Here is a 144,179-nt window from a genome sequence, read left to right as displayed (position 1 = left end):
TTAGGCTACCACAGACAACAGGTAAGGCGTGGGTTCTTCATCTTGTTTTTTTGCTTAATAGTTTGCTAAAATAAGTTGCTGTTCCTGTCACGTTGTCTGTTTGACATAATTGTTGTTAATTACAGGCTAACAATCTAGACCAGCACAAGGTATATTCAGCATACAGTGTTTGAACAGTTGTTGTTTTTAGACAGGGTAAAGTATCTGATGCTTTTCTCAAGCTTGTGGGAGTAGTGTTCACACAAACACTAACAAATAATTCAACGTCATATCATTTTTCAGGATATGTTGTGAAATGCATGAGCCTTTGTTCTTTTATTTATTTCAGGAACAGGATGGATCCATCCCATTGGTTCATATTCATCATGTATGTTATCACTTTTCCATTGAAGAAAATTACTGCTTGCTATGACGGGTGCAGCTGCCTCACAGATATAAAATATATCAACTGTTCGGGTTGGAATCTTACCACTCCTCTTAGGAATGTCCCCCACAACACAGAGTACATGGACCTGTCCAGAAACCTGTTGACAGTGCTCCAAGCAGGTTCATTTGGGAACCTGTGGAGCCTGAGGGTGCTCCTTTTAAAAGACAACAACATCAGCCATGTAGCTGACGGAGCTTTCTCCTCCCTCCAGGGGCTGAGGAGGCTGGACCTGAGCCGTAACCACCTTTCTGCCCTGGGGCCTGGCTTCTCCCTGGGCCTTGAAACCCTAACCGAGCTCCTGCTGGATCACAACCATCTCACCGTCCTGGAGAATGGGACCTTCCACAGCCTGGACAGCCTCCAGAAGCTGGACCTGAGCAGCAACCTAATCGCCACAGTAAAGCCCAGAGCCCTGGGTTACCTGACTGGCCTGCGCCAGCTCCACCTGGAGGGAAATCATCTAACCTCCCTGGGTTCCGGCCTCTTCTCCACGCTGCGCTCCCTGGAGGTGCTGGGCCTTCGGGGGAACTTGATCAGCTCTACTGAGCCAGGAGTCTTCGCCCCTATGTCTTCCCTAACTCTGCTGGACCTGGCCCTCAACCGCCTAAGCACCCTGGGCTACAGGACCCTGTTGAGCATCCACACCCCTAGCCTCCACGTCCTGTTGGAGGGCAACCCCTGGCACTGTGACTGCGACCTTCAGAGGGTGTTCAGGAAGTTGTCCAGCATCCACAGGGTCTTCCTGGATGACTACCAGGAGCTGAGGTGCAGCCAGCCTACCGAGCTAAAGGGAAGGTCCATGGGAGAAGTGAATGATGAGCTGTGTGTCGGAGAGACTGTGACGGTGCTCATTCTGACGGTCACCGTGGTGATCACCGTGGTAGCTGCCATTATCATGGCGGAGAAGAACAAGAAGAAAAGCGTGGCCAAGAATTGGGAGGAGAGCGTAGGGCTGGACACCTACTGTGACAATTACAATTAAGGCTGTCACCTCCTCATGATACAATAATGAAAACTTACTGCGCCTCAGCTCCCAATGTGGCTAAAGATCTGATTAACAACATGGAATGCAAGCAGATTTTCTTTGATAACTATAACTATTCTCAAAGAGATTCGCCCTCTTAGTTTGTAGAATAGGAAATGTCGTATTGATTCCCTATATAAGGCAGTGAAAGCCTTGTTTTGACAAGTTACTATTTCGCTGTGACAGTTGACATGACCACTGTTAGGGGCAGGATAACTAACCCACCAAATGCCATAAGACTGTCCTTTAGTAATGCAACCATTACAGTACATTAAGGGAAGATGAGAGTTTAAAAGTTCTTGACAAATTACAATCATGCATATGTTATGTAATCATTACCTACACCTCAAAATGACAATGTTGATACAGATATCCTTTACAGTGCCTTCAAAAGGTATTAATAGCCCTAGTCTGATTCCACATTTTGTTGTGTTGCAGCCTGAATACAAAATGGTTAAAATAGATTTTTTCTCTCACCCATCTCCAAACAATACCCCATATTGACAAAGTGAAAACATGTTTCTAGAAATGTATTGAAAATGAAATACAGAAATATCGAATTTACACACTAGTGTATGTAGTTCAAAAGTTTGTGGTCACTTAGAAATGTCCTTGTTTTTGAAAGAAAAGCACATTTTTCGTCCATTAAAATAACATCAAATTGATCAGAAATACAGTGTAGACATTGTTAATGTTGTAAATAACTATTGTAGCTGGAAACGGCTGTTTTTTAATGGAATATCTACATAGGTGTACAGAGGCCCATTATCAGCAACCATCACTCCTGTGTTCCAATGGCACGTTGTGTTAGCTAATCCAAGTTTATCATTTTAAAAGGCTAATTGATCATTAGAAAACACTTTTGCAATTATGTTAGCACAGCTGAAAACTGTTGTGCTTATTAAAGAAGCAATAAAACTGAACGTCTTTAGACTAGTTGAGTATCTGGAGCATCAGCATTTGTGGGTTTGATTACAGGCTCAAAATGGACAGAAACAAATAACTTTCTTCTGAAACTCGTCAGTCTATTCTTGTTCTGAGAAATGAAGGCTATTCCATGCGAGAAATTGCCAAGAAACTGAAGATCTCGTACAACGCTGTGTACTACTCCCTTCACAGAACAGCACAAACTGTCTCTAACCAGAATAGAAAGAAGAGTGGGAGGCCCCGGTGCACAACTGAGCAAGAGGACAAGTACATTAGAGTGTCTAGTTTGAGAAACAGATGCCTCACAAGTCCTCAACTGTACTTGTCCTCTTGCTCAGTTTAAAACATGAACAATGTCTTGTGGCGTACAGCAGGTCAGCCACCAGGGGGAGACTCGTCGAGGCCTGGTGGCAGACGGAGTCTACATCACGAGGCGATGGCTCCCTCTGCTGGACGTGCCAGGTCTCGACGGGCTCTCCGGCTAGGACTAATTGGGGCTGATTGTGGTTTGTGGGTAATCAAGGGCTGATTGCTCACCAGCTGTACGAGTCCCATAAAGCTGCCAGAAGGACAGCACACAAGGAGAGGGACTGAGGGAAGAAAAGTGAAGTTGGAGATGGTGCCCGAGCTAAAAGGAGGGAGTTCAGTTTTTGAGCCCGACAGGATACAGCAAGACTCGGAGCCCAGAAGACGGTATCCTGGAGAGGTTCTCATGGGGAGACCTATCCTTTTCTTTTGATTTATTATTTAAATAAACACCCTTGAAACCGAGCTAATCCTACTCTGTCCATGTCTGATCTGTGTAAAAGTCTTGACCAAACCCTGTCACAGTCTACACTGTATTTCTGATAAATTTGATGCTATTTTAATGGACAAACAAAGTGCTATTCTTTAAAAAACAAGGACATTTCTAAGTGACCCCAAACTTTTGAACGGTAGTGTAAGTATTCACACCCCTGAGTCAATACTTTTTAGATCAACTTTTGGCAATGATTACAGCTGTGAGTCTTTCTGGGTAAGTCTCTAAGAGCTTTCCACACCTGGATTGTGCCCCATTTGCGCATTAAAAAAAGTATTCAAGCTCTGTCAAATTGGTTGTTGATCATTGCTAGACAACTATTTTCAGGTCTTGCCATAGATTTTCAAGTAGATTTAAGACAAAACTGTAACTCGGCCACTCAGGAACATTCACTGTCAACTTGGTAAGCAACACCAGTGTAGGTTTTACCTTGCTTTGGGTTATTGACCTGCTGAAAGGTGAATTAATCTCCCAGCGTCTGGTGGAAAGCAGACTGAACAAGGTTTTCCTCTAGGATTTAGACTGTGCTTAGCTCGATTCCATAGATTTTTATATCCTGAAAAACTACCCAGTCCTTAACGATTGCAATCATACGAATAACATGATGACGCCACCACTATGCTTGAAAATATGGAGAGTGGTACTCAGTAATGTATTGGATTGGATTTTCCCAAAACATTCAGTTGAAGTCAGAAATTTACATGAATTTAGGTTGGAGTCATTAAAACTCATTTTTCAACCACTCCAAAAATGTCTTGTTAACAAACTATAGTTTTGGCAAGTCGGTTAGGACATATACTTTGTGCATGACACAAGTCATTTTTCCAACAATTGTTTACAGACAGATTATTTCACTTATAATTCAATGTATCACAATTCCGGTGGGTCAGAAGTTTACATACGCTAAGTTGACTGTGCCTTTAAACAGCTTGGAAAATTCCAGAAAATGAGGTCATGGCTTTAGAAGCTTCTGATAGGCTAATTGTTCATCTCCTAGAGATGAACATACTTTGGTGCGAAAAGTGCAAATTAATCCCAGAACAACAGCAAAGGACCTTGTGATGATGCTGGAGGAAACAGGTACAAAAGTATCTATATCGACAGTAAAACGAGTCCTATATTGACATAACCTGAAAGGCCGCTCAGCAAGGAAGAAGCTACTGCTCCAAAACCATCATAAAAAAGCCAGACTACCGTTTGCAACTGCACATGGGGACAAAGATTGTACTTTTTGGAGAAATGTCCTCTGGTCTGATGAAACAAAATTAGAACTGTTTTGCCATAATGACCATTGTTATGTTTGGAGGAAAAAGGGGGAGACTTTAGAAAATAGATGGCATCATGAGGCAGGGAAATTATGTGGATATATTGAAGCAACATCTCAAGACATCAGTCAGGAAGTTAAAGCTTGGTCGCAAATGGGTCTTCCAAATGGACAATGACCCCAAGCATACTTCCAACGGTGTGGCAAAATGGCTTAAAAACAACTAAGTCAAGGTACTTATTTAGGCTTGCCATAACAAAGGAGTTGAATACTTATCAACTCAAGACATGTCGGTTTTTAATTAATTGATCAATTGAAGAAAAAACAAATGTTTCATTCACTTTGACATTATGGGGTATTGTGTGTAGGCGAGTGAAAAAAAAAGAATATTTAATCCATTTAAATGTGGAAAAAGTCAAGGGGTGTGAATACTTTCTGAAGACAAAGTAGGTGCTGCAGTTGTCCGTCTGTCTTCGCAGTTGCTTTGGCAGTGAACTCCATTATAATTAAAAAGAGGAAGAATGAGATGCATGGGAAAAAAAGAGTCTTTGGAATCCTTTCTATGAACCAACCATGTACTGTATAATGCATTATTAATAAATGTATAATGATTTTTTTTTCGCAAAAAAACGGGTCATTCGAGCCCTGGATGCTGATTGGCTGAAAGACGTGGTATATCAGACAGTATACAATGTGTATGACACACAACTACTTGTTTACTGTTCTAATTACGTTGGTAATCAGTTTATAATAGTAATAAGGCACCTAGGGTTTGTTGTCTATAGTCAAAATACCACGGCTAAGGGCTGTATCCTGGCACACCGTGTTGCGTCGTGCCTAAGAACAGCCCTTAGCTGTAGTATATTGGCCATATACCACACCCCCTCGGGCCTAATTGCTTCATATCACACATAATGCTATAACCATTCATTACATGACATCTGGTTCATTTACTGGTTCATATAGGCTAAACATGCATTACACACAGACAAGATTCATTGAATTGGTAATCAAGGGTTTTAAGATATCAAATGACCTTTTTTCCCCCTCACCTTAGCAGTTGTTTTAATGGCATCCTGATTAGAATTGTGTTAGTCTGGTACTTGTATCTGAATTATTTATCTTACTCTACTTCAGCCTGCATGTTTTATCATCATGCCCCATATCGCTGTTACCGCATCCTGGTTGGCTCGCATCCATCATGTTTCACAGCTCTACTTTGCATCTCAGAGAGTGGTCAAGGTGTTTCCATTAATTCGCACAACATTACATAATTAACTCTGCTGGTTTCGAGTCAGATATATAATTAAGTATGGGGGTATTTTTACAATTTGCATTTGAACTAGGCCTGCATGAAATCTTAAAAATATCAATAACTGAACAATTGAAGAAAGCACCCTAACTTATCTAGGAAAGTTTTTCATAGATTTGTATGTCCAACCAAATCCAATCCAACCAAATTCAAATGTATATATGTTTTATATAAGTAGTCTACCTTTTGGTTAACAGATTAACTAATTTTCACAGAGGTTGGTGTAATATCTTTCCTCAACACCAGAGGTCACTAAAGATGGTCATACCATAGATCTTTATTCAAGGGCTTCTTTGACTAAATAGTGTACCATCCAAGATTACCACTAGAGGGTAGTAGGTCTTAAAGTGTGAGAGGCATACATGTCCTACCTGTATTCCAGGAGCTGGTGGTCCTTCACTTCCTTGATTCTATTGTTGCTAACTGCCTTTGAATTACAGGATGATTCAGATCAAGTGACTTTAAGGAGAGTTTGACACTGATACAACTTGGCACAACTTGGCACGTCCACCTGTAAAACACACAATCAGCGGTTAATCCACTTCAGAGGGCACAATACTAACAGGATATCCTTTCATAACAACAACATCCGATGTGAGGGCAGGCCACAGATTTTTGCATCATGATCATTTAAACCTTTTATTGGCCACCATACTATTTGGATTCACACTCTAGAAATGCCAACAACAACAACAATAGAAACACTCAGATTAGACGTCAAGACATTCAGCGTAGCCTGTGTCCTTGTCTCCCAGCTGACAGGTGAGAAGATAACTGATCAGGTAAGTATGGTGTTGTCTGAGGAAGGATGTTGATTGGAATGACTGGAATCCTCACAACACTCTGGCAGACAGACAGTGTAATGAATGTTGTCTCTAAGATTAAGACTGAAGCAAACAAGGGAAATCACTGAGAAACCCCTTCAATGTATCGGAATTTTGTGAGACAAATGACTTGTGCATAATATCTCAAAATCCATCACTGAAGGCTTTCTTTGCGTTTCAATCTATTCAGCTGCTAAATTACTGCCAATCATGCAAAGTAACTCAAATCTGTTCATGGGTTGTTATTTCAAATGAAGACAATTTATCCAAAGAATATATACTTGTGAGACTGTTTGATATTTGAGATTACTCAGATAGATATATAAATATTTTGTGTTTGTGCATGGATGTGAAATAACAAACGGTTATTGCTTTCCATTTTATATTGCAAAATGCAATTTTCTGTCTGAGATATTGAGAGAGAATACAGTATGCAATCTACGGTGACACCAGCTGTAGATAGGATGAGAAAATCCACTTAAATGTAATAAAGTCACATGGAACTTGTCTTTCGGCACTGCATTAAATACCAAAATTGGCTAAAGAAAATTGTGATAAATAAAAAAAGTATACCAGTTTAATTTAAGGACCAAAACATTGACAGCTGTGCCATATATATCTCAAAATAGTTGGGAAGAGAGTTTCCATGTACCGATTGGTTTATGAACTGATACAGAAAACAACGCTGGATTCAAAACAGAGTTTTTCTATTGAAATGATTATAAAAATTGTTGCAAACAATAGAATGTTATATATATGTGGGATACAATCATCCCAGCTCTGCAGATTTTGCTGTGAAGAGATAGAATCATTAGATAATTTGTTTTGGTACTGTCCATGTGTAGCTTGTTTTTTGTAACAGAGGAATGGCTGAAGAATTGCAAAATTTACCTCTGCAAATAGCACTCCTGGGTGATTTAAAAAGTCACAGTCAATCGATTAATATTATAATAATACTCTTAGCAAAAATATTTATCTTTAATTTACAATATGTACAGTGGATTGTGAAAGTATTCACCCCCTTGGCATTTTTCCTATTTTGTTTGTATCATTTGATTTACACAACATGCCTACCACTTCGAAGATGCAAAATATTTTTCATTGTGAAACAGACAAGAAATAATACAAAAAAATTGAAAAGTTGAGCGTGCATAACTATTCACCCCCCCAAAGTCAATACTTTGTAGAGGTACCTTTTGCAGCAATTTTTGCTGCAAGTCTCTTGGAGTATGTCTCTATAAGCTTGGCTCATCTAGCCACTGGGATTTTTGCCCATTCTTCAAGGCAAAACTGCTCCAGCTCCTTCAAGATGGATGGGTTCCGCTAGTGTACAGCAATCTTTAATTCATACCACAGATTCTCAATTGGATTGTGGTCGATGCTTTGATTAGGCCTTTCCAATACATTTAAATGTTTTCCCTTAAACCCCTCGAGTGTTGCTTTAGCAGTATGCTTAGGGTCATTGTACTGCTGGAAGGTGAACCTCCGTCTCAGTTTCAAATCTCTGTAAGACTGAAACAGGTTTCCCTCAAGAATTTCCCTGTATTTAGCGCCATCCACCATTCCTTAAATTCTGACCAGTTTCCCAGTCCCTGCCGATGAAAAACACCTCCACAGCACTACCTGCCACTACCATGTTTCACTGTGGGGATGGGTGTCTCGGGGTGATGAGAGGTGTTGGGTTTGCCCCAGACATAGTGTTTTCCTTGATGGCCAAAAAGCAAAATTTTTGTCTCATCTGACCAGAGGACCTTCTTCTATATGCACATTTTTTTCTTTAACCTCTCTGGGCCAGTGGGACGCTTGCGTCCCACCTACTCAACAGCCAGTGTAATCCCGTGGCGTGATATTCAAATACCTTAGAAATGCTATTACTTCAATTTTTCAAACATATGACTATTTTACACCATTTTAAAGACAAGACTCTCGTTAATCTAACCACACTGTCCGATTTCAAAAAGGCTTTACAACGAAAGCAAAACATTAGATTATGTCAGCAGAGTACCCAGCCAGAAATAATCAGACACCCATTTTTCAAGCTAGCATAAAATGTCACATAAACCCAAACCACAGCTAAATGCAGCACTAACCTTTGATGATCTTCATCAGATGACAATCCTAGGACATTATGTTATACAATACATGCATGTTTTGTTCAATCAAGTTCATATTTATATCAAAAACCAGCTTTTTACATTAGCATGTGACTAGCATGTGACTAGCATTCCCACCGAACACTTCCGGTGAATTTACTAAATTACTCACGATAAACGTTCATAAAAAACATAACAATTATTTTAAGAATTATAGATACAGAACTCCTTTATGCACTCGCTATGTCCGATTTTAAAATAGCTTTTCGGTGAAAGAACATTTTGCAATATTCTGAGTAGATAGCCCGGCCATCACAGGCTAGCTATTTTGACACCCACCAAGTGTGGTACTCACCAAACTCCGATTTACTATTAGAAAAGTTTGATTACCTTTGCTGTTCTTCGTCAGAATACACTCCCAGGACTTCTACTTCAATAACAAATGTTGGTTTGGTTCCAAATAATCCATAGTTATATCCAAATAGCGGCGTTTTGTTCGTGCATTCAAGACACTATCCGAAGGGTAAGAAGGGTGACGCGCCCGACGCGTTTCGTGACAAAAAATGTCTAAATATTCCATTACCGTACTTCGAAGCATGTCAAACGCTGTTTAAAATCAATTTTTATGCTATTTTTCTCGTAAAAAAGCGATAATATTCCGACCGGGAGTCGTTGTTTTCGTTCAAAGAGAGAGAAAGTAAACATGGTGTCGGCACGTGCACGCGCCTCCAGTCTCATTGTCCTCAGATCGACCATTATCCAAATGCGCTAATGTTTTTCAGCCAGGGCCTGCAAAGCCACCATTCATCGTTCTGGCGCCTTCTGAGAGCCTATGGGAGCGTTAGAAAATGTCACGTTATGCCAGAGATCCCCTGTTTTGGTTAGAGATGATCAAGAAGGCCAATAAATAGTCAGAGAGAGCGCTTCCTGTTTGGAATCTTCTCAGGTTTTGGCCTGCCAAATGAGTTCTGTTATACTCACAGACACCATTCAAACAGTTTTAGAAACTTTAGGGTGTTTTCTATCCAAATCAAACAATTATATGCATATTCTAGTTACTGGGCAGGAGTAGTAACCAGATTAAATCGGGTACGTTTTTTATCCGGCCGTGCAAATACTGCCCCCTATCCCCAACAGGTTATGCAATGGCTTTTTTTCTGGCCACTCTTCCGTAAAGCCCAGCTCTGTGGAGTGTACGGCTTAAAATGGTCCCATGGACAGATTCTCCAATCTCCGCTGTGGAGCTTTGCAGCTCCTTCAGGGTTATCTTTGATCTCTTTGTTGCCTCTCTGATGAATGCCCTCCTTGCCTGGTCCGTGAGTTTTGGTGGGCGGCCCTCTCCTGGCAGGTTTGTTGTGGTGCCATATTCTTTAATAATGGATGTAATGGTGCTCAGTGGGATGTTCAAAAATTCGGATATTTTTTTTATAACCCAACCCTGATCTGTACTTCTCCAAAAATGTGTCCCTGACCTATTTGGAGAGCTCCTTGGTCTTCATAGTGCCACTTGATTGGTGGTGCCCCTTGCTTAGTGGCGTTGCAGACTCTGGGGCCTTTCAGAAGAGGTGTATATATGAGATCATGTGACAGATCATGTGACACTTAGATTGCACATAGGTAGACTTTATTGAAGTAATTATGTGACTTCTGAAGGTAATTGGTTGCACCAGATCTTATTTAGGTGCTTAGCAAAGGGGGTGAATACATATGCACGCACCACTTTTCCATTTTTTAGAATTGTGAAACAAGTAATTTTTTTCATTTCACTTAACCAATTTGTACTATTTTGTGTATGTCTATTACAAGAAATCCAAATAAAAATCTATTTAAATTACAGGTTGTAATGCAGCAAAATAGGAAAAACGCCAAGGGGGGTGAATACTTTTGCAAGTCACTGTAGAGTCTATGAGAATAGAAAGGTTCATAACTTTTGTGAAACATCACAGCACAGTTTAAAAATACATGGCATGTAACGGGTGTCGTGTGTGGAGGACCAAGACGCAACAGGGAAGTGTATACTCATCTTCTTTTTAATATTGAAGAATGTGAAACAAAATGAAACACGTATACAATTACGAAACCGACACTAACAGTTCTGTCAGGTGAAGAACACAAAACAGAATACAACTACCCACAATACAAACACACCCCTAATTATAGGACCTTCAATCAGAGGCAACGATAGACAGCTGCCTCCAACTGAAGGCCCCAACACCAATTAGCTAAACATAGAAATACAAATGACTAGACAGAACATAGAAATAAACTAACATAGAACAATAACCAAAACCCTGGACTAATAAATCAAATACCCCTCTACCTGGACACATACACAAAACCACCCTGAACCACATAAAACAAATACCCCCTGCCATGTCCTGACCAAACTAAACACTAACAAATAACACCTTTACAGGTCAGAACGTGACATGGCAAATATAAATTAAAACTTGATCGTCTTCAGAGATAGATAGGAGGGGTTAAGTGGAGCTGAAGGATGGGACTAAAAACAAAGAAAAGATAACTATTGTAAAATATACTTTGTCTGTGAAATGTATATAGTATGTATAAGCTGGAAGTAGAAGCCTAAGAGTTGTTGTCCATTAGTTTACTCAAATAAGGGGAGGGCTGGTAGGGTTAGGGGAAAATAATAAAGGAAAATGTATATATTAATATATATATATATATACATATTTATATATATATTTTCAAAAATATATATTGGGGATTGGAAATGATGCAGACAATTACATTGATTGAAGCCACAATCTATCTGCAATATTAAAACTGATCTACCCCCTGAAAAACAATTGTAATAAAATAAAGTCACTTGGTATATCTTCTTACTTTTGAGGAACAACAATTAGCATTACTCAGATCACAGAGAGAAGTCGGACTGAAAGAATGATGGAGACATGTCTACACAGACAATCACAAGAGCAGACTAATGAGCCTGTTGATTTTTGCCTTGGTTTTACGCTAGTCTACAATAAGCTCACTTAGGCCATTCCTTGTTATTTATCTGGCTATAAGAGGCCCTTCACTCTTGTGTTAGTTTAATGGACAAGCGACCACTCAGCAGAATCTACCACATTAAGGGAATAATTTAGTCTCTCCCTTTCTGGGTCCCAGGGGTCAGAATCAAACAGTGGGGAGAAATACCCTCTGCAGCCTGGTCAAGCTCCTTACAATTAGGACCTATAATTCTCTCAGGGCATTTAACTCAACCCTAGCCAGCAAACATGTCACTAACTAAAAGGATGGATACGAGTAGGACAATGCCAACCCAACAGAAAGTAGTGGAATGGCCTCTATTGAGTATTGATGAACCAGAGCGAAAGATGGTTACAAACACCCTTCCTTAGACTGTAAGGACACTTGAAGAAAAAAGTGTATGTTGAATTGTCCTGTATTCTGGTACTTCATCCTATACAGCCTATTGTTTACATTAATATTAACAACATTCCATGACATTCCATGACATTCTTAGGCTGTGAAGTATGATATAATGTAGTCTACTTCCTGCCTTTTCCACTCCTGAGCCAGCAATATGTCACTCCATCATCGAGCCGGGCGATATGGACAAACATTTATACAACGATAACTTGACTGAATTATCACGATAACAATAAACTGAACGATACATTTATAAAAATGTTGTATAATACCCTTAAAACAACAACTACTACTTTGAATGTTGTAGCTATCAATTGTCACATTGACGATCAACCATAGCAAACTTATTTCATTTATTTCATAGGGCCCTATAGATTGTTTATGGTCATGAACGATATCAGCAAACTGTCTACGATAAGTGGTCGGTTTGTTCGGTGTTGATCATTTTCAGTTTATCATCCCAGTTCTACTCTGTCACTTCATTCCTTTTCTCTTCCTCATGGTCTGTGCCTGGTCGTGGGATCCACCTTTCATAATCCTCTATCCTGGCCACCAATCTGACTTTCCAGTTACACTAAGCTGTCACTGTCACCATGCACGGTGGGATAGCTCTGTTGTTGTTATTGTGTTGGTTGGGTTGTTTCTTTGCCTGGCTGGGAGCATATTGGCCTGCTGTGCTCTGCCTGGCTGGGAAAGCTAGGATTCAGTATGACATGTTGTTGGAATACACTACTTTAAAATTAATTTTAGAGCCCAGATCCAGAAGGTCCAAATGCTCAAAGACTTGAATCAGAGGCTTCAGTGTTACAACTACCATTCTGTTTTCTTGCTCTGAATCTTCCCTAAATGTCTAGAGGTGCATTAAGGAATGTAACCTTTACCATGCTGTTGACTTATACGCTGTGATCTATTCCCTCTGAACTTGTCAGGCAAACAGAAGAGAAGGGAGGATGAAGACAAGCAGTTCAAAGCATTCAAATGATTTGACTTCTCACCAAGGTGGGGTCTGGCCTGGGCCTGGGAACTTCTATTGTCACAAACTGTCAAAAGGAAATGTCACAGCGCCGAAGTCACATCCAGCCTGAGTGTAACCGACATCAAACCATAGGCTGAATATTGACTCAGTTAGCCCCTTGGCTCCCGTGTCCATAGCAACAGCTGTGGAGGTAGTTGTCACAGCTTGTTTGGCCTCAGTTGGCTAGCATGTTTCCTCTAAAAAGACCCTTGTTTCCAAATCGGGTCAGAGAGAGCACCGAGGAGTGGAGTTAAGTTGGAATGCTATTGTGTCCAAAGGCTGAGATTCCATTCTTGTTTTGTTATTGTAATAGTATGTGTGTTATTTTACATAACCAGACATAAGCTACAGTATGTATGGATGTTTGTTTGATTTACTGTTATTAATGACCTTGAAGACGAGGTCTGTAAATAGGTAGCTTATCCAGATTGTTGCCCTTGTTACCCCTTTCCTATTTTTCAGGACGACTTTTATTTAATAGTGCATTGATTTGGTATTCAGGAAGTGAACCCATTTAGCAACAGGAACCAAATGAAGCACGCATTATCTATTATCACGATCTATCGTGAGGATAAACAAAAAAAGTACCTCTTTGGCCTTCCCACACATCTCTAACCTTTTCTTTCAAAAGCATTCAGCAAATAGTCCTAATGCCACTCACTTGTTTGCAGATGATTGTAAATGCCATTAGCTCTTCCGTTTTTAATCAAACTGTCTAAATCTCTGCAGTGTAAACTAAGTGTTTTTAGTGAATGGAGGACAGAGAAAATAATACATGACTGTTCTTTTTAATGTACTAACACATCAAAATATTTTTCTTCTACAAGGAGTACTGCACGTGTGTGTGTGTGTGTGTGTGTGTGTGTGCGTGTGTGTGTGTGTGTGTGTGTGTGTGTGTGTGTGTGTGTGTGTGTGTGTGTGTGTGTGTGTGTGTGTGTGTGTGTGAGTGAGTGTACGGGTGTCTCCTTGTCGAAGAGGTCCCTGAACAGATCCCCAGCCTACGAGGCTCCTGGTGACGTGAGGAGTTTGCGCTCTTCCCATCTCCTGTGAGAGCGCTTGAACTCCAATTTCCTGAGAGACATGCTGTACTTCTGCTAGTCCTGTGATCAGAATTTCAATGATTTTGGCCTTGCTGCGAGTGCGGAGATTTCTCATATCACCACTCAGTGAGTGTCTTAGGCTATATCCACAACATGAACAGACTGCTATGGGACTGGTGTCGAGTAAGGGACAGTGATGGATAAAGAGGAGGGCAAGTTTATATGTTTGCTTTTACTGCAGGATGAGATTGAACTATCATGGGCAAACGCTGATCTGATGATTATTCCCCTTGCAGAGTTAACATCCAGCTGTCAGTATTTCCTTGAAATGTATTGTGATGTACTATGTAATGTATTGTGATGTATTATGTAATGTATTGTGATGTATTATGTCATTTATTGTGATGTACTATGTAATGTATTGTGATGTACTATGTAATGTATTGTGATGTACTACGTAATGTATTGTGATGTATTATGTAATGTATTGTGATGTATTATGTAATGTATTGTGATGTACTACATAATGTATTGTGATGTATTATGTAATGTATTGTGGTGTAGTATGTAATGTATTGTGATGCATTATGTAATGTATTGTGATGTACTATGTAATGTATTGTGATGTACTATGAAATGTATTGTGATGTACTACATAATGTATTGTGATATATTATGTAATGTATTGTGCTGTATTATGTAATGTATTGATATGCATTATGTCATGTATTGTGATGTATCATGTAATGCATTGTGATGTATTATGTAATGTATTGTGATGTATTACAGTATGTAATGTATTGTGATGCATTATGTAATGTATTGTGATGTATTTCACTATGTAATGTATTGTGATATATTATGTAATGTATTGTGATGTATTATGTAATGTATTGATATGCATTATGTAATGTCTTGTGATGTATCATGTAATGTATTGTGATGCAATATGTAATGTCTTGTGGTGTATTATGTAATGTATTGTGCTGTATTATGTAATGTATTGATATGTATTGTGATGTATCATGTAATGTATTGTGATGCTTTTTGTAATATAGTGTGATTAAGTACAGTGCATTTGCAAAGTATTCAGACCCCTTGACTTTTTCCACATTTTGTTGTTACAGCCTTATTCTAAAATGTATAAAATATATTTTTTTCTCATCAATCTAAACACAATACCCCATAATGACAAAGCGAAACAGGTTTTAAGACATTTTTGCAAATGGATAAAAAATAAAAACACCTTATTTACTTAAGTATTCAGACCCTTTGCTATGAGACTTGAAATTGAGCTCAGGTGCATCCTGTTTCCATTGATCATTCTTGAGATGTTTCTACAACTTGATTGGAGTCCACCTGTGGTAAATCCAATTGATTGGACATGATTTGGAAAGGTACACACCTGTCTATATAAGGTCCCACAGTTGACAGTGCATGTCAGAGCAAAAACCAAGCCATGAGGTCGAAGGAATTGTCCATAGAGATCCGAGACAGGAAACATTTCTAAAACACAGTTTTTGCTTTGTCATTATGGGGTATTGTGTGTAGATTGATGAGAAAAACAACAACAGTTCATCCATTTTAGAAGAAGGCTGTAACGTAACAATGTGAAAAAGTCAAGGTCAGAATACTTTCAGAACGCATTGTATACCATTAATATATGAAAGTGTAGTTTATCTGCAATAACAAAACGTGGTTACACACTTTCGTCCTCACTGTCCTCTGTGGTATTTGACAGTAATACCTCCATTACTTACTGTATCTGTGGCACTTCCACATTTGTCATTGAAGTACAGCGCATAGATCCCAGAGGATTGACAGAAGAGGGTTAACGTAAATGCAAAAGCAGCTGACTGAAATTCTTATTACACTTCCTCTATTTTCCAGTTACTTAAAAAGTCAATTAAAAAGACCATTATCTTTTCATTTTCCAAACGTAATATGAAAACAAACGAATTTTATCCTCTGTGGTTTTTGCTGTTATTACATTCGTTTTTTGTTTTTGTTTACTATTTTTCATCTATCTTGCTTATGAGCTGTTTATAGAATTGGACCATTATTTTTCTCTAACTCCCCAAGGTGAGGTTTGATGTCTCTTCATCCTCTTTATTCCCACTTGTCCAACACTGAAAGTCATCTAAATGTGTTTTTGCCTTTTATATTCATGATATCCCACTTTATACTCTTCGACCAATTTCATGGAAATTGCAATGGAGCAAAGTGTGTGGATATTTAGTAGAAAAAAGAAAAGTCTGACTTCACATACTGAACACAAATATAAACGCACCATGCAACAATTTCAAAGATTTTACTGAGTATAAGGAAATCAGTCATTTGAAATAAATTAATTAGGCCCTAATCTATGGATTTCAAATGACTGGACAGAGGCGCAGCCATGGGTGGGCCTGGGAGGGCATTAAGACCACCCACTGGGGAGCCAAGGCCAACCAATCAGAATGAGTTTTTAGCCACAAAAAGAGATTTATTACCGACAGAAATACTCCTCAGTTTCATCATCTGTCCGGGTGGCTGGTCTCAGATGATCCCACAGGTGAAGAACTCCATTCCAGCCATTACAACTAGCCCATCATCCTATACCTCCTCCCACCAGCCTGCACTGCTGCTGGACTGTGGATGTTTGGATCATGCTGCTGAGGACTTCCTCAACTTTTTGAATAGATTTTTTTGTAGTTATGCTGAGACAAGGGGCTCGATTCAATCAGGTCCGCTTTAGCCAACATCCGCATAGCGATTGTTTTCGTAGTGTCGGAGTTTGAACTTTGTTTGAGCTGTCAAATCCACAAGTGTCTCCTGGCATTCAACTTAAAGTGGGCCTTGCCATTGTTGCATAAAGATAAATCCCATGAAGCCTTGTTTACAAGTCCGAACAATGAAATGTAAGATGTAATCTACACCTCCATTAGGATTATATATATCCTCATTATTTTGTTTAGTGATTTTCAATTTGAGTGTAATAATTTCTATATAGCCTACACTTTGCGACTTTGTGACAATAATCACAAGAGCAGCTGCTTAAGGATTTGACGGCTCCAATGCAGTTCCACCTCTCGAACTCCATTATCAAATTCATTGACAACACGACAGTAGTACCCTGATCACTAAAAATGACGAGACAGCCTACAAGGAGGAGGTAGGCACTTCTGACTGTGTAATGCCAGGTAAATAACTTCTCCCTCAATGTCAGCAAGACAAAGGAGCTGATTGTGGTCTTCAGGAGGAACCAGGCTGGGCATGCCCCCATCCTCATCAACTGGGCCGCCGTGGAGACTGTCAAAAACATCAAGTTCTTTGGCATACACATCTCAGAGGAGCTGAAATGGTCAAACTACATGAACACCGTGGTGAAGAAGGCACGACAGCAACTCTTTAACATCAGAAGGCTGAAGAAATTCAGCCTGTCCCCGAGGGCCCTCAGTGTTCTATTCAAGCACCATCGAGAGCATACTGTCGGGCTGCATCACAGTCTCTTCTCCCCACTTCCATCACTCAGACGCAGACAGTACTGGAGCATCATGGCTAAAACTAACAGACTGGCCAATAGCTTCTACCCCCAGGTTGCTGAATAGCCACCACAAGTCAGGAACTTGCTCCCCCTGTCCCCCTCCTGCCCACACCTCCCCATGAAAACACAGCCATGGAAACACAGCAAATTTGAGGGATTACAAGAACACAAACTAGGGGATGGACGAGGGAGTTGAAGAAAGAGAGATTGATATACACGTATAAATACAGGTGAAGTTGGAAGTTTACAAACACCTCAGCCATATACATCTAAACTCAGTTTTTCACAATTCCTGACACTTAATCCTAGTAAAATTTCCCTGTCTTAGGTCAGTTAGGATCACCACTTTATTTTAAGAATGTGAAATGTCAGAATAATAGTAGAGAGAATTATTTATTTCAGCTTTTAATTTCTTTCATCACATTCCCAGTGGGTCAAAAGTTTACATACATTCAATTAGTATTTGGTATCATTACCATTAAATTGTTTAACTTGGTTCAAACGTTTTGGGTAGCCTTCCACAAGCTTCCCACAAGAAGGTGGGTGAATTTTGGCCCATTCTTCCAGACAGAGATGGTGTAACTGAGTCAGGTTTGTAGGCCTCCTTGCTCGCACATACTTAGCTTTTTCTGTTCTGCCCACACATTTTCTATAGGATTGAGGTCAGGGCTTTCCAGTGATGGCCATTCCAGTACCTTGACTTTGTTTCCCTTAAGCCATTTTGCCACAACATTGGAAGTATGCTTGGGGTCATTGTCCATTTGGAAGACCCATTTGCGACCAAGCTTTAACAACTTCCTGACTGATGTCTTGAGATGTTGCTTCAGTATATCCACATAACTTTCCTGCCTCATGATGCCATCTATTTTGTGAAGTGCACCAGTCCCTACTACAGCAAAGCACCCCCACAACATGATACTGCCACCCCCGTGCTTCACGGTTGGGATGGTGTTGTTTGACTTGCAAGCCTCCCACTTTTTCCTCCAAACGTAACAATGGTCATTATGGCCAAACAGTTCTATTTTTGTTTCATCAGACCAGAGGACATTTCTCCAAAAATTACGATCTTTGTCCCCATGTGCAGTTGCAAACCGTAGTCCGGCTTTTTTATGGCGGTTTTGAGGCAGTGGCTTCTTCCTTGCTGAGCGGCCTTTCAGGTTATGTCGATATAGGACTAGTTTACTGTGGCTATAGATACTTTTTTACCCGTTTCCTCCAGCATCTTCACAAGGTCCTTTGCTGTTGTTCTGGGATTGATTTGCACTTTTCGCACCAAAGTACGTTCATCTCTAGGAGACAGAACGTGTCTCCTTCCTGAGCTGTATGACAGCTGCGTGGTCCCATGGTGTTTACACTTGCATACTTTTGTTTGTACAGATGAACGTGGTACCTTCAGGCGTTTGGAAATTGCTCCTAAGGATGAACCAGACTTGTAAAAATAGAAACAGAAATACCTTATTTACATAAGTATTCAGACCCTTCGCTATGAGATTAGAAATTGAGCTCAGGTGCATCCTGTTTCCATTGATCATCCTTGAGATGTTTCTACAACTTGATTGGACATGATTTGTAAAGGCACACACCTGTCAATATAAGTTCCCACAGTTGTCAATGCATGTCGGAGCAAAAACCAAGCCATGAAGTTGAAGGAATTGTCCGTATAGGTCAAAGACAGCATTGTGTCGAGGCACAGATCTGAGGAAGGGTACCAAAAAAATTCTGCAGCATTGAAGGTCCCCAATAACACAGTGGCCTCCATCATTCCTAAATGGAAGAAATTTGGAACTACCAAGACTCTTCCTAGAGCTGGCCGCCAGACCTAAATGAGCAATCAGGGGAGAAGGGCTTTGGTCAGGGAGGTGACCAAGAACCCGATGGTCACTCTGACAGAGCTCTAGAGTTCGGCTTTGGAGATGGGAGAACTTTCCAGAAGTACAACCATCTCTGCAGCACTCCAGCAATTGGAGTTTACCAAAAAGGAACCTAAAGACTCTCAGACCATGAGAAACAAGATTCTCTGGTCTGATGAAACCAAGATTTAACTATTTGGTCTGAATGCCAAGCGTCACGTCTGGAGGGAACCTGGCACCATCCCTATGGTGAAGCATGGTGGTGACAGCATCATGCTGTGGGGATGTTTTTCAGCGGACCGGGAGACTAGCCAGGATCGAGGCAAAGCTGAATGGTGCAAAGTACAGGGAGATCCTTGATGAAAACCTGCTCCAGAGCTCTCAGGTCCTCAGACTGGGGGCGAAGGTTCAACTTCCAACCGGACAATGACCCTAAGCACACAGCCAAGACTACGCAGGAGTGACTTCGTCTCTGAATGTGCTCGAGTGGCCCAGCCAGAGCCCGGACTTGAACCCGATCAAACATCTCTGGAGACACCTGAAAATAGCTGTGCAGCGACGCTCTCCATCCAACCTGACAGAGATTAAAAGGATCTGCAGAGAAGAATGGGAGATACTCTCCAAATACAGGTGTGCCAAGCTTGTTGTGTCAATGGTGCTTCAACAGGGTACTAAGTAAAGGGTCTGAATACTTCTTTAAATGTATATTATTATTATTTATTTTTGTATAAATTCGCAAAACATTATAAAAACCTGTTTTTGCTTTGTCATTATGGGGTATTGTGTTCAGATTGGCAAGGGGGAAAAAACGATGTAATCAATTTTAGAATAAGGCTGTAACGTAACAAAATGTGGAAAAAGTCAAGGTGTCTGAATACTTTCCGAAGGCACTGTATGTATGTATAGATATATATAGAGAGAAATAGAGAGAAAGAGAAAGTGGGAGAGCGAGAGAGAGAGAGAGAGAGAGAGAGAGAGAGGAGGGGGGGTGGGGGAGAGAGAAAACGATAGAGGGGGAGAGTTTTAGGTATGTGATACATTCATTTGGAGATGATATCCAGCCATTGGGAAATAAACTCCAGAGCTCATCTACAACTCCAGAGCACATCTACAACTCCAGAGCACCTCTACAACTCCAGAGCACCTCTACAACTCCAGAGCACATCTACAACTCCAGAGCACCTTTACAACTCCAGAGCACCTCTACAACTCCAGAGCACCTCTACAACTCCAGAGCACCTCTACAACTCCAGAGCACCTCTACAACTCCAGAGCTCATCTACAACTCCAGAGCACCTCTACAACTCCAGAGCTCATCTACAACTCCAGAGCACCTCTACAACTCCAGAGAACCTCTACAACTCCAGAGCACCTCTACAACTCCAGAGCACCTCTACAATTCCAAAGCACCTCTACAACTCCAGAGCTCATCTACAACTCCAGAGCACCCCTACAACTCCAGAGCACCCCTACAACTCCAGAGCACCTCTACAACTCCAGAGCACCCCTACAACTCCAGAGCACCTCTACAACTCCATACTGTGTGAGGAGAAGTGAATGATCGGGACTCTTAAGTGTTGACTCTCTCCTTGCCTCATAGGGGGGCAAGCAAAGCCTTGGGGATTCCTCAATCAATATTTAATGTTGTTTTTCAGCATTTCACTGAAGGCAGGCCTTTTTTTTTGTGAAGCGATAACTGCTTTTATTAACATTTTGAAAAGTGTCCCAATATTATCTGCGTTAAAGCATGTCCGCTGTCTCGCAGACTACTTAGGCGAGAGGAGACTAAGGCTGTGTTTAAAAAGGCATCCAGATTCTTGATCATTTTTCCACTAATTGGTCTATGACCAATCACATCAGATCTTTTCACATCAGCTCTTTTTCAGCGCTTAGCTGATTAGTCAAAAGACCATTTATCATGAAAAAAAGATCAGATTTGGGCTGCCTGTCTAAACGCAGCCATACAGAAACTTTTGGAGGTTGTATAATTATTTACACTGTAGCACTCAGTTCTAAAGGTAGGTGTGTGTGTGTGTGTGTGCGTGTGTGTGTGTGTGTGTGTGTGTGTGTGTGTGTGTGTGTGTGTGTGTGTGTGTGTGTGTGTGTGTGTGTGTGTGTGTGTGTGTGTGTGTGTGTGTCTATATTTTATTCTACAGTACCTTGTTAATGTCCTAATTCAATTAGAGTAAAGCAGGAAGTACAGAAAAGCACAATGTGTGTTGCTTATCAATGGCTGTGGAGAGGTTGGTGTTCCCGTTCTTTGTTTGGCTGCTTCCACCTTTTCTTCCAGACGTGGTACAGTAGTTTCCCTCTCTTAGGTTATGCCAGATGTAATGAGGTTTTTTTAATGGCCATGTTTACGGTTGTTTTGATAGTTACTATTCACCAGTTTGTCTTTTTGTTGTTGTTTTATATCCTCAAATTCAGCTATGAAATGTGGTATTGAATATACTACAGTATGGCTGGACTGTCATTCGACAATTTACCAATTTCACACCAACAATCCTTTAACCTGTAGACGTTTACTCGCAGGACAAGAACCGATACCGAAAACTGAGTCAAACACTTAGACATGAGTGATGACACTCACAGTTTATGCTCCAACATAAGCAAAACCATAAACCAGTTTTGAGGACATGACAGAACATGTGGTCCCAACTGCGTTGTGTAATTCTGCCCATGCACATATTGCCCCTGAGCAGTTCTACCTCCTTGCAAGGGTCACAAGACAGAAGTAGATATGTATTATATTTATAAATATAAACTGGATGGTTCGAGCTCTGAATACTGATTGGCTGACAGTCGTGGTATATCAGACCGTAAACCACTGGTATGACAAAACATTAATTTTTACTGCCCTAATTATATTGGTAACCAGTTTATAATAGCAATCAGGCACCTCGGGGGTTTGTGGTATATGGCCAATATACCCCGGCTAAGGGCTGTGTCCAGGCACTCCACGATGTGTCGTGCATAAGAACAGCCTTTAGCCATGGTATATTGGCCACATACCACACCTCCTCAGGCCTTATTGTTTAAATAGGCATTTCTTACGGCTTTGCTAGTTATGAGGCCTTTATTCCAGTTGCTTATGGTCTGAGGCATGTGACGTTTGCAAGTTTTAATGTCACATCCACAAGTACATTGAAATGCCCATAATAGTGTCAGTTGTATCTGTATAACGGATTCATTAGCTAATCAATCACACAACTTCTATTAGATCAATCACACAACTGGCAATAATTTAATCTGAAATGCAACAATTACTATGTGAAACAAGACTAAGATCAACTGGATATCAACTTGAATACCACACTCTCTCTGCCAAGGAAGACAGTTGTCCCACCCAGAAACGCTTCCATTGAATTACATTTTGATTGAATTGGGTTTTCAGTCCGTAGAAATAGAATAAGTATATAGCTATGCCTCAGACTTTACACAGGCTGCATCAGGTGTATTCCTGTGTTTGTTCTGTGAGCTCAGTTTCATTGCTGGCACATGCCTGCTGCTGTTGTATGTTTAAGTAGCAGTTCTGTCACTCAGGATGTGGAGTCAGATAAGCAGCCAGGTCCCACTCTCTGGTTGATCAGACACGGGCTCCCAAAGCCAATTACTCAACACATTCCTAACTCGTCATCTACCAACAGACCCAGCTGATTTAAAACGTTTGTATAATTTCAGCCAGTAGTTTTGAAAGTGGTGCTCACGAGCCCCCCAAAAAGCATTTTTGTGTACTACGTCATCCAAATGTGTAACATGTGTCATCCAATTGTCTACCATGTGTCATCCAATTGTGTACTACGTCGTCCATTTTGTATGATATGTTATGTCCTGCAATTTTTTGCAATTCTTATGATATGTTATTATATGCTGCTAATGTCTAGTTGATTAACCTACATGTCACATTGGTTTTGCAAACACCATTTGCATATGGTCAGATAAGCCTATTTTGCCAAATCGCAGCCTGAGTCGTCTGCAAATAGGTTCTGTTTGGTCCTAGGCATAAGCGAATGTCTGTGCTTGCATACTCCCTCAATGGCCTTCGCTTGCAAAACGAGAAAAAAAGGGTAGTATTACTGTTGTTTGTCCCTCTTGAGACACCATAGCAACAACACCGCCAGTACACTTCCTCTCTAAGAGAAATCAAGAAATCTGCAATTCATTTTGACGTTTTTGCCAAGGTGGTCTTAGTCGCAAAATTTTACATCCAGCTAAGAAGTTTGTTGCAGTATTTCTCAAGTGACAAAAGTTGCATGAAAACTAGTCGTCTCTCGTTGAATGACAACAAACACTTCATTGAGGAATCCTGTCCATAGTTCCCGCTCTTACTAGGAGTAGTACTGTTGACCAATCACCGATGAAGGTGACTAGACTTCGGCCACTGAACTTTGACTTGCCTTAATTAAGAAAAAAATGTGGTGTGCGCAAACAGCTGGAAAAAAACCCAGCCGAACACATAAATGAACAAAAAAGTCACAAAATGTGGTCATAATACTGTATATGCGCAAACTGTTTCGACTGGGAAGCATGCAACAGGCTTTATAACCTCCTTTGTCTGTCAGACACAGGTTTGGCCCCGCATGCCCTTATCTTACCTCATTTGCACACACTGTATATAGACTTTTTCTTCTGTATTATTGACTGTATGTTTGTTTATTCCATGTGTAACTCTGTGTTGTTGTATGAGTCGAACTGCTTTGCTTTATCTTGGCCAGGTCGCAGTTGTAAATGAGAACTTGTTCTCAACTGGCCTACCTGTTAAATAAAGGTGAAATAAAATAAATATAATAAATGCCTGATCGGTAATCCGGCCATGGGTAGGCTACCCTTCCTTCCTACTATCCTCACTCCCACCTTCCCATAAACCCAGAATAGGCTACTCATGGTTAGCAATAAACAATATCCTAGCCTACACTGCAAACAAATCAAGTCAAACAAATCAAGTATGTTATCTAATGGAATTACTTAAAACTTCCAAGAACCTGTTTCTTCTCCTCTCCTACATGAAATACATGAAGATTGGTTGGATGGTGTGATTCACTGAGAATAAAATGCAACCAGCCATTACCAAGACCAGTCACAGATAGGCTCTAGCTCCTGATAAAGTCCTACTGTACTTCGTACATCTGATTTAGTTTATGAGAACTATATGCCTATTGACCTTACAAATCTCTTACGTGGTATTTTCAAACAGTGAGGTATGATGAGAATGAGAGTAGTAGGCCAGTCTATTAGATGTATTTTATGACATGACAGTAGTACAGTGAAAAGTAATGTGAAATGTCATCAGATCCATATGAAACTCCTCTGATCCATGCCCCTCCCTCGCGGTGACATCAGCAGGGTCCTGCTCTCGCTCTCTCTTCCCATCGCCAAAGACTCACAAAGGACTACAACTGGATAGTCGGAACTCGCAAAACTACGCCCGTTTGATGCTTTTATTCCAAAGGATTTATTTAAGGGACTTTTACTAGGTGAGCTAAGATTTTAAAGTTCTTATTCCCATGTTTCAAATGTTAAACTTATGCTGTCATCCAAACAGAAGTGCTCGCGTCGACAAAACAGTTTACATGATGTAGTTGCGTTCTCATAGTTTAGGAACCTCATTTACGAATAACTTTTTGTTTTTAATTCAGAATGGAGACCGTAGTTGTGATGTTATTTTAATGGAAACTATTGTCATTTTAATGGTTGGATATTTTTACGAGCGGAAGGGGCAGTGCAGCCACTTAGCTGACCAAAGGTGGGTGGGTTTTTCTGTCTTTGCGGTGCTAATTTGTAGCTCTACCTACATTGTTTCTTTTTACCACGTCATGCACCCTATAAATCACTATATCTCTCTGCCTCCACACAAGTTTTGCTGCCGATTATAAAAACAGTTTTGCCTTGAGTAATAGCAGTCATAAATTGTCGAAATTGTCTCCACTCTCCATCACCTATTGAACACAACAATTTAAAATGTTTTAAGAGTGGTGCATTCGCAACATTGATGTAATGCAGTGACAGTCGGTGCAGATCAAGATTAGGGAGGAGGATTTTTTTTAATGATCATGGCCTTATTTCTATCACAATATATTTGATAACTGTCATTCATATTCCATTCACCCAACTCAAGGCAACTCGAATATACCCATCATGAGCATGCTACAACCTAGCCTTCAACTGAAAGTTTATAATTTAGGTGAACAGGTCTAGAGATAAATTGGCGTAATCAAGGTGACACATTCAATAATGCCTTGTATACTCTTGCCTGTATCGAGCTGATCTGGTGTGTAAACATTAGTCTAAACAGTTAAAACGAGAGTTTCTATTGGACAAGTTAATATAGGCCCCTCCCCGTTTCATTCCGTTTACTTCCGTTTAAGAAACATTTTGCAACAGAATCGGCGGGAATGAATACACCCCTGATCACCTGCGTGCGCACACAGTTCTTTCGTAGCAGCTACATTCAGCATCATCACTTTGCTCGACGTAAATTCAGCAAAAAAAGAAACATACTCTCTCTGTCAACTGTGTTTATTTTCAGCAAACGTAACATGTGTAAATATTTGTATGAGCATAACTAGATTCAACAACTGAGACATAAACTGAACAAGTTCCACAGACATGTGACTAACAGAAATAGAATGTGTCCCTGAACAAAGGGTGGGGATCAAAATCAAAAGTAACAGTCAGTATCTGGTGTGGCCACCAGCTGCATTAAGTACTGCAGTGCATCTCCTCCTCATGGACTGCACCAGATTTGCCAGTTCTTACTGTGAGATGTTACCCCACTCTTCCACCAACGCACCTGCAAGTTCCCAGACATTTCTGGGGGGAATGACCCTAGCCCTCACCCTTCGATCCAACAGGTCCCAGACGTGCTCAATGGGATTGAGATCCGGGCTCTTCGCTGGCCATGGCAGAACACTGACATTCCTGTCTTGCAGGAAACCATGCACAGAACGAGCAGTATGGCTGGAGGCATTGTCATGCTGGAGGGTCATGTCAGGATGAGCCTGCAGGAAGGGTACCAGATGAGGGAGGAGGATGTCTTCCCTGTAACGTACAGCATTGAGATTGCCTGCAATGACAACAAGCTCAGTCCGATGATGCTGTGACACACCGCCCCAGACCATGATGAACGCTCCACCTCCAAATCGATCCCACTCCAGAGTACAGACCTCGGTGTAACGCTCATTTCTTCGGCGATAAACGCAAATCCGACCATCACCCCTGGTGATACAAAACCGCGACTTGTCAGTGAAGCGCACTTTTTGCCTGTCCTGTCTGGTCCAGCGACGGTGGGTTTGTGCCCATAGGCGACGTTGTTGCCGGTGACGTCTAGTGAGGATCTGCCTTACAACAGGCCTACAAGCCCTCAGTCCAGCCTCTCTCAGCCTATTGCAGACAGTCTGAGCACTGATGGAGGGTTTGTGCATTCCTGTTGTAACTCGGGCAGGTGTTGTTGCCATCCTGTACCTGTCCCGCAGGTGTGATGTTCGGATGTACTGATCCTGTGCAGATGTTGTTACATGTGGTCTGCCACTGCGAGGATGATCAGCTGTCCGTCCTGTCTCCCTGTAGCGCTGTCTTAGGCGTCTCACAGTAAGGACATTGCAATTTATTGCCCTGGCCACATCTGCAGTCCTCATGCCTCCTTGCAGCATGCCTAAGGCACATTCACGCAGATGAGCAGGGACCCTGGTCATCTTTCTTTTGGTGTTTTTCAGAGTCAGTAGAAAGGCCTCTTTAGTGACCTAAGTTTACATAACTGTGACCTTAAATGCCTACCCTCTAAAAGCTGTTAGTGTCTTAAAGACTGTTCCACAGGTGCATGTTCATTAATTGTTTATGGTTCATTGAACAAGCATGGGAAACAGTGTTTAAACCCTTTACAATGAAGATCTGTGAAGTTATTTGGATTTTTACGAATAATCTTTTGAAGGACAGGGTCCTGAAAAAAAGGATGTTTCTTTTTCTGTTGATTTTATAGTTAAGCAATATGGCCTGAGGTGTAGTATCTGGCCACTATATCACAGCTTAGGGCTGTTCTTAGGCACGCCCTTAGCTGTGGTATATTGGCCATGTATCACAAACTTTGAGGTGCCTTATTTCTATTATAAACTGGTTACCAAGGTAATTAGAGTAGTAAAAAGAAATGTTTTGTCATAATCGTGGTATACAGTTTGATATACCACGGCTGTCATCCAATTACCATTCAGGGCTCGAACCAACCAGTTTATAATTCCTTCTTGCATCTACTCTCCTCCTCTCACATTTTCCTTTCGCTTGTGGACTTCAGTGCACAAAACAACAGCTGTCTTTGACCAGGTGCAAAAACCTCTTCAAGCCAAGCCTTCATACCTTAATCGCTAACCACTACACAGCCTACATCACTGTCACTAGGTCCTGGACCATACTTGTACCATGATACTTCTTTGTATCGTGGCAAGGAAACAAAATACAAAGCGGATTTAACTTTTTTATGACAACAGCCCTAATGAGAAAAAAAGAAACAACAAACATAATTGTTGTCATCCAGAGTTACATTTATTTTCCAAGCTATAGAACACAGTACTTTACATACAGCAGGTTTTTTTATGGACCATAGTTTGATCTGCTTCATGTTTTCCATTTTGCCATGGAACAAATATTGCAATACTGGTATCTTTTTGGCTCAAGTTGTAACCTTATTAACGTTATAGTCAACAAACTAGAACTAATGAGTTAGTAAACCCACGATCCAATAGCATTCCTCTATGTTTGAGTCGGGTTGTTGAGTAGGCTAAAGTAGCTGCATTACCTACAGTGAGGGAAAAAAGTATTTGATCCCCTGCTGATTTTGTACGTTTGCCCACTTAAAAAAGAAATGAACCTGGTGGCCACTACAAGAAACGTCTGACCTCTGTGATTGCCAACAAGGGTTTTGCCACCAAGTACTAAGTTATGTTTTGCAGAGGGGTCAAATACTTATTTCCCTCATTAAAATGCAAATCAATTAATAACATTTTTGACATGCGTTTTTCTAGATATTTTTGTTGTTATTCTGTCTCTCACTGTTCAAATAAACCTACCATTAAAATTATAGACTGATCCTTTCTTTGTCAGTGGGCAAACGTACAGAATCAGCAGGAGATCAAATACTTTTTTCCCCCACTGTAAGTAAGAGAAGGTAAACTAAGAAGAATTAAAAAATACCACAAAATATAGTTTGCTCTCTCTGCTGCTTCTCATTAATTTAAGAAATTAATTTGTTCAAATCTGTTCAACTATTGTCTTTCTCTCTGAGTCAACTACTCATCACACTTTATGCACTGCAGTGCTAGCTTGCTGTAGTTTATTTTTTTCAGTTCTAGGTTCCTTCTCTGGTCTATTAATTGGATGGAAAACATGTCAGTTCATACTGCAAGAGCTCTGATAGGTTGGAAGATGTCCCCCGGAAGTTGTCATAAAAAACCTATGACGCGGTGAGAACTATGAGCCTCCTAGGTTTTTTATTGAAGTCAATTTACCAAGTGGATGGAAAATAGCTGTCCTCCGGCTACATCATGGTGCTACCCTAGAGGGTGCTGTTGAGGCTACTGTAGAACTTCATTGCAAGAAAGTATTTTTATCAGTTATTTGGTGAATATTTTTTTGTATAGTTTTATCCAGAAAGGATTACTTTTTTAAATGTTTCACAATTTTTATTTTCATAAAATTCACTGAGGAGGATGGTCCTTCCTTTTCCTCCTCTGAGGAGCCTCCACTGACGCAATCAAGTCTCCCCCGCCATTGAAAAGCTGGTCAAACGGCACTGGCTCGCATGCATGACATTCGTTGCCATGGTATCAATCAATCCAACTCACACAACATGTAAATTAGGAGTTTGAATAGGAGTGAAATTGTGTCATGTGGATATGGTGCACTTTCTCCTGTTAATTTTAAGTTTTCCCCGAACCTCATTCAATATTTCCTTGCGGGTCTCTGCGTTCTATTTTGAAGTCTTGCTAGCTTCATTGGTCAGAATGTTAATTTATTCATTTAGCGCAGAGTGAAATCTCACAAGCCTTGTAATATCTTTACTCATCACTCTCCTCATTGACCAAGGCCTTGAGGAAGGGTTCAGTCAATGTGCTTCAAAAATCTAATCACATTGAAACATGCTTTATAAATAACAGGTTTAGACTAAACAATGAAATGCTTACAGGTCCAGTTCCAATTTGTATTTGTAGTCCTTTTCTGTGATCGGGATTTTTTTTCTTCAGGTGTCAGGACACATCTCTAAACTACTCAGCTGCCAGAATGAAATTCGAAACAACTCAGTTGGCTAGTTCAGCTGTATGGCAAGTAGTGATGCTGTATGTCAAGTAGTGATGCACCAATATGACATTTTTGGCCGATTCCGATATTTTCCTTGCCCCAAAAAACAATACAGATAACTACAGTTTTAGCGGCCTTTTTAAGCATTCTAGTACAGTTGAATAGGCAACACAAGGACGTAGCGGTCTAAGGCACTGCATCTCAGTCCCTGGTTTGAATCCAGGCTGTATCACATCTGGCCGTGATTGGGAGTCCCATTTGGCGGCGCACAATTGGCCCAGCGTTGTCCGGGCCGTCATTGCAGATATGAATTTGTTCTTAACTGACTTGCCTAGTTAAATAAAGGTTACACACACACCACACTGACTAAAAAAGTTATTTTGTTGGCATTTACGTATGTCCCCATTACCAGTTAAACATAATCAAAATCTATTTCTTTCACGTACTTGCTGTGCTGTTTTGTTGTTCAGTCGTTTCATTCTCAACCAGGATTTCTATGGAATGCCGTTTGGGTCTTTGCGTGTCAAAATAACGCAATTTGACGTGTCAATTAATGCTATTTGACCAATCAGGACCTGAATATGACTGCACGTCACATAATAATTTCACGCTTTCATACATTTTTTATGTAGTTATTACACATTGATTACACTATCACTCATATTTCGTATGTCACAACGATTCATCGATACGCTTGTTATGATGCTGGTAAAGTTGTCAATCGTATATTCAACCGTTTGTGAATCTTCTTGTAGCCATTACCAGATTTATGAAGGTTGTACGACCATCTGTCATTAAAACATTAATAAAGGACAGAATTTCTCACATGTTGCTATTTTAAGTTTCTCTATAATTTATATTGTTAATATTTTTTAAGTATTGTTTATGCATTGCCAGTCAGGGGTTCCAGTAAATTTGGAGCCCACTGTAGCTAAACTTATTGCCAAACTTGATTTAGGTATTTTAAAACACTTCCTTCTTTCCCTATTATGGCAATCATCTAACTATCAACTGTCAATTTACCAGTGGTGTAAAGTACTCAAGTAAAAATACTTTAAAGTACTACTTAAGTTTTTGTGGGCATTTGTACTGTACTTTACTATTTATATAGTGACTTTTACTTCACTACATTCCTGAAGAAAATGATGTAGTTTAAAAAATGTTTTTACTCCATACATTTTAAATGCTTAGCAGTACAGGAAAATGGTCCAATTCACACACTTATCAAGAGAATATCCCTGGTCATCCCTGTTGCCTCTGATCTGGTAGACTCACTAAACACAAATGCTTCATTTGTAAATTATGTCTGAGTGTTGGAGTGTTCCCCTAACTATCTGTAAATGATGTCTGAGTGTTGGAGTGTTCCCCTAACTATCTGTAACTGATATTGGAGTGTTCCCCTAACTATCTGTAAATGATGTCTGAGTGTTGGAGTGTTCCCCTAACTATCTGTAAATGATGTCTGAGTGTTGGAGTGTTCCCCTAACTATCTGTAAATGATGTCTGAGTGTTGGAGTGTTCCCCTAACTATCTGTAAATGATGTCTGAGTGTTGGAGTGTTCTCCTAACTATCTGTAAAATGAAAACCAAACTAGAACATGTGGCTGTCTGGTTTGCTTAATATATGACGTAAATGTAAATATAAAGAATTTGAAAGGATTTATACTTGTACTTGATACTTAAGTATATTTAAAACCAAATACTTTGACTTTTACTCAAGTTGTATTTTACTTAGTGACTTTCACTTTTACTTGAATATGACAATTGGGTACTTTTTCCACCACTGCAATTTACGGATACGATTGTGGTTGGTCAGATCAGCACATCAATAAATAGCTAACATTACCCCGCAAGTCAGATGGCTTTTTGCCGATAAAGGTGCATGTTCAAAATTTTAACCAGCTAACGTTAGCTAGCTACATTGGCTATCCGCTCTTATCTCATATCTTAGCACCATGTTTATCTAGCCAACTAGCATAGTAGCTAATATAGCTAGCTAGATACAGATGAAAGGTTTAGTTATCATAATCTTTGCTAACAGGTCACATAGGTACAGTATCTGCATAGCTATCTTGCTTATTGAATTCATATCTGAGCACGTTGACACAAGCCTTATTTTTAGTGAATTTACTAAACTAATATTTGCAACAGGAGTTCAATTTTGATCACTGTGTCAATTCATCAATTTCTCAATACTGCACCTTTCTTTTGGAGAATGAGCTAGCTTGCTGCTTATTTATCCCAGCTAGACGTTCCTCGGCATTGTGCAGTGCTCGTGGCTCAGGCGGTGAGTGGCGGCTGGCATAGCAGCAGTTTTGCTATTTAGAGGGTCTATCTGCACAACCGATAGAGAAGGGCCAATAGACTTCAAAAGGTGATGATTGGCCGTTCTCTAGTTAGTTCCACACTTGCTGTGCGGTAGTAGAGAGAACAGTCAATGGCTTGGGATGGCTGCTAATAGGCAGACAGTCCTAATAGTAAATAAAAAACAGTAGCCATGGGTGACTGCTGTCATTGGGCGGATTGGATTATGCTGAGCTGCGGGTCACCGGTCTATGGCCCATGACATGAACGGGCAAAAGGGGCGAGGGATGAGCGCCCTTCTCAGTAATCTGTGGTGTTCAGTCATGTTGTCAACAAGGCAGCATGGTGCATCGTCCAGAAACATGCAACTTCTCTTCTACATAAAATATACACTACAGTTCAAAAATTTGGAGTCACATAGAAATGTCCTTGTTTTTGAAAGAATAGCAATTGTTTTTGTCCATTTAAAATTACATCAAATTGATCAGAAATACAGTGTAGACATTGTTAATGTTGTAAATGACTATTGTAGCTGGAAACTGCTGTTTTTTAATGGAATATCTACATACACATACAGAGGCCCATTATCAGAAACCATCACTCCTGTGTTCCAATGGCACGTTGTGTTAGCTAATCCAAGTTTATCATTTTAAAAGGCTGATTGATCATTAGAAAACCCTTTTGCAATTATGTTAGCAGAGCTGAAAAATTTTGTGCTGATTAAAGAAACAATAAAACTGGCCTTATTTAGACTATTTGAGTATCTGGAGCATCAGCATTAGTGGGTTTAAGTACAGGCTCAAAATGGCCAGAAACAAAGAACTTTCTTCTGAAATTTGTCAGTCTATTCTTGTTCTGAGAAATGAAAGTTATTCCATGCGAGAAATTGTCAAGAAACTGAAGATCTCGTACCACGCTGTGTACTACTCCCTTCAAAGAACAGCACAAACTGTCTCTTACCAGAATAGGAGTGGGAGGCTCCGGTGCACAACTGAGCAAGTGGACAACTACATTAGTGTGTCTAGTTTGAGAAACAGACGCTTCACAAGTCCTCAACTGGCAGCTTCATTAAATAGTACCCACAAATCACCAGTCTCAACGTCAACAGTGAAGAGGCGACTCCGGGATGCTGGCCTTCTAGGCAGAGTTGTGAAGAAAAAGCCATATCTCAGACTGGCCAATAAAAGATTAAGATGGGCAAAAGAACACAGACACTGGACAGAGGAACTCCATACAAAATCAGCCATTTCCAGCTACAATAGTCATTTACAACATTAACAATGTCTGCACTGTATTTCTAATCAATTTCATGTTATTTTAATGGCACCCTAGTTCCAGAATCAATTCAGTCAACTTTCACTTAGTGAAGAAATATGCCCGCTCAGATGAATCTGATTCCCTCATTCTGTTCTCTTTACTTTATCCTATCTGCATTAAAGAGACTCTTGGGAGAATAATAACAATGATCAGCCTTTAAAGTGTGGATAATTAAAATCTGAGTAGCAGCAGCATTTACAGTGCATTCGGAAAGTGTTCAGACCTTTTTTCACATGTTACGTTACAGCCTTTTTCAAAAAATGATTAAGTAAAAAAAAAACATCAATGACAAAGCAAAAACAGTTTTTCTTGAATTTTTGCTAATTTATTCAAACTTAAAAAACAGATACCTTATTCATGTAATTATTCAGACACCTGGGAGTATAATAATTAGTTTTTAAAGTGCGTACTTAAAATCTATGCGGAACGGCATATAATCTCAAATGCTTGTCTTTTCCCATCATACGGTCAGTCACCTTCAAGCTTCATAATTAGTACAAAATCTCTACAAATGTATTTTGCACAGCTGTTCATTCATCTTTATACAGTGAACAAAAATATAAACGCAGCATGTAAAGTGTTGATCCCATGTTTCATGAGCTGAAATGTAAGATCCCAGAAATGTTCAATATGCACAAAAAGCTTATTTCTCTCATTTTGTGCACCCTTTTGTTTACATCCCTGTTAGTGAGCATTTCTCCTCTGCCAAGATTGTCCATCCACCTGACAGGCGTGACATATCAAGAAGTTGGTTGTACAGCATGATCATTACACAGGTGCACCTTGTGCAGGGGACAATAAAAGGCCACTCTAAAATGTGCAGTTTTTCCCATAACACACAATGCCACAGATGTCTCAACTTTTGAGGGAGCGTGCAATTGGCATGCTGATGGCAGGAATGTCCACCAGAGCTATTGCCACAGAATTTAATGATAATTTACTTTACCTTCAACGTCATTTTAGAGAATCTGACTGTACGTCCAACCGACCTCACAACCGCAAACCACGTGTATTGTTGGCATGTGGGGTTATGGAATGGGCAGGCATAAGCTACGGAAAACAAACACAATTGCATTTTATCGATGACAATTTTAATGCACAGAAATACTGTGCCAAGATCCTGAGGCCCATTTAAGGTATCTTTGACCAAAAGATGCATATCTTTATACCCACTCATGTGAAATCCATAGATTAGGGCCTAATTCATTTCAAATGACTGATTTCCTCATATGAACTATAACTCAGTAAAATCATTGAAATTGTTGCGTTTTAGATTTTTGTTCAGTACAAAATAAATAACATATCTTGGAGCAACATTAACCCATGTTTTTGCACAACACAGTGATATATTTTGATAGATTAAAATGTTTTTCACAGTTTGTGGGCCTGAGAAGAGTCTTGCTCTTTTACTTGGACTGAAGTTCATATTGAATAATGCATGGACTTGGTTAGTCCCTGTATGTTTTATTTAGTCAGCTGGGGCAGAGCGTCTTAGTGCACTAACGGGTGACATGGAGCTCAGTCTTTTTTTATTGACATTTTTTTTACCCCTTTTTTTCTCCCCAATTTTTCAACGGGCTCGGGAGGCGAAGGTTTTCTTCCGAAAACATGACCTGCCAAACTGCGCTTCCTAATACCCGCCCTCTTAACCCGGAAGCCAGCCGTACCAATGATCACTTTATTAACCTCTGCCTACTTTCTGCTATTTCTCAGGTCACTTGTATAATACGAAGCCTCTGCCAAAGCATAACTCATTTTTCCGTCTTTCAGAGCTCCCTCTTGAGTGACAAATAATTTAAATGGAGTTCATTGTGTGAGTGAATGTGCATGTGATTCTAGATAAGCTGCTCCCACAGTGAGAACGTGCCTCTCCGCACTCTCTCCCACCGCACTCTCCCTGTGGACATTAGTGCTGGATCCAGCTGGTTAGTTACACCGTCCTTTACAACAGAGGGCACGCTGGCACAATTGGCATCAGACAGGGCAGCTTTGTTCGCCCCGGGGCACCCTGGGACCCTGTCTGACTCATGGATAATAGCCACTTATTGCCAGGTGTCACTCATACTAGAGGTTTGGTTGGGTCATTCTGTATTGTTCCATTCAGCGTGGGTTGTAAGTGATTGTGTTCTCTAAGTGTTTGAACAGTTTTAATCAACAGTGATTTCTTAACCTCTATGGGCTAGGTGGGACGCTAGCGTCCCCCCCGTGGTGCACTCCATCAACAGCAGGTGCATTTCAAGAGCGGCAAATTTGAAACCAAATAAATGTCAAAATTCAAATTTTTCAAACATACAACTATTTTACACCCTTTGAAAGATAAACATCTCCTTAATCTAACCACGTTTTACGATTTCAAAAAGGTTTTACGGCGAAAGCATAAATTTAGAGTATGTTAGGACAGTACATTTACAAGAGTTGTGTGTAATGTTTTGTCAATTCAAAGACAGGGTCACCAAAACCATAAAACCAGCTAAAATGATGCACTAACCTTTTACAATCTCCATCAGATGACACTCCTAGGACATTATGTTAGACAATGCATGCATTTTTGTTCTATCAAGTTCATATTTATATCCAAAAACAGCGTTTTACTATGGCATTGATGTTGAGGAAATCGTTTCCCTCCAATAACCGGCAGTCAAGTCAGCATCACAAATTAAATAATTAAAATTAGAAAACATTGGTAAAATATTATATTGTCATTTAAAGAATTATAGATTTACATCTCTTGAACGCAATCAACTTGCCAGATTTAAAAATAACCTTACTGGGAAATCACACTTTGCAATAATCTGAGCACTGCGCCCAGAAAAATACGCGTTGCGATACAGACTAGTCGTCATGTTGGGGAGATCTAAAATCGAAAATACTATGTAAATAATCCATTACCTTTGATTCTCTTCATCAGATGTCACTTCCAGGTATCACAGGTCCATAACGAATGTAGTTTTGTTCAAAAAAGCTCATAATTTATGTCCAAAAATCTCCGTCTTGATAGCACATGATCTAAGCCCGCCGGACTTCACTTCATGAACGAGGGGAAAAAATATATTTACGTTCGTTCAAACATGTCAAACGTTGTATAGCATAAATCATTAGGGCCTTTTTTAACCAGAACATGAATAATATTCAAGGTGGACGAATGCATACTCTTTTATAACGTATTGGAACGAGGGTACCCAACATGAACTCGCGCGCCAGGTGTCTAATGGGCCATCATCGTTCCATGGCTCTTGTTCGGTCAGATCTCCCTCCAGAAGACTCAAAACACTTTGTAAAGGCTGGTGACATCTAGTGGAAGCAATAGGAAGTGCCAAAATATTCCTCAGCCCCTGTGTTTTTCAATGGCATAGGTTTAAAGGTAATACAACACATCAGGTATCCACTTCCTGTCAGAAAATGTCTCAGGGTTTTGCCTGCCAAATGAGTTCTGTTATACTCACAGACACCATTCAAACAGTTTTAGAAACTTTAGAGTGTTTTCTATCCATATATAATAAGTATATGCATATTCTAGTTACTGGGTAGGATTAGTAACCAGATTAAATCGGGTACATTTTTTTTATCCAGCCGTGCAAATACTGCCCCCTAGCCCTAACAGGTTTTAAGATGGAGGAGGCCGATCCTTCCTGTAGCTTCTGTTTGATTGTGTCCATGTTTCTAGTGCCCATCTCCACAGGGATGTATTAACTGGATTACCTAGGCAACTTTCCTCTCAGCTTTATTTGTGTAACATTAGCCCATCAGCTACTGGGTGTTCCAATTCTGAGTCTTGAATGTACAACCAGTGTTGTTGATAACCTGGAACATGCAGTGGCTTTTAGAAAGGGAGATTAGGAAGTGAAACCAGAGGCTACATTTCCCTTTGGATTCCAATGTTACCATAGCATTCCTCATACTTCATGGTGAGACTAGCAATGTGATGAGAAGAGAATTCCACTGAAATGGCTGATTTTAGAAAGCCTGCATTGACAGTTGGAAGACACCCTATTTTTTTTAATCGAAAGAATGATTCCTTTTCACTTCATCTCTTGTGCCAATTTACAATGAAATATTTATGTTCAAAGCTTTCAAGTGAATGAAGTGGAGAGGGATAGCCAAGGCTAGTAGCCATATTTCCCCTCTGTTAGCAAAAAGGGGTTTTCCACAGCCATTTAATAAGGCATAATGCCAGTTTTAGACTCTTTGCAATGTGATACACAACCACAACATAGTTTTAATGCATTTTCAGTTAAAGTGTTGAAAAGAAATTGTATTACCATGTATGATTTGCAAGACAGAAGTTTGCATGCATAGAAATGTCGGGCTGTTAGACAAATGTTTACCAACCCATTCAAATCTCCTCACTGGCTGTAAACCAATCTTAGTACCATGTGAGACAGATGATGTCACTGAAGAATCTAGAATCTGATGCTGTCATCAGAATCAGTCAATGTACACAGTGAGGCTTCTGTTATGGTTCTCCGTCAACATTGGTCTTTGATTACATTATCTTTGACTGGCCAATAGTCAATAGAGCCACACATAGAGTCATGAAGAGTGTCTCTGTTTTATGTTGGAGCTAAAACTGTGGTCTACAAGTTATCTGCAGGCTATAAGGACCACAGGGTGGTTCTAAAACTCACAACACCGAGGGTTCTAGACCGCTGCTGAAACATTCACCTCTGGGATAACACCTATTCTTCAGTGCAGGGATCAAATCAAATTTGTCACATGCGCCAAATACAACAGGTGTGATCTTACAGTGAAATGCTTACTTACAAGCCCTGAACCAACAATGCTGTTTTAAGAAAAATAAGTGTTAAGTTAAAAATAACAAATGGTTAAAGTGCAGCAGTAAAATAACAGTAGCGAGGCTATATACAGGGGATACCAGTACAGAGTCGATGTGTGGAGGCACCAGTTAGTCAAGGTAATATGTACATGTAGGTAGAGAAAGTGACTATACATAGATAACCAGAGAGTAGCAGCAGCGTAAACGTGTGGGGGGGGGGGCACACAATGTAAAAAGTCTGGGTAGCCATTTGATTAGCTGTTCAGGAGTCTTCTGGCTTGGGGGTAGAAACTGTTAAGAAGCCTTTTGGACCTAGACTTGGCGATCCGGTACTGCTTGCCGTGTGGTAGCAGAGAGAACAGTCTATGACTAGGGTGTCTGGAGTCTTTGACAATTTTTAGGGCCTTCCTCTGATACCGCCTGGTGTAGAGGTCCTGGATGGCAGGAAGCTTGGCCCCAGTGATGTACTGGGCCATACGCACTGCCCTCCGTACGTACTACCCTCGGTGGCCGAGCAGTTTCCATACCAGGCAGTGATGCAACCAGTCAGGGTGCACTCGATGGTGCAGCTGTAGAACCTTTTGAGGATCTGAGGACCCATGCCAAGTCTTTTCAGTCTCCTGAGGAATAGGCTTTGTCGTGCCCTCTTCACGACCGACTTGGTGTGTTTGGTCCAAGATCATTTATTGGTGATGTGGACCAAGGAACTTGAAGCTCTCAACCTTCTCCACTACAGCCCTGTCGATGAGAATGGGGCGTGCTCGTCCTCCTTTTCCTGTAGTCCACAATCATCTCCTTTGTCTTGATCACGTTGAGGGAGAGGTTGTTATCCTGGCAACACACAGCCAGGTCTCTAGCCTCCTCCCTATAGGCTGTCTCAGCATTGTCGGTGATCAGGCCTAGCACTGTTGTGTTGTCAGCCAACTTAATGATGGTGTTGAAGTCGTGCCTGGCTGGCAGCCATCGACTCCAGCACCTTTCTTTCAATCATCATCATCATCATCAATCATCACCCCGACCTACGTCCCCGATATCTCTGTCTCTTTCTCATGCGAACCCCTGGGGTTTTGGGCCTTGTCTGAAGTAGATCCTTCGCGTCCGACTCGTTAAAGAAAAAATCTTTGTCCAGTACGAGGTGAGTAATCGCTGTCCTGATATCCAGAAGCTCTTTTTGGTCATGAGATGGTGGCAGAAACATTATGTACAAAATAAGTTACAAAAACGTGAAAATATACACACAATAGCACAATTGGTTAAGTGCACGTAAATCGGCAGTCATCTCCTCCAGCGTCTTTTTTTCAATCATCATCTTTTTCTTGAGTGGATGGTCGGGGTGCCGGAACATAATATATTTTTAGGCTGCAAATTGACCGCAAGAAGTGTAAACAGATGTACTATTTGAGTAAAACACAATACTTTCAAACCAACTTTGATTATATTTGGGGACATTGTTCTGCGTAGGGTGGTGTCTTTCAGATGGGACGTTAAAACGGGTGTCCTCACTCTGTGGTTATTCAAAATCCCATGGTGCTAATTGTAAGAGTAGGGGTGTTCACCATGGTGTCACGGCTATATTCACAACTTTGCACATTCCATCATGGCCACCTAATCATCCCCCTCGTTCCTATTTGGCATATACTGTATCACTCCTCACCTCTCCACCTGATAGCTGATGTGTGGAGAAAGTTCTGGCACAAAAATGGTCGCTGTGAATCACTGAGGTGGGTGCTACACATTGATGGTGGATGAGGTGATTTTCCCCCTACAATATAAAGTGCTTTAACCTGTTTGGGATAGGGGGCAGTATTTTCACGTCCAGATGAAAAGCATGCCCAAAGTAAACTGCCTGCTACTCAGGCCCAGAAGCTAGGATATGCATATAATTGGTAGATTTGGATAGAAAACACTCTAAAGTTTCTAAAACTGTTAAGTTCTGTTATACTCACAGACATAATTTGGTGAAGCAAAATTAAAAAATTATAAAAAAGGGAAAAGTGGTGCGTGCATATGTATTCACCCCCTTTGCTATGAAGCCCCTAAATAAGATTTGGTGTAACCAAAAGAAGTCACATAATTAGTTAAATGAAGTCCACCTGTGTGCAATTTGTGTCACATGATCTGTCACATGATCTGTATATATATATATATATATATATATATATACCTGTTCTGAAAGGCCCCAGAGTCTGCAACACCACTAAGCAAGGGGCACCACCAAGCAAGCGGCACCATGAAGACCAAGGAGCTCTCCAAACAGGTCAGGGACAAAGTTGTGGAGAAGTACAGATTATAAAAAAATATCCAAAACTTTGAACATCCCACGGAGCACCATTCATTTCATTATTAAGAAATGGAAAGAATATGGCACCACAACAAACTTGCAAAGAGAGGGCCGCCCACCAAAACTCACGGACCAGGCAAAGAGGGCACTGATCAGAAAGGCAACAAAGAGACCAAAGACAACCCTGAAGGAGATGCAAAGCTCCACAGCGGAGATTGGAGTATCTGTCCATAGTACCATTTTAAGCCGTTCACTCCACAGAGCTGGGCTTTACGGAAGAGTAGTAAAAAAAAAATAAGCAAACATGTTTGTTGTTCGCCGAAAGGCATGTGGGAGACTCCCCAAACATATGGAAGAAGGTACTCTGTTCAGATGAGACTAAAATTGAGCTTTTATGCCATCAAGGAAAATGCAATGTCTGGCACAAACCCAACACCTCTCATCACCCTGAGAACACCATCCCCACAGTGAAGCATGGTGGTGGCAGCATCATGCTGTGGGGAGGTTTTTCATCGGCAGGGACTGGGAAACTGGTCAGAATTGAAGGAATGAAGGATGGCGGTAAATACAGGGAAATTCTTGAGGGAAACCTGTTTGTCTTCCAGAGATGTAACCCCACTCGAGTGGTTTAAGGTAAACATTTAAATGTCTTGGAATGGCCTAGTCAAAGCCCAGACCTCAATCCAATTGAGAATCTGTGGTATGACAAAGATTGCTGTACACCAGCGGAACCCATCCAACTTGAAGGAGCTGGAGCAGTTTTGCCTTGAAGAATGGGCAAAAATCACTGTGGCTATATGTGCCAAGCTTATAGAGACATACCCCAAGAGACTTGCAGCTGTAATTGCTGCAAAAGGTGGCTCTACAAAGTATTGACTTTGGGTGGGTGAGTAGTTAACCATGCTCAAGTTTTTTTTTGTGTGTCTTATTTCTTGTCTGTTTCACAATTTTAAAAAATATATATTTTTCATCTTCAAAGTAGGAGGCATGTTGTGTAAATCAAGTGATACAAACCCCCCCAAAAATACAGTTTAATTCCAGGTTGTAAGGCAACAAAGTAGGAAAAGTGCCAAGGGGGTGAATACTTTCGCAAGCCACTGTAGTATTATTATTATTTGTTTACAATCACATATATCTATCTGTTATGCGTGGCAATACTTGGGAACAGATTTTCTTTGGACTTGATTTCCTGGTGTTTTACACTCTCTTTTATGTTCAACTATGAAAATTCAACAGTTTTTGTTTTTCTTCTGCTCAGAGAACTTGGGGGGGGGGGGGGCAAATAAATCCATGCGCAGGCCAAATTCGGCCCACAGGCCACCAGTTGGGGAATCCTGCTTTACTGCATGCTTTCAGTAGATTTGTTAGCCAAAGATAATCAGGTTTCAGGAAGACTGGTTACAATGGATTACAAGTGAGCTTATTATTATTATTATTATTATTATTATCAACTTTATTGCCATATTCCATAGATTTTTTTTTTTTAACTTCTCAGTATTGGCTTGCGGTTTATTTTTAATTTGCAAGAGCTGAGAACAATGCACAGTAAAGCTGAGTCACAGTTGAAGTCAGGGGATGTTGGGGAGGAGACAGTGAGGCGCATGGGGGATCTGGCTGCCCCTCATCACAAAGGCATTTCCTTCTTGTTGCTGCTCCTCAGGGATGTCCTGTTCTTGAACAGCCCTCCTTAGACATAGAGGCAAGAACCTCCTATGTACTAGGGATGGGCATTTGAAATTATTTCACTATTCAAACAATATCATAGTTTTTTTTCTTCGGATATCCGGATAGTTGAAATGCATGTTTTAAAGACATGTTTATTTTTATTTTTTTTACTTCAATGGGGGCTTGCTTGCGCGACTCAGAGGCGATGCACTCAGCTTGTTGTTAGACTCTGGCAAGTTAACCTTTTGCAAGGACAAGTTAGTCTATCATCTCATCTGGTAGTGTCTGTCTTGACTGCATCAAATCGATGTAAACAAGCTACAACAATAACAAGATAGGTGTGAAAAGTGTTTAGGCTACCGGCACTGGTGTAAGGTACTTTAAAGTACTACTTAAGTAGGTTTTTGGGGTATCTGTACTTTTTTTGACAACTTTTACTTTTACTTCACCTCATTCCTGAAAATATTGTACTTTTTACTCCATACATTTTCCCTGACAACCAAAAGTAGTCTTTACAGTTGGAATGCTTAGCAGGACCGGAAAATTGTCAAATTCAAGCACTTATCAAGAGAACACGTGGTCATCCCTACTGCCTCTGGCCTGTCGGACTCACTAAACACAATTGTATCTTTTGTAAATAATGTCTGAGTGTTGGAGTGTGCCCAGGGCTATCCGTGCACTTTAAAAACAAGAAAATGGTGCTGCTTTGCTTAATATAGGACATTTTTAATTGTTTATACTTTTACTTGTATTTTTTAATACTTAAGTATATTTTAGCAAATACATTTACTTTTGATACTTAAGTATATTTAAAACCAAATACTTTTAGACTTTTACTCAAGTAGTATTTTACTGGCTGACTTTCACTTTTACTTGAGTAACTTTCTATTAAGGTATCTATACTTTTACTTTTTCCACCGCTGGCGTACTCATAACTGTTGTTTTATTAAAATGTCTAATGTCATGGTCTATCCTTGTACGTCACAATGTCACACAAATAATTAGATTTTAAATGAAGCATTTTCATTGAAATAGGCCTCCTTTAAAAAAAAAAAAAAAAAAGAAGAATACTCTCGCAAGTAATCAAATACTAACGTCTGTTCAGATATTGGAATAACCGTGCCCATCCCTACTCTGGACTGTATGCCAAAAAGGATATGAACCCAAATCTCTAAGCTATCAATATCCTTTTTCTTACCACAGGGTGCAAGCTTGTACTGTGCCTGTCCTGCGTCTTTGGCCTTGAACACAAATTTACTACAACTGTAATGACAATTGTCAGTGTTCGTCTCTTCCTATACACACACAAACACACACACACCGCCCCATAATGTTCTGTGAATGTTCCCCACTCCTCTAACTACAGACAGTTTCCCTTCCTGTTGTGTGGAACACTTTACATTACACAGTGATCTGCAGTACAACAGCAGGAAAGTGGGAGTCCATTTTCATGATATTCAAACTAGCGTTTGGAAGTTGTTACACACGCTCACTCACTTTTACAGCTGTGATGACCAGTGATGTCTGGCAACCTCCTCGGCCAGCCAGCACTGTACCACACTTGTCTGATGTGCACGGTCATTCCCAAAACAGGACAGCAGCAGCTCAAGCCTTGGGTTGAATTAATAACACCACAAAGACGGTAGTACTTTACATACAAATATACTGTATGACATACAGTTGAAGTTGGAAGTTTACATACACTTAGGTTGCAGTCATTAAACTCGTTTTTCAACCAGTCCACACATTTCTTGTTTACAGACAGATTATTTCACTTATAATTCACTGTATCACAATTCCAGTGGGTCAGAAGTTTTACATTCTATGTTGACTGTGCCTTTAAACAGCTTGGAAAATTCCCGAATGTCATGGCTTTAGAAGCTTCTGATAGGTTAATTGACATCATTTTAGTCAATTGGAGGTGTACCTGTTAATGTATTTCAAGGTCTACCTTCAAACTCAGTGCCTCTTTGCTTGACATCATGGGAAAATCAAAAGAAATCAGCCAAGACCTCAAAAAAAATTGTAGACCTCCACAAGTCTGGTTCATCTTTGGGAGGAATTTTCAAACGCCTGAAGGTTCTACGTTCATCTGTACAAACAATAGTACGCAAGTATAAACACCATGGGACCACGCAGCCGTCATACCGCTCAGGAAGGAGACGCATTCTTTCTAGAGATTAACGAACTTTGGTGCAAAAAGTGCAAATCAATCCCAGAACAACAGCAAAAGACCTTGTGAAGATGCTGGAGGAAACCGGTACAAAAGTATTTACATCCACAGTAGAACGAGTCCTATATCGACATAAACTGAAAGGCCACTCAGCAAGCAAGAAGCCACTGCTCGAAAACCACCATAAAAAAGCCAGACTACGGTTTGCAACTCCACATGGGGACAAAGATCTCACTTTTTGGGGAAATGTCCTCTGGTCTGATGAAACAAAAATATAACTTTTTGGAATGGTGGCCATAATGACCACCGTTTGGAAGAAAAAGGTGGACGCTTGCAAGCTGAAGAACACCTTCCCAACCGTGATGCACAGGGGGTGGCAGCATCATGTTGTGGGGGTGCTTTGCTGCAGGAGGGACTGGTGCACTTCACAAAATAGATGGCATCATGAGGAAGGAAAATTAGGTGGGAATATTGAAGCAACATCTCAAGACATCAGTCAGGAAGTTAAAGCTTGGCCGCAAATGGGTCTTCCAAATGGACAATGACCCCGAGCATACTTCCAAAGTTGTGGCAAAATGGCTTAAGGACAACAAAGTCAAGGTTTTGGAGTGGCCATCACAAAGCCCTGACCTCAATCCTATAGAAAATGTGTGGGCAAAACTGAAAAAGCGTGTGTGAGCAAGGAGGCCTGCAAATCTTTTTTGCGGTGATCTATGAGCTGTTCTGACAGCTGGTGCTTAAAGTTAGTAAGGGAGATATGAGTCTCCAGCTTCAGTGATTTTTGCAGTTCATTCCAGTCATTGGCAGCAGAGAACTGGAAGGAGAGGCGGCCGAAGGAGGAATTGGCTTTGGGGGTGACCAGTGAAATATACCTGCTGGAGCGCATGCTACGGGTGGGTGCTGTTATGGTGACCAGTGAGCTGAGAAGGCAGGGCTTTACCTAGCAAAGACTTATAGATGACCTGTAGCCAGTGGGTTTGGCGACGAATATGATGCTAGGGCCAGCCAACGAGAGCATACAGTTTGCAATGGTGGGTAGTATATGGGGCTTTGGTGACAAAACGGATGGCACTGTGATAGGCTGCATCCAATTTGCTGAGTAGAGTGTTGGAGGCCATTTTGTAAATGACATCACCAAAGTCAAGGATCGGTAGGATAGTCAGTTTTACGAGGGTATGTTTGGCAGCATGGGTGAAGGATGCTTTGTTGTGAAATAGGAAGCTGATTCTAGATTTAATTTTGGATCGGAGATGCTTAATGTGAGTCTGGAAGGAGAGTTTACAGTCTAACCAGACACCTAGGTATGTGTAGTTGTCCACATATTCTAAGTTAGAACCATCCAGAGTAGTGATGCTGTGCAGGTGTGGGAAGCGCACCTGAAAATAAGCCGCACCCACTGAATTAAAAAAATAAAAATGATTTTGAACATAAATGAGCCGCACATGTCTATAAGCCGCAGGTGCCTACCGGTACATTGAAACAAATGAACTTTACACAGGCTTTAACGAAACACGGCTTGTTACAAAAATAAATAGGCTTTAACCTCTATGGGCTAGGTGGGACGCTAGCGTGCCACCCGTGGTGCACTCCATCAACAGCAGGTGCATTTCAAGAGCGGCAAATTTGAATCCAAATAAATGTCAAAATTCAAATTTTTCAAACATACAACTATTTTACACCCTTTGAAAGATAAACATCTCCTTAATCTAACCACGTTTTATGATTTCAAAAAGGTTTTACGGCGAAAGCATAAATTTAGAGTATGTTAGGACAGTACATTTACAAGAGTTGTGTGTAATGTTTTGTCAAGTCAAAGACAGGGTCACCAAAACCATGAAACCAGCTAAAATGATGCACTAACCTTTTACAATCTCCATCAGATGACACTCCTAGGACATTATGTTAGACAATGCATGCATTTTTAGTTCTATCAAGTTCATATTTATATCCAAAAACAGCGTTTTACTATGGCATTGATGTTGAGGAAATCGTTTCCCTCCAATAACCGGCAGTCAAGTCAGCGTCACAAATTAAATAATTAAAATTAGAAAACATTGGTAAAATATTATATTGTCATTTAAAGAATTATAGATTTACATCTCTTGAACGCAATCAACTTGCCAGATTTAAAAATAACCTTACTGGGAAATCACACTTTGCAATAATCTGAGCACTGCGCCCAGAAAAATACGGCGTTGCGATACAGACTAGACGTCATGTTGGGGAGATCTAAAATCGAAAATACTATGTAAATAATCCATTACCTTTGATTCTCTTCATCAGATGTCACTTCCAGGTATCACAGGTCCATAACGAATGTAGTTTTGTTCAAAAAAGCTCATAATTTATGTCCAAAAATCTCCGTCTTGTTAGCACATGATCTAAGCCAGCCGGACTTCTCGTCATGAACGAGGGGAAAAAATATATTTACGTTCGTTCAAACATGTCAAACATTGTATAGCATAAATCATTAGGGCCTTTTTTAACCAGAACATGAATAATATTCAAGGTGGACGAATGCATACTCTTTTATAACGTATTGGAACGAGGGTACCCAACATGAACTCGCGCGCCAGGTGTCTAATGGGACATCATCGTTCCATGGCTCTTGTTCGGTCAGATCTCCCTCCAGAAGACTCAAAACACTTTGTAAAGGCTGGTGACATCTAGTGGAAGCAATAGGAAGTGCCAAAATATTCCTCAGCCCCTGTGTTTTTCAATGGGATAGGTTTAAAGGTAATACAACACATCAGGTATCCACTTCCTGTCAGAAAATGTCTCAGGGTTTTGCCTGCCAAATGAGTTCTGTTATACTCACAGACACCATTCAAACAGTTTTAGAAACTTTAGAGTGTTTTCTATCCATATATAATAAGTATATGCATATTCTAGTTACTGGGTAGGATTAGTAACCAGATTAAATCGGGTAAATTTTTTTATCCAGACGTGCAAATGCTGCCCCCTAGCCCTAACAGGTTAACGAAACTCAGCTTGTAACAAAAAATAAAAAATTAGCAGTAAGCTTTAGTTGTCTTTTTGCACTGAGTCAATTCCTCACGCTGCTGTTTCCAACGTCTTATCGACTCATTAAGACCAAGCTCCCGTGCAGCAGCTTTATTTCCTTTTCCAACAGCCAGATCAATCGCATTCAACTTGAAAGCTGCATCATATGCATTTCTCCGTGTCTTTGCCATGATGAGGGTGACAAAATGACTACCGTAATCAGAATGATGGGAAGTTTGAGAGCGCTCGATTTAATCTAAACAGTAAACAAAAATGTTTTTTGACCTTAACCCGTTCGGCAAATTCATTGGTCTAATGAAAGCTTCATGCCGCCAAAAAACTGAGCACGTCACAGAATGTGTTTTTTTGGAGAAAAAAAATTGAAAGCGGGAAAAATCCATATATTAGCCGCGTCATTGTTTAAGCCGCGAGGTTCAAAGCCTGGGAAAAAAGTTGCGGCTTATAGTCCGGAATTTACGGTACTTTTAAGAGCAGTGGGAGGCCACGGAAAGGGGAGTTGTATGGCATTGAAGCTCGTCTGGAGGTTAGTTAACACAGTGTCCAAAGAAGGGCCAGAAGTATACAGAATGGTGTCGTCTGCGTAGAGGTGGATCAGAGTCACCAGCAGCAATCCTGACTCAGTAACATCAGCTCTGTCAGGAGGAATGGGCCAAAATTCACCCAACTTATTGTGGGAAGCTTGTGAAAGGCTGCCCAAAATGTTTGACCCAAGTTAAACAATTTAAAGGCAATACTTCAACTGTTTGTATTACTAATGCGGTATGCACAAGTGAAATCTCATCACTGGACCGCTCTGTCCATCTGGTGTCAGTAAACATTTTTGGAGCACACTCTGTCAGGGATGCAGTGCCACTGTCAATAGGGAGCCAACAATGAGCCAAAACAAGGTACCCTCCAACAGAAGAATAGCTCTACATGGAATGTTAACCACATCACCTTGGTAAATGAGTCTATATCCTGTGTTGGAGGGTGATGGGGGACTATGTCAAGGGCCTTTCATTTCTAAATCAAATAGCAAAATGATCCTTAGTATGACCTTAAAACATGTCCATGTAGCTGAGTAGGACCCCCCCCTCCGGCTTTAATTTAACTGTAATGGGTTAATCATGGTGTCTGAGTCCAAATCCTGTGGGGAGGATGATGGGGAATTGAGAATAGCTTTATACCTGAAGACATACTTGTTTTGATGGAAATGGCTGGAAATGATGTCATTGTTGTTTTGACTGTTGGAAACATTACACAGTACACAATATCCTTTGTAGGCATTGTTTTACTTTGTTTCATTTGGACACACCATCCCTTTGAAACGTGAAAGCAGGGTCACACTTCTCTTCCCTATTTCAGTTGGACCTCTCAAGACCTCTTCACACTAATCCTCAACTTCACACCGAAACAATAAACTGTAGGGCTGGTATATTTTTCCATTTTCACATTCAGCAGATTCAGTATGATAACAGAAAGTAGCCTAGCTATGCAGGAGAGCTGGATAGATATTGTGCCAATTCAAGAACAGTGTTTCAGGGATTCTTTAATTATCTTTTCACTTTCTTATGCACCTATGGTTTTTGTGAGCATAGATATATTCCTACAGTATGAATAATGTCAGCCCCAGGGCCCATTTCATTTACATTTCAGTGGACATATTGATGATTTTTTTTTTTTTTTGCAGGATGTATTTTATGACATATTTCCTCATGTCACACCTTAGATGAGGAATATATGAGCACCTGTATCTGACCTGGAAGTAAAAGACAGGCGTAGCATCGTCATCCGCTCCTCTGTAATAAAACCCATTTGCACCTGCGCTCCCCTGGGGGCCAGAACACAGCAGGAACCAAATCACTGGATAAAATTAGTGGTGTGGATGAGATTCATAGTGCGTTTCCTCTGTGGGGATTTTAGTGAAAAGTGAAAGAGCATTTTGGCTGTTCTGTCATGGCCTCAGAGCTGTATCAGAGTTTGATAGGCTAATCCGCTTACGCTGCCTTCCTGGTGCTGCGGTTGAGTTACCCGCTACCATCTAGCTGCCTGCCACTCTTCTCTCTCACTCACTCTTCCCTTTGAACGTAGGCTTAAACTCACTAACACATACACAGACAACAGGCTACACACGCTGTAGACAGATCTTGACAGGCAGTGTTAGAAGGCAGCCATTTGAAGTTAAGAATGCTGACTGGCAGTACTGGTAAAGTAAAAGTATGGGGAGCAGTAGGGTAGTTTAATTTCAGCCGTAAATAATTATGTTTTTCATTTTCTTCATGTGACTTGTAATTCATTTGGCAAGCAAGGTTTACAATGAGATGATGGCCTGCAGTAATGGTAGATATCAGGTTTACAATGAGATGATGGCCTGCAGTTAATGGCAGATACTTTTTTCCCCTCACTGTATTTGATCTCCTGCTGATTTTGTACGTTTGCCCCCTGACAAAGAAATGATCAGTCTATAATTTTAATGGTAGGTTTATTTAAACAGTGAGAGACAGAATAACAACAAAAAAATCCAGAAAAACGCATGTCAAAAATGTTATAAAATGATTAGCATTTTAATGAGGGAAATAAGTATTTGACCCCTCTGCAAAACATGACTTAGTACTTGGTGGCAAAACCCTTGTTGGCAATCACAGAGGTCAGACATTTCTTGTAGTTGGCCACCAGGTTTGCACACATCTCAGGAGGGATTTTGTCCCACTCCACTTTGCAGATCTTCTCCAAGTCATTAAGGTTTCGAGGCTGACGTTTGGCAACTCGAACCTTCAGCTCCCTCCACAGATTTTCTATGGGATTAAGGTCTGGAGACTGGCTAGGCCACTCCAGGACCTTAATGTGCTTCTTCTTGAGCCACTCCTTTGTTGCCTTGGCCGTTTGTTTTTGGGTCATTGTCATGCTGGAATACCCATCCACGACCCATTTTCAATGCCCTGGCTGAGGGAAGGAGGTTCTCACCCAAGATTTGACGGTACATGGCCCCGTCCATCGTCCCTTTGATGCGGTGAAGTTGTCCTGTCCCCTTAGCAGAAAAACACCCCCAAAGCATAATGTTTCCACCTCCATGTTTGACGGTGGGGATGGTGTTCTTGGGGTCATAGGCAGCATTCCTCCTCCAAACACGGCGAGTTGAGTTGATGCCAAAGAGCTCCATTTTGGTCTCATCTGACCACAACACTTTCACCCAGTTGTCCTCTGAATCATTCAGATGTTCATTGGCAAACTTCAGACGGGCATGTATATGTGCTTTCTTGAGCAGGGGGACCTTGCGGGCACTGCAGGGTTTCAGTCCTTCACGGCGTAGTGTGTTTTCTTGGTGACTATGGTCCCAGCTGCCTTGAGATCATTGACAAGATCCTCCCGTGTAGTTCTGGGCTGATTCCTCACCGTTCTCATGATCATTGCAACTCCACGAGGTGAGATCTTGCATGGAGCCCCAGGCCGAGGGAGATTGACAGTTCTTTTGTGTTTCTTCCATTTGCGAATACTCGCACCAACTGTTGTCACCTTCTCACCAAGCTCCTTGGCGATGGTCTTGTAGCCCATTCCAGCCTTGTGTAGGTCTACAATCTTGTCCCTGACATCCTTGGAGAGCTCTTTGGTCTTGGCCATGGTGGAGAGTTTGGAATCTGATTGATTGATTGCTTCTGTGGACAGGTGTCTTTTATACAGGTAACAAACTGAGATTAGGAGCACTCCCTTTAAGAGTGTGCTCCTAATCTCAGCTTGTTACCTGTATAAAAGACACCTGGGAGCCAGAAATCTTTCTGATTGAGAGGGGGTCAGATACTTATTTCCCTCATTAAAATGCAAATCAATTTATAACATTCTGTCTCTCACTGTTAAAATAAACCTACCATTAAAATTATAGACTGATAATTTCTTTGTTAGTGGGCAAATTTACAAAATCAGCAGGGGATCAAATACTTTTTTCCCTCACTATATCAGGTTTACAATGAGATGATGGCCTGCAGTAATGGCAGATATCAGGTTTACGATGAGATGGCCTGCAGTAATGATTTAATTAAAGGCACCACCTTTAGGTTGATTTGATTTGTTTTAACCTCTTACATCTAGACGTTCCGCTAGCGGAACACCTGCTCCAATATCCATTGATAGGCGTGGTGCGAATTACAAATTCCTCAAAAATACAAAAACTTCAATTTTTCAAACATATGACTATTTTACACCATTTTAAAGACAAGACTCTCCTTTATCTAACCACACTGTCCGATTTCAAAAAGGCTTTACAGCGAAAGCAAAACATTAGATTATGTCAGCAGAGTACCCAGCCAGAAATAATCAGATACCCATTTTTCAAGCTAGCATATAATGTCACAAAAAACAAAACCACAGCTAAATGCAGCACTAACCTTTGATGATCTTCATCAGATGACATGCCTAGGACATTATGTTATACAATACATGCATGTTTTGTTCAATCAAGTTCATATTTATATAAAAAACCAGCTCTTTACATTAGCATGTGACGTTCAGAACTAGCATTCCCACCGAACACTTCCGGTGAATTTACTAAATTACTCACGATAAACATAACAATTATTTTAAGAATTATAGATACAGAACTCCTCTATGCACTCGCTATGTCCGATTTTAAAATAGCTTTTCGGTGAAAGCACATTTTGCAATATTCTAAGTAGATAGCCCGGCATCACAGGGCTAGCTATTTAGACACCCACCAAGTTTAGCCCTCACCAAAGTCAGATTTACTATAAGAAAAATGTTATTACCTTTGCTGTTCTTCGTCAGAATGCACTCCCAGGACTTCTACTTCAATAACAAATGTTGGTTTGGTTCAAAATAATCCATAGTTATATCCAAATAGCGGCGTTTTGTTCTTGCGTTCAAGACACTATCCAAGGGTGACGAAGGGTTATGTGCCCGACGCGTTTTGTGACAAAAAAATTCTAAATATTCCATTACCGTACTTCGAAGCATGTCAACCTCTGTTTAAAATCAATTTTTATGCTATTTTTCTCGTAAAAAAGCGATAATATTCCGACCGGGAGTCGTTGTTTTCGTTCAAAGACTAAATAATAAAAACATGGGGTCGTCTCGCGCACGCGCCTCAGTCTCATAGTACTCAGATCGACCACTATCCAAACACGCTAATGTTTTTCAGCCGGGCCTGCAAAGCCACGATTCAGCTTTTTGCCTTCTGAGAGCCTATGGGAGCTGTAGGAAGTGTCACGTTACAGCAGAGATCCCTTGTTTTGGATAGAGATGATCAAGAAGGCCAAGAAATGGTCAGACAGGGTACTTCCTGTACAGAATCTTCTCAGGTTTTGGCCTGCCAAATGAGTTCTGTTATACTCACAGACACCATTCAAACAGTTTTAGAAACTTTGGAGTGTTTTCTATCCAAAGCTAATAATTATATGCATATTCTAGTTTCTGGGCAGGAGTAATAATCAGATTAAATCGGGTACGTTTTTTATCCGGCCGTGAAAATCCTGCCCCCTATCCATAACAGGTTAACCAGTTTTAAAAGACAAATTAAGAAACCTCATGCAAACTGCATTCCCCCTCACTGTCATTCGTTAGTCCAATTCATTTTGTTTTGTAAACATTGGCTACTACCACTTGCCTGACGATTCATCCTGCATTTAATTCCGCTGCTCTAGCCATCGGTTTGAATGTGTTGGGATTCCAGAAGTCATCGTGGAGAAGAAACGTTAGTGGGCGTGGCGTTTGACCAGCGCCATGTGGAAGGGTAGCCAGGCAGTATTACCACTGTCTCTAATGGAGTTTTTTTGACTGACAACATGTCATATTTAAAGCATATTTTTAAATATGCATTTTTCTGAAGTTGTTTGCTAGAATAGATGCGGGTGCTTTGGAGAGCAAGAGATGAGAGAAAACATGTAGCAAGCAGTTCAACCTGTGAGTTACATTGCTGTAATATCCTGCTAAAGCACCTGCATTTGAGCATGAAATAGTCACAAGATAAATCCCTGATTAGTTGCATGAAGTAGCCATATTAACTTTATTTCCCTATGAGGTGAACCATGGAGGCAGAGAGAGCAGCTAAGCACAGCAAAAATGGCGTCTGGCACATCCAGTGGGACTCCAGAAGACATGAAACCTAATTTAGCTCTCACTCCAAACGCTTTGTTACTGAGTGTGCTACTTTTGCAACTACTTAGATTTACGTCTCAGGTAACATCCTTACCAGTTGTTTCTGTTTGTTGAATTCCAGACGCCACTTCCCACTATTGTCCTTCTTGAACTGCTGCTGTGAGGTTAAGTATGGTAGGGTGGTCACTGGTCAAGGCCAGGGGATAGGTCTAGAGATGTACATTGGCTTGCGAAAGTATTCACCGCCTTGGCATTTTTCCTATTTTGTTGCCTTACAACCTGGAATTAAAATGTATTTTTTGTGGGTTTGTATCTTTTGATTTACACAATCTGACTACCACTTTGAAGATAAAATGTATTTTATTGTGAAACAAAGAAGAAATAAGACAAAAAAACGGAACTTGAGCGTGCATAACTATTCACCCGCCGAAAATCAATACTTTGTAGAGCCACCTTTTGCAGCAGTTACAGCTGCAAGTTTCTAGGGGTATGTCTCTATAAACTTGGCACATCTAGCCACTGGGATTTTTGCCCATTCTTCAAGGCAAAACTGCTCCAGCTCCTTCAAGTTGGATGGGTTCCGCTGGTGTACAGCAATCTCTAAGTCATACTACAGATTCTCAATTGGATTGAGGTCTGGGCTTTGACAAGGCCATTCAAAGACATTTAAGTGTTTCCCCTTAACCTCTTGGGGCTAGGTGGGACGCTAGCGTGCCACCTGTGGTGCACTCCATCAACAGCAGGTGCATTTCAAGAGCGGCAAATTTGAATCCAAATAAATGTCAAAATTCAAATTTTTCAAAAATACAACTATGTTACACCATTTGAAAGATAAACATCTCCTTAATCTAACCACGTTTTACGATTTCAAAAAGGTTTTACGGCAAAAGCATAAATTTAGAGTATGTTAGGACAGTACATTTACAAGAGTTGTGTGTAATGTTTTGTCAAGTCAAAGACAGGGTCACCAAAACCATAAAACCAGCTAAAATGATACACTAACCTTTTACAATCTTCATCAGATGACACTCCTAGGACATTATGTTAGACAATGCATGCATTTTTAGTTCTATAAAGTTCATATTTATATACAAAAACAGCGTTTTACTATGGCATTGATGTTGAGGAAATCGTTTCCCTCCAATAACCGGCAGTCAAGTCAGCGTCAGAAATTAAATAATTAAAATTAGAAAACATTGGTAAAATATTATATTGTCATTTAAAGAATTATAGATTTACATCTTTTGAACGCAATCAACTTGCCAGATTAAAAATAACCTTACTGGGAAATCACACTTTGCAATAATCTGAGCACTGTGCCCAGAAAAATACGCTGTGCGATACAGACTAGACGCCATGTTGGGGAGATCTAAAATCGAAAATACTATGTAAATAATCCATTACCTTTGATTCTCTTCATCAGATGTCACTTCCAGGTATCACAGGTCCATAACGAATGTAGTTTTGTTCAAAAAAGCTCATCATTTATGTCCAAAATCTCCGTCTCGTTAGCACATGATGTTAAGCCAGCGGACTTCTCGTCACGAACGAGGGGAAAAAATATATTTCCGTTCGTTCAAACATGTCAAACGTTGTATAGCATAAATCATTAGGGCCTTTTTAACCAGAACATGAATAATATTCAAGGTGGACGAATGCATAGCCTTTTATAACGTATTGGAACGAGGGTACCCAACATGAAGTAGCGCGCCAGGTGTCTAATGGGACATCACCGTTCCATGGCTCTTGTTCGGTCAGATCTCCCTCCAGAAGACTCAAAACACTTTGTAAAGGCTGGTGACATCTAGTGGAAGCAATAGGAAGTGCCAAAATATTCCTAAACCCCTGTGTTTTTCAATGGGAGAGGTTTAAAGTCAATACAACACATCAGGTATCCACTTCCTGTCAGAAAATGTCTCAGGGTTTTGCCTGCCAAATGAGTTCTGTTATACTCACAGACACCATTCAAACAGTTTTGGAAACTTTAGAGTGTTTTCTATCCATATATAATAAGTATATGCATATTCTAGTTACTGGGTAGGATTAGTAACCAGATTAAATCGGGTACATTTTTTTTATCCAGACGTGCAAATGCTGCCCCCTAGACCCAACAGGTTAAACCACGCAAGTGTTGCTTCAGCAGTATGCTCATTTTCCTGCTGGAAGGTGAAGATCCGTCCCAGTCTCAAATCTCTGGAAGACTGAAACAGGTTTCCCTCAAGAATTTCCCTGTATTTAGCGCCGTCCATCATTCCTTCAATTCTGACCAGTTTCCCAGTCTCTGCTGATGGAAAAACACCCCCACAGCATGATGCTGCCACCACCATGCTTCACTGTGGGGATGCGGTTCTCGGGATGATTAGAGGTGTTGGGTTTGTGCCAGACATAGCGTTTTCCTTGATGGCCAAAAAGCTCAATTTTAGTCTCATCTGACCAGAGTACCTTCTTCCATATGTTTGGGGAGTCTCCCACATGCCTTTTGGCGAACACCAAACGTGTTTGCTTATTTTTTTCTTTAAGCAATGGCTTTTTTTCTGGCCACTCTTCCATAAAGCCTAGCTCTGTGGAGTGTACGGCTTAAAGCGGTCCTATGGACAGATACTCCAAGATCCGCTATGGAGCTTTGCAGCTCCTTCAGGGTTATCTTTGGTCTCTTTGTTGCCCCTCCTTGCCTGGTCCATGAGTTTTGGTGGGCGGCCCTCTCTTGGCAGGCTTGTTGTGGTGCCATATTCTTTCAATGTTTTCATAATGGATTTTATGGTGCTCCGTGGGATGTTCAAAGTTTGTGATATTTTTTTATAACCCAACCCTGATCTGTACTTTCCACAACTTTGTCCCTGGCCTGTTTTGGAGAGCTCCTTGGTCTTCATGGTGCCCCTTGCTTATTGGTGTGGCAGACTCTGGGGCCTTTCAGAACAGGTGTGTATATATACTGAGATCATGTGACAGATCATGTGAGACTTAGATTACACACAGGTGGACTTTATTTAACTAATTATGTGACTTCTGAAGGTAATTGGTTGCACCAGATCTTATTTAGGGGCTTCATAGCAAAGGGGGTGAATACATATGCACGTTTTACTTTTTATTTATTTTGTGAAACAGGTTATTTTTTGCATTTCACTTCACCAATTTGGACTATTTTGTCTATGTCCATTACATGAAATCCAAATAAAAATACATTTAAATTACAGGTTGCAAGGAAACAAAATAGGAAAAAGTCCAAGGGAGTGAATACCTTTACAAAGCACTGTAGACCACCCATGGGTAGTGTGAAAGCAGATGGACACATGCATTTGATACAGACCATCAAATTCCCCCAAACTCTTTATCAAAGGCTTATGTTGGCAGTCGTAGGACAGAATGGGCTCAACACTTTGTGAAGTAACGCTGCATTCCTCATTATACTCTTCTTTCACAGCCTGGAGGAGCACCCTTAGAATCACTCATGCTTTAGTAAAAACATGTCAGTGGTATCATAAGACATTTCTCCCATGAAAACTTAAAGAACTTATTGAATTATAGATGGGATGTAAAAAAGCTCAGAGTAGTTTGTTGGTATGTGTCGAGACAGAGCTGGGTTTCATTGACCCACATCTGGTTTCAAGGATAGGCCAAGAGTTGAGAGATACAGGTAACTGCCAAAATAATGGAAAAACACTAGACTAAATGAGGGATACAAAGTAGGGATGCCCCATATATCAGTGAACATATCGGAATCGGACGATATTATCTAAAAATGCCATCATCCGTATCGGCCTGATGTCTATTTTAACGCCAATGTGAACAACCGATGTCAAATCTGACGTGCATACCTATATAACGTAGATACATGAAATATGACGCCACACAAAATGTTGCGCTACACGTGCAACACAGAATTCCTAACCTAGCCCACAATGTCTGCTGTGTGGATTGAGCAGTCAACAAGTCAAGCAGTCATTTGAAAGAGTAAGAACATTTCAGAGAGACAACTCAAAGGTGAAATCCATTAACACCAAGATAATGGTATTCATTGCCCTTGTTGACAATCAACCGTTCTCTGTTATGGGTGATGTTGGAATTCGCGACTGGCGAACAGCCCAGTACATCACTGGGGCCAAGCTTCCTGCAATCCAGGACCTCTATACCAGGCAGTGTCAGAGGAAGGCCCTAAACATTGTCAAAGACTCCAGCCACCCTAGTCATAGACTTTTCTCTCTGCTAATGCACGTCATGCGGTACTGGAGCACCAAGTTTAGGCCGAAGAGGCTTCTAAACAGCTTCTACCCCAAGCCATAAGACTCCTTAACCTGTCTGGGAACGTGGGACACTTGCCAGTGGAATCGCGTCGCGCGAAATACAAAACCTCATAAATGCTATAACTTCAATTTCTCAAACATATGACTATTTTATACCATTTTATAGATACACCTCTCCTGAATCGAACCACGTTGTCCGATTTCAAAAAGGCTTTACAGCAAAAGCAAAACATTAGATTATGTTAGGAGAGTACCCTGCCAAAAAAATCACACTGCCATTTTCAAAGCAACTAGCATGCATCACAAATACCCAAAACACAGCTAAATGCAGCACTAACCTTTGACAATCTTCATCAGATGACACTCCTAGGACATCATGTTACACAATACATGCATTTTTTGTTCGATAAAGTTCATATTTATATATAAAAACAGCATTTTACATCGGCGCGTGACGTTCAGAAAATATTTTCCCTCAAACGCTTCCGGTGAATCAGCGCTACAATTTACAAAATTACAATTTGAAAACATTGTTAAAATGTAATATTGTCATTCAAAGAATTATAGATTAACATCTCGTGAATGCAACCACATTGCCAGATTTTAAAAATAACTTTACTGGGAAATCACACTTTGCAATAAACTACATGGTATGCTCAGAAAAATAGGCTAGGCGATACATGTTAGCGCCATCTTGGAACCATCTAAAATCAAATATACTATTGTAAATATTCCCTTACCTTTGATTATCTTCATCAGAAGGCACTTCCAGGAATCCCAGGTCCACAACAAATGTAGTTTTGTTCAAAAAAGTTAATAATTTATGTCCCAATAGTTCCTTCTTGTTAGCGCGTTCCGAAGGCTACTCATAATGTACTGAAGCGTGCGGGACTTGTCGTCACGAATGTGCAAAAAATATATATTTACGTTCGTTCAAACATGTCAAACGTTGTATAACATAAATCTTTAGGGCCTTTTTCAACCAGAGCTTCAATAATATTCAAGGACGATTGCATTGTCTTACTAAACGTTTCGGAACAAAAGGGTTCCCATGGGCGCCCGTGTCATAGTAGTAATGGCCCTCCCCCTGTGACCAACTTCCCAAGCCTCTCTTTGGGTCAGTTTCTACCATAGAAGACTCAAACCACTTTGTAAAGACTGTTGACATCTAGTGTAAGCCTTAGGAAGTGCTACATGATTAATAAGTCCCTGTGTGTTTCAATGGCAAAGGCTTGAAAGTGATTCCACACATCAGATTTCCACTTCCTGTTAGGATTTGTCTCAGGGTTTTGACTCCCATATGAGTTCTGTTATACTCACAGACACCATTCAAACAGTTTTAGAAACTTTAGAGTGTTTTCTATCCAAATCTACTAATTATATGCATATTCTAGTTACTGGGCAGGAGTAGTAACCAGATTAAATCGGGTACGTTTTTTATCCAGCCGTGCAAATAATGCCCCCTATCCCCAACAGGATTTATAACATCTAATCAAATGGCTACCCAGACTATTTGCATTGCCCCCCTCTCCCCCTCTTTTACGCCGCTGCTACTCTCTTGTTATCATCTATGCATAGTCATTTGAATAACTTTAATAACTCCATGTACATATTGGTTCAAAATTGCGCCGGAAGAAATGGCAGCAGTTTTACCAGCGCCTAATAGCGCCTAACTGCTATTATGTGGGGTTTTTTCGCATTATTTTTAACCTGTTTTCTACATAATGTTTCTGCCACCGTATCTTACGGCAAAAAAGAGCTTCTGGATATCAGGACAGCGATCACTTCCCTCAGATTAGAGTAAGATGTTTTCTTCAACAAGCAGGAAGCACAGGATATACTGCGAACACGCAACAAGCCCGACATCCCCGTTATTGACAAGAGAAAGAGATGCAGGTACAGAGGACACAGAGCGGGGTGCCCCATAAGGATCCGGAGAAGGTGAGTGGGAAAGCTGCCGTTACCGTCAATATTACTCGCCAACATACAATCATTGGACAATAAATTAGACGAGGTAAGATCATGAATATCCTACCAACGGGACATCAAAAACCTGTAACATCTTATGTTTCACGGAATCGTGGCTGAATGATGACAAGGATGTTCAGCTAGCAGGGTATACGCTGCACCGGCTAGATAGAACAGCACACTCTGGTAAGATGAGGGGGGGGGGCGGTCTGTGCATATTTGTAAACAACAGCTGGTGCACGAAATCCAAGGAAGTCTCTAGATTTTGCTTGCCTGAAGTAGAGTATTTTATGATAAGCTGTAGGCCACACTATTTACCAAGAGTGTTTTCATCTATGCTTTTCGTGGCTGTTGATTTACCACCACATACGGACGCTAGCACTAAGACCGCACTCAGTCAGCTGTATAAGGAAATAAGCAAACAGGAACCCACTCACCCAGAGGCGGTGTTCCTAGTGGCTGGAGACTTTAACATCTCTAGGCTAGGCGGGACGAATTCGTCCCACCTACGTAACAGCCACGGCTATCCTGTGGCGCGATTTTCAAAACCTTAAAAATCCTATTACTTCAATTTCTCAAACATATGACTATTTTACAGCCATTTAAAGATAAGACTCTCGTTAATCTAACCACACTGTCCGATTTCAAAAAGGCTTTACAACGAAAGCAAAACATTAGATTATGTCAGCAGAGTACCAAGCCAGAAATAATCAGACACCCATTTTTCAAGCCAGCATATAATGTCACCAAAACCCAGAAGACAGCTAAATGCAGCACTCACCTTTGATGATCTTCATCAGATGACAACCCTAGGACATTATGTTATACAATACATGCATGTTTTGTTCAATCAAGTTCATATTTATATCAAAAACCAGCTTTTTACATTAGCATGTGACGTTCAGAACTAGCATACCCCCCGCAAACTTCCGGGAATTCGCTAACATTTTACTAAATTACTCACGATAAACGTTCACAAAAAGCATAACAATTATTTTAAGAATTATAGATACAGACCTCCTCTATGCACTCGATATGTCCGATTTTAAAATAGCTTTTTGGTGAAAGCACATTTTGCAATATTCTAAGTACATAGCCCAGGCATCACGGGCTCGCTTATTTAGACACCCGGCAAGTTTAGCACTCACCATAATCATATTTACTATTATAAAAATTTCATTACCTTTTGTTGTCTTCGTCAGAATACACACCCAGGACAGCTACTTCAATAACAAATGTTGGTTTGGTCCAAAATAATCCATCGTTATATCCGAATAGCGGCGTTTTGTTCGTGCGTTCCAGACACTATCCGAAATAGTAAAGAAGTGTCACGCGCTTGGCGCAATTCGTGACAATAAAATTCTAAGTATTCCATGACCGTACTTCGAAGCATGTCAACCGCTGTTTAAAATCAATTTTTACGACACTTTTCTCGTAGAAAAGCGATAATATTCCGACAGGGAATCTCCTTTTCGGCAAACAGAGGAAAAAATCCCAAAGGCGGGGGCGGTCGGGGTCACGCGCATAAGCTAGTGTCTCTTGATGGGCCACTTGAGAAAGGCGATAATGTGTTTCAGCCTGGGGCTGGAATGACGACATTCTGTTTTTTCCCGGGCTCTGAGCGCCTATGGACGACGTGGGAAGTGTCACGTTAGAGCAGAGATCCTTAGTAAATGATAGAGATGGAAAAGAAGTTCAACAAATGGTCAGACAGGCCACTTCCTGTAAAGGAATCTCTCAGGTTTTGACCTGCCATTTGAGTTCTGTTATACTCACAGACACCATTCAAACAGTTTTAGAAAATTTAGGGTGTTTTCTATCCATATGTAATAAGTATATGCATATTCTAGTTACTGAGTAGGAGTGGTAACCAGATTAAATCGGGTATGTTTTTTATCCAGCCGTGTCAATGCTGCCCCCTAGCCCTAACAGGTTAATGCAGAGAAACTTAAATCAGTTTTACCCAATTTCTATCAACATGTAAAATGCGCAACCAGAGGGAAAAACATTCTAGATCACCTGTACTGCACACACAGAGACACGTACAAAGCTCTCCCTCGCCCTCCTTTTGGTAAATCTGTCCACAATTCTATCATCCTGATTCCTGCTTATGTGCAAAAATTAAAGCAGGAAGCACCAGTGACTCGGTCTATAAAAAAGTGGTCAGATGAAACAGATGCTAAACTACAGGACAGTTTTGCTATCACACACTGGAACATGTTCCTGGATTCTTCCGATTGCATTGAGGAGTACACCACATCAGTCACTGGCTTTACCAATAAGTACATCGAGGACGTTGTCCCCACAGTGACTGTGCGTACATACCCCAACCAGAAGCCATGGATTACAGGCAACATTCGCACTGAGCTAAAGGGTAGAGCTGCCGCTTTCAAGGTGCGGGACTCTAACCCGGGTGCTTATAAGAAAACCTGCTATATCCTCCGACGAACCATCAAACAGGCAAAGCGCCAATACCCCCCCCGTCACTCAATTTCCGCCTGAAGACATACCCTAATCTAACTGTCTGTAGCTCAGGCCCAGAAGCAAGGATATGCATATTCTTGGTATCATTTGAAAGGAAACACTCTGTAGTTTGTGGAAATGTGAATTGAATGTAGGAGAATATAAAACAATAGATCTGGTAGAAGAAAATACAAGGACATAAACATACGTTTTCTGTTTTTTATTGTTGTTGCATCATCCTTCAACTGAACAAGAATAGCCAAACATTCAGATATGATGCTGGGGATAATTTCGATGCAGACCATAAGAGGGCAACAGTATTTGAGGAAAGTTTCAGACAGATATCTTCAGGAATGAGCGAGCTACATGACATTGAGCATGTAGTCACCCAAGTGTCCCACACAAGTTACCCAAATGTACCCAAGTGGCCGAATTGGTACCGTGATACATTTTGATGTAAATAACTATATACAAAATACTAAAATTATATTCTAACACACCCCCAATTGAAAATTAACAAAAAAATAATAATAACAAGGGTAACTATTTACACACATTCAATGTATAATGTACAATATTGTGAAGACCCTCAGTCCTCTACACAAGATTGTACTTCTGATGCCATGCCCCATAGCAGTCTCTTTCTGCTGTAAAGCAGAGGGTTACTGAACAAGTGGTGCAGGTGATGGGGCATTTCCTGTGACAAAGCGCACAACTACGCCTCCCCACTGTGTCCTTTTTGCCCTGAGGTACATTCATGCCTGTAGAGATTAAGTTTGGCAGGTGAACACCACTGGTTGAAGGAGCAGAAGGGACAGAAGTAGAGGGGACAGCAGTGGACTTGCTGTAGCAAACAAGCTCCTGGATGAGCAGCTCTCTGAAGGCTAGCTGTGAGATGAGGGGCTGTCCACAGCTCTTAGCCATTTCCTTCTGGAGGATGAAGGAATTCACCACAGCAATGTCGATGAAATGATAGAAAAATGTCTTGTTCCATTTCATTGTCTTGTGGAGAACATTGTAGTAACTTATCAGCGCTTCTGACAGGTCCACACCTCCCATGCCCTTGTTGTAATCCTTTATAGCTGCAGGAATGTGGACATTTTTGGTGGTCCATGCCCCAGTAGCGTCCTTCACACGCCTGATGAAGAAATCTCCACTGAAGGACTTGTGGATACTGGAGCACATAACCACCTCTCTGGTATCCATCCACTTCACAAAGAGCAGGCCATCTTGGCGAATCCATCTCATGGTAGCCCGCTTAGGCATGTCATTCACCTTGGTTTTCGGAAAGCCCATTCTGTTGGTCCGAATGGTGCCACAAGCCCACACATCCAGCTTCCTCAGGTCTGTGAACAGGGTAGGGCTTGTGTAGAAGTTGTCCGCAAAAAGTTTGTGGCCCTTCCCCAGCAGTTGAAAATCGAATAACTCCATAACGGAATCATAACTGAGTCCCTTACCGGTCGCAAAACTGCTCTTCCCCTCATAAACAAAAAAATTGCACGTATATGCACACGCAGAATCAGCCAAAACAAACAGTTTGTAACCCCATTTAGTTGGTTTGTCATGCATGTATTGTTTTAGGCCAATTCTGGCCTTTGAGGCTACCATCCTCTCATCGATGGAAAGGTTCTGGGCGGGCTGAAAACAGGTCTTGCAGGCCTCAACCACACTGTGGTAGAGGTTTTATTTTGGAGAGCTTATCAAACCTTGCTGTGCCACGCTTCTTCTTGTTGTCCTCATCAACTTCTGGGTCACTGATATGAATCGCCCGTGAGATTGTCAGAAACCTTTTCCATGACATGACAGTGGAGGGGAAAGGCAGTGGATATAGAGGATTTCAGTTTTTCAGTAGTCTTTCAGGGTTTTCAGTTTCACAAGACCCATGTAAATGACCATTGACAGGTAACAAAAAAGATCTGACATGGAAATGGGCTTCAATCCATGTTTCTTGCCTGCCTGCTTCTTGGCACCATACTTATTAGTGTTCAACAACTGACGAGGTGAAAAACAGCTGAAAGAGTTGAATGGGGCTGTACTTTGAAGTCATGTCCAGCGGAGGTCCTGGTGGCCTTTTCGCTCTGAATGTTGGAGGAAGTGGCTCGACATCCTCCTCCAGCACAGAGTGCCAACGACCCTCTTCCTCTCTGTTTGCAGGTTTATCTCTTCCCCACCTCCGCTTCTTTGTCACTGACTTCACACCTGACCGGGCGGGGGTAGGTGTGGAGACGGAGACAGCAGGGGTCCGGCTGGATGAACCAGCTTCTGTGGGGGATGGGCACCTTGGCAGTGGGGGCTCCCAGTCAGAGTTGCTGGGACTGTGAAATAAAGACAGACACAGATTATATATAGAGGGAACCAAATCACTATGGTGAGGTGTTGTTCCATTCTACCCCATTCCATGTTTAGATAAAATAAATGTAAAAAAGATCTAATATATACAGACACACACACATACATACATACATAATAGAGGTTGACCGATTTAATTAGGGCCGATTTCAAGTTTTCATAACATTTTACATTTTAGTCATTTAGCAGACGATCTTATCCAGAGCGACTTACAGTAGTGAATACATACATTTCATTTTCATTTCATGCATTTTTTTTATTTTTGTACTGAATCGAACCCACAACCCTGGCGTTGCACACAACATGCTGGCATTGCAAACACCATGCTCTACCAACTGAGCCACAGGGAAGGCCGATCGGACATCTATATTTTTGGACACCGATTTGGCCGATTTGTTTTTATTATTATTATTTTTTTTTTACACCTTTATTTAACTAGGCAAGTCAGTTAACTTCTCTAGGGCCAGTGGGACGATTTCGTCCCACCTACGTAACAGCCAGTGGAATCCCATGGCGCGTTATTCAAATACCTTAGAAATGCTATTACTTCAATTTCTCAAACATATGACTATTTTACACCATTTTAAAGACAAGACTCGTTAATCTAACCACACTGTCCGATTTCAAAAAGGCTTTACAACGAAAGCAAAACTTTAGATTATGTCAGCAGAGTACCCAGCCAGAAATAATCAGACACCCATTTTTCAAGCTAGCATATAATGTCACATAAACCCAAACCACAGCTAAATGCAGCACTAACCTTTGATGATCTTCATCAGATGACACTCCTAGGACATTATGTTATACAATACATGCATGTTTTGTTCAATCAAGTTCATATTTATATCAAAAAACAGCTTTTTACATTAGCATGTGACGTTCAGAACTAGCATACCCCCCCGCAAACTTCCGGTGAATTTACTAAATTACTCACGATAAACATTCACAAAAAACATAACAATTATTTAAAGATTTATAGATACAGAACTCCTCTATACACTCGCTATGTCCGATTTTAAAATAGCTTTTCGGTGAAAGCACATTTTGCAATATTCTGAGTAGATAGCCCGGCATCACAGGGCTAGCTATTTAGACACCCAGCAAGTTTAGCACTCACCAAAGTCAGATTTACTATAAGAAAAATATTATTACCTTTGCTGTTCTTCGTCAGAATGCACTCCCAGGACTTCTACTTCAATAACAAATGTTGGTTTGGTTCAAAATAATCCATAGTTATATCCAAATAGCGGCGTTTTGTTCGTGCGTTCAAGACACTATCCGAAAGTGTAAATAAGGGTCACGCGCACGACGCATTTCGTGACAAAAAAAATCAAAATATTCCATTACCGTACTTCGAAGCATGTCAACCGCTGTTTAAAATCTATTTTTATGCGATTTTTCTCGTAAAAAAGCGATAATATTCCGACCGGGAAAGCGTGTTTACGTTCAAAGAGAGAGAAAATAAAAGCATGGGATCCCCTCGTGCACGAGCCTGAGTCTCATAGTACTCTGACCGGCCACTATCCAAACGCGCTAATGTTTTTCAGCCAGGGGCTGCCTCGATATCATTCAGCTTTTTCCCGGGTTCTGAGAGCCTATGGGAGCCGTAGGAAGTGTCACATCACAGCAAAGATCCTCAGTTTTCAATAAACAGAGCCAAGAAGAACAAGAACTTGTCAGAGAGGGCACTTCCTGTAAGGAATCTTCTCAGGTTTTTGCCTGCCATATGAGTTCTGTTATACTCAGACACCATTCAAACAGTTTTAGAAACTTTAGGGTGTTTTCTATCCAAAGCCAATAATTATATGCATATTCTAGTTACTGGGCAGGAGTAGTAACCAGATTAAATCGGGTACGTTTTTTATCCGGCCGTGTCAATACTGCCCCCTAGCCCTAACAGGTTAAGAACATATTCTTATTTTCAATGACGTCCTAGGAACAGTGGGTTAACTGCCTTGTTCAGGGGCAAAACGACAGATTTTTACCTTGTCAGCTCGGGGATTCAAACTTGCAACCTTACGGTTAACTAGTCCAACGCTCTAACCACCTGCCTTACATTGCACTCCACGAGGAGCCTGCCTGTTACGCGAATGCAGTAAGAAGCCAAGGTAAGTTGCTAGCTAGCATTAAACTTATCTTATAAAAAAACAATCAATCAATCATAATCACTAGTTAACCTGTTAGGGCTAGGGGGCAGTATTGACACGGCTGGATAAAAAACGTACCCGATTTAATCTGGTTACCACTCCTACCCAGTAACTAGAATATGCATATACTTATTATATATGGATAGAAAACACCCTAAAGTTTCTAAAACTGTTTGAATGGTGTCTGTGAGTATAACAGAACTCAAATGGCAGGTCAAAACCTGAGAGATTCCTTTACAGGAAGTGGCCAGTTTTTTTATTAAATCGGCCGATTAATCGGTACCGGCTTTTTTGGTCCTCCAATAATCGGTATCGGTGTTGAAAAATCATAATCGGTCGACCTCACATACATACATACATACATACATACATACATACATACATACATACATACATACATACATACATACACTCTACCCACAATGTAGAGCTACTTTACACATTTCATTACATATTTTTATACATGGCAAATAAAATAAAAATATCTCCAAAACAACTCAAATGAATAATATTTTATATTATTAATTTCAAACAATGGCATGAGAAGTACTCACCAGTCCAACATTGCATCTTCTCCATACAAGAACATCTCCTCGGTTTGCGAGTCAAAACTATTGTCACTATCTGACTCATCTTGTAGTAATTCCGTCTCACTTTCTCTATCAATTTTGTCGATAATATTGTATAGATCTGTATACCTAGACATTGCCTTTGATTTCCCAGATTTGGTCGCCATAATTCTTCAGATAAAACTGCGGAAAATGCTCTCGAAACAATACTGCTAGGCGTAACCAGCGTGGCTACTTCAGGTAAAATTTTCAATGGCGAATGAGTGTCTTTACGCTTGAGTTTCAAGCAAGGGCTAGTCTTCCCGGATATAAACATTACACATTGCCGTTTACCTCAGCTCATTGGCTATCTACCAAGCTAGATTTCAAGACGATCAGTGGTCATTGGGCCGAAATACAGTCAATCAACGAAGCACTGGTCATATCATTGGTGCGCAATGATGTCATTGTTTGGTGTGTTCAAATCAGTTCCTTTCGGTCAATACGTCCCACGAAAAGAACCATGAAGTCTGGTTGTGTTACTAACAAACAAAGGATTGCAATGAAACCAACCATGACTAGATAAACGTAAGTTTAGTGTGAGTAATTACATCAACTGTTTTGTCGAAAGTTGAAGGAGATGGAATTCATGACACAAGCCGTTTACAAAATGTTTCGTGTTAGGCTATATAAATGGATTTAATCGAACAAAACAACCATTTATTGTGTAGATTGGACCTTTTCTATTGCCAAAAGAAGAAGATATTCAAAGGTAATTGATTATTTTATTGCTATTTCTGACTTTCGTGACGCTAATGCTTGGTTGGAAAATGCTAGTAATACTTGTGTGTAGGGCGCTGTCCTCAGATAATCGCAAGGTATGCTTTCGCGTAAAGCGTTTTTGAAATCTGACACAGCGGCTGGATTAACAAGAAGTTTAGCTTTTAAAGGATGTAAGATACATGTATTTACAAGAATGTTTAATATTACGAAGGGTGTATTTAGAATTTTAGCGTTCTGCAATTTCACCGGACGCTACCGTCCCACCTATCCTAGAGAAGTTAACAGCTTTTACCCCCAAGCCATAAGATTCCTGAACAGCTTATGAAATACCAGGACTATTTGCATTGTGCATCTTCGTCCAACCCCGACCCCTCTTTTACGATGCTGCTACTCTCTATTTATCATATATGCATAGTCACTTTAACTATACATTCATGTACATACTACTTCAATTAGCCCGACTAACCGGTGCCCCGCCCATTGGCTACTACTGCTACTCTCTGTTTATCATATATGCATTGTCATTTTAACCATACCTACATGTACATACTACCTCAATTAGCCCGACTAACCAGTGCCTGTATATAGCCTCGCTACTGTATTTAGCCTCGCTTCTGTTATTATTCACTGTCTTTTTACTGCTGTTTTTTATTTCCTTATCTATTGTTCACCTAATACCTATTTTTTTTACTTACAAATTGCACTGTTGGTTAGGGCCTGTAAGTAAGCATTTCACTGTAAGGTCTACACCTGTTGTATTGGGCGCACATGACAAATATACTTTGATTTGATTATCTCAACTAACCAGTGTCTCCCCGCACATTGACTCTGTACCGGTACCCCCCTGTATATAGTCTCCACATTGACTCTGTACCGGTACCCCCCTGTATATAGTCTCCACATTGACTCTGTACCGGTATCCCCCTGTATATAGTCTCCACATTGACTCTGTACCGGTACCCCCCTGTATATAGTCTCCACATTGACTCTGTACCGGTACCCCCCTGTATATAGTCTCCACATTGACTCTGTACCGGTACCCCCCTGTATATAGTCTCCACATTGACTCTGTACCGGTACCCCCCTGTATATAGTCTCCACATTGACTCTGTACCGGTACCCCCCCCTGTATATCTCCATTGCTGTTCTGGTTAGTGTTTATTGGCTTATTTCACTGTAGAGCCTCTAGCCCTGCTCATTATACCTTATCCAACCTCTCAGTTCCTCCACCCACACATGCTATGACATCTTCTGGTTTCAATGATGTTTCTAGAGACAATATCTCTCTCATAATCACTAAATGCCTAGGTTTACCTCCTCTGTACTCACATCCCACCATACCTTTGTCTGTACATTATACCTTGAAGCTATTTTATCGCCCCCAGAAACCTGCTCCTTTTTCTCTCTATTCTGGACGTCACAGACGACCAATTCTTATAGCTTTTAGCCGTACCCTTATACTCATTCTTCTCTGCTCCTCTGGCGATGTAGAGGTGAATCCAGGCCCTGCAGTGCCTGGCTCCACTCCTACTCCCCAGGCGCTCTCTTTTGATGACTTCTGTAACCGTAATAACCTTGGTTTCATGCATGTTAACATTAGAAGCCTCCTCCCTAAGTTTGTTTTATTCACTGCTTTAGCACACTCTGCCAACCCGGATGTCCTAGCTGTGTCTGAATCTTGGCTTAGGAAGTCCACCAAAAACTCTGAAATCTTCATCCCTAACTACAACGTTTTCAGACAAGATAGAACGACCAAAGGGGGCGGTGTTGCAATCTACTGCAGAGATAGCCTGCAGAGTTCTGTCCTGCTATCCAGGTCTGTACCCAAACAATTTGAACTTCTACTTTTAAAAATCCACCTCTCCAAAAACAAGTCTCTCACCGTTGCCGCCTGCTATAGACCCCCCTCGGCCCCTAGTTGTGCTCTGGACACCATATGTGAACTGATTGCCCCCATCTATCTTCAGAGCTCGTGCTACTAGGTGACCTAAACTGGGACATGCTTAACACCCCAGCCATCCTACAATCCAAGCTTGATGCCCTCAATCTCACACAAATTATTAATGAACCCACCAGGTACAACCCCAAAGCCGCAAACACTGGCACCCTCATAGATATCATCCTAACCAACGTGCCCTCTAAATACACCTCTGCTGTTTTCAACCAAGATCTCAGCGATCACTGCCTCATTGCCTGCACCCGTAATGGGTCAGCGGTCAAACGACCTCCACTCATCACTGTCAAACGCTCCCTGAAACATTTCAACGAGCAAGCCTTTCTAATCGACCTGGCCCTGGTATCCTGGAAGGATATTGACCTCATCCCGTCAGTAGAGGATGCCTGGTTATTTTTTTTAAATGCCTTCCTCTCCATCTTAAATAAGCATGCCCCTTTCAAGAAATTTTGAACCAGGAACAGATATAGCCCTTGGTTCTCCCCAGACCTGACTGCCCTTAACCAACACAAAAATATCCTGTGGCGTTCTGCATTAGCATCGAACTGCCCCCGCGATATGCAACTTTTTAGGGAAGTTAGAAACCAATACACACAGGCAGTTAGAAACGCCAAGGCTAGCTTTTTCAAACAGAAATTCGCTTCGTGCAACTCCAACTCTAAAAAGTTCTGGGACATTGTAAAGTCCATGGAGAATAAGAACACCTCCTCCCAACTGCCCACTGCACTGAGGATAGGAAACTCTGTCACCACCGATAAGCCCACTATAATTGAGAATTTCAATAAGCATTTTTCTACGGCTGGCCATGCTTTCCACCTAACTACCCCTACTGCATTCAACAGCACTGCACCCCCACAGCTACTCGCCCAAGCCTCCCCCATTTCTCCTTCTCCCAAATCCATTCAGCTGATGTTCTGAAAGAGCTGCAAAATCTGGACCCCTACAAATCAGCTGGGCTTGACAATCTGGACCCTTTCTTTCTAAAATTATCTGCCGAAATTATTGCAACCCCTATTACTAGCCTGTTCAACCTCTCTTTCGTGTCGTCTGAGATTCCCATAGATTGGAAAGCAGCTGCTGTCATCCCCCTCTTCAAAGGAGGTGACACTCTTGACCCAAATTGCTACAGACCTATAGCCATCCTACCCTGCCTTTCTAAGGTCTTCGAAAGCCAAGTCAACAAACAGATTACCGACCATTTCGAATCCCACCGCACCCTCTCCGCTATGCAATCTGGTTTCAGAGCTGGTCATGGGTGCACCTCAGCCACGCTCAAGGTCCTAAACGACATCGTAACCGCCATCGATAACAAACAATACTGTGCTGCCGTATTCATTGACCTGGCCAAAGCTTTTGACTCTGTTAATCACCACATCCTCATCGGCAGACTCAGTAGCCTTGGTTTCTCAAACGATTGCGTCGCCTGGTTCACCAACTACTTCTCTGACAGAGTTCAGTGTGTCAAATCGGAGGGCCTACTGTCTGGACCTCTGGCAGTCTCTATGGGGGTACCACAGGGTTCAATTCTTGGGCCAACTCTTTTCTCTGTATACATAAATGATGTCACTCTTGCTGCTGGTGAATCTCTGATCCACCTCTACGCAGACGACACCATTCTGTACACTTCTGGCCCTTCTTTGGACACTGTGTTAACAACCCTCCAGACGAGCTTCAATGCCATTCAACTCTCCTTCCGTGGTCTCCAACTGCTCCTAAACACAAGTAAAACTAAATGCATGCTCTTCAACCGATCGCTGCCTGCACCTGCCCGCCTGTCCAGCATCACTTCTCTGGACGGTTCTAACTTAGAATTTGTGGACAACTACAAATACCTAGGTGTCTGGTTAGACTGTAAACTCTCCTTCCAGACTCACATCAATCATCTCCAATCCAAAGTGAAATCTCGAATTGGCTTCCTATTTCGCAACAAAGCATCCTTCACTCATGCTGCCAAACATACCCTCGTAAAACTGACCATCCTACCAATCCTCGACTTCGGCGATGTCATTTACAAAATAGCTTCCAATACCCTACTCAACAAGCTGGATGCAGTCTATCACAGTGCCATCCGTTTTGTCACCAAAGCCCCATATACTACCAACCACTGCGACCTGTACGCTCTCGTTGGCTGGCCTTCGCTTCATAATCGTCGCCAAACACATTGGCTCCAGGTCATCTACAAGACCCTGCTAGGTAAAGTCCCCCCTTATCTCCGCTCACTGGTCACCATAGCAGCACCCACCTGTAGCACGCGCTCCAGCAGGTATATCTCTCTGGTCACCCCTAAAGCCAACTCCTCCTTTGGTCGTCTCTCCTTCCAGTTCTCTGCTGCCAATGACTGGAACGAACTACAAAAATCTCTGAAACTGGAAACACTTATCTCCCTCACTAGCTTTAAGCACCAGCTGTCAGAGCAGCTCACAGATCACTGCACCTGTACATAGCCCATCTATAATTTAGCCCAAACTACTACCTCTTCCCCTACTGTATTTATTTATTTTATTTATTTTGCTCCTTTGCACCATATTATTTATATTTTATCTCTGAACTTTCTTCAAACTACAAATCTACCATTCCAGTGTTTTTCTTGCTATACTTTATTTACTTTGCCACCATGGCATTTTTTTGCCTTTACCTCCCTTATCTCACATCATTTGCTCACATTGTATATAGTCTTTTTTTTTTTTTTCTACTGCATCATTGATTGTATGTTGTTTTACTCCATGTGTAACTCTGTGTTTTTGTATGTTGTCGAACTGCTTTGCTTTATCTTGGCCAGGTCGCAATTGTAAATGAGAACTTGTTCTCAACTTGCCTACCTGGTTAAATAAAGGTGAAATAAATAAATAAATAAAAATATAGTCTCCACATTGACTCTGTACGGGTACCCCCCTGTATATAGTCTCGCTATTGTTATTTTACTGCTGCTCTTTAATTACATGTTACTTTTATTTCTTATTCTTATCCATATTTTTTTTAAACTGCATTGTTGGTTAGTGGTTCGTAAGTAAGAATTTCACTGTAATGTCTACACCTGTTGTATTCGGCGCATGTGACTATTAAAATGTGATTTGATTTGAAATAAGCTTTTAACTTGACACGTCAAATAACACTGTTCTATTATAGAATGTTGTGTGTTCTGAATTTGCGCGTGCAAGCCAAGCGGCATCCTACCAACAGTAGCGCTGTCAAAGCTGTACAAAAAAGTCTGCAAACAATTAAGCACCGTCCCCGAACGATGTGTTTACTATACCGCATTGGTAATAAAGCATTATTTGTTCGACCGCAACTTCTGGGGTAGCTAGCTAGCACCAATACAACCAGCCTGAAAACAATGACCAGTAGAAACTGCAGTCATTTTCACTATTCTTAGCAAAGATTTAGGAATCCTTGTGAGTAAGTATTATGTAGGTAGCCCTTTGTTGTTCGCCTATTGAAATTGAACTACAGTTCATGAAAATAAATAGCTAGCCAGCTACTTAAACCTGTTGCCCAAAGCTAACATTATAAGCAGCCAGCTAGCTTCATCTGGCTAGTGAGGCTCGACCTGACCGGGTTATGTGTTGTGAAGCTAGCCACAATAAGGATTAGGCACAATAGTGGAATTTGCGTTTTGCCTTCCAAATAAAAGTACCCCTTTGAAAGTGATGCAGAACGTTACAATTGGTGGATTCATGCCATATTTAGGCCAGATAATGTAAACAAGGTTGGAATGTGAAGCAATGAAATGGGGTATGAGTCTACTCAGGGACACCCATAGAACACAACTTTGAAGAGTTCACACAAATATTAGCATTGGAGCTCTTATTGCGGAACTGTGACTGTGTGAAATCACCTCCCCAGTCAGCCTATTGTGTGTATTGACATTCATATTGCACTGTACAGCTTTACCCGAGGATTGGGGATCAATGAAATGGGGAATCCCAATATATTTTTTCACAACATCCTCAAAAGAGTTATCAGACTGCAAAACATCCACGCAGTATTGTTTTTCCTCTGGAATAGTGTTCAATACACATAGGTTGACAATAAATGTGGGTCAATTCACTGTCCGGCAATAAGAGCTACAATGCTAATGTTCCCTGGGTGTCACTGAGTGTCACTGTCACTGTACAGTGAAATAAGTATGCCCCCAATGCAATTCTAAAGTATAATACATCCAGTTTGATTTCAACAGATTTTTGTCAAATTAACAAATTGTCTTTTTGTTGATTTTATATAACATTCCAACCTCGTTTAGCATGATCTATTCAATTATGGCATAATTCTACTATATGTATTCATTTGCATTACTGTCAATGACATTATTTTATTTTGAAGGCTAACCGCAAAGTCCACTATTGTGGCTAGCTTCACATAGATGGGTCGGACCACCATTAATCAAATAAGAACTGTCATAATTTCTTAGGTTATTTTAGATGATGACACGTAGCTAGCTAACTATAGCAGATTATGAATTTTTCCTATGTTTTGGGGGAAGAACATTGTTTGCATCCATGAGCTAGCTAGCTTTTTTTATGACCAGCACTGTAAGTGCGTGAGACAACTTTACCAGCATCATAGCATACGTATCGATGAATCGTTGAGACATGAAATACGACTGATAGTGTAATCAATGTGTAATAACTACGTAAAATTTATGAACGCCTTAAATTATTATGTGACGTGCAATCATATTCAGGTCCTGATAAGTCAACAAGTTTATTTGACACGTCATATAGTGTTATTTGACGTCTCTCTTTTTTGACATGCAAAGACCCAAACGGCGTTCCATAGAAATCCTGGTTGAGAATGAAACGACTGAACAAATGAACAACGAAACAGCACAGCAAGTACGTGAAATAAATAGGTTTTGATTGTTTTACTGGTAATGGGGACATACGTAAATGCCAACAAAATAACTTTTTAGTGTGTGTGTGTGTGTGTGTGTGTGTGTGTGACCTTTATTTAACTAGGCAAGTCAGTTAACCTGTTATGGCTAGGGGGCAGTATTTTCACGGCTGGATAAAAAACGTACCCGATTTAATCTGGTTACTACTCCTGCCCAGTAACTAGAATATGCATATAATTATTGGCTTTGGATAGAAAACACTCCAAAGTTTCTAAAACTGTTTGAATGGTATCTGTGAGTATAACAGAACTCAAATGGCAGGTCAAAACCTGAGAGATTCCTTTACAGGAAGTGGCCTGTCTGACCATTTCTTGAACTTCTTTGCCATCTCTATCTTTTACAAAGGATCTCTGCTCTAACGTGACACTTCCTACGTCTTCCATAGGCTCTCAGAGCCCGGGAAAAAACAGAATGTCGTCATCCCAGCCCCAGGCTGAAACACATTATCGCCTTTCTCAAGTGACTGATCAAGGGACTGTGGGCTTAGGCGCGTGCCCTGGCCGCCCCCGTCTTTGTGATTTTTCCTCTGTTTGCCGAAAAGGAGATTCCCGGTCGGAATATTATCGCTTTTTTACGAGATAAATTGCATAAAAATTGATTTTAAACAGCGGTTGACATGCTTCGAAGTACGGTAATGGAATATTTAGAATTTTTTTGTCACGAATTGCGCCATGCGCGCGACCCTGATTTACCATTTCGGAAAGTTTCTGGAACGCACAAACAAAACGCCGCTATTCGGATATAACGATGGATTATTTGGGACCAAACCAACATTTGTTATTGAAGTAGCAGTCCTGGGAGTGCATTCTGACGAAGACAACAAAAGGTAATCAAACTTTTATAATAGTAAATCTGATTTTGGTGAAGGCTAAACTTGCCGGGTGTCTAAATAGCGAGCCCGTGATGGCTGGGCTATGTGCTTAGAATATTGCAAAATGTGCTTTCACCAAAAAGCTATTTTAAAATCGGACATATCGAGTGCATAGAGGAGTTCTGTATCTATAATTCTTAAAATAATTGTTATGCTTTTTGTGAACGTTTATCGTGAGTAATTTAGTAAATTGTTAGTAAATTCCCCGGAAGTTTGCGGGGGGTATGCTAGTTCTGAACGTCACATGCTAATGTAAAAAGCTGTTTTTTGATATAAATATGAACTTGATTGAACAAAACATGCATGTATTGTATAACATAATGTCCTAGGTGTGTCATCTGATGAAGATCATCAAAGGTTAGTGCTGCATTTAGCTGTCTTCTGGGTTTTTGTGACATTATATGCTAGCTTGAAAAATGGGTGTCTGATTATTTCTGGCTGGGTAGTCTGCTGACATAATCTAATGTTTTGCTTTCGCTGTAAAGCCTTTTTGAAATCGGACAGTGTGGTTAGATAAAGGAGAGTCTTGTCTTTAAAATGCTGTGAAATAGTCATATGTTTGAAAAATTGAAGTTTTTGTATTTTTGAGGAATTTGTAATTCGCGCCACGCCTATCATTGGATATTGGAGCAGGTGTTCCGCTAGCGGAACGTCTAGATGTAAGAGGTTAACCTCTCTGGGCTAGGCGGGACGAATTCGACCCACCTACGCAACAGCCAGTGTAATCCAGTGGCGCGATTTTCAAATACCTTAGAAATGCTATTACTTAAATTTCTCAAACATATGACTATTTTACAGCATTTTAAAGACAAGACTGAGAATAGCTGAGATGAGGTCTGGCTTTTCAGTGAGTAGCAACACCTGGTCTGTTGTTTTTTGATACAAGCAGCAAGAATTATAAAAAGGCTTTTTTTTCCGCTTAGGTTGTCTTGACCGAAAAGGCATGTTCTAAAAAGTAGACTAGAATAAATATTTTTAACATTGAGCGAGAGTCACACCTATTTTGTCAAATTGTTTTGGGGCTGCAGCTCAAAGTGCTGTCTATTCCCCCTCCTGAAGGATCCGAGTCTGTCAGACATAATGTTTACTTGAAATCAAATTGAGCTTTTTGGATATGCACTTCATTTATCATTCTGTTTCAGTATGGCTCTTTAGCTATCTCATTTCCTCTCCAATATATCTTCTTCCAGGTCTTTTTTCACATCTCTCTTAGTACAGAACCATCCTCTCCAAAGTATGATCAACGATCAAAAGTTTCAGAGGGAATGGATATAGAAATGAGCTTGTCGTACTATTTTTAACTAATATACATATTCTAGAAATCCCTTTCACTGATATATCCTTGATGGTTAGATTTATTTCAAAGTACAGAAAAACTGAGTGAAGCGAAATCTCAAACTGTTCAAAGACTCAAGGGTTTACTATTTCAAAGATTGTGTCACGAAAGGGCCCTACTAACATCAACAGGATATATTTCCAAGACAAGAGGAGGTAAACCACTCACTTTACTTTTTCCTACTAGCTCTGACTTTGCCAAGCTACTTTGAGAAAAATGTGTACTTACTGTGATATGTGCGTGTCCCACCCAGGTATCTTAAAAACTTCTTAGGGATAGGCGTCTAGCGGGACACCAGCCGACAACATCCGGTGAAATTGGAGGGCGGGCAATTCAAATAAATAATCGTAATATTAAACATTCATGAACATACATGTATCTTATATCATTTAAAAGCTTAAATTCTTGTTAATCTAACTGCGCTGTCCGATTTACAATAGGCTTTACGGCAAAATCATACCATGCGATTGTCTGAGGACGGCGCCCCAGATCAACATATCTTTCAACCAGCACAGGCTTCATAAAATCACAAATGGCGATTTAAATAAATCACTTACTTTTGAAGATCTTCCTCTGTTTGCAATCCCAAGGGTCCCAGCTACAACATGAATGGTCATTTTGTTAGATAAAATGCTTCTTTATATCCCAGAAAGTCTGTTTCGCTGCCGCCATCGATTTCAGTAATCCACTCGTTCAACATGCAGACAAAGGAGTCCAAAAAGCTCAACTTCATCCAAACAAGTCAAACAACGTTTTTATTTAATCCTCAGGTACTCTAAAATGTAAGTAAACTATAATATTTCATATGGAAAGTAGTATGTTCAATAGGAAAGCAAAATTAGCAAGTGCGCACCCTCTTCCTCACGCCCCGAAAGACTGATATTGTTCCGGTGCTCTTCTCAAAAAACAAGCCTGATACCTTGAATAGAAACTGTTGATATCTAGTGGAAGCCATAGGAATTGCAATCTGGGAGACGGAATTACATAGGAACAATAGGATTCCATTATAAGAGCCTGGGACCTCAAAAAATATAAAACCTATTCTGGTTGGTTTTTCTTCTGATTTTTGCCTGCCATATCAATTCTGTTATAGTCGCAGACATTATTTTAACAGTTTTAGAAACGTAGGGGTTTTCTATCCAATGCTACCAATTACATGCATATCCTGGCTTCTGGGCCTGAGTAACAGGCAGTGTACTTTAGGCATGTCAGTCAAGCGGAAATTCAGGAAACTAGACCTTATCCCAGAGTTAAGATGAATGCACTATTTTCATTTTTATTTAATCTTTATTTAACTAGGCAAGTCAGTTAAGAACAAATTATTATTTACAATGACGGCCTACCCAAGGCCAAACCCAGACGTCACTGGGCCACTAACTGTAAGTCACATGACTTAATTGCAAAAAAGGTAGCAATCTGTTGGTTCAATCAAATTTATTTATAAAGCCCTTCTTACATCAGCTGATGTTACAAAGTGCTGTACAGAAACACAGCCTAAAACCCCAAACAGCAAGCAATGCAGGTGTAGAAGCACGGTGGCTAGGAAAAACTCCCTAGAAAGGCCTGAACCTAGGAAGAAACCTAGAGAGGAACCAGGCTATGAGGGGTGGACAGTCCTCTTTTGGCTGTGCCGGGTGGAGATTATAGCAGAACATGGCCAAGATGTTCAAATGTTCATAGATGACCAGCGGGGTCAAATAATAATAATAATAATAATAATCACAGTGGTTGTCGAGTGTGCAACAGGTCAGCAACTCAGGAGTAAATGTCAGTTGGCTTTTCGTAGCCGATCATTGAGAGTATCTCTACCGCTCCTGCTGTCTCTAGAGAGTTGAAAACAGCAGGTTGCATTCTCTGTATTCTCACAGTACCAGAATTTTGACTTTGATACCAGGTTTAGTATCACAATACTCAATACTATCACGATACTCAATACCAAAATGATTCCACGGCATCAAAAGAAGGCATATTAGCCAGTCACGGTGGCATTTAATCCAGACAGATCTTTTTAGTAAAAATAAACAATAATTGGGGGAGAATGTATGCATTAATGAATCAATTATGCAATCATAGAATCAATTTGACTTAGTTTTATACCATTGTAACTGCATAACATATTGGTTGTGATTTATTGTAATGGTAAATCTCTATTGATAAATTGTGTAAATCAAGATGTAGCCTGCGCCTATTCACAATGCAGGTGAATGCATATTTAATAGGAGTGTGTGCATGCATTGAGTTATTGAACTTGTTTTGGCAAATTTCATGAAGCTACAGATGACAATCTGTTTCCCTTCCATTTGGGACTTATTTTCTTGTACTAGGCCTGGTTTCCCGATAGCGATGGAACGAAGGCTTACGGGTGTTTTAATGATGCATCATTCCTCTAACACCATGCAGACAGAATGGTCGCTAAGTGCTTCATTCGAGCATCTGTCGATTACTGATGGGATCGAAAGAAAGGGAGCGCTGCTTTCGAATCACCTTTCTCCATTCAAATCTTTCCTTAACATTATAATTATTTCACAATACTGATGACGGATCAGCTCCTGCACATGTTAGACTACAGATCATGAAATATATTGAAACAAATTAGACAGTAGCCTACAGTAGCCTTGCACCCCAGTATCTCTACTTGCACATTCATCTTCTGCACATCTATCACTCCAGTGTTTAATTGCTAAATTTTAATTATTTTGCCACTATAGCCTAATCTTACTTCATTCCCACACACTTTATATAGACTTTTCTATTGTGTTATTGACTGTACGTTTGTTTATTCCATGTGTAACTCTGTGTTGTTTGTGTCGCAGTTGGCCAGGTCGCAGTTGTAAATGAGAACTTGTTCTCAGCTGGCCTACCTGGTTAAATAAAGGTGAAATTAAAATAAAAAAATGAAAACATGTAGCAAAATAGAACTCAGTTGATTGATCATGAAATGTATTTCAATATGATTAAAGTAGGCCTATAGCCTACTATTTGTTTTAATGCACTCATCTCGATTTGCAATTGAAGGACCTTTTTATACTTCCCTTGTTTGTATCAATTGCAACGACATCGGCAACTTTGTATTTTTAGTCAACTTTAGTCTGAAGTTGTCGGCTGTCACAAAGATGCGGATAAGATTTTGTTTGTGTGTATAAAGTGACAGGAGGGCAAAAAATAATCTACCGACGCACTTAACTGTTCTACGAGTGGTCTGAGGCAGGCGTTAGATTACCAGTGGTCTGAGGCAGGCGTTAGATTACCAGCGGTCTGAGGCAGGCGTTAGATTACCAGCGGTCTGAGGCATGCGTTAGATTACCAGCGGTCTGAGGCAGGCGTTAGATTACCAGTGGTCTGAGGGCAGGCGTTAGATTACCAGTGGTCTGAGGCAGGCGTTAGATTACCAGTGGTCTGAGGCATGCGTTAGATTACCAGTGGTCTGAGGCATGCGTTAGATTACCAGCGGTCTGAGGCAGGCGTTAGATTACCAGCGGTCTGAGGCATGCGTTAGATTACCAGCGGTCTGAGGCATGCGTTAGATTACCAGCGGTCTGAGGCATGCGTTAGATTACCAGCGGTCTGAGGCATGCGTTAGATTACCAGCGGTCTGAGGCATGCGTTAGATTACCAGCGGTCTGAGGCAGGCGTTAGATTACCAGCGGTCTGAGGCAGGTGTTAGATTACCAGCGGTCTGAGGCAGGCGTTAGATTACCAGCGGTCTGAGGCAGGCGTTAGATTACCAGCGGTCTGAGGCAGGCGTTAGATTACCAGCGGTGTGAGGCAGGCGTTAGATTACCAGCGGTCTGAGGCAGGCGTTAGATTACCAGCGGTCTGAGGCAGGCGTTAGATTACCAGCGGTCTGAGGCAGGCGTTAGATTACCAGCGGTCTGAGGCAGGCGTTAGATTACCAGCGGTCTGAGGCAGGCGTTAGATTACCAGCGGTCTGAGGCAGGCGTTAGATTACCAGCGGTCTGAGGCAGGCGTTAGATTACCAGCGGTCTGAGGCAGGCGTTAGATTACCAGCGGTCTGAGGCAGGCGTTAGATTACCAGCGGTCTGAGGCAGGCGTTAGATTACCAGCGGTCTGAGGCAGGCGTTAGATTACCAACGTTAATAAGGATGGTTTTTGGAAAAAACTTGGAGATTTACCAATGCTTAAGGTTCTAACGATGAATTTATCCTTAAGATGATTTTGGGAAACTGGGCCCTGATCAACAACATTTGCACTTATAAAAGTGTGCTCTGTATCTTTTGCACTGTCTCTTTAAGACCCATGACCTCATTCACATACACAGGCTTGAGCAAAGATGATCTTGACTGGGAGAGACGTGAGGCAGGAGAGACAAAGTTAAAGAATGTTTTTGGTGACCATCAGCTTTGAAATCTGAAATATTTTGCATTATGGTTAAGGTACTAGGCAGTGGTGTAAAGTACTTAAGTACAAATACTTTAAAGTACTACTTAAGTAGTTTTCTGGGGTATCTGTACTTTGCTATTTATATTTTTAACAACTTTTACTTCACTACATTCCTAAAGAAAATAATGTACTTTTTATTCTATACATTTTCCCTGACACACAAAGGCACTATGCTTAGCAGGACAGGAAAATGCTCCAATGCATGCACTTGTCTAGAGAACATTCCTTGTCATCCCTACTGCCGCTGATCTGGTGGACTCACTAAACACAAATTTGTTGGTAAATTATGCTTAAGTGCAGTGTGGCCCTGAAGCCCAATCTAAGTAACATCATTTAAAAAAATGCCCATCAAAATCTGTCACTTTAATCCACCGCATCCGCCGATGTCGCACTTCTGCATCTCACGAAAATGTCTGTAGCGTCCGAACAGTTTCACCTAGTAACTATTATGACTGTCACGAACATGATGGTGTTCACAGTTTTGCTCTACGACCCCCACACGCGTCTTGGGACTCGTTTGAAGGTAGTTTTGTGCCAACCCCTAAAAAGGGTTAAATACAGTTGAAGTCGAAAGTTTACATACACCTTAGCTAAATACATCAGTTTTTCACAATTCATGATGTTTAATCCTAGTAAAAATGACCTGTCTTAGATCAGTTAGGATAGCCGATTTGTTTTAAGAATGTGAAATAATAGTAGAGAGAATGATTTTAGCTTATATTTCTTTCATCACATTCCCAGTGGGTCAGAAGTTTACATGCACTCAATTAGTATTTGGTAGCATTGCCTTAAATTGTTTAACTTGGGTCAAACGTTTCAGGTAGCCTTCCACAAGCTTCCCACAATAAGTTGGGTGAATTTTGGCCCATTCCTCCTGACAGAGCTGGTGTAACTGGGTCAGGTTTGTAGGCCTCCTTGTTCGCAAACACTTTTTCAGTTCTGCCCACAAATGTTCTATGGGATTGAGGTCAGGGCTTTGTGATGGCCACTCCGATACCTTGACTTTGTTGTCCTTAAGCCATTTTGCCACAACTTTGGAAGTATGCTTGGGGTCATTGTCCATTTGGAAGACCAATTGCAACCAAGCTTTAACTTCCTGACTGATGTCTTGAGATGTTGCTTCAATATATCCACATAATTTTCCTGCCTCATAATGCCATCTATTTTGTGAAGTGCACCAGTCCCTCCTGCAGCAAAGCACCCCCACAACATGATGCTGCCACCCCTGTGCTTCACGGTTTTGGATGGTGTTCTTCGGCTTGCAAGCGTCCCACTCTTTCCTCTAAACATAACGATGGTCATTATGGCCAAAAAGTATGAACTTTGTCCCCATGTGCAGTTGCAAACCGTAGTCTGGTTTTTTTTTTGCTGGCGGGTTTGGAGCAGTGACTTCTTCCTTGCTGAGTGGCCTTTCAGGTTATGTTGATATAGGACTCGTTTTACTGTGGATATAGATACTTTTGTACCTGTTTCCTCCAGCATCTTCACAAGGTCCTTTGCTGTTGTTCTAGGATTGATTTGCACTTTTCGCACCAAAGTACGCTCATCTCTAGTAGAGAGAACACGTCTCCTTCCTGAGCGGTATTTATTTATTTTATTTTTTATTTCACCTTTATTTAACCAGGTAGGCAAGTTGAGAACAAGTTCTCATTTACAATTGCGACCTGGCCAAGATAAAGCAAAGCAGTTCGACGCATACAACAACAGAGTTACACATGGAGTAAAACAAACATACAGTCAATAATACAGTAGAAAATAACTCTATATACATTGTGAGCAAATGAAGTGAGATAAGGGAGGTAAAGGCAAAAAAGGCCATGGTGGCAAAGTAAATACAATATAGCAAGTAAAACACTGGAATGGTAGATTTGCAGTGGAAGAAAGTGCAAAGTAGAAATAGAAAATAATGGGGTGAAAAGGAGCTAAATAAATACAGTAGGGGAAGAATATGTGCTAAATTATAGATGGGCTATGTACAGGTGCAGTGATCTGTGAGAAGCTCTGACAGCTGGTGCTTAAAGCTAGTGAGGGAGATAAGTGTTTCCAGTTTCAGAGATTTTTGTAGTTCGTTCCAGTCATTGGCAACAGAGAACTGGAAGGAGAGACGGCCAAAGGAGGAATTGGCTTTGGGGGTGACCAGAGAGATACACCTGCTGGAGCGCGTGCTACAGGTGGGTGCTGCTATGGTGACCAGTGAGCGGAGATAAGGGGGGACTTTACCTAGCAGGGTCTTGTAGATGACCTGGAGCCAGTGGGTTTGGCGACGAGTATGAAGCGAGGGCCAGCCAATGAGAGCATACAGGTCGCAGTGGTGGGTAGTATATGGGGCTTTGGTGACAAAACGGACGGCACTGTGATAGACTGCATCCAGTTTATTGAGTAGGGTATTGGAGGCTATTTTGTAAATGACATCGCCGAAGTTGAGGATTGGTAGGATTGTCTGTTTTACGAGGGTATGTTTGGCAGCATGAGTGAAGGATGCTTTGTTGCGAAATAGGAAGCAAATTCTAGATTTAACTTTGGATTGGAGATGTTTGATGTGAGTCTGGAAGGAGAGCTTACAGTCTAACCAGACACCTAGGTATTTGTAGTTGTCCACATATTCTAAGTCAGAACCGTCCAGAGTAGTGATGCTGGACAGGCGGGCAGGTGCAGGCAGCGATCGGTTGAAGAGCATGCATTTAGTTTTACTTGTATTTAAGAGCAGTTGGAGGCCACGGAAGGGGAGTTGTATGGCATTGAAGCTCGTCTGGAGGGTTGTTAACACAGTGTCCAAAGAAGGGCCAGAAGTATACAGAATGGTGTCGTCTGCGTAGAGGTGGATCAGAGACTCACCAGCAGGAAGAGCGACATCATTGATGTACACAGAGAAAAGAGTTGGCCCAATAATTGAACCCTGTGGCACCCCCAAAAAGACTACCAGAGGCCCGGTATGACGGCTGCGTTGTCCCATGGTGTTTATACTTGCATACTATTGTTTGTACAGATGAACATGGTACCTTCAGGCGTTTGGAAATTGCTCCCAAGGATGAACCAGAATTGTGCAGTTCTACAATTTTTTTTCTGAGGTCTTGGCTGATTTCTTTTGATTTTCCCATGATGTCAAGCAAAGAGGCACTGAGTTTGAAAGTAGACCTTGAAATACATCCACAAGTACACCTCCAATTGACTCAAATGATGTCAATTAGCCTATCAGAAGCTTCTAAAGCCATGACATCATTTTCTGGAATTTTCCAAGCTGTGTAAAGGCACAGTCAACTTAGTGTATGTGAACTTCTGACCCACTGGAATTGTGATACGGTGAATTGTAATTGAAATAATCTGTCTGTAAACAATTGTTGGAAAAATGATGTGTCATGCACAAAGTAGATGTCCTAATCGACTTGCCAAAACTATAGTTTGTTAACAAGAAATTTGTGGACTGGTTGAAAACGAGTTTTAATGACACCAACCTAAGTGTATGTAAACTTCCGACTTCAACTGTATGTGTAAAATAATATATATATATATATATATATATATATATATATATATATATATATACACTGCTCAAAAAAATAAAGGGAACACTTAAACAACACAATGTAACTCCAAGTCAATCACACTTCTGTGAAATCAAACTGTCCACTTAGGAAGCAACACTGATTGACAATAAATTTCACATGCTGTTGTGCAAATGGAATAGACAACAGGTGGAAATTACAGGCAATTAGCAAGACACCCCCAATAAAGGAGTGGTTCTGCAGGTGGGGACCACAGACCACTTCTCAGTTCCTATGCTTCCTGGCTGATGTTTTGATCACTTTAGAATGCTGGCGGTACTTTAACTCTAGTGGTAGCATGAGACGGAGTCTACAACCCACACAAGTGGCTCAGGTAGTGCAGCTCATCCAGGATGGCACATCAATGCGAGCTGTGGCAAGAAGGTTTGCTGTGTCTGTCAGCGTAGTGTCCAGAGCATGGAGGCGCTACCAGGAGACAGGCCAGTACATCAGGAGACGTGGAGGAGGCCGTAGGAGGGCAACAATCCAGCAGCAGGACCGCTACCTCCGCCTTTGTGCAAGGAGGAGCAGGAGGAGCACTGCCAGAACCCTGCAAAATGACCTCCAGCAGGCCACAAATGTGCATGTGTCTGCTCAAACGGTCAGAAACAGACTCCATGAAGGTGGTATGAGGGCTCGACGTCCACAGGTGGGGGTCGTGCTTACAGCCCAACACCGTGCAGGACGTTTGGCATTTGCCAGAGAACACCAAGATTGGCAAATTCGCCACTGGCGCCCTGTGCTCTTCACATATGAAAGCAGGTTCACACTGAGCACATGTGACAGACGTGACAGAGTCTGGAGACGCCGTGGAGAACGTTCTGCTGCCTGCAACATCCTCCAGCATGACCGGTTTGGCGGTGGGTCAGTCATGGTGTGGGGTGGCATTTCTTTGGGGGGCGCACAGCCCTCCATGTGCTCGCCAGAGGTAGCCTGACTGCCATTAGGTACCGAGATGAGATCCTCAGACCCCTTGTGAGACCATATGCTGGTGCGGTTGGCCCTGGGTTCCTCCTAATGCAAGACAATGCTAGACCTCATGTGGCTGGAGTGTGTCAGCAGTTCCTGCAAGAGGAAGGCATTGATGCTATGGACTGGCCCGCCCGTTCCCCAGACCTGAATCCAATTGAGCACATCTGGGACATCATGTCTCGCTCCATACACCAACGCCACGTTGCACCACAGACTGTCCAGGAGTTGGCGGATGCTTTAGTCCAGGTCTGGGAAGAGATCCCTCAGGAGACCATCCGCCACCTCATCAGGAGCATGCCCAGGCGTTGTAGGGGAGGTCATACAGGCACGTGGAGGCCACACACACTACTGAGCCTCATTTTGACTTGTTTTAAGGACATTACATCAAAGTTGGATCAGCCTGTAGTGTGGTTTTCCACTTTAATTTTGAGTGTGACTCCAAATCCAGACCTCCATGGGTTGATAAATTGGATTTCCATTGATTATTTTTGTGTGATTTTGTTGTCAGCACATTCAACTATGTAAAGAAAAAAGTATTTAGTAAGATTATTTCTTTCATTCAGATCTAGGATGTGTTGTTTAAGTGTTCCCTTTATTCTTTTGAGCAGTTATATATATATATATATATATATATATATATATATATATATATATATATATATATACACATCTCATTCCAAAATCATGAGCATTAGTATTGAATTGGTCCCCCCTTTGCTGTTATAACAGCCTCTGCTCTTCTGGGAAGGCTTTCCAACAGATGTTGGAACATTGCTGCGGGCCTGTCAAGTTCTTCCAAACCTTTTCTGTATAGACCTTGCTTTGTGCACAGGGGCATTGTCATGCTGAAACAGGAAAGGACCTTCCCCAAATTGTTGCCACAAAGTTGGAAGCACAGAATTGTCTAGAATGCCATTGTATGCTGTAGCGTCAAGATTTTCCTTCACTGGAACTAAGAATCCTAGCTCGAACCATGAAAAACCATTCATCACTCCACAGAATGCATTTTCACTGCTCCAGAGTCCAATGGCAGCAAGCGTTACACCACTCCAACTGACGTTTGGCATTGCGTATGATGATCTTAGGCTTGTGTATGGCTGCTCGGCCATGAATACCCATTTCATGAAGCTACCGACAAACAGTTATTGTGCTGACTTTGCTTCCAGGGGCAGTTTGGAACTCTGTTGTGAGTGTTGCAACCAAGGACAGATATTTTTTACGCGCTTCAGCACTCGGCAGTCCCGTTCAGTGAGCTTGTGTGGGCTACCACTTTGCGGCTGCGCCATTGTTGCTCCTAGACATTTCCACTGCACAATAACAGCATTTACAGTTGACCGGGGAAGCTCTAGCAGGGCAGAAATTTGACGAACTGACTTGTTGGAAAGGTGGCATTCTATGATGGAGCTACATTGAAAGTCACTGAGCTCTTCAGTCAGGCTGTTCCACTTCCAATGTTTGTCTATGGAGATTGCATAGCTATGTGTTCAATTTTATACACCTGTCAGCAAGGGGAGTGGCTGAAATAGCCGAATCCACTAATTTGAAGTGTGTCCACATATTTTGTGTGTATAATAAACATATATATCTATATCTATATCTATATATATATATATACTGCTCAAAAAAATAAAGGGAACACTAAAATAACACATCCTAGATCTGAGTGAATGAAATAATCTTATTAAATACTTTTTTCTTTACATAGTTGAATGTGATGATAGCAAAAGCACACAAAAAGAATCAATGGAAATCCAATTTATCAACCCATGGAGGTCTGGATTTGGAGTCAAAATTAAAGTGGAAAACCACACTACAGGCTGATCCAACTTTGATGCAATGTCCTTAAAACAAGTCAAAATGAGGCTCAGTAGTGTGTGTGGCCTCCACGTGCCTGTATGACCTCCCTACAACGCCTGGGCATGCTCCTGATGAGGTGGCGGATGGTCTCCTGAGGGATCTCCTCCCAGGCCTGGACTAAAGCATCCGCCAACTCCTGGACAGTCTGTGGTGCAACGTGGCGTTGGTGGATGGAGCGAGACATGATGTCCCAGATGTGCTCAATTGGATTCAGGTCTGGGGAACGGGCGGGCCAGTCCACTCTTGCAGGAACTGCTGACACACTCCAGCCACATGAGGTCTAGCATTGTCTTGCATTAGGAGGAACCCAGGGCCAACCGCACCAGCATATGGTCTCACAAGGGGTCTGAGGATCTCATCTCGGTACCTAATGGCAGTCAGGCTACCTCTGGCAAGCACATGGAGGGCTGTGCGCCCCCCAAAGAAATGCTACCCCACACCATGACTGACCCACCGCCAAACCGGTCATGCTGGAGGATGTTGCAGGCAGCAGAACGTTCTCCACGGCGTCTCCAGACTCTGTCACGTCTGTCACGTGCTCAGTGTGAACCTGCTTTCATCTGTGAAGAGCACAGGGCGCCAGTGGCGAATTTGCCAATCTTGGTGTTCTCTGGCAAATGCCAAACGTCCTGCACGGTGTTGGGCTTTAAGCACAACCCCCACCTGTGGACGTCGAGCCCTCATACCACCCTCATGGAGTCTGTTTCTGACCGTTTGAGCAGACACATGCACATGTGTGGCCTGCTGGAGGTCATTTTGCAGGGCTCTGGCAGTGCTCCTCCTGCTCCTCCTTGCACAAAGGCGGAGGTAGCGGCCCTGCTGCTGGGTTGTTGCCCTCCTACAGCCTCCTCCACGTCTCCTGATGTACTGGCCTGTCTCCTGGTAGCGCCTCCATGCTCTGGACACTACGCTGACAGACACAGCAAACCTTCTTGCCACAGCTCGCATTGATGTGCCATCCTGGATGAGCTGCACTACCTGAGCCACTTGTGTGGGTTGTAGACTCCGTCTCATGCTACCACTAGAGTGAAAGCACCGCCAGCATTCAAAAGTGACCAAAACATCAGCCAGGAAGCATTGGAACTGAGAAGTGGTCTGTGGTCACCACCTGCAGAACCACTCCTTTATTGGGGGTGTCTTGCTAATTGCCTATAATTTCCACCTGTTGTCTATTCCATTTGCAGAACAGCATGTGAAATGTATTGTCAATCAGTGTTGCTTCCTAAGTGGACAGTTTGATTTCACAGAAGTGTGATTGACTTGGAGTTACATTGTGTTGTTTAAGTGTTCCCTTTATTTTTTTTTAGCAGTATATATAAAATATTTCCTGAACTTTTATCTCCTAAATATAGGGACAAATCGCTTCAAAACCTTGTTTCTTATGATACATTTTTCGGCATTCATGAATGTGTTATTCAATGCGTTTCTCTGGGCTATAGAAGTAGAGGCCAAATTCAATATTTTTTTGATACCTAAACGGGTCCTAAAATTCCATATCAAATAGCTTGTTTTGTAATGAACAGTTTCAACATTTTCTACATGCCTTGTTACATTATTCAGTTGTGTTCTATGTAGAATAAGAGGTGATGCAGCCCAGACTCCCAGTAAGTTCAGTGGTTCCTCAGAACAGTATGAAAGGAGAGTTAACATGACGCAGCCCAGACTCCCAGTGAGTTCAGTGATTCCTCAGGACAGGCTAGAGCTAGCAATGAGTAAGTGGAGCAGTCACGGTGCTCTAGCACTATAAGGGGACATGAGCTGTGCTGATAGACAGACTTCATCCTCTCTCAATCAGTAGACAACGTGAGACTCATTTGACAGAATTGCTGAAAGTAACAAATTCTAGTACCTAACCGTTGTTCATGTTCTATTATTGGAAAAAGTACATACGTTTGGTATACCATGCAACTACTCTCAGGACAACCTGTCTTTTGGTATAGTTTAACAGAATGTAGAATTTCAAGATTGTAGACCAAGGAGAGATGAGAGTAAGACAATTCAGTGTTTATAGAGTTTCGCACGAATGTCCAATAATATTTTTTTGGCATTCTATTGGAAATGATCATGCATTCTTTGGAGTCTCACATTGAATGTCCTCCACCCACCTCGAGGAAGAGAACTTTGTGTGTGCAGGAATTACGTGGTCAGACACAACTCTCACACGCACACACACACACACACTATGGACTAGGGGTGTTTTTCTTTCACTTTCCACATTCAAATTCCTGCCACATGTGAAACTTGCAAATATCTAGGGGATATTTACATCCTGTCAGCATTTGGTAATCCATTTGTTCCTCTTGATTATATTAGTGAGCAGGTTGCAGTCTGATTTATTTTTCTAATCAGAATGCATCTGGCCCATTTAATGAGATTGTCAAGTGTAGCTAAAAGCTAATTAAATCCAGTTTTTTTCTCTCCTCCAGACACCATGGAAGGCTGTTGATGGCTAACTCTGCCTTTGGCTAAAACCTAACTCAGGAGAGCAGCATGAACACATAGGTTGGGTGTGCAGGGAAATAACCAACAATGGCCGCCCATCGAATCAGAGCGACAAACAACAACATTGCACTGCCGCGCTGCAAGTCAGAGGGGACACTCATTGACCTCAGTGATGGAGTGTCTGAATCCAACTGTCTCACAGATGTCAAAGGTACGCTATGAGGTTGATTATTACGTGTTAATTAACTGCATAAAAAAACTTTTTGTTTGTAAATGTACAGTCATCACATGACTACCATAAACCTTTATGTTAAGATATTTGTCGTAATATTGATTCTCTGATTTACCTATTTTTTTTTTTATGTTCTGTTTTTCCAGTGCCTTCTCCCAGTGCCTTAAGACTGGACGCCACTGCCTCCTTCGGCACTGCCAGGGAAGTCGTTGCTATTAAGGATTACTGTCCCTCCAGCTTCACCACCCTCAGGTTCTCCAAGGGAGAACATCTCTTTGTGCTGGACACATCGGGTGGAGAGTGGTGGTACGCCCACAACAGCACTGAGATGGGTTACATCCCTGCGACATACGTCCAGCCCATCAACTACCGGGACTCCTCATTCAGTGACAGTGGTATGATCGACAGCTTAGGAGACTGCTCTGTTGAGGAGGGAGCCAAGGAGCTGGACCTCCTTGGAGATTGGCCCGGGGTGATGCTGAAACCTACTGCCCCCCAAAACGGGAACCCCTTTGCCCCCCATCACCAGCCCCTTAGCCGTAGCTCCACTAACCCTTTCCTCAACGGGGCCCTTCAAGGTTCTTTGGATCAGAACAGTAATGAGAACAGTAAGTCAGTGGACCTTCTTCTTTTTGACAACCTAGCCCCCTCTGTCCCACCAAACTCTACCAGCAGTAGCATCAACATCAACAGCTTTGGCAGCGGCATTTTCGATCTGAAACCCATCAGCCCCAATTTGGGAGTGGGCCAGATGTTACGCAGGGACAACCCATTCTTCAGGAGCAAGCGATCCTACAGTCTCTCAGAACTTTCAATCCTGCAAGCTCAGAATGACACCCCTCAGGCATCCTCAGGTTTCTTTGGAGGCCTGAAAGCCCCTGCACCTGAACAGTTCCAGAGCAGAGAGGACTTCCGGGTGGCATGGCTCAATCACCGCAAGCTAGCCAGGTCCTGCCATGACCTGGACTCCTTGGGTCAGAACCCAGGCTGGGGACAAACACAGCCAGTGGAGACCAACATTGTGTGCCGTTTAGACAGTTCTGGAGGGACCGTCCAGCTTCCAGACACCAGCATCAGCATCCACATCCCGGAGGGCCACGTGGCCCCTGGAGACTCCCAGCAGATCTCCATGAAGGCCCTGCTGGACCCACCGCTGGAGCTCAACAACGACCGAACAACGACCGTAAGCCCTGTGGTGGAGATCAAGCTCGGCAACATGGAGACCAAAACCACAGTCACCCTTGAGATGAAGGTGTCCGTTGTGGTGAAGAAGGAAAGCAGACAGACAACAGAGGTCATATGTGTGAGGGGTGACTGCAAGGAGGGGCCCTACACACCAATCCCCCAAGCCTATATGTATGGGGACACCATCCAGGTCTGTCTGGATAACCTTGAGCCCTGCATGTATGTGTCTGTTGTGGCCCAGGCTCAGTCAGTTGCTCCAGACACCACTGTTTGGGACAACGTGGTGAAGAAGGTCACCCTGGGTGTCTATGGTCCCAAGCACATTCACCCATCCTTTAAGGCTGTGGTGGCCATCTTCGGCCATGACTGTGCCCCAAAAACATTACTGGTGAATGAAGTAGGGAAGCAGGCCCACGCCACCCCTCCAGTGGCTCTTCAGCTCTGGGGGAAGCACCAGTTTGTCCTGGCAAGGCCCCAGGACCTTCGGGTTGGTGTTTACTCCAACATGGCCAACTATGAGGTAAAGGCCAGTGAGCAGGCCAGGGTGGTTAGGGGTTTCCAGGTCAAACTGGGAAAGGTTAGCCGGATAGTCTATGTGATCGCCTCACGCACTGCTGATGATGTCTCAGATTTCACATTACGTGTCCAGGTCAAGGATGACCAAGACTGTATTCTCGCCCAGTTTTGTGTTCAAACTCCAACACCTCCACCCAAGACCGGTCCACAAACATCTGTACAGAGGCGCTTCCTGAAGAAGAAGGAACTAGGGAAAATTGTCTTGTCCCCTCTGGCCATCACTACCAAATACCCTGTGTTCCACGACCGACGAATCCGCAACCTGAAGTTTGGCAAGTTGATCAAAACAGTCATCCGTCAGACCAAGAACCAATACTTACTGGAGTACAAAAAGGGAGATTACTTTGCCCTTCTGAGCGAAGAGAAAATCAAATTGAAGGGACAGTTGTGGACTAAGGAATGGTACATCTGTTACTATCAGGGTAGAACAGGGCTTGTACATGCAAAAAATGTTCTGTTGGTGGGGAAAGTAAAACCCATTTACTTCAGCGGGGCTGAACTAACCACTACACTCTTACTGGATCAAATCCTGAAGCCCTGCAAGTTCCTGACGTACATATATGCCTCTGTGAGGACTATACTGATGGAGAACGTAGGAAGCTGGAGGGCGTTTGCCGATGCCCTGGGTTACGTTAACCTACCGCTCTCACACTTCTGCCGTGCAGAGCTGGACAGCGAGCCTGAGAGGGTGGCGTCTGTTCTGGAGAAGCTGAAAGAGGACTGCAATAATACAGAGGGCAAGGAGAGGAAATCCTTCCAGAAGGAACTCATGACAGTAAGTTAGCATTTCCTTTCAACTATTATTCAGTCAGAAATGGGTGCTTTTGTCTGTCTTTTTGATGTGATTAACTTTTTTTTGTTGTGTTTTTCGTCTAGTGTGCAACTTTTTTGTTTGTCTGTTTCATCTAGTGTGCATGCTTCAGCCCCTTATCTACTTACAACTGCTTGAGGCTATGGTCCAGTGGGCTAATCCTGTTGAGAGTGCAGTCAATAAGTGCTGCGTGGGCATCGACATCTAAGGAGTTGTGGAGAGCAGCAGAATATTTTGGCGTAGTCCAACCCCCACCGTCTCTTTCTTGTAAATCACATTGAGTTAGAGATGTGCTGCATTCGTAAATCCAACTGAGGGCTCAGCCTGCCTAGATAATGCTCTGTCTTCATTTCTTGTGTAAATCAAAACCTACCAGAAAACAACAGTACTGTCAAACTATGTTTATGAAAAAGTGCCTGACTTTTGTCATTGGTTGATTTTGGAAGTCATATTCAGTGTTCTGACCATTGTAGAGGGTGTGGTGAATACTATTATGTGACTTAACATGATAAACTCACAGACACACTGAAGAAGAGATCCATAGAAACGTCTCTACTAGAGGTCGACCGATTTATGATTTTTCAACGCCGATACCGATTAATCGGACGATTTTTATATATATATATATATATATATATATATATATATATATATATTGTGTGTGTGTGTGTGTGTGTATATATATATATATATATATATATATATATATATATATATATATATAAACCTCATAAATGCTATAACTTCAATTTCTCAAACATATGACTATTTTACACCATTTTATAGATACACCTCTCCTGAATCGAACCACGCTGTCCGATTTCAAAAAGGCTTTACAGCAAAAGCAAAACATTAGATTATGTTAGGAGAGTACCCTGCCAAAAAAATCACACTGACATTTTCAAAGCAACTAGCATGCATCACAAATACCCAAAACACAGCTAAATGCAGCACTAACCTTTGACAATCTTCATCAGATGACTCTCCTAGGACATCATGTTACACAATACATGCATTTTTTTTCGATAAAGTTCATATTTATATATAAAAACAGCATTTTACATCGGCGCGTGACATTCAGAAAATATTTTCCCTTAAATGCTTCTGGTGAATCAGCGCTACAATTGACAAAATTACTATTCAAAAACATTGTTAAAATGTAATATTGTCATTCAAAGAATTATAGATTAACATCTCGTGAATGCAACCGCATTGCCAGATTTAAAAATAACTTTACTGGGAAATCACACTTTGCAATAAACGACGTGGTATGCTCAGAAAAATAGGCTAGGCGATACATGTTATCGCCATCTTGGAACCATCTAAAATCAAATATACTATTGTAAATATTCCCTTACCTTTGATTATCTTCATCAGAAGGCACTTCCAGAATCCCAGGTCCACAACAAATGTAGTTTTGTTCGAAAAAGTTAATAATTTATGTCCCAATAGTTCCTTCTTGTTAGCGCGTTCCGAAGGCTACTCATAATGTACTGAAGCGTGCGGGACTTGTCGTCACGAATGTGCAAAAAATATATATTTACGTTCATTCAAACATGTCAAACGTTGTATAACATAAATCTTTAGGGCCTTTTTCAACCAGAGCTTCAATAATATTCAAGGCGGACGATTGCATTGTCTTACTAAACGTTTCGGAACAAAAGGGTTCCCATGGGCGCCCGCGTCATAGTAGTAATGGCCCTCCCCCTGTGACCAACTTCCCAAGCCTCTCTTTGGGTCAGATTCTACCATAGAAGACTCAAACCACTTTGTAAAGACTGTTGACATCTAGTGGAAGCCTTAGGAAGTGCTAAATGATTAAGTCCCTGTGTGTTTCAATGGCAAAGGTTTGAAGTGATTCCACACATCAGATTTCCATTTCCTGTTAGGATTTGTCTCAGGGTTTTGACTGCCATATGAGTTCTGTTATACTCACAGACACCATTCAAACAGTTTTAGAAACTTTAGGATGTTTTCTATCCAAATCTACTAATTATATGCATATTCTAGTTACTGGGCAGGAGTAGTAACCAGATTAAATCGGGTACGTTTTTTTATCCGGCCGTGCAAATACTGCCCCCTATCCCCAACAGGTTAAATAATCCAAAAATTAAGTGTTGGAGAAGAAAGTAAAAGTGCAATATGTGCCATGTAAAAAAGCTAACGTTTAAGTTCCTTGCTCAGAACATGAGAACATATGAAAGCTGGTGGTTCCTTTTAACATGAGTCTTCAATATTCCCAGGTAAGAAGTTTTAGGTTGTAGTTATTATATGACTATTTCTCTCTATACCATTTGTATTTCATATACCTTTGACTATTGGATGTTCTAATAGGAACTTTAGTATTGCCAGCCTAATCTTGGGAGTTGATAGGCTTGAAGTCATAAACAGCGCAATGCTTGAAGCATTGCGATGAGCTGCTGGCAAACGCAGTAAAGTGCTGTTTGAATGAATGCTTACGAACATGCTGCTGCCTACCACCGCTCTGTCAGACTGCTCTATCAAATCATATACTTAATTGTAATATAATAACACATAGAAGTAGGAGCCTTAGGTCATTAATATGGTCAAATCCGGAAACTATCATTTCGAAAACAAAACGTTTATTCTTACACAGAAATACAGAAGCGTTCCATATTTTATCTAACGGGTGGCATCCGTAAGTCTAAATATTGCTGTTACATTGCACAACCTTCAATGTTATGTCATAATTACGTAAAATTCTGGCAAATTAGTTCGCAACGAGCCAGCCGGCCCAAACTGTTGCATATACCCTGACTCTGCGTGCAATGAATGCAAGAGAAGTGACACAATTTCCCTAGTTTAATATTGCCTGCTAACATGAATTTCTTTTAATTAAATATACAGGTTTAAAAAAATGTACTTCTGTGTATTGATTTTAAGAGAGACATTGATGTTTATGGTTAGGTACATTTGTGCAACGATTGTGCTTTTTTCACAAATGCGCTTTTGTTAAATCATCCCCCGTTTGGTCTTCACACAGTTCGCAACGAGCCAGGCGGCCCAAACTGCTGCATATACCCTGACTCTGTTGCATAGAACGCAAGAGAAGTGACACAATCTCCCTAGTTAAAAGAAATGAATGTTAGCAGGCAATAATAACTAAATATGCAGGTTTAAAAATATATACTTTTGTATTGATTTTAAGAAAGGCGTTGATGTTTATGGTTAGGTACACATTGGTGCAACGACAGTGCTTTTTTCGTGAATGCGTTTGTTAAATCACCCATTTGGCGAAGTAGACTTTGATTCAATGATAAATTAACAGGCACCGCATCGATTATATGCAACGCAGGACAAGCTAGATAAACTAGTAATATTATCAACAATGTGTAGTTAACTAGTGATTATGTTAAGATTGATTGATTGTTTTTTATAAGATATGTTTAATGCTAGCTAGCACCTTTGTAAGGGGTGCGTACTGGCGGAAGAGAAGTCAGTCGCAGGAGAGCAAAAACTGTGTTGACAATAGCACAGTTTAATAATAAAAACCACCGGAAAACAGAACAATCAATCAATGGGTACAAAACCCATCGCACACCAGACATAACGTGCACAAGCACTTACAAGAAACAATTCCAGACAAGGACATGGGGGGAACAGAGGGTTAAATACACAACATGTAATGATGGAATTGAAACCAGGTGTGTGGAAAGACAAAACAAAACAAATGGAAAATGAAAAGTAGATCGATGATGGCTAGAAGACCGGCGACGCCGAACGAACAAGGAGAGGCGCCGAACGAACAAGGAGAGGCACCGACTTCGGCGGAAGTCGTGACAACCTTACCTTGGCTCCATGTTGTACTCGCATAACAGGTAGTCAGCCTGCCACGCAGTCTCCTCGTGGAGTGCAACGTAATCGGCCATGATCGGCGTCCAAAAATGCAGATTACCGATTGTTATGAAAACTTGAAATCGGCCCTAATTAATCGGCCATTCCGATTAATCGGTTGACCTCTAGTCTCTACCTCCCCTTTCAGAAAGTATCACTATGCTCCCTGTTCTCTTTGATAGCTGAGATTTATGTAATGCTGTAACAGTGACATCGATATTATGCAAGAAAGTTTCCCTTCAGATGTGTTTGAGATAGGAGGCCACACACAAGACATAACTATTGGTGTCATTACTTTTGGTGTCATTACACTAGACCAGAAACCAGCTAGTTTGGGCCTGACTTCAAAACTTTCCCGCAAACCCAACCCTTTCTGTCTGTTTCCCTTTCTCGCACTATTGTGTGGAAAGATGTTGGTCTCAAAATAGTTTCGTTCAGTATTGCCCAGGATTGCCTTTGGCAAAATTGACAACAGGTCCCGCAGTAAGTTTCTTCACAAACCAATATTGAAAAAGTCTTTCCTTCCCTCCTTATGTTTCAAAGTGTTGACAACATCTAAGAGATGTGATATTGATTTGATAATCATCAATGTTGTCATCTGCGTGTCAATTTCATTGAATTTTAGATACACTGTGTGTGTGCTATTTGAGAATTCTCACATATTTAAAGTGCAAGAAAACTTCAGCCTCCCTCACTCTCTGTACCTCATAATAATAAATGTTTTCAATAACATTGTTGAAGTCCCTTAGAAGTCATGGCCGTAAAGAGGTAAGATGGAACATAAGCTATAATTTAAGTTGGGTTACAACCATTTATAGACATGGGGGGAGCTTCAGTGTGGAGAAGAAGATCTTAATATAAAGATGTGTCCATGGTGGTGAATAAAAGGCCAATTTCTCAGGGCCCTGTTTAATTCAGTTGTTTGGTGTACACGTTTTAATTATGTGATACAATCAGCATTAATAGTTGGCGCGTTTTCCCTTTTCATATGTACATAGAACATCTTGGCAAGTAGGATCTACCTCATTGGATGGATCTTTGGAAGCGATGGTGCAGCAACCAATAATACTGATGTTTTTACAAAATTCCAAATTATACACAAAACAAGTTGGCATGCTTATACCAAACTCCTCCAGCCTTGCATTCATAGAATGTACAATTCCTGATGGATGACTCCCAAAGACCTTAACATTCACTCTTATAGTTGATTTATGGCAAATATCACAGCGTAAACAACTTCACACAATGTTATTTGGTGCTTATGCAGAGTGGAAATGGAAAAAGTTAATCCACTTCCTTCCACTGAGAGGATGTTAGTCTTATGAGGCTCCACTGAGTTAGCCCAAGGTACAAGGGAACTGAAACTTGCAGGATGGATATTTGTTAGCAACTGTGTTGTGATCTACATGTCAGTCATTTAGCAGACACTCTTATCCAGAGCGACGTACAGTAGAGTGTATACATTTTTTTAAACTGGTCCCCTGTGGGAATTGAACACACAACCATGGCTTTGCAAACGCCATGCTCTACCAACTGAGCCACAAAGGACCCATCAATGTACATGCATCTTTACTTGTTAGGATTAATTTAATAGGTTAATCCAATGTAGGTAATCACTTTTCTTGTGTACACAACAATAACAAAACTGTTGTTGCTTTTTGCACCGTTGTATTTCAAGAGCTTTTTAAATGCATAGATGGGCAGCCATTTTAAGAGAAGCATCTTGTGCATGTGTGTATCCCCCAAGATATTACATTTCATACATCGTGGTGGGCCTCCATTGTGGTCTTCCGAAGCTTAGTATGTGGCTGTCAATTGAATTACCATCTCCTACGTCTCTCGCCAATTAAGTGTTTTCACTGACACTGAAAACAATTCTTCCTGACTTATTTGCATGTCATATGACGGAGAGCTGAGAGTGTATTTTTAGATACAAAGCAAAGGAAATCAAAAGGGATTGTGTGCGCCTCTGAAAGGGAGATGACAGCCTTTGTGCTCAAGCATCTGAATGCATGCAGAGTTTCTCTCATTGTTCTGGAAGAAAGGATTTATCAGCCATGTGTTAGACATGGGACTATACCCACTCCTCCCAAATGGAGAGAGAGATTCCTCTGTGTTAGACATGGGACTATACCCACTCCTCCCAAATAGAGGGAGAGATTCATCTGTGTTAGACATGGGACTATACCCACTCCTCCCAAATGGAGAGAGAGATTCCTCTGTGTTAGACATGGGACTATACCCACTCCTCCCAAATAGAGAGAGAGATTCCTCTGTGTTAGACATGGGACTATACCCACTCCTCCCAAATAGAGGGAGAGATTCATCTGTGTTAGACATGGGACTATACCCACTCCTCCCAAATGGAGAGAGAGATTCCTCTGTGTTAGACATGGGACTATACCCACTCCTCCCAAATAGAGAGAGAGATTCCTCAGATTTTCTCCCGCTGCCTCCCCCATTTTACCTTCTCTGAGTTAGTGGAACTGCATTGCCTGTAGTAATTGCCTGTTTAAGCATAATCCAATCAATTAGAAACACTTTCTATATATAAAAAAGAAGATATATGGATAATGAGTCTGCTTATGATAATAGCGACCACCAATTGAACTTCACTGCTAAAGCACAAAACTGCAGTAACCATGCTAAATCCATATCTAGCAGCAGGCCAGTGAACTAAACTTTGTTTCATTGAAATCTGTGATGCCTATGGGGTTACCTTAATACCATGTATGACAAAATATGTTTAGTGCATTCTGTTAATTTTGCATGTTTATTTCATGCAAGGCTCCAGCAATGCTTTTGTGATCTAGCTAATTTGCCCATGACTGATTTTGTAGGAGTTTTCCTGTGGATGTATATTTCAGAGCTAGGGTAGTAAAGTACTAATTATATTCTATTTGAGTCTTGTCTAACCTACATTTGAACCAAAACACCCTGATGTTTATCCTGATAATTGAGCTGAGCAGACCATTATTTTTCTGGTACGTAGGCTACAATCCTCCAGGCTTTTCAGAATAAGCCCCCAGATTCACTGTAGACTTTAGCAATGAAATACAGAGCTCCTCAAGGGCCCTGACAAAAGCCTAACGGGTTGATGGTACAATGGGCTATTTATTACAAACACAAAGCCTGAAGCAAGCTAAGCAAAAAGATTGGAATGCCCCACTCTGTCACATCAGATATCCTTTCAGCAACAATACATTGTAACATTGACAGAATTCAAAAATATATATTTATTGCATATTTTTGTCAGGTACAGACTTGCCTGAACAGATGAAACCGTGGTGGACTACTGTACACCTCAACAACAAACAAAAAATATTCTGGCACAGAACGTATGACAGAAACTAGTCATGACCTTCATAGTGGTGAAAATATTGAGACTGTTTTTGTTTGTTTGCAAATCATTGTACTCCGAATGAATCCAGTGCCATTTTTATTTCTCATTCAACTCACTGAGAAGAATGCCACATTACTTCTCTTTCATCAGGAAGAGTAAAGCTCTTTTGAAGCAGGGCTTTTGGAGATAAGTTCCTTTTACCCAGAGCTTGGCCCTCATCTGTCAGTCATGTCGTTCTCTCGTAGCTAGCCAAAAGGGGTAATACAACACAAAAGTACTTGATCCAATGTGATCCCTGCACTGGGCAGAGTTACACCTACCCCAGCTTAACCTGCACTCAGTAATTTTTCTCCAATGTCCATGAGTCAACAAAGCTCAGCAGTCTGGGTCAACATGGGTATTAGGCTTGGGCGGTATACCTTATATACCGTATACTGGGGAAAAGCCACAGGATGGTTTTTCAATACTGTAAATTTCGTCAGAACTATTTCTTTGAAGTGTTTCAATAAATTTGAATATTTGTAGCTACTTTTTAAGTTAATGCCTGCAGACAAATTGCACAATAAATTAGGCTATAAAGCATATTGCGATCTTCATTTCACAGGTCACATTATTTTACATTATGAAGCTTACCATAGTTCCCCAGAACAGTTGAGCCATTCACACGTTCGTTGTAAAGAGCACAACAATAGAAAGTGGGAGCTGGTGAGTTCATAGCATTCTATTGGTGAGTCTCTACTGGTGAGTCCATAGCGTTCTATCGGCGAGTCTCTGCTGGTGAGTCCGTAGCGTTCTATCGACGTGTCTCTTGTGCGGCGCACACAAGGTGAAGTTACACTTGTACGCCTTTCACTACTAAATGTTTGCCATCGGATATCTTAACAGCTTTCTGCCTTGTTTTCCACACTCACCGAAAATGATATTCGGTAGCTACTAGCTATGCTTGTATAAATTTATGAGCTGGATTTGCCTGTCTTTGCAATTAGCTAAATGCTAACGTGAAAACTAACATAAACTAACAGCATCTGTGCAATTTCTCTATTACTTGTGATAATCGTGTTAGCGTTTTGGTAATAGCGCCTCCTTGTGTGCTATGCCGGTAATACCATAAATCCCAGGATGGCAGAGGAATGGTATGACAATGTGGATACCGCCCAAGCCTAGTAGGTATTGAACAGGATGTTTCTCAAGAAAAATGTAATCGGCCACTGCTTTTGACACGTGCGTGTGTGTATTTGTATTTATTAGGGATCCCCATATCTACTCTTCCTGGGGTCCAAACACATTAAGGCACTTATATTACATATAAAACAAAAGATAAAACAGTACATCATATAACTTTATTACACCACTACATATCTACAATACAAAATTATAATACCACCATACAATAATATTACAATGTACGTGTGTGTAGATGCATGTGCTAGTATGTGTGTCTGTACCTTTGTGTGTGTGTAGGTGTGTCTCTTCACAGTTCCCGTTGTTCCATCAGGTATGTTTTTACCTGTTTAAAAAAAAATGGTATCTAATTCTACTGTTTGAATCACTAACCTTATGTGGAATAGAGTTCCATGTAGCCATGGCTCTATGTAGATCTGTGTGCCTCCCATAGTCTGTTACTGACTTGGGGATTGTGAAGAGACCTCTGGTGGCATGTCTTGTGGGGTATGGATGCTTGTCCGAGCTGTGTGCTAGTAGTTTAAACAGGCAGCTTGGTACATTTAGTGTCAACACTTCTTACAAAAACAAGTAGTGATGAAGTCAATCTCTCCTCCACTTTGAGCCATGAGAGATGCATATCATTAATGTTAACTCCCCATGTACTTTTAAGGGTCCAGCTGTGCTGCCCTGTTCTGAGCCAAATATAATTTTCCTACATTCCTCTTTGTGGCACGTGACCACACGACTGAACAGTAGTCATCCAGGTATGACAAACTAAGGCCTGCAGGACCTGCCTTGTTGATAGTGTTGTTAAGAAGGCAGTAGCGCTTTATTATGGACAGACTTCTCCCCATCTTAGCTACTGTTTTATCAATATATTTTGACCATGACAGTTTACAATCCAGGGTTACTCCAAGCAGTTTAGTCACCTCAACTTGCTCATTTCCACATGATTTATTACAATATTTAGTTGTGGTGTAGGGTTTAATGAATGAATTGTCCCAAATTCAATGCTTTTCAATTTTCTAATATTTAGGACTAACTTATTCCTTGCCACCCATTCTGAAACTAACTGCAGCTCTTTGATAAGTGTTGCAGTCCTTTCTGTTGCTGTAGTAGCTGATGTGTATAGTGTTGAGTCATCCGCATACACAGACACACTGGCTTTACTCACACTTGTATTTTTATGAATGTTAAATATTACTATCTTTGTATTTTCAATTTCGCACTCTGCAATTTCGCCGGATGTTGTTGAGATGGGGCGCTAGCATCCCACCTTTCCCAAAGAGGTTAAAGAACACCCCTCTGTGTTCTGTTAGACATTTAACTCATTATCCACAGTATAGCAGGGGGTGTAAAGCCATAACACAAGTTTTTCCAGCAGCAGACTATGATCAATAATGTCAAAAGCTGTACTGAAGTCTAACAAAACAACCCCCACAATCTTTGGCTGAGAGAAATTGATGATACAATCATCAGTTATTTGTGTAAGTGCTGTGCTTGTTGAATGTTCTTCCCTATAAGCGTGCTGAAAGTCTGTTATACATTTTTTTTACTGTAAAAATACCATTGTATCTGGTCAAACACAATTTTTTCCAAAAGTTTACTAAGGTTTGCTAACAGGCTGATTGGTCGGATTTTTGATCCAGTAAAGGGTTCTTTACTATTCTCAGGTAGCGCAATGACTTTTGCTTCCCTCCAGGCCTGCGGGCACACACTTTCTAGTAGGCTTAAATTCAAGATATGGCAAATAGGAGTGGTAATATCGTCTGCTATTTTCCCCAGTAATTTTCCATCCAGGTTGTCAGACCCCGGTGGCTTGTCATGTTGATAGACAACCATTTTTTTCACCTCTTCCGCATTCACTTTACAGAATTCAAAAATACAATGCTTGTCTTTCATAATTTGGTCATATATACTTGATCAGTAGTGTCAGCGTTTGTTGCTGGCATGTCATGCCTAAGTTTGACAAGATTAGCAATGAAAAAAATAATAAAGTACTTTACAATATCAGTGGGTTTTGTGATGAATGATTCAATGGATGATGGAGCCAAGTTTGCTTTTTTTGACCTAAAATTTCCATGATGGCCGGGCTATCTACTCAGAATATTGCAAAATGTGCTTTCACCGAAAAGCTATTTTAAAATCGGACACCGCGATTGCATAAAGGAGTTCTGTATCTATAATTCTTAAAATAATTGCTATGTTTTTTGTGAACGTTTATCGTGAGTAATTTAGTAAATTCACCGGAAGTGTTCGGTGGGTATGCTAGTTCTGAACGTCACATGCTAATGTAAAAAGCTGGTTTTTGATATAAATATGAACTTGATTGAACAAAACATGCATGTATTGTATAACATAATGTCCTAGGAGTGTCATCTGATGAAGATCATCAAAGGTTAGTGCTGCATTTAGCTGTGGTTTTGTTTTTTGTGACATTATATGCTAGCTTGAAAAATGGGTGTGTGATTATTTCTGGCTGTGTACTCTCCTGACATAATCTAATGTTTTGCTTTCGTTGTAAAGCCTTTTTGAAATCGGACAATGTGGTTAGATAAAGGAGAGTCTTGTCTTTTAAAATGGTGTAAAATAGTCATAGGTTTGAAAAATTGAAGTTTTTAGATTTTTGAGGAGTTTGTAATTCGCGCCACGCTCTATCATTGGGTATTGGCGAGGTGTTCCGCTAGCGGCACATCTAGATGTAATTAATGTGACGAATATTGCACACATACTATGCAAAGTGTGACTATTAAAACCTTTCCTAACCAGAAACCGTGGATTGATGGCAGCATTAATGCAACACTGAAGGTGCGAACCACTGCTTTTAATCATGGCAAGGCGGCTGGAAACATGACCGAATACAAACAGTGCAGCTATTTCCTCTGCAAGGCAATCAAACAAGCAAAGCGTCAGTATAGAGACAAAGTAGAGTTGCAATTCAACGGCTCAAAGACGAGATGTATGTGGCAGGGTCTACAGTCAATCACGGATTACAGAAAGATAACCAGCCCCGTCGCGGACATCAACATCTTGCTCCCAGACAAGTTAAACAACTTCTTTGCTCGCTTTGAGGACAATACAGTGCCACTGACACGGCCCGCTACCAAAGCCTCTGGGCTCTCCTTCTCAAGGCTGCCAGCCTAGACGGCATCCCTAGCCGCGTCCTCAGAGCATGCGCAGACCCAGCTGGCTGGTGTGTTTACGGACATATTCAATCAATCCCTATCCCAGTCTGTTGTCCCCACATGCTACAAGATGGCCACCATTGTTCCTGTTCCCACGAAAGCTAAGGTAACTGAACTAAATGACTCACCCCGTTGCACTCACTTCTGTCGTCATGAAGTGCTTTGAGAGACTAGTCAAGGATCATATCACCTCCACCCTACCTAGACCCACTCCAATTTGCTTACCGCCCCAATAGGTCCACTGACGATGCAATCGCCATCACACTGCACACTGCCTTATTCCATCTGGACAAGAGGAATACCTATGTAAGAATAATGTTCATTGACTACAGCTCAGCATTTAACGACATAGTACCCTCCAATCTTGTCATTAAGCTCTAAACCCTGGGTCTCGACCCCCGTCCTGTGCAACTGGGTCCTAGACTTTCTGACGGGCCGCCCCCAGATGGTGAGGGTAGAAAACAATATCTCCATCCCGCTGATCCTCAACACTGGGGCCCCACAAGGGTGCTTTCTCAGCCCTCTCCTGTACTCCCTGTTCACCCATGACTGCGTGGCCATGTGTAACCGATGTGAAATGGCTAGTTTGTTAGCGGTGGTGCGCACTAATAGCGTTTCAATCGGGTGACGTCACTCTCTCTGCGACCTGAAGTAGTTGTTCCCCTTGCTCTGCAAGGGCCGCGGCTTTTGTGGCGCGATGGGTAACGATGCTTCGTGGGGTGATGTGTGCAGATGGTCCGTGGTTCAAGCCCAGGTTGGGGCGAGGAGAGGGACGGAAGCTAAACTGTTACACATGCACACTTCCAACTCAATCATCAAGTTTGCAGACGACACTACAGTGGTAGGCCTGATTACCAACAACGACGAGATGGCCTACAGGGAGGAGGTGAGGGCCCTCGGAGTGTGGTGTCAGGAAAATAACCTCTCACTCAACGTCAACAAAATAAAGGAGATGATCGTGGACTTCAGGAAACAGCAGAGGGAGCACCCCCACATCGACGGGACAGTAGTGGAGAAGGTGGAAAGGTTTAAGTTCCTCGGCATACACATCACGGACAAACTGAAATGGTCCAACCACACAGACAGCGTGGTGAAGGCGCAATTGCGCCTCTTCAACATCAAGAGGCTTAAGAAATTTGGCTTGTCACCGAAAACACTCACACTTTTACAGATGCACAATTTAGGGTAGGGCAACTGCACCGCCCTCAATCGCAAGGCTCTCCAGAGGGTAGTGCGGTCTGCAGAATGCGTCACCGGAGGCAAACTACCTGCCCTCTAGGACACGTACAGCACCCGATGATACAGGAAGGCCAAAAAGATCATCAAGGACAAAAACCACCCGAGCCACTGCCTGTTAACCCCGCTATCATCCAGAAAGCAAGTACTGGTGCATCAAAGCTGGGACCAAGAGACTGAAAAACAGCTTCTATCTCAAGGCCATCAGACTGTTAAACAGCCTTCACTTACATAGAGTGGCTGCTGCCAACGTACTGACTCGACTCTCTGGCCACTTAAATAAATGGACTTAATAAAGATATCTCTAGTCACTATAAATAACGTCACTTTAATAATGTTTACATCCTACATTACTCATCTCATATGTATATACTGTATTCTATACCATCTACTGCATCTTGCCTATGCCGCACTGCCATCGCTCAACGTTGACATCAACAAACCGCTCGCCCACACAACGCCATACGTGCTGTCTGCCATCTGCCTAGTACATTTGAAACTGAAATTCATCCGTGAAAAGCATACTTCTCCAGCGTGCCGGTGGCTATCGAAGTCCGGCATTTGCCTACTGAAGTCGGTTCAAGACCCTGGTGAGGACGATGAGCACGCAGATGAGCATCCTGGAGACGGTTTCTGACAGTTTGTGCAGAAATTCTTTGTTTGTGCAAACCCACAGTTTCATAAGCTGACTGGGTGGCTGTTCTCAGACGATCCTGCAGGTGAAGAAGCCGGATGTGGAGGTCCTGGGCTGGCGTGGTTACACGTTGTGTGGCCGGATGGACCTACTGCCAAATTCTCTAAAACGACGTTGGAGGTGGCTTATGGTAGAGAAATTAACATCCAGTTATCTGGCACAGCTCTGGTGGACATTATTGCAGTCACCATGCCAATTGCACGCTCCCTCAAAACTTGACACATCTATTCCATTGTGTTGTGTGACAAAACTGCTCATTTTAGAGTGGCCATTTATTGTCCCCAGCACAAGGTGCACCTGTGTAATGATTGAGCCGTTTATTCAGTTTCTTGATATACCACACCTGTCAGGTGGATGGATTATCTTGGCGAAAGAGGAATGCTTACTAAGAGGCATGTAAACTAATTTGTGCCCAAAATCTGAGAGAAATACGTTTTTAGTGCGTATGGAACATTTCTGTGATCTTTTATTTCAGCTCATGAAACATGGGACCAAAACTTTACATGTTGCATTCAAATTTTTGTTCAATGTAGAAAGAACCCAATTCTCTATAAGATGTATGGATTTTCTCACTCACTCTTTGTATATGAAATCAAGCCTCAGCTGTGATGTCTGAGCTCTGCACTGCAACATCAAACAGCCAGCCTTGTCACTGACTGAGAGACAAAAATAATCACACTATTTTGTGATTTATGTGTATTGCGTCTTCTGGACTTTTACAGATGTAGGATCTTAATTTGATCAATGAGAGAAACTTAAAACTTGTAGTGTATTTGGTGTTTAAAAAGGCTTTAATTTCCACTGAAATTTGACTTGATTTTCTCTCACGAAAAATATCAACCTCTACAACAATGTATTTAATTAATTTCACAGAATCCTGTTGCTGCAGGATCATTTTCCTGCTGTAGCGAACTGGCTCAAATTATGATCCTACATCTGCACATAACAATAATGTGGGCTTGTATCAACCCCATTCTGAGAACCAGAGTTCTGTGTGTAATGACCATGGAGTTTGGTGTATGATGGACGTGGGCCAGGTTATGTCTCTGTGGAGGATCACAGCCCCACAGATGTTTCCTGTCTCATTGTTAACAGGCTAAACAGAAGCGCCAGTTATGGACCAAGAGGCGCCTGCTGTCCACTTGACCTCCCCTTTACCCCCTCGGATAGCCCCTCTACCTCAGCCCAGCTATTACCAGACAACCTACCTCAGCCCAGCTAGGACCAGACAACCTACCTCAGCCCAGCTAGGACCAGACAACCTACCTCAGCCCAGCTAGGACCAGACAATTATGCAGAAACACTCCCTGTGCTGTCCGGTGTTGTTGGGTCATGAATTGGAGGCCAGCGGGTGTTTGTGTGTGTGTGTGCATACTGACTTCAGTTTTCAGATGGGCTCTGACCGAGCCACCTTTGCACCCGTTCCATTCTGCAAATAGGATTTGGAAAAAGAGGGAAAATCTGGAGAGGTTCTAAACCATGTAGGTGGGCACCCCACTGTGTCCTGCACTGAGAGGGATTTCGTTCCCAACTCTGTAGCAGACCCCTACTCTACTTTTTGAATTATTTGCAGAGAGAGAGATCCCATGCAGTTGGTAGTACTCTGGAGTAGTGATAACAATCTGTTTCTGGAAGACTACTTTGAAAGTTGGAAGCGACCATCAGGATGATTATGTGCGGTTAGCTCTGTGCTTTGCCATTTTTGCACACAGCCCCCCCCCTTTTTTTCTCAGCATCCCTAGACTCCATCTTCTGTTCTTCACTTTCTAATCAATGCTCTCCTGTTCTCCCTCCCACCCTTCCCTCCTTCAGCAGTAAGGTGTGGCCAACTACTGTGGTGGTGCAGTTGACAGCTCTCCATATCTGTTTCTCTCCGGAGATTTGAGACGTTTGTTTGTTTGTTTGTTTGTTTTCACTCTTCTGCCAGTCTGGGTAGAATGGAGGGGGTTCATGCAGAGGGGTGGAGTGACACAATCAGAACCCAGAATTCTCTAATCGCAGCTAAGCAGACTCATGTTTTGGTTGAGGGTATGGAGGCGTTCAGTTGGATATGTGTATTCAAACAGGAAAACATGAAGAGAGCCTACAGGTTGAAAGGGAAAAGTAGAAGTAAGAGAACGAGAGCGTGACTGAAATACAGAGTGAGTGGCTGAGATGGAACGAGAGACGAGGGAGCAGAAATGGAGAGCGAAATAGAAGAGAAGTGGATAAGATGGAAGTAGGGAGACTGACAAAGCTGATATACACAGTACATAAGTAATGGGAGATTTTATACATTTTTTAAATCTTTTTTATTTAACTAGGCAAGTCAGATAAGAACAAATTCTTATTTCAAATGACGGCCTACCCTGGTCAAACCCTCCCCAAACCTGCACGACTAGCACTGAGATGCAGTGCCTTAGAACGCTGCACCACTCCGGAGCCCTCGAGATGATTAGAGAATAAGGAGAGGTCTAGAGAGACGAGAGAGATTGCTATTCTTCAAGAAGCATCACATTCCTCAAATGAACTCCCTCAGTTCTCAACCTGCCATTGATCACTCAGAGCTATCCTTAGATCTTGCTTTCATACACTTTGTTTACAAGTAGTAAACGATCGAGCCAAGACTGATTCACACTGTGTAAAGACCGATACACTGTGTAAAGCCCCGCCCGTCCCTCTCAGAAATATGCCTGCCGGAGTTGCATTCAGTGAGAAGATTTATGCAGTGAAGGGTATGCGTACTGACTGATGTGCTGGTGAAACAATCATTGTGACATTTAGCTAAACCACTCGCACACAGACACAGGCAGGCACACGCACACAGACATACACTCGGACACACAGCCACACACACATCACACACAAAACACCAATCCTTTATTCCTCAGTGACATTTGAGAAAAACAGCACAGCATATAATTCCTCTTCAGCTATCTGTGATTGTGTGTGGCCTTAAGCTGTGTAAATGGCAATTATGCCCTGCATGGATTTAACCCATTGTCTATTGGTGGACGATTATTAAGTAGAAATTGACTTCAAATACCATAAAAATTAGAAAAATATGTTTGCTTCCTTGAATCCTGTCTCAGTGCCGAGATGTTATCATACGACTCTTGACAATGTAAATACATGATACGCATCATAACAGTAGGAACACTTCATTTTCAGGAAACTATGCATGTGTCACTACTTCACAGGAGGGCCATTTGAACATTATTAAATTGTTTTGCCTTCTGGAACTTTCATGTCCCTTAATAACAAACATGTATGCCAACTGAAAATATGAATACATTTGTGAAATTACGAGCCCAGTTGGTTTAGCCACAGAAAAAGACAGCAATCTTCTCGTGGCTTTTTTGAAAGATATCATATAGTAGAACTGCATAAGCGTTGCTCTCCACTTTCTGGAGGACTGAGTTTCGAAATCAGTGGAATTCGAGTATGATAGCTAAGGAGATGTAGAAAATGATTCTGGTTGTTTGTAAATATGCAGACGGAGTCGAAAAGAGAACACGCAGAAGGCTGTCGTATAAAATACCTCTCTCTGGATTCCATCTTCAAACTAAGGGCAACCATGGCATCCGTGACAGAGAGGGAGAAGCGTCCATCCATATATACGGGTAAGATAGTCTAGCTAGCAACATTTTCAGATATTACATGTTTCTAATTTTGTCAGTCGTTTTCATTTCAAGTTAGTGTACTGCGAGCTTGCTAGTTAACATTAGCTGGCTGGCTCGCTAGCTAACGTTAAGTACATGATCTGTGTAGTTATATTATTCTTTTCTCAGAGCCATTTGCATTGCTAATTATAGCCTGTTAGCTTGCTAACATTGAACCTGGTTGGTTAGATACCTGCAGATTCATGCAGGGTAGTAATGTTATGAGTTGGGATCATGGTTCATTGTTTAGCTAGCTAGCTACATGTCTAAACAAAAGACATTTCAATAGAATGTTCATGATGTCACTGTGACAACTGTCGATAGACGTAGCTGGTAAATTCGTCGTCTGAGTGTGCCAGGGTGCAGAATAACTGACAAATTTATGAACGCTCAACAGGCGTTGAATATGGCCGGTGTCAGTAAACGTTGGCAAAAAAATAGTAATTAAATTGTTGCCAGCTGCACAGTTGCAGTCACCAACGCTCTGGATAACATGAAAACAGCCTAACCAGCTCAGCTAGGGCGAGTAAAATGGTCAGTGAGCTGTTCTCTCATTTGTGTCTGGAAGTAGCTAGCAAGCTAGCCAATGTTAGCCAGTTAGCTTGGGTACTTGACTTGGTCAGAACACTCGGATCAACCCTACACCTCGGCTAGAGCATCCAGTGTGCGCTCTGAACGTTCCGAGAGCGAGAAACACTGAATTTATGAACTGACAATCTGACAATGCTCTGAGTTTAAGAATGCCCAGAGAGCGCACTCTGATCACACTGGCACTCCAGATTAAATTTCCGAACACACCCATAGTATAAACCAGCCTTTAGACTTGAAATCATGGTTGTTTAGCACATGGCCTCACATGTGCTAAAATAAAGAGATGTCTGGGGCTAAGGCTTAAGAGGGTGTGAACAATGCGTCAGATTAGAGCCGAAAGGTTGCTGGATTGAATCCCCGAGCTGACAAGGTAAAAATCTGTCGTTCTGCCCCTGAACAAGGCAGTTAATCCACTGTTCTCCAGTAGGCTGTCATTGTAATTAAGAATTTGTTCTTAACTGACTTTCCTAGTTAAATAAAGGTTAAATAATAAAAATGAATGGTTGTAGGCTTGTAGGCTCTCCAGTCGGTACCAAAACATTCAAGGCCCATTTTCTCAAAAGTGAGGTTACAAGTTTATCAACTTTTAAAACAGAATTACTTTCCCATTGTTCCTCAACTGTAGTGTATGATATACCATCTAGTCTCTACTTTTATCCAATGTAAAAAAATAAATAAAAATAAAATAAACTTTTTGAAGTGGATTTAACAGGTGGCATCAATAAGGAATCATAGCTTTCTCCTGGATTAACCTGATCAGTCTGTAATGGAAAGAGCAGGTGTTCTTAATGCTTTTTACACTCAGTGTAGGTCAACACTGAAACTGTTTGTGTTGTGTGCAAAGTCAACTTTACTGGCTCTATATGTGCAGTATTATTGTCTGTCTGTTAGCACCAGGACTCCTGGCTGGGTCAGGACCTAGCTGAAGGTGACTTAGGAAGCAATCTCCTTGATTCCTGCAGGGAATTTCCTGTTATCCAGAGAGGAAGCAGGTGCTTGTCTCAGGTCTTACTTATCCTGTACAAATGCACACAGATGGGAACATAATCCTTCTTTTGAATGTCCTTGTTATTCTCTCTGGATAAGGGTATATATAATATAGACTGGGCTGAAGTGGAAACTCCCTCTGCTATTGAACTCTGATCTGGGCTGAAACTGTGCATTCCTGGGTAGCCGTTAGCAGGAACTCCAGGCATCCATCCCGCTATCTTATACTCTTGTCTGTAACCTGTCTATGTCTCTGTACACACAGAGAGTGAGCATCTCCACCAACCACATTCCTCCCCCCCCACCATGCCCGTTTCCTGTCATTCCATGTATTCCTGCCCATGGAACTAAAGCCCAAATAAGAGCTTTAGTTGGCGGAGCTCTGAGTCTGCTAGTCAGAGAACGGATCAGAGTCACTGAGGTTAACCATGTGTGCTGTGAGTATCAGTAAAGCATGGGTCTTTGGCATGTACATGGGTTTGTTGTGTGTTCAGATATGTGTTTGGGTGAATGACTTTGCATGCTGCACTTCAGTCATGCCCTATGATTCTCTCTGCCTGAGGCTGTACTACATGAAAACATATTCAGATTCCATGAGCACAGGCATAGTTTGCTTTCACCTCAACTTGACAAGACTGAGGGTTTTAAAGGGCGACTGGTTGGTCTGGGCAATACTCCAAACAGATAAGATATACAGAAACAAGCCCATGACTACACTGCCACAAAATAGTTTCAGACTCCTAATTATACTTACAGCTCTGAAGACTCTAGACACTACCATGCCAGTCGGAAGAACTTAGGTGTTTTATCTCTGATAAAACACCTAGACATGTTATTGTTCCAAACAAATGACCAAATATTTTCTACAAGTTCTTTAAAATACGGTGAAAAAAAACTTGAATGTAAAGAAATCATTACAACAACAATGGATTTAAGAAACCAACTTTCAAACGAAAGGAAACTTCTTGGCAGGGAAAAACACATTTGAATAAATGTGGGTTTTGACAGTCTTTTGTAGGTGTCATAATATACACTACATCTCTAATAAAAAAATAAAACATTTATAACATATAAGTAAAAAATGATATATTCCCAAACCCCCTTCCAAAAAAACAAGTAATGAAATAACAAAAAAATGACACGCTCTCAGCGGTGCAATACACGTTTATAAAAAAATGCATAATATCAAGACAATTTATTAAAAATATATATAAGTAATAAAGAAGAGGATGTTCTGTGAGTGCGTATATGTAAGGCTGGGTGAGTGAGTGGGAGTCGGTGCAATAAGTCTCTTGAGGAGCAAGTGTGAAGAGTCAGTGAAAATAGTCTGTGGTCTATTGCACATTCGGTTGTTCTGGGTAGGGCTGCGTTTGACGTGGACGGTTGCTCTGACTGCGCTTTTTCTCCCCATAAGCTTGCTTGGCCCTTTTCCGGTCTGCTGACGCAATCAGGTTCTAAAACTCTGGGGAGTGCCAGGGTGGGAGGTTATTAAAAATTCATCCGGATACTCTTCTCTTCAGCAGAGAGTCTGTGACATTACAGGAGACAATAAGTTATTCTGCAAAAAAAAGCACACATTAAAATCTGTGGAACAAGTCTTAACTTTTCAAAACTCGGTACTGAATTGAAAATGTATGGATTGGTTTACATTTATAATCAAACCTGTCTCTGGCGATGCCACCTTTTTTATGTCCCGTTCCTTTGCTCTGTCTGGAGTGTCTGACGACTTATACCTCTCTTTCAGTCCAATACTACCGATTTTACATCTGAGTAGTCAGTGTGGTGTATTATCAAAGGTTATATGCATCAAAATCATTGAGAAAGTTGTAAGATGTAGAACTATGTTAGTCAGTCCATGTTTTTACTGACCTTCAACTTAAACTCTGCCATGCTTCACTTTCCATCTGTGTACCTTAACCTCAGCTGACTGAACGGCAGACAGTACATGGGTGTTGTGCAGAGTGTTCTTCCTGAGACATGACAAAGAAAAACATAAAATTAAGATTGTGCATGATATTCACACCACTATTTCATGTAACATATTTGACAATGCTAAGATAACCATCCTACAACAACCTGATTGCTTGGTTGGATGTAATTTTTTTAATATATATTTATACAGTACCAGTCAAACGTTTGGACACACCTACTCATTCCAGAGTTTTTCTTTATTTTTACTATTTTCTACATTGTAGAATAATAGTTTAGACATCAAAACTATGAAACAACACACATGGAATCATGTAGTAACCAAAAAAGTGTTAAACAAATCAAAATATATTTTATATATGAGATTCTTCTAAGTAGCCACCCTTTGCCTTGATGACAGCTTTGCACACTCTTGGCAGTCTCTAAACCAGCTTCATGAGGTAGTCACCTGGAATGCATTTCAATTAAGGTGTGCCTTGTTAAAAGTTAATTTGTGCAATTTCTTTCCTCAATGTGTTTGAGCCAGTTGTGTTGTGACAAGGTGGGGGGGGGTATACATGAAACTGGCTCTCATGAGAACCGCAACAGGAAAGGAAGACCCAGAGTTACCTCTGCTGCAGAGGATAAGTTCATTAGAGTTACCAGCCTCAGATTGAAGCCCAAATTAATGCTTCACAGAGTTCAAGTAACAGACACATCTCAACATCAACTGTTCAGAGGAGACTATGTGAATCAGGCCTTCATGGTCGAATTGCTACAAATAAACCACTACTAAAGGACCAATAAGAAGAAGAGATTTGCTTGGGCCAAGAAACACGAGCAATGGACATTAGACCGGTGGAAATCTGTCCTTTTGGTCTGAGTCCTAATTTGAGATTTTTGGTTCCAACAGTCGTGTCTTTGTGAGATGCAGAGTAGGTGAACGGATGATCTCTGCATGTGTGGTTCCCACCGTAAAGCATGGCGGAGGTGGTGTGATGGTGTGCGGTGCTTTGCTGGTAACACTGTGATTTATTTAGAATTCAAGGAACACTTAACCAGCAAGGCTACCACAGCATTCTGCAGTGATACGCCATCCCATCTGGTTTGCGCTTAGTGGGACTCTCATTTGTTTTTCAACAGGACAATGACCCAACACACTTCCAGGCTGTGTAAGGGCTATTTGACCAAGAAGGAGAGTGATGGAGCGCTGCATCAGATGACCTGGCCTCCACAATCACCCGACCTTAACCCAATTGAGATGGTTTAGGATGAGTTGGACCGTAGAGTCATGGAAAAGCAGCCAACAAGTGCTCAGCATATGTGGGAAGTCCTTCAAGACTGTTGGAAAAGCATTCCATGTGAAGCTGGTTGAGAGACTGCCAAGAGTGTGCAAAGCTGTCATCAAGGCAAAGGGTGGCTACTTTGAGGAATCTCAAATATAAAATATATTTTGATTGGTTTAACACTTTTTTTGGTTAGTGCATGATTCTATATGTGTTATTTCATAGTTCATGTCTTCACTATTATTCTACAATGTAAAAAATAGTAAAAACAAAGAAAAACCCATGAAAGAGTAGGTGTGTCCAAACTTTTGACTGGTACTGTATATATTTGTCAAAGTCAAAGAAATACAGATTTGTAGTCACTTTTCTTGTGGCTTATATTTGTCCTCCAAGTCAGCATTAATGTGTAGATCCTTGCTGTTTGCTATTAAAACAGAAAATAACATCATTAGCAAATTAACAGGATTAAAATATTCTACATTAGCTACCATCAAAGTGCAAGTTATGAAGGTAAACATTGAACTTGTGGATAGCTCATTCCATCTTGCTCGACAAACTCCTGTTATGTTGCAGTCGCTGGAGGAGTGGTCGGCTATAGCTTCTACTTCTGTTGTTGAAATAGTTGAGTTACTTGTCAGCCTTTCGTTCATATCAGCCCCCGTGTTGTAGTCTGGCATCTGATTCCGCATGGCCATGAGTTGTTGGAAATCCATTACCTCATTTGGTGATGCATCGTTCCCACTAACTAATTGTATCAAAACAATAAAAATCAAATGTCAATAGGCGCTTTTCTCCTTTGCTGTATTTTACTAGACTTGGTTAGCTAGCTAGCTACCAAGCAATCTGTTCTCCCACCAATATTGGATAGTTAACGTTAGCTAGCCACCAAGCAATCTGTTCTCCCACCAACATTGGATAGCTAACGTTAGCTAGCTAGCTACCAAAGGATAGTTGGCTAACTTTGCTTGCCAGTCAAAACAGCAACATGCTATTTTTTACTCCTAAAATTAAATCAATGTAAAATTATCATGTTAACTACAAAATACTCTAATGTCAAAGTGGAAGAAGAAAAGAAAAACATTTTCTAAAGATTTTCTAACATTTACTGAGATTAATATTCAGGCCCCTTAGTCAATACATGTTAGAATCACCTTTGGTAGCAATTACAGTTTTTTGAGTCTTTCTGGGTAAGTTGAAAGAATGCAGTTTTGTTCTAAGAGCGTTGCACGCCTGGATTGTACAATATTTGCCTTTTCATTTTTTTCTTTTTTTATTCTTCAAGCTCTGTCAAGTTGGATGTTGATCATTGCTAGACGGCCATTTTAAAGTCTTGCCATAGATTTTCAAGTCGATTTAAGTCAACACTGTAACTAGGCCACTCAGGAACGTTCAATGTTGTCTTGGTAAGCAACTCCAGTGTATATTTGGCCTTAAGTTTTAGGTTATTGTCCTGCTGAAAAGTTAGATTGTCGCCCAGTGTCTTTTGGAAAGCAGACTGAACCAGATTTTCCTCTAGGATTTTACCTGTGCTTAGCTCTATTCTGGGGGGGGTTTCTCCCCCAAAAAACTCCCAAGCCCTGGCCGATGACGAGCATATCCATAACTTGATGCAACCACCACCATGCTTGAAAATATGAAGAGTACTCAGTGACGTGTTGGATTTGTCCCAAACATAACGCATTGTATTGAGTACAAAAAGTTAATATCTTTGCCACACTTTTCTTTCAGTATTTCTTTAGTGCCTTATTGCAAACAGGATGCATGTTTAGGAATATTATTTTGTACAGATTTCTTTCTTTTCACTCTGTCATTTAGGTTAGAATTATGGAGTAACTACAATGTTGTTGATCCGTCCTCAGTTTTCTCCTATCACAGCCATTAAACTTTGCTTTAAAATCACTATTGGCCTCATGGTGATATCCTTGAGCGATTTCTTTCCTCTCCGGCCACTGAGTTAGGAAGGATGCCTGTATCTTTGTAGTGACTGAGTGTATTGACACACCATCCAAATCGTCATTAATAACTTCACCATGCTCAAAGGGAAATTCAGTGTCTGCTTTTTTTATTTTTACCCATCTGCCAATAGGTGCCCTTCTTTGCAAGGCATTGGAAAACATCCCTGGTCTTTGTCGTTGAATCTGTGCTTGAAATTCACTGATCGACTGAGGGACCTCATAGATAATTGTTGTATATGTGGGGTATAGAGATGGTAATCATTCAAAAAGTACTTTAATATTATTGCACACAGTGAGTCCATGCACTTATTATGTGACTTGTTAACTTCTATGGGCTACGTGGTACGCTAGCGTAACCTGCGGGACACAGCCAGTGAAATATCAGGGCGGCAAATTCAAAACAACAAAATGTCATAATTCAAATTTCTCAAACACAACTATTTTACACCATTTTAGAGATACACCTCTCCTTAATCCAACCACATTGTCCGATTTCAAAAAGGCTTTACGGCGAAAGCATAAAGTTAGATTATGTTAGGACAGTGCCAACACAAGAAAAACCACACAGCCATTTTCCAAGCAGGAGAGGGGTCACAAAAACCAGAAATACAGCTAAAATTAAGCACTAACCTTTGACGACCTTTGACACTCCTAGATCTCAATGTTACACAATACATGTATGTTTTGTTCGATAAAGTTCATATTTATATCCAAAAACCCCATTTTACATTGGCGCGTGATGTTAAGAAAATATTTTGCCTTCAATACTGCCGGTGAATCAGCACAACAATTTACAAAAATACTCATCATAAACGTTGATAAAATATTAAACTGTTATTCAAAGAATTATAGATGAACATCTCCTTTATGCAACCGCTGTGACAGATTTTAAAAAAGCTTCACGGGGAAAGCACACTTTGCAATAATCTGAGTACGGCGCTCAGAAACATACATCAGGCAATACAGATACCCGCCATTTTGGAGTCATCTAAAATCATAAATAGCATTATAAATATTCACTTACCTTTGATCTTCAACAGAAGGCACTTCCAGGGAATCCCAGGTCCACAATAAATGGTGTTTTGTTCGATAAAGTCCATAATTTATGTCCAAATACCTCCTTGTTGTTTGCGCGTTCAGTAAGCTACTCCAAATGTAGGCAGCGCGCCGAAAATTTCACGACAAAAAGTTATATTTACGTTCATTGAAACATGTCAAATGTTGTAAAAGCATCAATCTTTAGGGCCTTTTTAACGTAAAACTTCAGTAATATTCCAACCGGAAGATTCCAATGTCTTGAAAAACATTATGGAACACAGCTACCCCTCACGTGAATGCGTGTAATTGAGGCCATGTCATTCTCTCAGTCATCAGACTCCAGGAGGTCTTGTTTGCTCTCTGTTGACTGCGAAATCCTGAAACACGTTCTAAAGACTGTTGACATCTAGTGGAAGCCTTAGGAAGTACAAATTGAACCCTAAGTCACTGTGTACTGAATAGGCCCAGTCTTGAAAAACTACAATCCACTTCCTGGTTGGATTTTTTCTCAGGTTTATGCCTGCATATGAGTTCTGTTATACTCACAGACATCATTCAAACAGTTTTGGAAACTTCAGCGTGTTTTCTATCCAAATCTAATACTATGCATGTCCTACGTTCTGAGCCCGAGTAATAGGCAGTTTAATTTGGGCACCTCATTCATCCAAACTACTCAATACTGCCCCCGGGCCCAGAAAGGTTAAGCTAATTTTTATTCCTGGACGTTTTAAGCCTTGTCATAACAAAGGCATTGAATACTTATTGACTCAAGACAAATGTATTAATTCGTAAAAAATTCTCTAAACAAAATTCCACTGACATTGTGGGGTATTGTGTGTAGATCAGTGGCACAAAATCTCAATTTTAGCCACTGTATAGTCTAATGCTGTTCTGTACGGTGAGTGTTGTATACTTCATGTAATTGAATCAAATTCTGTTCTTTACATGCTTACTGACAAGCAATATAAAGGTTGTGAATTAAAGAAATATACACTGCAGGCTGTAGCGACGCTGATATGCAATCAATTTGCATTCAGTAAGAATCTTTGTGGACCATTTAATCACATATGTTACAATTCCATGTTGCACAATCACAAATAATACAAGGTACAGGTACAAGGGCATGAAGTAATGGCAAACAACCAAGCATATCCCATATGCTGCAAAAACACCTATATGTTCTCATTGTTGTAGCCTATGCATTCACTACTGTACCTGGCTATATTTTGAGAACCTCACAAAGGAAGAGCTTGGGCTTGTATCTAATATTTCTTTATCAGGATATTCATTCCTTGGAACATGTTGATAATATGAATGATATAAAAAAGTGGAATTTTTATATCATTCACTTAATCGACAATAACAAAGGCGAGTGCCATGTCAGCCATTCGCGTTTTCCTAGAAACAGCAGAAGTTATCCGACTTCCTGTTGGTGCATATGTACATCCCCGACTTCAATCGTTGACTTCCGTCTACTTTCGCCTTACCACTCAAACGCACCCAAAGACAGTTTAGAAAACCTGTGGCAGAGTTTTCAAATCGCGTTCTTTTGACTGGTCATTTTCAACAGCCCTTCTGGTTTTGTTAGTTTGATTGGATTGTTTACCTTTCAATCACTACGCCTTCCCTTCAATTCCCATGCATTTGATTGGCTGATGAGTTTGTGCTTGTGTTTAATGAAGCTTCACTTTCTGTTCCATCAAAACAGCGTCTGTGTTCGAGCAGATCGCTTTTGTCAAGTCTTTCAAAGTCTGTTGCATTATGGGGATAAATATTGTCCGACTTGCGCCTATGTGTAGATTTTCGGCAGTTGCTCCTCACCAGCTGCAATTTCCAGCCATCACCTTCATTGTGGGGGGCACTATTTGTCAACGAATCATTAGTGGGGGGGGTTTAACCCACGCGAACGGGACCAAAGATGTGACTGAAACAGGAAGCATATTTTCCGCGATTCTATAACTATTAAGTGGATAGGTATAAATTAAAGTGATATTTGAGGTTCTCTCTCCCCAATTGATAGTACAATGTACACATATATTTACAGTTTGTGTGGGTGATACTTTTATAAACAATGGCAACATTGCCTTATTGCACTGAGCCCTGCTGTTGGAAAACCACATCAGTGGCCGACTTTCAGCTGTAGCAGATGCAGCTCCCCGAATTCACTCTTCGACTTTCATCTGCAGTTGATTGCTTCAGCCTTACCACTCAAACAAGCACAGAAACTCTGGGCGTCGCTAGTTACCACAGTCACAAAGCCATAAACCCCACCTATTTGTACAATTTATCTTCATAAAATTAGATTCTAAACCTTAAAAACACCACAAACCTTATGCCTAACCTTCAATTAAAACCAAAGAGCAAATGTTTGTTTTCATTCATTTTTACGATTTTGACATCTAGTGGAAACTGTGATACAAGTTTTTTTTAACTAGGCAAGTCAGTTAATAGCAAATTTTTATTTACAATGACGGCCTACCAAACTCGGACGACGCTGGGCCAATTGTGCGCCGCCATATGGGACTCCCAATCACGGCCGGATGTGATACAGCCTGGATTCAAACCAGGGACTGTAGTGACGCCTCTTGCACTGAGATGCCTTGCCTTAGAAAGCTGCGCCACTCGGGAGCCAAGTGTGTCGCTGCCGATGACTGTATATGGTTGCTCCAGCAGAGACTTGCACATTTTTCTAGTTCATATACTAGTAGACCAGACCCAGCTGCTATCGCATTGGTGTCTATGGGAGAGCCACCCCTTAAGTAGACAGCAACTGTGACCACTTTGTCAATGGTAAAAGACCTGAGTAAGACATCTTCATTTATCCACCATCTTTGGCTCTAGGTGCACGGATCCACAAGACTTAGCTCAAAGCCTGTGTCCGTAATTCTACATAAAGTATCTCTGCCTCACATATTATTTATTGATGATTGGCTGTAAAAATAGATTGTGTCGCAATCATGTAAAAGCGCAAGGCAGATCTCAAACCTAGATCACTGCCACAGACTTTTGAGAAAGACCGCATACGATGATGAACATCATTTTATAAAACTAAGTTCTAGGATAAATTCACTCAATGGACAGTTGAACAGCAAGACACAGCCACCTTTCCAGATGAATTGCCATTGCAGCCAGAACAGACCCATGAGTTATTTTGGCAGGATGAACATGTTTTGTGTGTGTTTATTATTACAGAGTTGTTTGCGTCTCTGTAAAAGCATTAATAATCTTTTCTCCAAGTAGCCTATTCTCCAACTAACAACTAGTGTACATCGATGACATTTCATAAGTTATACAGTTGACTACTTTATTGCTAAGCCTTTCAGGCACCTGTTTATTTTCAATGTCATTTTATTAGAAACCTTTTATTAGAAACTTTTTTTCCCCTAGCGTGACGTTTTTAACTTCCATGTAGTCTACTTGTGATTTCACCACCATGTTTTTATCTGCTCAACAACACAGATCCATGTCAAGCTCACACAGGTTGCAACAAATGCCTACAGACATTTCCATGGAACTGGGGTAAAAAAAAAGCAGATTACTCCATCATGCACTGGATGGACAACCATGTACTGCAACATCAGAATTAAGTTCACAAAATGCAACAGAGTATGTGGACACAGGTAAAGACCAAGGCACACAGGAAAACAATAGAGACTGAAACTGAGATCCTCAGAGCTATTTATATTGCCATATTTCATGCCCATGGACATGGCTGTAGTGGACCCTATGCATAATCTTACTGGGGGCATCAAAACACGTTTTTACCGTCTGGAAGAATATTGGTGAGCTGGATGATGGAATGATGAGAAATATTCAGCTTAAGTTGGCCACCTGCTCGCTGAAATCTCATCAGGGTTTTCTCATTTCAATGCACATGAATGTAAAAATGTGACATGCGTTTACTCCTTCTTCGCTCTTAAGGTACTTTCCTGTTATGATTGCTGGACCTATTTTGTCAAAGCCTGTACCGTCTTATGTATCACAGTGGAGCGAGTTGGCTCTTTTCCACTTGCAACAGTTATGTGAGAACTTTGCAAGGTTGTATGGAAAACAGTATTGCACATTGAATATGCACCTCCGTAGCCACTTGAAGAAATGCGTTTTGGACTACAGTACAATGTGTGACCAACCGGCTCAAGCCGGTCTAATGTAGCCTCAGAGCTACAAGATGGTATATCATACACTGCATTTGAGGAACAATGGAAAAGTAATTTTGCTTTCAAAGTTGATTAAACTTGTAAACTTCCTTTTTGAGAAAATGGCCTTTTGAATGTTTTGGTACTGTTACTGGAGAGCCCTTCTTTGTCTACACCCATTCAGCATCATTCACACCCTCTTAAGCTTTAGCCCCACCCATCTCTTTAAGGGTTGATCCGAGCATGCTGTACTAACAACAGCAGTCAAGCACCCCTGTAAAGACCTTTGTTATAAACAGATTCAAAATGGCTATTGATAACAAATGTGTATTTTGTGGTTGTGACTCAGGGACTCTTGACCTTTTTATTTTGGGACTGTTCTCATGTCAGAAGATTTTGGAGTGAGTTAGAAGATTTTATTTTCAAATAAACTACTATTAATGTCAGTTTGAAAGACTGATATGTTTTATTTTGATCGAAATTATATGGGCCCTGATTTAACTTTCATTGTTAATTTGTTTATTTTTCATGGCAGATTCTTTATCCATAAAATGAAGTGGGCGGAGAACAAACCCCTCTTCACATAGAATTTAAATATTATTTTTGAAATTATCAGTAAGTGTAAAAACAAAAAAGCAATACGTACCATAAAACTTTTTGTAATACCCCTGTCTATGTACTCTTGTATTTGTTTTGTTCATAATAATAATTTAAAAAAAATAGCAGTCAAGCACCCAAGCTAACTTGCTAGCTACTTCCAGACAAAAAAGCTCACTGAACATTACTCACCCTACTAGAGCTGGTTAGGCTGTTTTTATGTTTCCCAGAGCGTTGGTGACTGCAACTGTGCTGTCTTATTGTCAGTCAATAAATTCAGAGCGTTTCGCTCTCGGAGCGTTCAGATCGCACGCTGGACGCTCTGGCCGATGAGTATGGTTGATCCGAACGTTCTGACCTCATAACGGCAGTCAAGCACCCAAGCTAACTGGCTAATATTGGCCAGCTTGTTAGCTACTTCCAGACACATATGAGAGAAAAACCCACTCTGACCATCGCCCTAGCAGAGCTGGTTAGGCTGTTTTATGTTATCCAGAGCATTGGTGACTGTACCTGTGCTGCTGGAAACAATTTAATTATGCTTTTTTGCCAATGTTTACTGACACCGGCCATATTCAACGGGTGTTGAGCATTCGTAAATTCTTCAGTTATTCTGCGCTCTGCCACACTCAGATGAGAGTGCTCTGAAATCGAAGTAGTTGGCCAGACGGAATTTACGAACGCACCCAAAATGGGTTACTTGCATAGTGGGGTCTTTTGTTAAGACATCTAGCTAGCTAACCTGTTAGGGTTAGGGGGCAGTATTGACACGGCTGGATAAAAAACGTACCCGATTTAATCTGGTTACTACTCCTGCCCAGTAACTAGAATATGCATATAATTATTGGCTTTGGATAGAAAACACCCTAAAGTTTCTAAAACTGTTTGAATGGTGTCTGTGAGTATAACAGAACTCATATGGCAGGCCAAAACCTGAGAAGATTCTGTACAGGAAGTGCCCTGTCTGACCATTTCTTGGCCTTCTTTGCCATCTCTATCCATTACAAAGGATGTCTGCTGTTACGTGACACTTCCTACGGCTGCCATCGGCTCTCAGAAGGCGGCAAAAAGCTGAATCGTGGCTTTGCAGGCTCTGGCTGAAAAAAAGTAGCGCGTTTGGGTAGTGGCTGGTTACAGTACTGTGAGACTCAGGCTCGTGCCCGCGTCGACCGAAAGCTTTGTTTTCTTTCCTCTGTTTACCTAAACGGAGATTCCCGGTCGGAATATTATCGCTTTTTTACGAGAAAAATGGCATAAAAATGGATTTTAAACAGCGGTTGACATGCTTCGAAGTACGGTAATGGAATATTTAGAATTTTTTGTCACGAATTGCGCCATGCTCGTAACCCTGATTTACCATTTCGGATAGTGTCTGGAACGCATACGAACAAAACGCCGCTATTTGGATATAACGATGGATTATTTTGGACCAAACCAACATTTGTTATTGAAGTAGCAGTCCTGGGAGTGCATTCTGACAAAGACAACAAAGGTAATCAAACTTTTGTAATAGTAAATCTGACTTTGGTCAGGGCTAAACTTGGTCGGTGTCTAAATGGCTAGCCGTGATGGCTGGGCTATCTACTGAGAATATTGCAAAATGTGCTTTCACCAAAAAGCTATTTTAAAATCGGACACCTCGATTGCACAAAGGAGTTCTGTATCTATAATTCTTAAAATAATTGTTATGTTTTTTGTGAACGTTTATCGTGAGTAATTTAGTAAATTGTTAGTAAATTCCCCGGAAGTTTGCGGGGGTATGCTAGTTCTGAACGTCACATGCTAATGTAAAAAGCTGGTTTTTGATATAAATATGAACTTGATTGAACAAAACATGCATGTATTGTATAACATAATGTCCTAGGATTGTCATCTGATGAAGATCATCAAAGGTTAGTGCTGCATTTAGCTGTCTTCTGGGTTTATGTGACATTATATGCTAGCTTGAAAAATGGGTGTCTGATTATTTCTGGCTGGGTACTCTGCTGACATAATCTAATGTTTTGCTTTCGTTGTAAAGCCTTTTTGAAATCGGATAGTGTGGTTAGATTAACGAGAGTCTTGTCTTTAAAATGCTGTAAAATAGTCATATGTTTGAGAAATTGAAGTAATAGCATTTCTAAGGTATTTGAAAATCGCGCCACGGGATTCAACTGGCTGTTGCGTAGGTGGGACGAATTCGTCCCGCCTAGCCCAGAGAGGCTAAACAATGAACCATAATCCCAACTCCTGATGTTCCTACCCTGCATGAATCTGAAGGTAGCTAACCAATCAGGTTCAATGTTAGCTAGCCAAGCAAATGGCTCTGAGATACGTATAATAAGATCATGCACGTAATGTTAGCTAGCGAGCCAGGCAGCTAACGTTAGTTGGCTAACAGTACACTTTAACTTGAAATTAAACCCCTTTTCATTTATGGATACGTCTCCTGTCGCACATGCCATGGTTGCCCTTAGTTTTAAGATGTAATCTGGAGACAGGTGTTTTCTCCATCTCCTTAGCTATCATACTCAAATTCCACTGAACTCGGTCCTCCAGAAAGTGGAAAGCAACACGTATGCAGTTTTACTACGGGATAAAAAACATTTAGAAGCAGCGTTAGACAGGATTACCAACACATACTGACCAGCTCAAATAGACAGAAGCATGCTATATGGCAGACCAATCCAAACTCATCTCTCAGCATGTCCAGCCCACTCATTATCTCAGCCAATCATGGCTAGCGGGAAGGTTGCTTTCGTTTTCTGTGGCTAAACGAACTAGGCTCGTAATTTTAACAATTTTTATTTGTATTTACAGATTGCATACAAGTTTGTTATTAAGGCACATGAAAGTTCACATATTCATTTTGTTGTTTTAAATGTGTTGCTATTTTAAATGTAATTCAAATAGTTTTAAATTAAGTTTGATTTGATATTAGATCTTTATTGATGATTGTATGAATATAGACACCATTAACTTTATAGTCTATACTTCTTGTTAAGACTTAAAAATATATGTACTAGGTTATAAACCTACTAAATACATGTTTGGAGTAGTTTGCCTGCTGAGCTGAACTGGGATGTGATATGAGGACAATAGACAAGGTGTTAGAGGCTATTAGCGTGTGTAAATATCCATGACCTTCCAGAGCCGACTGGTCAGACTCTGTTTTTGTTCTGACTTCTCAATATTGCTTTTCTACTTCTTATCATTAAAGATATTCTAATTTACATGTACACACTTGGAAACAGGCCATTTTACACAGTGCTAGCCAGTCAAATGTCTCTTTCTCCATTTGAAGTAGTGTAAAACGGCATGGGTTTCCTGCTATTTGCTGTGCTCCATACTGGCACATTGTCCCCTGGTCTGCTCCCCTGCCTATCGCTGAGTTAGTCAAACAGGAATCGCTCTCTTCCTCTCAGCCCAGCAGCATAGCCAGCTACTGTACCTAGCTGGAGCCAGAGAGTTGGAGCCAGAGAGTTGGAGCCTGCATGGCTCTGGAATGCTGTAGCCCTCCTGGTGAGGTGGTGCTTAGCGCTGTAGAGGCTTTGTTCCCGTCAGGCCCTCCGGAATACATCAGAAAAATAACAGACCTGAGATTATGGAAAATGACACAGATCTGAGATTATGGGAAATGACACAGTTGAGATTATGGAAAAGAGGATATTTAGGAACAATGGGAAGCATAGCCAATAAACAAAACTTTTAATCTTGTGTTCTTGTGTGTGTTTGTTCCTGTGGGTTTTGTATGTTATCCTGTCCTGACCAGCTCTCCTCGTGAAATTGTACTGGCAAGAATGTACAGTTTGTGTTTTCATTTTTCATTTTTTTAACCAGTCTCTGTCTTCCCCCCTCAGGCGTTGCTGAAGATGGACTGCCAGGGCCTGGTGGCCAGGCTGGTGATGGACTTTGTCCTGCTGACCACGGCGGTGGAGGTGGCTGGGCGGTGGAGGGAACTGGCTGAAAGGCTATCCAAAGTGTCCCGTCTGCAGCTGGATGCATACGAGGGACCGCACAGAGACAGGAACGGAGTGGTGGACAACGAGGTGAGGCTAGGTTCTGATCTGGCATTATTGAAATACTACACACAGCTTTTGGAAATTACATGACCTGTGAACTGTAAATGGTTAAATACTTTTTGTGCTTTACATACTTTTGGATTGATATACTGTGAATGTCAGCCACATAACCATAGTTAAACTGGTGGAATGTAACATGCCAGTTCCATGTGATTTTATTGTCACCATCACTTCAGTATGTTTCCTTTAATTACCACCCCACATTGTCCTCTGTCCTTATCTCTCCCTGTGCTGCACTGTGTGTAAGCCAACAACATCATTATGACCATGGTAAGTAAATAACCTTGCACGAGCGTTGGCTTGTGCGAGCTAGAACAGCTCATAGGAGCAGGAGCCTATCTCCTGTTTCTGTAGTGTGAGGCAGCTTGATGTACAAGTACACCCCCTGGACAGATAGGACGCTAGTCTATCACAGGGCCTTACAATCTATATCCTTATGCTGAGTGCGAAGCAGAGATGCGTCGAGTCCCATTTTTACAGTCTTTGGTATGAAGCGGCCGAGAATCAAACTCCCAACCTTCCAATCTCAGGGCGGGCAATCTAATCACAAGGTCACTGAGTTTATTTAATTATTACCATAGAAACATCAGAAAACAACATGCAATTCCCATGTGATCTATTGTCAGTTCAATATGCTCCCTTCAATCGCCACCTCTCTCTCTTTCTCCCTGTGTAGGCCATGTGGAAGCCAGCCTATGACTTCCTAGTGACGTGGGCGGCCCAGATTGGGGACAGCTACCGGGACGTGATCCAGGAGCTCCACATAGGCCTGGACAAGATGAAGAGCCCCATCACCAAGCGTTGGAAACACCTAACGGGAACGCTCATCCTTGTCAACTGCCTGGATACGCTCCGGAGCTCCGCCTTCAGCCCCGCCTCTCAGGACGACTGTGCCATATAGACCAAACTGACCATGATCATCGTCATCATCACTCATAGGGTGCAGCTTGTTTCCTTCTCTTATATCTCCGCTAATTGGATAGCAATTTATTTCCCACCTGTATAGATGAAAGATAGAAGAGGAGGATAGGATGAACCATTGGACTGTTGATATAGACTCCACCTCCTGCTGTCCTTCCTATGTCCATCAACATCCTATCCCCACCCCTGACCCGATCCCTAACCCCACCCCTGACCCCCACAACCTTATTCCCTGTTTGTATTGAATATTCTGAACAACAGCTGTCTGTCTGGTCCCTCTGAGTCCTGCTTCCTCCTAATCTGCCTTTAGACCTCATGGGGGTGAGGGGCTGGACTGCTAGACTACTCCCATTACCCCCAGGAGGATTAGACTGCTAGACTGTCCCCCCTCACCCCTAGGAGGACTAGACTCCCTCTCACCTCCAGGAGGATTAGACTGCTAGACTGTCCCCCCTCACCCCTAGGAGGACTAGACTCCTCCTCACCCCCAGGAGGATTAGACTGCTAGACTGTCCCCCCTCACCCCTAGGAGGACTAGACTCCCTCTCACCTCCAGGAGGATTAGACTGCTAGACTGTACCCCCTCACCCCTAGGAGGACTAGACTCCTCCTCACCTCCAGGAGGATTAGACTGCTAGTCCTCAACCACCCATCTTTGTATAGCCACCAGCCAAACTACACAATGCTACAGTCTCAGTATTCACAAAGACTATTTTAATCTTCATTGTCTGACATAGTATGTATTTTTTTACTCTAAATATGGCACAGCATTTTTTAAAGACATTTTGACACCTTTCGTTCATAACTGTGGACTCGATCCAGTGCTAAAACAAACTTTTTAAATGGTATCCTTGTTCTTTAGCCTTGTCACGTGTGTCAAAGGAGCTAAATAAATGTGTTTATTTATAAAGCTTTGGAGTTGTTGAGAAGAAAGCGCTCTCTTATTTTTTCCTCCTACTGTTGTCCGTTTTATTTCAACTACTTTGTTAGTGAACATATTTTTAAGGACCGAGTTAATAACTGGGCATAACTCACAGATTAACTTTGCTCTTTAATTTCAAATAAATTCATCTCTCACTGCTTTTTCACCTCTCTAACTATCTTTTAAAATTAAACCATATGGCCTGCAGTTCTTTATATACTAGACTTAGTGAATATATTGTACCGAAGCTTGTCAGCAGTTAATATGACTCTACATATAACTACATATATGCCTCATTCAATATCCAACCACTGTTACAATGCTAACTCTGTTAAAGATTCTGGATATGTTTTGTCCCCTGTATGTTGTACACATACACATTTCACATCTGTTTTGTGACTGCATACTTTTGTGGAGAATATAAATAAAATGTGAATATTTTTACGCAATTCATTATGCTGAAAGATGGGATTTCTTACCTACCACAGTAGCAATAATTTATATTCATGTCAGATTTGTTTGTGTTCTCGTTTTCCCTTACAAGCGTGGAAATAGTATTAGTGATGGAACAGGTTGTTTGGTTTTCTAATCAGCGTTATGTTTGTGCTGACCACCCAACCACATACCAGAGAATACAGCATGTTCTGTTGAGAGGAGATGTACAGGCACACAGGGAGAAAAAAGGTAAGATGGGGGTGAGACACTAACGGTTAATTGGCTGATACAGATGAAGTGAAAGAGGTTGAAATACACCAGCGAGAGATAGACACCCATGAAAGAGAGGATGAGGAATAGATGGAGACGGATGGAATGGAGGAAGAGTTGAATTTTTGGATGACATCCAGCAGCCTGTTTGTTTATCCAACTTTCTGCTTTGCCAAGCATTCCCATCACTCCATAAGTCTGATGTTGAAAGCAACCATCAAACCGTTTAAAGTTCCAGCTGAACGGTTCCAAAGGTCTCTCTCCCTGCACCATACTCTAGGTGTCTCTCTCCCTGCACCATACTGTAGGTGTCTCTCTCCCTGCACCATACTGTACGTCTCTCTCCCTGCACCATACTGTAGGTGTCTCTCTCTCCCTGCACAATAGGTGTCTCTCTCACGGCACCATACTGTAGGTGTCTCTCCCTGCACCATACTGTAGGTGTCTCTCTCTCCCTGCACAATAGGTGTCTCTCTCACGGCACCATACTGTAGGTCTCTCGCTCTCTATCCTTGCACCATACTGTAGGTCTCTCTCCCTGCACCATACTGTAGGTCTCTCTCCCTGCACCATACTGTAGGTGTGTCTCTCTCCCTGCATCATACTGTAAGTGTCTCTCTCTCCCTGCATCATACTATAGGTCTCTCTCTCTTTCCCTGCACCATACTGTAGGTCTCTCTCTCTTTCCCTGCACCATACTGTAGGTCTCTCTCTCTTTCCCTGCACCATACTGTAGGTGTCTCTCTCTCGCTGCACCATACTGTAGGTGTCTCTCTCTCCCTGCATCATACTGTAGGTGTCTCTCTCTCCCTGCACCATACTGTAGGTGTCTCTCCCTCGCTGCACCATACTGTAGGTCTCTCTCCCTGCACCATACTGTAGGTGTCTCTCTCTCGCTGCACCATACTGTAGGTCTCTCTCGCTGCACCATACTGTAGGTCTCTCTCCCTGCACCATACTGTAGGTCTCTCTCCCTGCACCATACTGTAGGTCTCTCTCCCTGCACCATACTGTAGGTCTCTCTCCCTGCACCATACTGTAGGTGTCTCTCTCTCACTGCACCATAATGTAGGTGTCTCTCTCTCCCTGCACCATACTGTAGGTCTCTCTCCCTGCACCATACTGTAGGTCTCTCTCCCTGCACCATACTGTAGGTGTCTCTCTCTCCCTGCACCATACTGTAGGTGTCTCTCTCTCTCCCTGCACCATACTGTATGTGTCTCTCTCTCACTGCACCATACTGTAGGTGTCTCTCTCCCTGCACCATACTGTAGGTGTCTCTCTCTCCCTGCATCATACTGTAGGTGTCTCTCCCTGCACCATACTGTAGGTGTCTCTCTCCCTGCATCACACTGTAGGTGTCTCTCTCCCTGCACCATACTGTAGGTCTCTCTCCCTGCACCATACTGTAGGTCTCTCTCCCTGCACCATAATGTAGGTGTCTCTCTCTCTCCCTGCACCATACTGTAGGTGTCTCTCTCCCTGCACCATACTGTAGGTGTCTCTCTCCCTGCAACATAATGTAGGTGTCTCTCTCTCCCTGCACCATACTGTAGGTGTCTCTCTCCCTGCATCATACTGTAGGTGTCTCTCTCTCTCCCTGCACCATACTGTATGTGTCTCTCTCTCCCTGCACCATACTGTAGGTGTCTCTCTCCCTGCACCATACTGTAGGTGTCTCTCTCTCCCTGCACCATACTGTAGGTGTCTCTCTCCCTGCATCATACTGTAGGTCTTTCTCCCTGCACCATACTGTAGGTGTCTCTCTCCCTGCACCATACTGTAGGTGTCTCTCTCCCTGCACCATACTGTATGTGTCTCTCTCTCCCTGCACCATACTGTAGGTGTCTCTCTCTCCCTGCACCATACTGTAGGTGTCTCTCCCTCGCTGCACCATACTGTAGGTCTCTCTCCCTGCACCATACTGTAGGTGTCTCTCTCTCGCTGCACCATACTGTAGGTCTCTCTCGCTGCACCATACTGTAGGTCTCTCTCCCTGCACCATACTGTAGGTCTCTCTCCCTGCACCATACTGTAGGTCTCTCTCCCTGCACCATACTGTAGGTCTCTCTCCCTGCACCATACTGTAGGTCTCTCTCCCTGCACCATACTGTAGGTGTCTCTCTCTCACTGCACCATAATGTAGGTGTCTCTCTCTCCCTGCACCATACTGTAGGTCTCTCTCCCTGCACCATACTGTAGGTCTCTCTCCCTGCACCATACTGTAGGTGTCTCTCTCTCCCTGCACCATACTGTAGGTGTCTCTCTCTCTCCCTGCACCATACTGTATGTGTCTCTCTCTCACTGCACCATACTGTAGGTGTCTCTCTCCCTGCACCATACTGTAGGTGTCTCTCTCTCCCTGCATCATACTGTAGGTGTCTCTCCCTGCACCATACTGTAGGTGTCTCTCTCCCTGCATCACACTGTAGGTGTCTCTCTCCCTGCACCATACTGTAGGTCTCTCTCCCTGCACCATACTGTAGGTCTCTCTCCCTGCACCATAATGTAGGTGTCTCTCTCTCTCCCTGCACCATACTGTAGGTGTCTCTCTCCCTGCACCATACTGTAGGTGTCTCTCTCCCTGCAACATAATGTAGGTGTCTCTCTCTCCCTGCACCATACTGTAGGTGTCTCTCTCCCTGCATCATACTGTAGGTGTCTCTCTCTCTCCCTGCACCATACTGTATGTGTCTCTCTCTCCCTGCACCATACTGTAGGTGTCTCTCTCCCTGCACCATACTGTAGGTGTCTCTCTCTCCCTGCACCATACTGTAGGTGTCTCTCTCCCTGCATCATACTGTAGGTCTTTCTCCCTGCACCATACTGTAGGTGTCTCTCTCCCTGCACCATACTGTAGGTGTCTCTCTCCCTGCACCATACTGTATGTGTCTCTCTCTCCCTGCACCATACTGTAGGTGTCTCTCTCTCCCTGCACCATACTGTAGGTGTCTCTCTCTCACTGCACCATAATGTAGGTGTCTCTCTCTCCCTGCACCATACTGTAGGTCTCTCTCCCTGCACCATACTGTACGTCTCTCTCCCTGCACCATACTGTAGGTGTCTCTCTCTCCCTGCACAATAGGTGTCTCTCTCACGGCACCATACTGTAGGTGTCTCTCCCTGCACCATACTGTAGGTGTCTCTCTCTCCCTGCACAATAGGTGTCTCTCTCACGGCACCATACTGTAGGTCTCTCGCTCTCTATCCTTGCACCATACTGTAGGTCTCTCTCCCTGCACCATACTGTAGGTCTCTCTCCCTGCACCATACTGTAGGTCTCTCTCCCTGCACCATACTGTAGGTGTCTCTCTCTCACTGCACCATAATGTAGGTGTCTCTCTCTCCCTGCACCATACTGTAGGTCTCTCTCCCTGCACCATACTGTAGGTCTCTCTCCCTGCACCATACTGTAGGTCTCTCTCCCTGCACCATACTGTAGGTGTCTCTCTCTCCCTGCACCATACTGTAGGTGTCTCTCTCTCTCCCTGCACCATACTGTATGTGTCTCTCTCTCACTGCACCATACTGTAGGTGTCTCTCTCCCTGCACCATACTGTAGGTGTCTCTCTCTCCCTGCATCATACTGTAGGTGTCTCTCCCTGCACCATACTGTAGGTGTCTCTCTCCCTGCATCACACTGTAGGTGTCTCTCTCCCTGCACCATACTGTAGGTCTCTCTCCCTGCACCATACTGTAGGTCTCTCTCCCTGCACCATAATGTATGTGTCTCTCTCTCTCCCTGCACCATACTGTAGGTGTCTCTCTCCCTGCACCATACTGTAGGTGTCTCTCTCCCTGCAACATAATGTAGGTGTCTCTCTCTCTCCCTGCACCATACTGTAGGTGTCTCTCTCCCTGCACCATACTGTAGGTGTCTCTCTCTCCCTGCACCTTACTGTAGGTGTCTCTCTCCCTGCACCATACTGTAGGTGTCTCTCTCCCTGCACCATACTATAGGTGTCTCTCTCTCCCTTTCACCATACTGTAGGTGTCTCTCTCCCTGCATCATACTGTAGGTGTCTCTCTCTCTCCCTGCACCATACTGTATGTGTCTCTCTCTCCCTGCACCATACTGTAGGTGTCTCTCTCCCTGCACCATACTGTAGGTGTCTCTCTCTCCCTGCACCATACTGTAGGTGTCTCTCTCCCTGCATCATACTGTAGGTCTTTCTCCCTGCACCATACTGTAGGTGTCTCTCTCCCTGCACCATACTGTAGGTGTCTCTCTCCCTGCACCATACTGTATGTGTCTCTCTCTCCCTGCACCATACTGTAGGTGTCTCTCTCTCCCTGCACCATACTGTAGGTGTCTCTCTCTCCCTGCACCATACTGTAGGTGTCTCTCTCTCCCTGCACCATACTGTAGGTCTCTCTCCCTGCACCATACTGTAGGTCTCTCTCCCTGCACCATACTGTAGGTCTCTCTCCCTGCACCATACTGTAGGTCTCTCTCCCTGCACCATACTGTAGGTGTCTCTCTCTCTCCCTGCACCATACTGTATGTGTCTCTCTCTCACTGCACCATACTGTAGGTGTCTCTCTCTCCCTGCACCTTACTGTAGGTGTCTCTCTCTCCCTGCATCATACTGTAGGTGTCTCTCCCTGCACCATACTGTAGGTGTCTCTCTCCCTGCATCACACTGTAGGTGTCTCTCTCCCTGCACCATACTGTAGGTCTCTCTCCCTGCACCATACTGTAGGTCTCTCTCCCTGCACCATAATGTAGGTGTCTCTCTCTCTCCCTGCACCATACTGTAGGTGTCTCTCTCCCTGCACCATACTGTAGGTGTCTCTCTCTCCCTGCACCATACTGTAGGTGTCTCTCTCCCTGCAACATAATGTAGGTGTCTCTCTCTCTCCCTGCACCATACTGTAGGTGTCTCTCTCCCTGCACCATACTGTAGGTGTCTCTCTCTCCCTGCACCTTACTGTAGGTGTCTCTCTCCCTGCACCATACTGTAGGTGTCTCTCTCCCTGCACCATACTATAGGTGTCTCTCTCCCTGCAACATCATGTAGGTGTCTCTCTCTCTCCCTGCACCATACTGTATGTGTCTCTCTCTCCCTGCACCATACTGTAGGTGTCTCTCTCCCTGCACCATACTGTAGGTGTCTCTCTCTCCCTGCACCATACTGTAGGTGTCTCTCTCCCTGCATCATACTGTAGGTGTCTCTCTCTCCCTGCACCATACTGTATGTGTCTCTCTCTCCCTGCACCACACTGTAGGTGTCTCTCTCCCTGCACCATACTGTAGGTGTCTCTCTCTCCCTGCACCATACTGTAGGTGTCTCTCTCCCTGCATCATACTGTAGGTCTTTCTCCCTGCACCATACTGTAGGTGTCTCTCTCCCTGCACCATACTGTAGGTGTCTCTCTCCCTGCACCATACTGTATGTGTCTCTCTCTCCCTGCACCATACTGTAGGTGTCTCTCTCTCCCTGCACCATACTGTAGGTGTCTCTCTCCCTGCATCATACTGTTGGTGTCTCTCTCCCTGCACCATACTGTAGGTGTCTCTCTCCCTGCTCCATACTGTATGTGTCTCTCTCTCCCTGCACCATACTGTAGGTCTCTCTCCCTGCACCATACTGTAGGTGTCTCTCTCACGGCACCATACTGTAGGTGTCTCTCTCCCTGCACCATACTGTATGTGTCTCTCTCTCCCTGCATCATACTGTAGGTGTCTCTCTCTCCCTGCACCATACTGTAGGTGTCTCTCTCCCTGCACCATACTGTAGGTCTCTCTCCCTGCACCATACTGTAGGTCTCTCTCCCTGCACCATAATGTAGGTGTCTCTCTCTCCCTGCACCATACTGTAGGTGTCTCTCTCCCTGCACCATACTGTAGGTGTCTCTCTCTCTCTCCCTGCACCATACTGTAGGTGTCTCCCTGCACCATACTGTAGGTGTCTCTCTCTCCCTGCACCATACTGTAGGTGTCTCTCTCTCTCCCTGCACCATACTGTAGGTGTCTCTTTCTCTCCCTGCACCATACTGTAGGTCTCTCTCTCTCCCTGCATCATACTGTATGTGTCTCTTTCTCCCTGCACCATACTGTATGTGTCTCTCTCTCCCTGCACCATACTGTAGGTCTCTCTCCCTGCACCATACTGTAGGTGTCTCTCTCCCTGCACCATACTGTACGTGTCTCTCTCTCTCCCTGCATCATACTGTGTGTCTCTTTCTCCCTGCACCATACTGTATGTGTCTCTCTCTCTCCCTGCACCATACTGTATGTGTCTCTCTCTCCCTGCATCATACTCTATGTGTCTCTCTCTCCCTGCACCATACTGTATGTGTCTCTCTCTCCCTGCACCATACTGTAGGTGTCTCTCTCTCCCTGCACCATACTGTATGTGTCTCTTTCTCCCTGCACCATACTGTATGTGTCTCTCTCTCCCTGCACCATACTGTAGGTGTCTCTCTCCCTGCACCATACTGTATGTGTCTCTCTCTCCCTGCATCATACTGTAGGTGTCTCTCTCTCCCTGCACCATACTGTATGTGTCTCTCTCTCCCTGCACCATACTGTATGTGTCTCTTTCTCCCTGCACCATACTGTAGGTGTCTCTCTCTCCCTGCATCATACTGTAGGTGTCTCTCTCTCCCTGCACCATACTGTAGGTGTCTCTCTCTCCCTGCACCATAATGTAGGTGTCTCTCCCTCCCTGCACCACAAAAGCAAGTGGGGCCTTAATTAAATTTGCAGATTAATGGAGGAGAAAGAAAGCCAAAAGGACTGGAATTAATTACAACAGAGTATGGGCAGACATGCATCACAACCCTGCTTAGTGTGGGTATGAGATCCCCCAGGGCAACTGCAGGGAAAACAGCTTGCCACATTACACACTGCACAGGAAATGTCTGTATACACCTTCAAAATATGTCTTCAATTGTGCATAATCCATACAATGGTGTGTCATTGGGGGTCACATTTTGTTGGTGTTTTGAAATGACACTTGTCCAACTTGGTATTGTGATTAGCATAGCATTTCTCTGTTTAGTAGGGAGATGGTTCAGCTTCAGAGTTCTCTTGTGTCTCACCAGGAACTCTGGACAGACATGTTGAGCTTTAAGTCTGAGCTGATGGGGTAATGGACATGCATAGATCATTACTGTCTTGGGAGCTGAAGATCTGAGGGAGCAAAACATAATTCCTTACTTCTTATATACCACCATACACCGTTTAAGATGAGGGAGGCTGATTTTTAAAAGAATTTATGAGCATGGCCTTATTTCTATTACAGCATATTGGATGACTGTCATTCATATTTCATTCACCCAGCTCAATGCAGCATCGATAGGTTTAGGCTACTACATGATACTCAACATTTTCCAATACCCATCATGAGGTCGCTACAACCTAGCCTATGAATGAAAGTTTACAACGCAGGTGCACAGGTCAAGAGAAATTTGTGTAATTGTCCCGACTTCCGCCGAAGTCGGTTCCTCTCCTTGTTCGTTCGGCATTGGACGTCACCGGCTTTCTAGCCATCACCGCTCCATTTCTCATATGTCCATTTGTTTTGTCTTGTTCCATACACACCTGGTTTTCATTCCATAATCACACTGCATGTATTTAGTCCTCTGTTCCCCTCCATGTCTTTGTGTGTAATTGTTTCGTGTTATGTGGTTATCATTACGCGCCAGACTGGGTCTTCATGTTTCCGTGTTTTTTGCACACGGTTTGTTTATTTTGTATTTCAGTGTCTTGCACTGAACATTTATCGAGCATTACACTTTTGCCTTGTGGGCTGGAGGTTTTCAAGAAGCTGCGTTCTTCTGTTATTTTCTCTACTGCCATAATAAAGTGTGCGCTTGTTCAATACTCCCTGCTCTCCTGCACCTGACTTCTCCACCAGCAGCGCACAGCCCTGACAGTAATCAAGGCGACAGACATTGACACATTCAATAATGCCTTGCACACTCTTGCCTGTATCTAGCTGATCTAGGGTGTAATCATTAGTCCAACAGTTGCAAACAAGTGTTTCTATTGGACAAATTCAGGTATGTTTATCCCCATTTTGTTCCGTTTGCTTCCGTTTAAGAAAGGTTTTTCAACAGAAGCAGAGGAATGATTACACCCCATTGTATAACTCCTTCTGCAATCTACACACTCTTCCTCTCACCCCTTCCCTTCGCTTGTGGACTTCATTGCACAACACATCAGCTGTCTGTGACCAGGTGAAAAAACCTTTCCAAGCCAAACCTTCACATCATAACCGCTAACCTCTACACAAAGTCTACATCATTGTGACCATATTAGCTAATGCCATAGTCAACATACCTACTAGAACTAACACATTAGTAAACTCACTACAGTACAGTAGTTCCAGTGTTGGATAGCCATGGCCAGCTAACTAACATTGCTTCCCTCTCTGTTTGAGCCGGGTATTTGAGTAAGTTAAACTAGTGAAATAAAAAAATACAAAATTAAATAAAAAGAAATATAGCTAGCTCCCTCTGTCTTGCTTCTCTTTCATTTATGAAGAAATGAATTTGTTCAAAACTGTTCAACTACCGTCTTTGTCTTTGAGTCGACTACTCACCATATTTTTGGGGGGCCCCCAAGTGGCGCAGCGGTCTAAGGCACTGCATCTCAGTGCTAGAGGCGTCACTACAGACCCTCAATTCCATGCTGTATCACAACCAGCTGTGATTGGGAGTCCCATAGGGCGGCATACAATTGGCCCAGCATCGTCCGGGTTACGGTTTGGCCGGGGTTTGCCGTCCTTGTAAATATTAATTTGTTCTGAACTGACTTGCCTAGTTAAATAAAGGTTAAATAAAAAAATAAAACAATTGCAGTGCTAGCTAGCAGTAGATTTAGCTTTCAGTACTAGATTAATTCTCTGATCCTTTGATTGGGTGGATAAAGTAATTTAATGTTGCAAGAGCTCTGATAGGTTGGAGGATGTCCTCCAGAAGTTGTCATAATTATTTGTAAGTTTATAGAAGTGGGTGAGAACTGCGAGCCTCCTAGGTTTTGTATTGAAGTCAATGTACCCACAGCAGGACAGAAACTAGCTGTCCTCCGGCTACACCATGGTGCTACCCTACAGAGTGCTATTGCAAAGCAGTGCTATTGCAAAGCAGTGCGTTTTATTCATTTATTTGGTGACGTGAATATTTTTAGTAAAGTTTGATCTACTTTTTAAATGTTTCATTATTTTTATGAAATTCACTGAAGAGGATGGTCCTCCCCTTCCTCCTCTGAGAATCCACTGCCATTCACTGTCTTCTATACATCTCCGTACACTGTCTTCTACACATCTCTGTACACTGTCTTCTACACTGTCTTCTACACATCTCCGTGCACTGTCTTCTACACATTGCCATACACTGTCTTCTACACATCTCTGTACACTGTCTTCTACACATCTCCGTACACTGTCTTCTACACATCGCCATACACTGTCTTCTACACATCTCTGTACACTGTCTTCTACACTGTCTTCTGCACATCTCCAGACACTGTCTTCTATACATCTCCGTACACTGTCTTCTACACATCTCTGTACACTGTCTTCTACACTGTCTTCTACACATCTCCAGACACTGTCTTCTATACATCTCCGTACACTGTCTTCTACACATCGCCATACACTGTCTTCTACACATCTCTGTACACTGTCTTCTACACTGTCTTCTACACATCTCCGTGCACTGTCTTCTACACATTGCCATACACTGTCTTCTACACATCTCTGTACACTGTCTTCTACACATCTCCGTACACTGTCTTCTACACATCGCCATACACTGTCTTCTACACATCTCTGTACACTGTCTTCTACACTGTCTTCTACACATCTCCAGACACTGTCTTCTCGTTTGAGAGGAGGGATATCTGTGATCCCTTAGTAAAAAAGATTGCAGACAGAGTGCAGTATAACTGCAGTTAATCTGCAATTACTGCGTCCAAAATACCACAGTCGACTGCAGTTACAGCACTTTTACTGTAGTTTAAAACACTTTTTTTTATAAAGGAGCTCTCATTAATGCGATCTTTGCTCCTGGCTCTTTCTCTCTCTCTCTCTCTCTCTCGCTCTCTCTCTCTCTCGCTCTCTTTCTCACTCACTTTCTCTGAGAGGATTGATGAGGATTATTTCCATAGCATTTGACCCTTTGTGGTGACCAGACAGAAAAAACATCAAATCAAAGTGCAGATTTTAAACAGAAGCAGAGATTTAAACAGAAGCAGAGAAATACATCTGATCTCTAGAGATAGTTTTAATCTTAACGCAGCTTTAGTGAGTTGTTTTTCACGTATATTTTTTATCACATTTTAGGAAAAAACAGAGAGAAAATAGTTGGTTTATGGAAATAAAGCTTGGAAAGATCCACCTTTGATAATACAAAGTGTAGCTGGCTCTCTCTGACAAACAGTCTAGACTGCTAGTGACATTTTCACTCTCCATCGCTATTCCTTACTCACACTGTTCAAAAACTTCTAATGTTCCACAGAAACTAATGGCTCTATCTGCACATAGAATAATAGCATAGATGAAAAAGTAAAACATTATTACTAAAGTTGTTTATCTTTTAACTCCATCATGAATGATTTGAAACGAGCAGGAACAGGCAGCTGCCATTGACAGCAAATGCATTTGTCTCGTCTGTAAACTGGTCTACTTCAGAAAATGAAAAGTTCAGTATGATTTTTGAAAATGTTTTATTCTGTCGTTCTATTCTAGTAGCTATCAGGAGAGCCAAATAAAGGTCAGCCTCTGGATGATCCTCTCAAACTGAACACACTCTGGGCATCTCAGACAGGTAATGGGCCTGTTTCCTCTTACGCTTTTAAAATTGGACGGGAAAAGGTTTTCACATCCCCTCAAATCATTGCTTGTGCACCTTATCCTTTCCATCGTCTTTGCAAAGAATTGACAGATTAAAGTTTTGACTGGCGCAGGGCAAACTAGCCACACACAGATGTCAATTCAACGTCTATTCCACATTGGTACAACGTAATCTCATTGAAATGACGTGGAAACAACGCTGACTCAACCAGTGTGTGCCCAGTGGACACTCACTTGTTACTGACGGTTCGGTTGCCAGTAGTTAAGTATTTTTGTTCTGTATCTGTGGACGTGACCCAGTCGTTTATTCTAAATAACTCCCGACAAGTTCATTATTATGGTACAGCTGAATTTCAATATTGAAACAAATGTTGCAGATGTTGGAGAGACAGACAGCAAGTTTTATACAAATCTTTGCTGTTGAAAAACAAATGCTAGTCTAAAAGAAATGGGATATAACGTCTAGATGATTTTAGAGAGTGCTTGCAGTTGCATCACAAATCACCTAGCAGCTGCACCAAGCACCATGTTGGAAGACCAAACTCAGTCTGTTGAAAGTCCTCCAATCTTCCAGATTGGCTGGCTGCGTTTTGCTACCACCTGAAATTTCAGGAAGATTTCCAATTATTTCGTTTTTCTAAGGACCCAGAAAACAGAGGCAGTGGGAGAACCTATTCAAGTAAGTAAATACAGAGCCAGTTTCATCATAGCGCTTGATGGTTTTTGCGACAGCACTTGAAGAAACTTTCAAAGTTCTTGAAAGTTTCCGGATTGACTGACCTTCATGTCTTAAAGTAATGATGGATTGTCGTTTCTCTTTGCTTATTTGAGCTGTTCTTGCCATAATATGTACTTGGTCTTTTACCAAATAGGGCTATCTTCTGTATACCACCCCTACAACACAACTGATTGGCTCAAACGCATTAAGAAGGAAAAAATTGCACAAATGAACTTTTAACAAGGCACACCTGTCAATTGAAATGCATTCCAGGTGATTACCTCATGAAGATGGTTGAGAGAATGCCAAGAGTGTGCAAAGCTGTCATCAAGGCAAAGGGTGGCTACTTTGAAGAATCTCAAATATAAAATATATTTTGATTTGTTTAACACTGTGTTATTTCATAGTTTTGATGTCTTCACTATTATTCTACAATGTAGAAAATAGTAAAAAGAAAGAAAAACCCTTGAGTGAGTTGGTATGTTCAAACTTTTGACTGGTACTGTATATGTTGAAAGTGATCAAAAATGATGTATTATTAGCTAGCTTGCTACAGAAACTTAGTGTGCAGACTAGCTCAAATGAGCTGCTAACGTAATGTTCGCTAGTTAGAACTTCTTCAGGCTAGGGTCCTTTTTCTCAATTTCCTCCTGACTGACATGCCCAAAGTAAACTACCTGTTACTCAGGCCCAGAAGCCAGGATATGCATATAATTGGTACCATTGGATGGAAAACACTTTGATGTTTGTAGAAATGTTAAAGTAATGTATGAGACTATAACACAATTGATATGGTAGGAGATAATCCAATGAAAAAACAAACAGAATTATTTTGTTTTTGAGAGACCATGGTCTTACAATGGAAAGCTATGGGGCATATGCAATTTCAGCTCCGAGATTGCAATTCTTATGGCTTCCACTAGATGTCAACAGTCTTTGTTCAAGGTTTCAGGCTTGTAACTGGAATATTGAAGAAGAAATATGAGTTTTAGTACGACACCAGTTTGGAAATCCGTGTTTGAGCGAGCGACGAAGAGGACGCACATCTGCTAATTTTGCTTTCCTATTGAACATTCATCTTTCCGTATGAAATATTATAGTTTAATTACATTTTAGGGTACCTGAGGAATAAATAGAAATGTATTTTGACTTGTTGAAATAAAGTTTAGGTGTAGTTTTTTGGATTCCTTTCTCTGCATGTTGAAAGAGTGGATTACTCAAATCGATGGCGCCAACTAAATGGACTTTTTGGGATATAAAGGATTTTATCTAACAAAACGACACTACATGTTGTAGCTGGGACCCTTTGGATTGCAAATCAGAGGAAGACTTTCAAAAAGTAAGTGAATATTTAGTCACTATTTGTGAATTTATGAAACCTGTGCTGTTGAAAAATATTTTGATGTGGGGCGCCGTCCTCAAACAATCGCATGGCATGCTTTTGCTGTAAAGCCTATTTTGAATCGGACAATGCAGTTGGATTAACAAGAATTTAAGCTTTTAACTTATATAAGACAGTTGTACCTAGATGTTTAATTCCCATCATTTTTATGATTATTTATTTGAATTGCGCGCCCTCCAATTTCACCGGAAGTTGTCGACAGGTGTCCCGCTGCCCTATTAGCTAACTTTACATACTGTGTAGCTGTCTAATTTAATGTCACCAGCATGCAAATTTCATATTAACCAGTTAACTATGTTGATGCATTTATCGTAGTAGCTCCAAATGCATTTGTAACTAGCTAGCTAGGTCGATAGGTAGCTTGCAAACAGCCATGGAAGAGGGTGAAAGAATAAGCTAGCAGTTCCAGCTGTCAGAGAAGTGAGACTAGGCTACTCTGGATAGGGCAGGTAACTTTGTGGGAGGACATTATGAAACTATTCTCTTAGGAAACTAGTCCCTAGTGAGAAAGACTGTGTACAGAGAGATATAGCAACATAATATTCAGGGCTGTCTAACTTCAGTATAATGCAGCCTGTTTCTTTGTGATGTTTTCTGTCCTCAGATACTGAGAGCCGTCAAACCCTGTCTGCAGATGAAGAGGTCCCAAGAGAATAAGGGTACTTACATCCTTGTATACCATGGATTATATGTTGGCACATTTTGTCAACAAAAAATACAGTTTAAAAGTCACACAATGTATAAACGTATTACCACTGGAGCAGGCCAACCCCGCTGGATGTGCAGGCTTCTGTTCCAGCCCAGTACAAACACACCTGATTCAATGTATCAAACCTAATTAGTTAATAAAGTAAGCTATTGCTGGGCTGAAACATAAGTCTGCTAACCCAGTAGATCAGGGAACAGTGGAGCGAGGTTGGCCACTTCCTGTATTGACTTTTTTATTTATTCACCTGAAATTATGTTTAAGTAATAATAGCCTACTTGTTACTAGAATGTCTAAACTTTATATCTGAGTTAGCATACTTGTACACTTATATTACGGTGTTGATTATTTGAAGTAAAGTGTTTAAACTTGTTTTAATTGTTAACTTAACTATTATTCAAGATTAACTAGTGTTGATGTTGATTAATCACAGCTCACAATCCTGCAATAAAGAGGGGAAAGGAATCTGTCTCTAATTTGTCTGTTTCTGTGTTGTATTCTCAAATGAACATTACCAAATTGTTCAGTCATAAGCGTTCCAATGAGTTTTATTTGATTGTCACAATTTTTTCCAAAATATCAGCCATGTGAACCCATTTTCCAGCTGATAGTGGCATGCAACACCAATGCACACTTTTGTTGTAGCCCCAGACAAACAAGCTAAAATGCACAAAAATTACTTAGCTGGATCCCTTTTAGCCAGGACTCCTTTTTCATAGGCCTAGATTACATGGTTGCATTAGAGACAAGGTTGTTTTTATTGATCTGTTATCAGTGTCAATAGAGCAGGCCTAGGCTACCATCATATTAAAAAAGATTTAGCTAATTTCTCCAGTCATATAAAGTGAAGTAGAATTGCGTGAAATGTTTATCAAAGGCCACATTTTTCCCATGCAAAGGAAATGTCTCTGATATAGCCTATAAACCTATGCCACTACGCGCTTATTAAAAGCCTAAATGATCACGATCTAATCTACTCATCACATTAGGAATAGTAGGTTTACGTTAGTCTGCAAATCTGATGATAGAGGCATACAACCCTTTGTTATAAAGTCATTGATATGTAGGCTACATGCGCCTTTTAAAAAATGTATGTAGTTCTGTCCTTGGGCTGTTCTTGTCTAATGATGTTCTGTATTATGTAATTCTGTATTATGAGTCATGTTTTGTGTGGACCCCAGGAAGAGTAGCTGCTGCTTTTGTAACAGCTAATGGGGATCCTAATAAAATACCAAATACCAAAACTCATGTGACACATGCTAATTGCTAGACTACAAGCTATCTAGCTAGCTAACTTGGTGTTGTTGTTAACACCTGGATAGCATAACAGCTAAACTAAGCTCGAGATCGA

General features: G+C 41.7%; 2 protein-coding genes across 3 annotated transcripts; both read left to right on the top strand.

Moving 5' to 3' along the window:
- Positions 1 to 365: 365 nt before the first annotated feature.
- LOC106582415 (reticulon-4 receptor-like 2) lies at positions 366 to 1,409 on the top strand. Its single transcript, XM_014165512.2, has one exon. The coding sequence runs from the start codon at positions 366 to 368 to the stop codon at positions 1,407 to 1,409; it is 1,044 nt and encodes a 347-aa protein (XP_014020987.2).
- Positions 1,410 to 24,831: 23,422 nt separating this feature from the next.
- Positions 24,832 to 128,941, top strand: LOC106582420 (SH3 domain-binding protein 4). Of its 2 annotated transcripts, XM_014165523.2 has the most exons (6): positions 24,842 to 24,971; positions 64,230 to 64,443; positions 90,153 to 90,379; positions 90,547 to 92,936; positions 126,428 to 126,616; positions 127,326 to 128,941. In XM_014165523.2, the coding sequence occupies exons 3-6, from the start codon at positions 90,256 to 90,258 to the stop codon at positions 127,548 to 127,550; spliced, it is 2,928 nt and encodes a 975-aa protein (XP_014020998.1). In that variant the 5' UTR covers positions 24,842 to 24,971; positions 64,230 to 64,443; positions 90,153 to 90,255; the 3' UTR covers positions 127,551 to 128,941. The 2 variants fall into 2 exon arrangements, with proteins under 2 accessions (XP_014020997.1, XP_014020998.1); XM_014165522.2 differs by lacking the exon at positions 64,230 to 64,443 and having other exon boundaries at positions 24,832 to 24,971.
- The last annotated feature ends 15,238 nt before the right edge of the window (positions 128,942 to 144,179 follow it).

This window comes from Salmo salar, chromosome ssa21 (genome assembly GCF_905237065.1).
Source record: "Salmo salar chromosome ssa21, Ssal_v3.1, whole genome shotgun sequence".
Classification (NCBI taxonomy): domain Eukaryota; kingdom Metazoa; phylum Chordata; class Actinopteri; order Salmoniformes; family Salmonidae; genus Salmo; species Salmo salar.
This window is presented reverse-complemented; position numbering and strand designations above follow the sequence as displayed.

What these genes read in the sequence shown, in the direction of transcription:
- LOC106582420 (XM_014165522.2), top strand. Translation starts at nt 90,256, where the DNA reads ATGGCCGCCCATCGAATCAGAGCGACAAACAACAACATTGCACTGCCG. An exon ending in CTGTCTCACAGATGTCAAAG is followed by an intron (nt 90,380 to 90,546) that starts GTACGCTATGAG and finishes CTGTTTTTCCAG; the next exon opens with TGCCTTCTCCCAGTGCCTTA. An exon ending in TCCAGAAGGAACTCATGACA is followed by an intron (nt 92,937 to 126,427) that starts GTAAGTTAGCAT and finishes TTCCCCCCTCAG; the next exon opens with GCGTTGCTGAAGATGGACTG.
- LOC106582415 (XM_014165512.2), top strand. Translation starts at nt 366, where the DNA reads ATGTATGTTATCACTTTTCCATTGAAGAAAATTACTGCTTGCTATGAC.